We start from the raw sequence: 144179 nt of genomic DNA on the forward strand, positions 1-144179 counted from the left end.
CCATAGAAGCTATTTAACTTTTGTATTGTAGTTGATCAATTTGCAGGTGTTATAAACAAGAAGTTCTCTGTACCTCTGGTGTAAAGGAGAAAATAACACTAATTTTAAAAATGCTTTCCAGGTGCCTAGCTAAACAAAAATATTATAATATTCTATTGTGCCAATTTAATGAGAAAATGCATAGAATAGGTTCTGGTTTAATGGTTGCTTTTTGGTTTCATTTCTTTAAAGCATTCCTCTTTGGTTTACTAATTTATAAAAATTACTTGGATCTAAATCAACAAATTAATAAGGTTTGTTCAGATTTGAGATTCAAGGTTGACTTGGCTTGAATTCTTAGAAGATTTTCTCACCTGCTTTTGAGAGCTTCAGTAATTTCTAAAATGCTCTTAGAGAAAGAGCCTCATTTTCTACAACTTCCATAATCTATTTGTTTATGAAATTAGTATTTAGTGTTCTCTGGCAAGAGAAATCTGGTTCTGCCCAATAGGAATAATTATAAAGAGGTAAGGAAATAATCATTCCCATGGCTACCCTTACATTAGACTATGAAGGACACAGAGAAAGGAAGGACCAAATCAAAATTTAAGGATCCCCCAAATGCTATCAGTCTAGGGCACTTAGGCTATCACACTCGCCCAGTGAAAGAACACTTCTTAATCCACTCTAGTTATGTCCCAACTGGAAAGAAGTTGTTGAATAAACATTGTGGTTTCTGATAGAAAAGTGTACAATCTAGTGTTTGTTTTTAAGAATCACAAAGGAAATTTGCTATCTTTCCATAGAAATTTGAAAAAAGGTAAAAAGAAGTACTGAAGAGATCAAGTTTCAGAATTATAGGAGGCACCTCAGAAAGTAATCTTGTTCTTTCACTGAAAGCTTTTATCCTTTTATCCAGGCAGACTAGTATTCAAGACAACTAAATGTCAGCACTTTGTTCCAGGCACAGAGTATATAATACTTGCTGGTACAACAAACACACCCAGTGGTTTTAAAAACTAAGTGCAGTGAAATAAGCCACTCACCAAAGGACAAATACTGTATGATTCCATTCATATGAGGTACCTAGAATAGTCAAATGCATAGATACAGAAAGTAGAATGGTGGTGGCCAGAGGCTCGGGGACAGGAACATAGGGAGATATTATTTAATGGACAAAGAGTTTCAGTTTGTGATGACAGAAAATTTCTGTAGGTGAATGGTGGTGATGGTTGTACAACAATGTGAATATACTTCATATCACTGAACTGTACACTTAAAAATGGTTACGATGGTAAATGGTATGTTATATGTATTTTACCACAATTTTTTAAAATAATTTTTAAAATCACACAAAAAATGAAATGCTAATTTCTCACTCATTTCACAGACCAATACCTTGGTCAGTGGGTTTGGGAGAGTGAGTGAGGGACTCTGCTATAAGCTGCTAATAGAAACACCCAGGCTGATAGAGCCTTTCTCATCTTCAGCACTTGGCTTCCAAGGAGATCTTTTTTTTTTTTTTTTTTTTTTTTTTTTTTTTTTTTTGCGGTACGCAGGCCTCTCACTGCTGTGGCCTCTCCCATTGCGGAGCACAGGCTCCGGACGCGCAGGCTCAGCGGCCATGGCTCATGGGCCCAGCCGCTCCGCGGCATGTGGGATCTTCCCGGACCGGGGCACGAACCCGCGTCCCCTGCATCGGCAGGCGGACTCTCAACCACTGCGCCACCAGGGAAGCCCCAAGGAGATCTTAACATCAACATTCAGCCATCATATGGGGAAAGAATGAATAATCACATGCAGGAGTTTTGTATGGACTAGGCCTGGAAGATGCATGCATTTCATTGGCTGGAACTCAGGCTTGCAGCAGCACCTAATTGCAAAGGAGACTGGAAAATATAATCTGTGTACTCAGGAAGAAGAGAAAACAGGTTTGGTGGTGGCCTAGCACTCTATGCCATAGTCCCACCATTTGGTCTTAAGATATCCATTTCACCCTTTTTCCCCAAATAGATAATCCCCAAGAGAGATAATCTAAAATCTCCCTCAGTTACTTCATCAAGTTCAAAGTACAGGATCTCCAGGTAACCACATGGGCTTCTCCATCAGGTCTGGATATAATTCCACATCATCTTGTGACCTAGTGATTCTCAACCACAGGTGATTTTTGTCCCCCAGGAAACATTAGGCAAGTTCTAGAGAAATTTTTGATTGTCACAGCTGGGAAGGAGGAAGATGCTACTGGCATCTAGTGGGTAGAGGCCAGGGATGCTGCTAAATGTTGTACAATTCACAGGACAGACCCACCCCCACCCCAAAGAATTGTCTGGTCCAACACATCGATACTGTCAAGGATGAGAAACTCATTGTGACCTATGGACTAATAAGATATCTTCCCCAATCACACCCAGTATATAATGATGGAACAAATGTATTGCAGTAGATACTTCCAGGTGGGACAGGGGAGAAAGGGAGACAATGGCCCCCTGCAAAGATGAAATTCTGCATGGAGGCTTTGTGATGGCCCTGAACTGGCAGTGGCAGAAGCTCCTAGGCTAAACTATATTACTCTTTTCTGCAAGGAGCCCCCTTCCCCTTGTACATTGTCCTCTGTGGTCACTGACTCTGCCCTCTGGGAGTTTTTCCTCTAAGCCCACATGTGAAGTGGGTGTCGGGAATCATGACTTCCTTGAGGAAAGTACAGCTTTTAATACAGGCTCCTGATTTCTTTAGCAATACAGTCCCTCAAAAATTGAAAGACTTCTGATCTATCTGCTTCCAGTCAGTTCCATAATGCCAATAACACTAAAGTTCTTTCCTAGAGATAATTCTTGATCCTAATTTATTTCCTTGCTTTTTCACCCCATGCTTCTCTTCCTCTCAACTAAAAAGTCCATCAGGGCTTCCCTGGTGGTGCAGTGATTGAGAGTCCGCCTGCCGATGCAGGGGACACGGGTTTGTGCCCGGGTCCGGGAGGATCCCACATGCCGCGGAGCGGCTGGGCCCGTGAGCCATGGCCACTGGGCCTGCGCATCCGGAGCCTGTGCTCCGCAGAGGGAGAGCCCACAACAGTGAGAGGCCCGCGTACTGCAAAAAAAAAAAAAAAAAAGTCCATCATACTTAAATGTGAAGGCCACACCCTAAATCTAATCTTTGCTGCATGGCTGAGTTTTAATGGGCCCTTGTTGTCCAAAAGCTTTTTCAATCTTATTTCCTATTCTTTGAAGTACAGAGCAGTAGGTTTTTCCAGCCCCTTGAGTCTCCAAATTGCTGTACTCTCTATATTCCTCTTCATTTATGCTTGCAAACCTACTCATTATTGCATGAGCTCATCTCATTTTCTAATATCTTGCTAAATGCAGCCAGTAGACATAACTTCCAACCTCTTCTAGAACTATGTGCTTTGTAGGCAACTTATTTGCCTTCTGAATTATCACAGGCAACTCTTTCACCAAACATCTTGCCATGGGTTTCCATTTTCCAGCCCCTAATAAATTTCCTTGTTGCCCACTGCCTGTCTGACTAGTTTTAGATTTCTATAATGGCACTCTTACCTCTGTAACAATTTCTGAATTAAGGTAAACCTAGCTGTTGTGACAAACAAACCTCAAAAAGTCACGGTAAAAGTTTGTTTCTTGGTCACATAACAGTTCAATATTAGTGTTCCTGATTAGGTGTGGAGGAGCGAGAGAATAACCCTTTGCCATACAATTCACCTAGGGACCCAGGCTTATACAGGCTCTGTCATCTTCAACATGTAACTTCAAAAGTTTCCCTTGACATCAAATTCCAAGCAGTAGATGCCAGAAGAGAGGGAGGACCACATGTGGGAGGTTTTATGGGCCAGGCCTGGAATTGTTGCCATCACTTCTGATCACATTCCATTGGCCAATGGAATGTAAGTAAAGGTAGAGCGTGCATATTCCAGGAAGTGTTCTTAAAGGGAGGGAGCATACCTTTCTTCCTTCTGAGCATGCCTTGCATCTTCTTGCTGGCTGGAATTGAGAAATGCCTGGACCTAGAGCAGCCGTCTTAGACCATAGGATAAAAACCACGTTAAGGATGATGGAGCAACAGAGCTTGGGTTCCTGATGATCATGGAACTCTCCTGCCAGCTCTGGACTCTTTACCTCCTGTCTTTACTCAATTAAGAAAGAAATGAGGGCTTCCCTGGTGGCGCAATGGTTGAGAGTCCGCCTGCCGATGCAGGGGACGCGGGTTCGTGCCCCAATCCGGGAGGATCCCACATGCCGCGGAGCGGCTGGGCCCATGAGCCATGGCCGCTGAGCCTGTGCGTCCGGAGCCTGTGCTCCGCAACGGGAGAGGTCACAACAGTGAGAGGCCCACGTACCACAAAAAAAAAAAAAAAAAAAAGGAAAGAAATGAGCTTCTGTCATATTTAAGCCACTGTTGTTTTGAGTTTTCTTTTAGCTGGAGTTGAACCTAACTTTAACTTACATAACTATTCTCTAACTGTTTGGTATGGTTACTTTTTCTTCTGCCCACTCTTTATAGTTTGAGACCACTTATACTTCCTTCTCACAGTAGAGGGTACAATAAGATCTGTCAAATCTCTATTACAAGTAGTCTTAGCACATGACTAGCACCTTTATCGTTTTACCTGAGAAGTAAAGCACTTAGGATTGGTCCATAAATTCATATCATTTCAAGAAACACTTATTGAATACCCACTAACGCCAGGTATTGGGCTAGAGACAAGAGATACAAAGATGATTAGCAAACCATCCCTGCCTTTGAGGAAATTTATTATAGGTATTGGGGTAGATATTTAGATCTGCTGCCTCAATTTGCATTCCATTATTCTATTTGAAGAAGTTGGAAAGCTAAAAATTATATTCCTCAGACTCCCTTGCCACTTGAAATCTAGATGCAAATAAGGTCAGCCAAATAGATGCACTTATGAAAAAAATAGGTGCAAGTGAAATTCAGGCTATCTTCCAGCTGCTGTGGCAAGCGGTGCTCAAAAGCTTTTTCAATCTTATTTCCTTTTCTTTGAAGTACAGAGCACCTTGCAAGCAAGGTGTGATGACATGTTTGTGGCATCTAGACCCTTCATATGGGCTCCATGGTGGTGGCAACAGCAGCAGCAGTGTCCAATTGTCAGTTTCTCATCCCAGCTACATTGTAAATTAGTCAGAATAGGCTAGCCTAATGCTTTAGTAACAAGCAATCCCCCAAACCTCAGTGGCTTAACACAACAAAAGTTTCTTTCTCACTGACAAAAGTTAACTGCAAGCACAGCAAAGGAAACCATCAACAAAATGAAAAGGCAACCTACGGAATGGGAGAAAATATTTGCAAATCATATATCTGATAAGGTGTCAATATCCAAAATATATAAAGAACTCATACAACTCAATAGCAAACAACAACAACAACAAAAATCCAATTTTAAAATGAGCAGAGGGAGAATTCCCTGTCAGACCAGTGGTTAGGACTCAGTGCTTTCACTGCTGGGGACTGGGTTCAATCCCTGGTCGGGGAACTAAGATCTCTCAAGGTGTGAGGCACGGCCCAAAAAAACAGCGGGCAGAGGAATCAAATAGACATTTTTTCCAAAGAAGACATACACATGGCCAACAGGTACATGAAAAGGTGCTCATCATCACTAATCATCAGGGAAATGCAAATCAAAACCACACTGAAATATCACCTCACACTTATTAGAATGGCTATTATCAATAAGAAAAGAAATAACAAGTGCTGGCGAGGATGTAGAGAAAAGGGAACCCTTATACACACTTGGTGGGAATGTAAATTGATACAGCCACTTCAGAAAACAGTATGAAGTTTCCTCAAAAAATTAAAAATAGATCTACCGTATGATCCAGCAAGCCCACTTCTGGGTATATACTTGAAGGAAAGAAAATCACCATCCTCAAGAGATATCTGCACTCACGTGTTCACTGCGGCATTATTTATAATAGCCAACTCATAGAAAGAAACTAAGTGTCCACCAGTGGATGAATGGATAAAGAAAATGTTATATATAGATATAATTTGACCATATAAAAGAAGGGCATTTTGCTATTTGCAGCAACATGGATGAACACTGAGGGCATTATGCTAAGTGAAATAAGTCAGACAGAGAAAGACATATACTATATGATCTCACTTATGTGTGAAAACTAAAAAAAAACACACAGATACAGAGAACAGATCGGTAGATGACAGAGGCAAGGGATGGAGGGCAGGCAAAATGGGTGAAGGGAGGTCAAGAGGTACAAACTTCCACTTGTAAGAGAAATAAGTTCTGGGGATGTAATGTACAGTATGGTGACTATAGATTTACTGTATTGTGTATTGGAAAGTTGCTAAGAAAGTAGATCTTAAAAGTTCTCAACATGCAAACACAAAATTTGTAACCATGTGAGGTGATTGATGTTAACTAAACTTATTATGTTAATCATTTCACAATGTATACCTATATCAAATCATTATGTTGTACATCCTGGACTAATACAATGTTACATGTCGATTATATGTCATTAAAACTGAGGGGCAAAAGTTTATTGCTGCTGTGGGCAGTTGTTCTCCAGGGGCTGACTCAGTGATCTGGGCTGCTTCAGTCTTGTGGCTACCACATCTTAACACAAGGTTTCCTCCATGATAATTGCAGCAGGGAAGAGAAAGTCTAGAGGACTGCTCAAAAGCTTGTCACTGTCTCATCCTGGAAATGACATATTACTTCTCACATTTTATTGGCTAGAGCTAGTCACATGGCCCTACTGAACTGCAAGGGGATTGGGAAACGTAAACTCCCATATGCCCAAGAAGTAAAGAAGGACCAGATATTAGTGGCATCTGATAATGTTTGCCACAAATGATATGACTTAAATTCAATAGTCTGTTGACTTCTACTCCACCAGCCCTGGTTTCAGAAGCACTAAATTGCCTGACTGCTATCCCTTTGTTTCAGGTTTCTACAGGGAACCTTGGCTGAATCAGGTGTGCGCTGGTAGCTTTCTGTCCCCTAAACTCCATCACTCTCCACCCTTCTGTGCCTCAGGAGGCCATCCTCTACCAGCTGCATCTTCCAGGTTCCTTTGCCCTCTCGCTTTGGTTGGTTTTAGATCATGCGAGTTACCAGCAGGAGATCAGAAAGCAGGAGGTAAGAGAGGTCAGGATATTTATCTCCCCTCCTTTCAACTCCCCACCAGACTATGGGTTCCTTACTGTACAGTTCTGTAAAGAATCCTTTCATTAAAATTTCCTCATTTAAACACTTTGAGTATGATGTCTGTTTCTTGCCTGGGTCTTGACTCTTACACGCTGTTTAATAATCAAACCACGAGTCTAAAAAAAGAATACTAGACTCCCTTCCTTCAGTTTTACTGAAACTGGAGATCTTTATATACTTCAAATCTGAGTAGATCATTCCTGTTTTAAAACTTCAAAGGCTCCCTATTATATTCGCGTCGCCACACCCCACTCTAAGTTGCAGCCAGACTGAACTACTTTCAGTTCCTCCTGCAGCATGGTCTCTCTTCCTCTGAGCCTTTGCACATACAGTACCTTCTTCCTGGAGACTGCTCTCCACCCCCACTCTCGCCATTCAGACATAAGCCCAGAAAGTTTTCCACAACCCTACTTATCCTAGTTAAGTGTATTGTATTCCCCCAGCAGCCTCTATTAACCCACTGTCATGTAAAGATAGAATTCAATGTTACACTGTAACACAACTGCCTGCTTACTTACCTGTGTCCTCTGATAGACCCTAAGATTCCACACAGAGACTGCATCTTAGATCTCTAGGACTTATCAAGGTGCTTGGTACATATTAAGCACTCAGTAAATCTTGGAGAGTTTCTGAACGTCATTGAAAAAGCTTGAGCCCTCCTCCTCTAGCTACTGTCCTTTCTCTTTTCATTCACTGACAAAAATCAGAAAAAAAAATTTTGTCAACTACCCCTCATGACTACCTACCATTCACTTCCCAGATTGTTACCCCAAAACTGGGTTTGCCTCTTGGTGGGTGTTGAGCCAAAAGACACAGAGAAGGAAGGATTTATTACTTGCAACAAGTAAGGAGAATACTGGGGATCTTTCCCAAAGCAAGTATCTCCCCAACAGCGAAACTGGTGAAATTTTAAGCTAAGGGTACATGCGTATTCATGAAGGGGCTTGAACAGAGGAGAATTCAGCATAGAATTGGGGCAAAGGTGGACAGAGCCCAGGCTTTAGTTGGTCAAAGCCAGAAAAAGTCATCATTCCTTAGGTTCTGATCAGTCTGGGGTCTCAGCACGTAGTTACCGTCCTCCACCTGGGTGAGGGGTCTTAGTTCCTGCAGAACTCAAAAATAAGTATCAGATTGTAATGTATATCCTTTGAGGAGGAACTGGGACTGTTTTATTGCTGAACTATCGTTACTTGACTTCTTTCCCTTTGTCCTGCATTCCCTCACTTCCCTTAAGATCATTAATTACTGACACCTGTTCAAGGGCAATTATTGTCTCCAGGCTTAGATCCCAAAATGGCGCCCAAACAGGCGTCTCTTATGTCAAGAAAACCATGCCTGGTTCTTTTTCTCCAGGGACCCTCTACCCTATATGCTTACAAGACCATTTTATTTTATTTTTTTTTTTTATGGTACGCGGGCCTCTCACTGTTGTGGCCCCTCCCGTTGCGGAGCACAGGCTCCGGACGCACAGGCTCAGCGGCCATGGCTCACGGGCCCAGTCGCTCCACAGCACGTGGGATCTTCCCAGACCGGGGCACGAACCCGCGTCCCCTGCATCGGCAGGCGGACTCTCAGCCACTGCGCCACCAGGGAAGCCCTACAAGACCATTTTAATCTTACTTTGCCATCACATTTTATGGAGGCTTCTCTTGCCAAGATTACCAATGACCTCCTAGAACTTCAATTTAATAGCTTTTCAGTCCAAATCCTCCAGGATTGCTCCGCAGCAATACAGACTACCCTCCTCTACTCTCCATAGATCACAGACCTACCTCTCTCTGCCCCTCTCTAATTGATCTGCTTGCGTATCTGTATTATAAGCCCCTGTGTGTCTTGTTTATTTGTATCTCTAGTCACCAGCACAGTGCCTGGCACACAGTATGTATTAATAAATACGAATGTTAAATGAGTAAAACTTTTTCTTGGCTTTCAGGCCATTTATCTTCCTTGATCTCCTCTTTCTCTGTTTGTTCTCAGGTGCCTTCACAAGCTCCTCTTCCTCCATCTACCCATTAAATATTCTTCAGAGTAACTCATTTTTATCCATTCTTGGGACTTCAGCCATCAGAGAAAATGCTCCAAATCCCAAATGCATATATTCAGTCTTAACCTCTACCCTGAGCTAATGCTGCCCTTCTCCCCCAGGATGTCTCCCAGTTCAAATAAAGGTTCATTATCGCTTCCATTTCCAACATGCCCTCCTCCTGCTTCCAGCCATCCAACTAGTTTTCCAAGTTACAAACCTCAAAGTCCCGTTTAACTCTTCTCACTGCCTCTTCCCCTTGTCCTGCTGGCCAACCAGCTATATTCACTACCAACCCCCCAGCTCCAAACTCCTAAACTCTGTCCCTGGGTCTTTACCTTCATTTCCTCCACCTGGAACACCTCCCCTCCTCCCACACCCTACCTTGTCCCAAATCCTATTCATTCCTTGAAATTTAGAACACTGGTTAACTTCAATTAATTGCTGCTGCTTCTGAGTTCCAGACAAACTGCTTCTTCATTCTAAACAAACACACATGCTAGGTTTGTTTTTTAACGACAGATTTGTATATGTCTCTCTCACTAAATCGTAAAATTCTTGAGGTCAGGGTTTTTCTGGGTTTTGCAGTTTTTTTAAATAAATCATTGGGTCTAGACAGTGACTAACATTTTAGGCGATTAAAAAAAATTTATGTGAATGAATGCATGAATAAATGAGTGAACTGGGAACGAGAATCTCTTCAACGGCATCCTTTCAGAGAGATTACGGAGAGGGTTATAACTCAGACTGAAAACAAGAACATGATGTAAACAAGTAGGCAACATACATTGTAACAACATACACCTACCTGCCTATAGAGTGCAGGTAATTGCTATGCATCTATGGAGACTTTATATTTAGGCTTTTCAGTTCCCGGTATAGACAGACAAATTTTAGAATGGAAGGTACTATTTTCATCCCGTCTGTACTCTTTTATCCGGGATGACAGGAATTAAAGAAGAAACAAGAGAAAACGCCTGTAGCAGTACAGTGCCTGAGTCCTCAACACATTTTAATTCTTTCCTTGTTCTTCCTCGTTTTATATTAGGCGGCGCATGAATTTAGAGTACCTAAAAGAAATTTTAGTTTTAAGATTTCCATTTGACGAAAACAACGTCGTGGAGATTTTGATTAACCCTATTAACCCATGACTCTCAAACCCAAGGGAAAAAAATATCAGTGGAGGGGAAGGGGTAGAAAGGGGGCGGAGCAAAAACTGAAAGAAAGGCAGAGAGGAAGCTGTAGAAGGAAGTTCGTTTTTGGTAGAATTTGTCTTTTTTTAACCCCAGGGAGGCGTGACGCCCTAACGCCCAGAACCTCCACTCCCGCCCTCCCGCTTCCGCCCGGCAGTGCGCTGCTGGCCGCTGCCGCTGGGGGCGCCTCCGACCCCGAGGTGCTGAGGAGGCGGCGGCAGCGGCGGTTCTCGGAGCTTCGCCTCCCCTCCTTCCAGACGGGCGTCGGCGTCGGCTGCAAGCTGCACACCGAAAGGGCGCCCACCGCTCAGGCGAGCTGCAGCACGGCCGCTCCCCGTGGGTGGGCGGGGTCCGCTCAGCGGCCGCCGCCGCGCTCCGGCCAGGGCTGCCGCGAGAGGAGGCGGCGGCGGCGGCGGCCCCGAGCCCGGCCGCGCCTCCACGCGCAGCTCGCAGCCCCGGCCATGGGGCTGGGCGGGCCCGCGGCTCGGCCGAGTTGAACCGGCGGCGCCGGCCCGCGCGCCCCTTGGGGCTGCCCCCGCACCCCGCTCGTCGGCGTCTGGCTCTCGTGATGATGAAGAAGAAGAAGTTTAAGTTTAAGGTGGACTTCGAGCTCGAGGAGCTCTCCTCGGTGCCCTTCGTCAACGGGGTCCTCTTCTGCAAGATGCGGCTGCTGGACGGCGGCAGCTTCACCGCCGAGTCCCCCAGGTAACGCGCCGGCCGCCCCGGCCGCTGCTCCCGAGCGGCTGCGCCCTCGCCTGCCCCGCAGGGCCTTGTTGGATGGGCAGCATCTCTTTCCGCTCCAGGAGGGCGGCCAGCCTCGTGAGCTCTTCTTTCTCTAGGGACCCGTCTGAGATGGGTCAGGAGTGTATCGATCTGGGCAAAGTGCTTCGCAAATGGGTTCTCGGCTGGGGTAAGCCACCTGTGCTCGTGATTCCAGATGGTTCCTGATATCTGCTCTTCCCTCCTAAATTCTCTTGGAATGGGAGCGATGGTCAGAAGGGAGAGGATGCTTCTGGTTTCTTTAGACCTTTCCATATTTGTGAGATGGAAAGTGGAACTTGAGCTGTTAAAACAAAAATAACCCAAACTGCTCGAGTTCCAAGAGCGCCCGCTCTAAACCGAAGCCTGTGCTTTTAGTCTTTCTTCTTCTCCGTGTTGGTTACTGGAGGGCGCTGGAGTCCAGGATGAGGCCGGGGTAGGCCTGATCAGGCTTGAGTCAAGTGTTCCCTGGCACAGACAGGACAACGGTTTGTGCCTCATCTCAGAGCTGCGTGTCCAGTTACGTGCTAACACGCACTGAATTGCCCGTCTTGGGGTGACTGCTAGTGGCTCTCAGTGGGGAGGAATTAGAACCAGAAGGAGAGCCCAGGCCCTGCTCTCATTTTGAAATGAGCCCTGGGCACTCTCAGGGAGTGTCGTTGGCAGGTTACAGAATGAAGTCAGGAGTGGTAGTGTTCCTTGAGTCATTTCAGGGGTATTTGTAGGTTGACAGATCTCTCCTAGGGTAAATGTTCCTTAAGAAAAGAAAATTTGCGGAATTTTTAAAAATGAACTTTTAAGTTCCTGAGATCAAGGAATAAGGCTCATAGTTAATGCTTATTTTGCTTAGATGTGCGGTTCATGGACTTCATTTTTACCCTAAAAAATATTCTGCTTTCCTTTATCTGTCATCTCTATTAATAATGTAAAGGAAATAATGTCCATGGGTTTTTGAATTGGGACCAGAAAATTGTCAGCAGTGGCAATATTGAAGCCTATGAAAGCCAAAAAATGTAAATGTCTAGTTGGCCAAAGCAAAGGACGTATGAAGCAATACTGACTCTAAGAATTTAAAAAAAAAAAAAATCAGCTGAGGATAGTTTTTTAGATTAAACTATGATGACACATCTACACAGTCATTTTTAACACATTGGTAAGAGAACACTGTAACTCAGAATGGTTGAGCAAATATTGTACCAGCTCTTAAGGTGCTGAAGTCCAAAGCCAATTCTTGAATGTTCTGTAGGTGCAAATGAACCCTGTTCTGTGGCAAAATCCCACCTACAACTCTGGCAGTTAGACCAGCTCTCCTGGGCCAGTGGTGACACCTGGTGGTCAGGGTACTTCCCTGCTCCCTCCTTTCTCCCTCAGATTATTGGTTTGGCTTGCTTATAAATCAGTTATTCTGGTGTTGTAGACAGTCCTTTATTCAGCAAATAGGTATAGGCTAAACCCTTTAAATATCATATTTAATTCTCACAGCAATCCTATGAGTTAGGGATCCCCATTTTGTAGATGAATAAACACATTCAGCATAACTAACTTTCCCAAGGTCCCCACATCTGGTAGGTGAAATGCCAAAATTCTAATACAAGTCTCTCTAATTTCAAGCAGATTGATGCCATGTAAAAGAGAAAATTGTGTGTTGTGCTGAAGAGGGAACTTCCCAATGGTTTTAACAAGCAAGGGGTGTAATTTGATTTGGAATTTGCAAGATTGGAAAGGAAAAAGCAGAGTATCCTGTATTAAATTTACCCCTTTTTCTTCCAACTAAAATGTGACTTTAATCAAAGTCTGTTAGGTTAAGAGTAGTGCTCTGTATAACCAACCAAACAACACCCATATAGTTTGCAGGGAAGTGATTCATAAGAAGGAGCATGTTCCTTATTAGGTACAGGTAGTTGGTGTAAAGCTAAGACCAAGATTTTGGAATGAGGTGGATCTGAACCTAAATCCTAGCTCCGCCATGGCAAACCTGGGTTGGTTACTTAGCCTCTTCAAGTTTCCATCTGTAAAATAGAAACCATCACTGGCTTATGGGGGTGTTGTGAGGATTTAGTAAGACATTGCACCTAAAACAGCTACCACAGTGCTCTGGCACCAACTGACATTTAAAAAGAAGACAAGGAGCTTGTCTGAAAGGGTTTGTTTCCTTTACATGTTATACTTAATTTTTTTCTCCTGGCAACTATGAAAGTATTGATTTCAAAAAGATACCTCATTTTAGAAGAAAAAAGAAAGAAAACCAGAAATACCTAAGGATGTGAATTATTTTAAAATTGCATAACTTAAGGCAGAAATGTAGAGAACAAACATATGGACACCAAGGGGGGCAAGGGGAGGTGTGATGAACTGGGAGATTGGGATTGACATATATACACTAATATATATAAAATAGGTAACTAATGAGAACCTGCTGTATAACACAGGGAACTCTACTTAGTGCTCTGTGGTGACCTAAATGGGAAGGAAATCCAAAAACAAGGGGATATATGTATACATATAGCTGATTCACTTCGCTGTACAGCAGAAACTAACACAACTTTGTAAAGAAACTATTCGGGGACTTCCCCAGTGGCGCAGTGGCTAAGAATCCACCTGCCATTTCAGGGGACACGGGTTCGATCCCTGGTCCGGGAGTATCCCACATGCTGCAGAGCAACTAGGCCTGTGGGCAATAACTACTGAGCCTGCACTCTAGAGCCCATATACTGCAAAAAAAAAAAAAAAAAGAAGTCAGGAAGAATCTTTGTTTTGTTTTGCAAGGGGAATATACATATCGTTGTGGAGATACGAGGAGGTCAGTTATATGTTTAACATACTACATTTAGTGACAGCCTGATAACCAGTTGGAGACATATTTACTGTGGATTTCTTAGTTCTGGTTTATTATAAGTAATCCCGCTTACTGGATTTTTCATCTAAAATTTCCTTACACCATTTTGCCCTTTTAAAGATTATTAATGAAAATTAATCTTAGAAGGATCCAGTTTCTCCTGGGAAGGTGTATCCAGTGAAGATGTTAGAAAAAAAATAAAGACTTAAAAGGTATTTATTTGTATACTGTATGCTAGCACATATATATGGAATCTGAAGAAAAAGGTTCTTAAGAACTTAGGGGCAGGACAGGAATAAAGACCCAGACGTAGAGAATGGATTTGAGGACTCGGGGAGGGGGAAGTGTAATCTGGGACGAAGGGAGAGGGTGGCATTGACACATATACACTACCAAATGTAAAATAGATAGCTAGTGGGAAGCAACCGCACAGCACAGGGAGACCAGCTCGGTGCTTTGTGTCCACCTAGAGGGATGGGATAGGGAGGGTGGGAGGGAGATGCAAGAGGGAGGGGTTATAGGGATATATGTATACATACAGCTGATTCACTGTTATACAGCAGAAACTAACACAACGATGTAAAGCAATTATACTTCAATAAAGATGTTAAAAAAAGGTATTTATATGTAATAAATGTTATTTAAAAGGTCAGATTTTTACATACGATAGTTAATAAAACATTCAGAAAATACATTGTATGATTATAATAATCTAATAAACTGAAGCCAAATTATTGCCTAATAAAATATTTTTGAAGAACTTTCAAAAAGACAGGATGTTACATTAAAATCTTTTCAGAGCACTTTTCCTTTGTAAAAGCATTCAAATCACTTTAGAGGTTTACTATGACTATCAGAACAAGTTTAATAATTTCTGGTCTGCTTTAATAAAGAAATATAATGAGACAATTTTCCTGCATTTTTTTAGGATTTCCAAGTTTGCTTTATTTTTTTCATCTTTTTTTTGTGCTCATAGCTAAATACTTTTCTAAGTTTCACATGAGCTTGTGGCAGAAAACCACATGTGAATTCGGGGAGTATCTGGGAAGCTTATGAGCGTATTTGTGTTGGATCTTTTACTTTGTAAACAAGTTGAAGGCATTTTTTTCTCTTTGGCCAGAGTATCTTCATGTTTTCAAGATTTTAGTTTACTGCACATTGTGTACTTCTTTTTAGTAACCTTTTTCCTTATTGCAAACATAACACATATTCATGTGGAAAACTTACAAAATAGAAAAGCAAAAAGAACAGAAATTGCAAATAAATGAACCAGCTAGAGATAATCACTATTATTATTATTTTGGAGTCTTTTTTTTTTTTTGCGGTATGCGGGCCTCTCACTGTTGTGGCTTCTCCCGTTGCGGAGCACAGGCTCCGTATGCACAGGCTCAGCGGCCATGGCTCACGGGCCCAGCCGCTCCGCGGCATGTGGGATCTTCCCGGACCAGGGCACGAACCCGTGTCCCCTGCATCGGCAGGCGGACTCTCAACCACTGCGCCACCAGGGAAGCCCCTAACCTTGGAGTCTTTATTGATCCGTACACACACACATATATACACACACACACCCTCCACACACACTTTAGCATACTTTTTTTTAAAAAACCAAAGTGGGATCATACTATACTTATATTTTTTTTCATTTAATGTATCTTCCCATATCATTAAGTATTCAATTACAGAGTTATTTTTAATAGATGCATACCATTCCATTGTATGGATTTCCATGGTTTGCTGAACAAAGCCCCTTTTGAAATAGTCTTTCTTCTTTGCTTTCTTTTTTATTAACATTTTTATAAACACACTAAATTGGGTATCCTTAAAGATGTGCACATCATTGTTACTTTTTTAGGATTCACACTTAGATATGGAATTATTGAGTCAATGGGAAGTTTTAAGGCTTTTGATATATGTATATTATTAACTTGCCCTTTGATACATTAAATTGACTTTTTTAAGATGAAAAAATTACTAATAAGTAGCAAATACAAAAAATAATGCTGTTTGACCATATGGCACAAAATTATTTAGACCCTGACCAGAAATGAGGTCATCTATTCACATTATTATTATAGCTATAAAAATGGTAGCTAACACTTAATTGAGCTAGTACTTTTTTTTTTTTTTTTTTTTTGTGGTACGCGGGCTTCTCACTGTTGTGGCCTCTCCTGTTGCGGAGCACAGGCTCCAGATGCGCAGGCTCAGTAGCCATGGCTCAACCACTGCGCCACCAGGGAAGCCCTGAGCTAGCACTTTTAAAAAGTAGCTAGCACTTTGCTCATGTGTCAGGAACTTTTCTAAGCCTTTATAGCCTCAAAATAATCCTAGGAGGAAGGTACTATTATTATATTATCACTATTATTACTACTGCTATTACTCTCATTTTATACCTGAGGAAACAGAAGCCCAAAGAGGTGCTGAAAGTTAACACAGCTAGTAAGTGGCAGGGCAGGGAGGCAGTCTGGCTCCAGGGTATGCTCTTAATCACAAAACTCTGTTGCCTCTCAAATTTTATGTTACATGTTTTCTCATTCTTATGTTTTGACAAAACAGTAGATAAATATATATGGTATGACTTTTTCTGAATGCTAGTCTCAGAAAACTGGTTCCAATGTGTGACACCACTAAACAAGTCATTAGACCTGGCCCCTTTAGATTTGCCCAAAGTTATTGTATATGAAAGATGAGAAACAGTACTCATGCACGTACTGTTTTTTTCAAGATGTGACTTTCCAGTTGTAAGTACTCAAAATTATTTCATTACTGGATTGTTGTACATTGTAAAACTGTTATTAATGCCATTTTACACTAGTAAGTTAATAGTCACTATTTTATGTCTAAGCATTGCACACTAGGCAGTTTATAAATATTTATTGAAGGAATGCAGATATTTGGAGAAAGGATCTGTTGTAGCTTTGCTAAGAATGACAGATACACAGAGTTTCCCAAATTAAATACATGGGAAAGTCATATGGGGAAGTATATGCTGTTCTATGTACACAGCTTATAAAGAATTAATGTTCATTTTGGGGTGTCAGCCTTTGAGGGATATTATCAAGTAGAGATCCAGGGAACTGTATTAAGATTCTGAGGAAGCCCGAATTGTGTTCATAACAGGAGACTGGGGTGAGTCTCAAGGGAAGATGGTGGTGTTCAAATACTAAAAATTGAGTATGTATCCATGTATATTTTACATTCCTAATTTTATGTATTACAAAATCCTTTTTATAGATGTGTTACCCCTCCTGTTGGGTTAGGATATAGATCAAGTTCTGTAACACATATATTTGAAAAATAACAAGTGGCTTAAACTAGGTAGAAATTTATTTCTCTCACATATAAAGCCCAAGCTAATGTGGTAGCTCTGACCCGTCAGGTTATCAGGGGCCCTGACTCTTTATCTGGTTGCTCTGTTATGCCCAACCAGATGTTGTTCTCATCCCCAGGGACTAAGCTGGCTCACCCCGCGTCCGAATTCCAGCCACTGAGAAGGGGGAAGGGGAGGTCCTTTCTGCTCACAGCCTGTTGACCAGAACTTGAGCACGAGGACACATCCAGCCCCAAGGAAGGATGAGAAATGTCATCTTTGCTGGGTGTCCACGTTCCCAGCAAAAGTGTCAGTTACGATAAAGAGAAGAGGAAGACGGTTATCAGAGGACGGTTAGCCTCTGCCTCTCCTCTCTTTTAGAGAAGAGAAAGTTGATCTGCAGAAAAGCAACACAATTTGTTCAAGATCACACGTCAATTAAATGAAAGATATTTGAAATACTGTCCCATAAAGAGGGAATAGACTTATGCTGGGTACATCAGAGGAGAGAACAGGACCAGTGGGGAAATGTTAAAGATGGCATGTTTCTATTCAATATAATAGAAAAGATAATCTGTAACATTTAAAAGAAGTCGGTAGTTAGTGAATAGGCTACCTTTGTCCATTTGTCAGGAATGTTATCCTTCATTAGAAGGATGGGTGACCTAGGTGATTCTTAAGGCCCTTGCTAACTCTAGGTTTTCTATGATTAAGCTTTCAAATTTATTTCCTAATACTGCTCTTTCTAAACCTACCATTTTAGCCAAGAGTGGTCAGTTTATATTAGCCAAATATGTGTGCATTTCTGTCTCCTTGGTACTCTCTCCTATTTCTACCTCTTTACCATTCTTTTAGTTGATTGAAATTCCAAGCATTCTTCAAGATCTAGAGCAAATGTCTCATCAGCTTTATGCCCACATCTGTCCCAGCCTACAATCTACCCATTGCTTTCCTCCAACACTTACTTCATATACTATGTCCTTAATAAATATTCGTTGTTTGTTGAATGAATGAAATCTTTTTTCAGCGTCCCTACTATGATTTCACCTCTTACTCAATTCCTGTACTTCTTGTTTCTACCATTCATTTCACCCAAATTTGTTCTTTTAATTACCTATAAAAATTTTCCATGCAGTGTAAAATTTACAGTAGTAGAAATAAATACAAGAAAAGGTAGGAAGAAGTGTTTAACTGTTTTTTTTTTTTTGGAGGGGGTGGGTCAGGGGAAGTGTCATGAAAGATAATTTTTTAGCAAGGTTTTGAAAAAAGTCTAGCTCGAGAAGGAGATGGAACAGTAGAAGGAACAGTACACACAGCGGCAAGGAACAGCAGCATGGTGTGTGCTGGAAGTACTGTGAGTATAGTGGTGTATTACTGCTGCCACATAAAGAGCAGGAGAGAGTGGTCATTTCACGGAGTCTGGGCTTGCTTGGATACTCAAGCATCTAGGGAACCAAGAGCAAAGGAGTGACTTATGCAAAGTTAGTAGGTTAGCTTAGGTAGGGCTGGAATTTAAGAGAATTCTCATCTGATGACCTTAGCTTTCTCAGTAGGAGCCAAAAAAGATGAAGTGAGGGATATTAGGATAATGATAAAAAAAATCAGAAAAGCTTCTATAAGGAGTGAGAGAAGCAGCTGACCAAAGACAAGGACTAACTGAAATTTAGAACATGAATTTTAGTGATGGCAACATGCATGTTCCTGCATCTTTCTCTAGAGAAAGTCTAGAGAGTAGGCAAGATCCAGGGTATAGGTGTTACTGAAATGGTATAAGGATAGGCATAGGGCAAAGAACTCTGGGTCTAGGGTATTAGGTTATTTGCACAGTGTTAAAATAGCCAGTATGATTGCAGTTGGAGTGAAGAGAGAGAGAGAGGGAAAGGTACTTCTGTGTGACATTAACTAGGAGAAGAAGAGTGTGACATAGCCATATGTCATGTGCCTCAAGCTGAACGTAAAAGAGATAACAGCCTGTAAGTGGCACTGAGGAGTTAGGAAAATGCTATCACTGCCTCCTGTGGAAGATGAGGGTGGAGAACACTACCCCCTATAGAGCTTCAACACAAGTAGTGTGCTCACGAGCTAGCCAGGTTTCACTTAGGCAGTGAGTAGACTGTTAGGTGAAGAGGTTGAGAATGTAGAGTTTGTTCAACCCTGGAACCAGGGTTTCAGGTGGTGTGGTAGAATGAGTTGGGAAAGAGAGCAGCAACAGAAGAATGAATCAGGGTGAGGAAGAAAAAGGACTGTAGGAAAGAGCAGTCTGGAGATTAAGGGAGAATAGTCTTTTCCTGTGGATTACAGAGATGAAAAGTATACATAGAAATGAATGGCCTTAAGATTTCCAATATGGATATAAAATAATTTAGTGTCATATCTGAGGCCCAGGTAATACAAAACAGGTTCTCCAGCTGCTACTTCTCGGAGAGCAAGAATGAGATCATGTTAAGTCGTGCCTTTCACTTCCTAGGAGTCCGTGCCTCCTTTTATTGGCTGTGTCTCTCTCTGTCTCACACCCTCCACCTACAGATTTAATCTTCATCCTCACTAATCTTTTCACACTCATTCTGGGAAACAAAATATTCTTTCTGTTCAGTGCCAACCCATTTCCCCATCTTTGATCCCATATCCATCTAACTTCCCTTTCTCTCTCTCTGTACAGTTCTGATCCAAACTTTATGAAAGAATGGTCTACATTTGCTGTCTCTTAAACATTCCTCCTCTCCCCTCAAACTCATACCCTGACTTCCACCCCACCACTCAGCGGAAACTCTCCTTGCTCATATCATCAGCCATTCTAATATCTAGTCATTATTTTCTCATTTGTGCCTTTGTGCTCTATTCAGAATTATGTGATCATTACCTGTTCCTTGAAACTTGCCTATCTTGGCTTCCAATAACTTTTTTCTCCACTTTACCCTCCCACTTCTCTGATTCCTTCACTGAATTCTCTGAGGGCACTTCTACCCACCCTCTCTCCCCTTTTTTTTTTTTTTAATAAATTTACTTTTGGAGCAGTATTGGGTTAGCAGCAAAATTGAATGAAAGCACAGAGTTCCCATGTACCCCTGCCTGTGTGAGTGTACACAAACGCACACAGAGCCTCCCCTGCTGTTAACATCCCACACCAGAGTGGTACATTTGCTACAATTGATGAACCTACATTGACACATCATCATCACCCAAAGTCTGTGGTTTGCATTAGGGTTCACTCTTGGTGTTATATATCCTGTAGGCTGTGACAAATGTATAATGACGTGTACCTACCATTATAGTGTCATACAGAATAGTTTCGGTGCCATAAAAATCTTCTGGGTGCAACTTATTCACCCCTCCCTCCCCCTAACCCCAGGCAACTACTGTTCTTTTTACTGTCTCCATAGTTTTGCCTTTTCTACAATGTCATATAGTTGGAATCATACAGTAGGTAGCCATATTCAGTAGATAGTCTTCTTTCACTTAGTAATATACATATAGATTTCTCCCATGTCTTCATGGCTTGATAGCTCATTTCTTTTTTTTTTTTTTTTTTTTTTTTTGCGGTATGCGGGCCTCTCACTGTTGTGGCCTCTCCCGTTGCGGAGCACAGGCTCCGGACGCGCAGGCCTAGCAGCCATGGCTCACGGGCTTAGTTGCTCCGCGGCATGTGGGATCTTCCCGGACCAGGGCACGAACCCGTGTCTCCTGCATCGGCAGGTGGATTCTCAACCACTGCGCCACCAGGGAAGCCCCTCATTTCTTTTTCACACTGAATAATATTCTGTTATCTGGATGTCCCATACTTTATCCATTCACCTACCATTCACTGTGTGATTCCACTTATATGTGCTACCTACAGTGGTCAGATTCACAGAGATAGAAAGTAAAATGATGGTTGCCAGGGGCTGAGGGGAAGGGATCATTGGGGAGTTGTTGTTCAGTGGGTACAGAGTTTCAGTTTTACAATATGAAAGGGGTTCTTGGAGATTTGGTGCACAACAATATGATGCACTTGAAGCTGTTGAACTGTGCACTTGAAAATGGCTAAGATAGTACATTTTGTTATATTTTTCCACAATTATTAAAAATGAATAAATATGTTACACTCTTCCCCCAATTTTTATTAGGCCAAGCCAATTATTTACATGTTAATATATTCAAGTAAAGTGAATTACTATTAAAAAGAAAGTTCTCTCTCTTTTTTTAAAAAATTAATTTATTTTATTTATTTTATCTTTGGCTGCATTGGGTCTTTGTTGCTGTGCGCAGGCTTTCCCTAGTTGCGGTGAGCGGGGGCTACTCTTCATTGCAGTGCGAGGGCTTCTCACTACCGTGGCTTTTCTTGTTGTGGAGCACGGGCTCTAGGCGCACAGGCTTCAGTAGTTGTGGCATGGGGGCTCAGTAGTTGTGGCTTGCGGGCTCTAGAGCACAGGCTCAGTAGTTGTGGCGCATGGGCTTAGTTGCTCCGCAGCATGTGGGATCTTCCCGGACCAGGGCTTGAGCCCGTGTTCCCTGCATTGGCAGGCGGATTCTTAACCACCATGCCACCAGGGAAGTCCTGAAAGTTTTCTTTTTTTTAACTTTGTAATTTAGAGACATTTTGCCCTAGATTTTCTGCAAATTCAGGGCAAAATGAGCATTAATGAGTCCGTTCGGTCATTCTACCAACTAATATGATTTAACAAAATATAGACATATTGGCTTATTTGGTAATTAATTTTTATTTAATAGTTTTAAGAAAGTCCCTCTTTTTTCCCCTTACTTTTGTTTCTCCTTATTTAAGTCATTATTTTTGCTCATTATATGTCTTGAGATATATCTTATTTGTTGCTCATCAACAAATGTCAGCATTTATTGATAAAATTATCTCTAGTTTATCGTTTATTAAGTATAGTACCTTGAAGATAAGTTTGTTCTGTGAAAATAGTATGTATGATGCTTACTTACATCTTTTGCATGAGTTCTTTTCCTCATCTCAAATGATATATTCTTCACAATAATCATTACTGTAAACATTGGTATGAAATATAATTTTTATCATCCAGGAGCCTGCACTTTATTGGGAGATACTGACATATATTGTTAAATGCAATATAGGGGAGAGTGACAAAGGCTATATATAGTAAGTGTACAAATAAAATTGTTATGGCAGTTGAAAGGAGGAATGGAGCTATTAATTCTGAGAAAGTAGGGAAGACTCCTTAGAAGAGGCGGCATGCGAGCTGAGCTTTGAAAAATTAGTAGGATTTAACCAGTAGGGGGGAAATGAGATGAAAATGTCAGACATTTTGACTCTGACAATGTTTTGACTTGTGTTTATTTATCAAAAACTATTTTTAAGAGTGTACATCTGTACTGTATCTTCATCAGAAAGCATTTTCTAGTGCAATGCTTTAGAAAACAGACTGGCAATTCCTCAGATGTTAAACAGTTACCATATGATCTGGCAATTCCACTAATATACCCCAAAAGAAATGAAAACATATCAACACAAAAACTTGTTCAATTAACACTTGAACAACACAGGGGTAGGGAGTAGGAGCACTTGCCTGAGGCACAGTGAGGCCAAACAAACTGAAAAGTCAGACTTCGGAGCATCTGGAGCAGAGCGAGGAGGAGTGTGGTTAGTTGTTGCAAACTCCTTGGTGAAGGAATCCTTTGTTCTTGCAGCTGTCCAGGTAGGTCAGGTCATGATCTTCCTGTAAACTTGCAACAAAACAAATATTATTTTCTGTTCTACAACTTTTTATCTCTGTGTGAATGGACTCTTAAAGGTCAGAGCCCTGAGAACAGGCTATCCTGTATATTTCAGACTATAGGCAACATTCTTTTACAAAAGGTTCAGAGCCAGCATGACTAAGCACAGGCAACAGAGCACAAAGGTTAAAGCAAAAGGAATAAATCTAATGAGTCAGATTTGTTCTTCCCTATTACATGCTGACTCTCCATGCAGTCAAGTCAACTTATCTTAGTCGGCCCTCCTTATCAGAAATTCTGTATCTGTGGTTCCACATTCGAGGATTCAACCAGCCATGGATTGTGTAGTACTGTAGTATTTACTATTGAAAAAAAATCCGTGTATTAGTGGACCCGTGTGGTTCAAAACCATGTTGTTCAAACTGTACATGAATTTTCATAGCATTATTTATAATAACCAAAAATCCAAGACAACCCTGTTGTCTGTCATCTGAGGAATGGGTAAATAAAATGTGGAATATCCATACAGTGGAATATTTTGGCAATACAGAGAAAGAAAGTACTGATACATGCTACAACATGGATGAAACTTTAAAACTTCATGCTAAGTGAAAGAAGCCAGTCACAAAAGACCACATATTTTATGATTCCATTTATATGAAATGTCCAGAATAGGCAAAGTCTACAGAGACAGAAAATAGATTAGTGGTGGCCTAAGATTGGGAGGTTGGAGGGAAATGGGGAGTGACTACTCATGGTATGAGCTTTTTTTTGGAGGTGATGAAGATGTTCTAAAATTGATTGTGGTGGTGGTTTCGCACTCCGTGAATATATTAAAGACCATTGAGTTGTACATTTTAAATGGGTGAAGTGTATAGTATGTGAATTATATTTCAGTAAGGCTATCTAAAAAAGCATTTTCTGACAAAACTCCATTAAGCCAATCTAATTAACTCCTTGGATAATTTTCTTTTTTTTTTTTTTTTTTTTTTTTGTGTGTGTGTGTGTGTTAGGCGGGCCTCCCACTGTTGTGGTCTCTCCCTTTGCGGAGCACAGGCTCCGGACGCACAGGCTCAGCGGCCATGGCTCACGGGCCCAGCCGCTCCGCGGCATGTGGGATCTTCCCGGACCGGGGCACGAACCCGTGTCCCCTGCATCGGCAGGCGGATTCTCAACCACTGCGCCACCAGGGAAGCCCTTGGATAATTTTCTGTACCAGTTTATTCTTTTATTTAACAAATATCTGTTGAGTATCTACTATGTGCCAGGCACTGTTCCAGGCATTTGAACTATTTCTATTATTTTTCACTTCAGTCTTCTTTTTTTAAACAAATTTATTTATTTATTTATTTATTTAGGCTGTGTTGGGTCTTCGTTGCTGTGCACAGTCTTTCTCTAGTTGCTGCAAGAGGGGGCTGCTCTTCGTTGTGGTGCGCGGGCTTCTCATGGCAGTGGCTTCTCTTGTTGCGGAGCACAGGCTCTAGGCATGTGGGCTTCAGTAGTTGTGGCTCGCGGGCTTCAGTAGTTGTGGCTCACGGGCTCTAGAGCGCAGGCTCCATAGTTGTGGCACATAGACTTAGTTGCTCCGTGGCATGTGGGATCTTCCCGAACTAGGGCTTGAACCCGTGTCCCCTGCATTGGCAGGCAGATTCTCAACCACTGTGCCACCAGGGAAGTCTCCACTTCAGTCTTTATTTTATGAAATTATTTTCCTTGGTGTTTATTCTCTTCTCTGTATATTTTAGAATGAACATGAGTTATAAAACAAGTGTAACATAATCTGTATAGTGGCTAGTATTTTTAGAAAGTGCACATTTTCAGGATCAGATTTTACATTATCTAAATTCTGTTAAGAATTCTTAATTTTTGTGACAATTTATAGTCAATAGCAGTCTTTATCGTGTGATATTTTAGCCAGTGAGTTGTTTTAGCTAATTTTATGTTTATTATTGCTACCATTAATATTCATTATGAGTTGGATAAAAGACTTGTAGAATTTTTCTTTCTTAGCTAACCCAACAGAAAATTTTGAGCATTGCCTCCCTCTCTGTATTATGGTTTAGGGATTAAAGATGTTCAGGGTCAATATGTTCTGCTTTGGGGTAGGAGAAAAACAGACCTGATAAACAGGAATACAGAATCATAAAAGTGGACCAGGAAAAAAAAAAAAAAAAAGTGGACCAGGTTGAGAACTTGGTGGCTAGGTGGTGGAGTGGAACAGAGAATGTTCAGGGCCTATATTTAAGGACAAGACTGCACTGGGGGCCAGATTTTGGCAGGCCTTGGATGCCATTCGTGAAGACCAGGTTTTATTTTGTAGGCAATATGACCTTGAATCCCTCTTATTTTCTGATTCTAAAATTAATTCAAGATCACTGTAGAACATTTGGAAAATACATAAAATTACAAAGAAGAAAATGTTACCTATCAGAGACAATTACTGTTAACATTTTGAAATATTCCCTTCCAGTTTCTTCCAATCCATTTTTATCCTGCTTTTTTCTTTTACTGAACGTTATAATATATGCATTTTCCATGTTATTAAACACTTCAGCATATTATTCTGATAATGCCATACATAATATTCTTTCATGAATGTACTATAAGTTAAGTAATAATTCCTCTGTTTTAGATATTCCTGTTTTTTCAATTTATTCCTTCTCTTGCCAATACTGAGCTCTTTCCTGTGAAGATTTGAATGTGAGGTGCAAGCAAGGTCTGTGATGATGTGTGGTAGGCAGCTCAGAGTTTATATCTTAAACTGAGCATGGTGGTCAGGATTTCTTTCATACCTAGATCTTAAGATAATCCACATGGACAAGATTATTAAAGCCCAGGATAGCATATAGAACAAAATGCAAGGGTCAGAGGATAGAACCTTGGTAGAAGAAGTCATAATTAAGAAAAATGAGACCAAAACATTGGAGAGAATTTGGCATCACAGAAGCTAAACAAGAAAAAAACTTGACGGGGTGTAGGGTGTTCAGCCCGGCCATAGAGTGGAGAGATGGAATGGTGTGAGAACTGCTCTCTTTATTTGACAATCGGCAAGTCTTTGGTGAACTTTTTTTTTTTTTAATTATTGAGACATAATTGACATACAACATTATATTAGTTTTAGATGTACAACATAATAATTCAATATCTGTATATGCTGCGAGATGATCACCACAATCAGTCTAGTTAACATCCATCACCATACATAGTTACAAAAAAATTTGTTTTCTTGGGATGAGAACTTTTAAGATCTACTCTCTTAGTAGCTTTCAAATATGCAATACAGTATTATTAACTGTAGTCACCATGACCTCATGACATTTATTTTATAAGTGGAAGTTTGTACCTTTGACCCCCTTTACCAATTTCACCCACCCACATATCAGTGAGATCATGCACTATTTGTCCATATGTCTCTGACTTGTTTCACTTAGCATAATGCCCTTAAGGTCCATCCATGTTGTCGAAAATGGCAATATTCTTATTCATGACTGAATAGTATTCCATTGTGTGTGGGTGTGTATGTGTGTAGGTATCTCACATTTTCTTTGTCCATTCATCCATCGATGTACACATAGGTTGCTTCCATATCTTGGCTATTGTAAATAATGCTGCAGTGAGCATGGGGTGTGGGGGATGCAGATATCTTCTATAGTTAGTGTTTCCTTTTCTTCCCCCTCCCCAGATAAACACCCAGAAATGGAATTGCTGAATCATATGGTAGTTCTGTTTTTGATTTTTTGAAGAACATCCTCACTATTTTCCATAGTGGCTCCACCAATTTACATTCTCACCAATAGTGCACAAGCGTTCTCCTTTTTCAGCATCCTCACCAACACTTATTTCTTGTTTTATTGATGATAGCCGTTCTAACAGGTGTGAGGTGATATCTCATTGTGGTTATGATTTGCATTTTCCTGATGAATAGTGATGTTGAGCACCTTTTTGTGTACCTGTTGGCCATCTGTATGTCTTTGAAAGAATGTCCATTGAGATACTCTGCCCATTTTTTAATTGGATTGTTTGTTTTCTGCTATTGAGTTGTATGAATTCTTAATATATTTTAGATATCAACCTCTTATCAGATATATGATTTGTAAATATTTTCTCCCATTCAGTAGGTTGCTCTTTCATTTTGTTGATGGTTCCCTTTGATGTGCAGAAGCTTTTTAGTTTGATGTAGTCCTACTTGCTTATTTTTGCTTTTGTTGCCTTTGCTTTTGGTGTTAAATACAAAAAATCAGGGGCAAGACCAATGACAGGGGCTTACCACCTATGTTTTCCTCAGTAAGTTTTATGGATTCAGATCTTACATTTCAGTTTAATTCAATTTGAGTTAATATTTGTGTATGGTTTAAGATAGTGGTCCAGTTTCATTCTTTTGCATGTGACTGTCCAGTGATGAACTTGAGAGAGAAGTTTCATTGGAGTCATAGGAGTAGAAACCAGGTTCCAAGGGGTTAGGGAGTGAGCAGGTGGTAAAGCAGCAGAAGCATTGTGTGTAATTGTTCTTTTGCAGACTTTGTTAATGAAGAGAAGGAGAAAAGGAGAACTAGTTAAAATGGGGAAATCAGGAACAAACAATTTTATTTTATGTTTTTCTTTTTAGGATAGAGATTTGAACAAGATTAGGTTGGGGCAAAGGAATAGTGTAAGAGAAAACAGGGATACAAATATTAAAAACAAACCCATGATTGAAAGTCTCTCTTTTGTCTTAAAGAACAATATTTTGTTCTGTCCTGAAACCTGTTTACTGGTTTCAGAAGAAATTCTTAGGCTTTTCCTAATCAAATGCTATTTCCAAGCACTGTGGCTTAGAAACTAGCTTACACCCAAGACTTATTTTATCTTAATGAAATAATGAACAACCCATAGTACTGATTTTGGACTTTACATGTTTACTTCATTTCATCATAGTGAATCATCACTAACAGCATTAGAGTGAACTCATTTAGTGACATCTTCTTTCTAGTTACAGTTTTATATATTTCCTTGTTCATAGACTGCAGCCACATTTCAATAGCAATTTCTGGGAATTCTCTAGTGCTGGTGTTTAAACATAAAGTTATTAACATTTTATCTCCTATTGTTATCTTTTAAGGCCAATTCAGAGTCCCTTAAGGTTTTTTGGTTTGTTTGGGGTTTTTTTTAGTGTTTCCTCTGGGTACCATCTGCACATGAAGGTCTCCCCATTTTGGTCATTCCTTATGGTTAAGGATTGACTTCCAGAAAGTTCAAATGAGTATCTTACTTGACCTGTCCTGTGGACATTACTATTTACTCTATGTACAAGGCAGAAAAAGTTTTAGAAATAACAGCCCCAGGAAGGTAGTTAGAAAAGATTGTCCATTGTCCTTGCAGAAGAAGGTTATTGTTTCCAAAATTGCTTGTAGGCTAAATCAGTAAACAACGTTTTATAAGCAACTGTAAGTTACCTTAATAATTTCTGTTAATGCATTTCTATTAATGGAAAAAATTAACAATCATTACATTTTTAATGCAATGATAATATGCATTTGTATGCATTTGTAATTATAATTATACTATAATATAATTATAATGTAATTTGTAATGTAATATGCATTTGTAATTATATGCAGTTGAGAACTGTAAACTCTTTCATTATACTAATTAAGTAAGTCTTCCTGAAGCAATCAGGAACTCAGTAATAACTGCAGTATTAGCACTGGCTATTTCCTAATTTGTGAAACTGTAAATTAGTACCAACTGATAGTCAAGTCAAGAATCTGCTAAGGTTAACCCTTATAAAACCAGCACACAAAATAACTGAGAAGCTATGTAAAATATTTATTGCAATTTCTCTAACTCACCTACTCTGCCCTCACTGGGGTTTCCTTCCATGTGAGCAATGGTATCAGACATGTCAAGTAATGCAATGTGATGCATAAACATGAAGTTTACACTGATTGTGATCAGAGTCAGCAGGAGATACCTCAACAGGTCTGTGCTACTCAAGAAACATCCCACCATATTCTCAGTACAGTCCTTTTATATACAACCCCCTTGTAGTCTCATTTTTCTGTTGCTGCACAGATCTCTTCCAATCTATTCCCCAGACCTCCCTTCAAGTACAGTTAGCTAGACTATGTTGCTGTGCCTTTGATTTTAATTTACTTCACTTGCGTGAGTTTTTCCTCATTATTGCATTATCATTATTTTACAGATAACCAAGACAGCCAGAGTAGAGCCTTCATAGTACATTTTAAATATTATTTTTTGCTATTTTGTCACATTCCAGCAGTGTCACTGGCTCATTTCACACTGGATCTCAAGAATGTAAACATTCTGCAGTTTTCTCCTCCTTATCTATATCTCCAAATAGGTCTTCAAGGCCTATGCATGACCTTTGGAATTCACTATTTAATATTACTCTGCCAGAAAACCTCCTCTGAAACTATAGAGTAGTGGTCCCCAACCTTTTTGGCACCGGGGACCAGTTTCATGGAAGAAAGTTTTTCCATGGGGGTGGGGGGGGGTTCAGGCAGTAATGTGAGCAATGGGAGTGACGGGGAGCAGCAGATTAAATTTGCCCACCACTCACTTCCTGCTGTGTGGCCCAGTTCCTAACAAGCCACGGACTGACAGGTACTGGTCCAAAGCCTGGGGTTTGGGGACCCCTGCTATAGAGTTCCCTTTCAATAATTATACTTGTGAAAATACCAAAGGAGTATTTTTTTTTTTACCATCTTTACTGGAGTATAATTGCTTTACAGTATTGTGTTAGTTTCTGCTGTATAACAAAGTGAGTCAGCTATATGTATACGTATATCCCCATATCCCCTCCCTCTTGCTTCTCCCTCCCACCCTCCCTATCCCACCCCTCTAGGTGGTCACAAAGCACCAAGCTGATCTCCCTGTGCCATGCGGCTGCTTCCCACTAGCTATCTATTTTACATTTGGTAGTGTATGTATGTTAATGCTACTCTTACTTTGTCCCAGCTTACCCTTCCCCCTCCCCGTGTCCTCAAGTCCATTCTCTAGGTCTGTGTCTTTATTCCCGTGCTGCCTCTAAGTTCATCAGAACCTTTTTTTTTTTTTTTTTTTTTAGATTCCATATGTATGTGTTAACATACGGTATTTGTTTTTTTCTTTCTGACTTACTTCACTCTGTATGACAGACTCTAAGTCCATCCACCTCACTACAAATAGTTCAATTTCATTTCTCTTTATGGCTGAGTAATATTCCATTGTATATATGTGCCACATCTTCTTCATCCATTCATCTGTCTGTGGACACTTAGGTTGCTTCCATGTCCTGGCTGTTGTAAATAGCGCTGCAATGAGCATGTGGTACATGTCTCTTTTTGAATGATGGTTTTCTCAGGGTATATGCCCAGTAGTGGGATTACTGGGTCATATGTTAGTTCTGTTTTTAGTTTTTTAAGGAACCTCCATACTGTTCTCCACAGTGGCTGTATCAATTTACATTCCCACCAACAGTGCAAGAGGGTTCCCTTTTCTCCACACCCTCTCCAGCATTAATTGTTTGTAGATGTTTTGATGATGGCCATTCTGAGTTATCTGACCGGTATGATGTGATACCTCATTGTAGTTTTGATTTACATTTCTCTAATGATTAGTGATGTTGAGCATCCTTTCATGTGTTTGTTGGCAATCTGTATATCTTCTTTGGAGAAATGTCTATTTAGGTCTTCTGCCCATATTTGGATTGGATTGTTTGTTTTTTTTGATATTGAGCTGCATGAGCTGCTTGTATATTTTGGAGATTAATTCTTCGTCAGTTGCTTCATTGGCAAATATTTTCTTCCATTCTGAGGGTTGTTTTTCATCTTGCTTATGGTTTCCTTTGGTGTGCAAAAGCTTTTAAGTTTCATTAGGTCCCATTTGTTTATTTTTGTCTTTGTTTGCATTTCTCTAAGAGGTGGGTCAAAAAGGATCTTGCTGTGATTTATATCATAGAGTGTTCTGCATATGTTTTCCTCTAAGAGTTTTATAGTGTCTGGTCTTAAAATTAGGTTTTTAATCCATTTTGAGTTTATTTTTGTGTGTGGTGTTAGGGAGTGTTCTAATTTCATTCTTTTACAGGTAGCTGTCCAGTTTTCCCAGCACCACTTATTGAAGAGGCTGTCTTTTCTCCATTGTATATTCTTGCCTCCTTTATTAAAAATAAGGTGACCATATGTGCGTGGGTTTATCTCTGGGCTTTCTATCCTGTTCCATTGATATATATTTCTGTTTTTGTGCCAGTACCCTACTGTCTTGATTACTGTAGCCTTGTAGTATAGTCTGAAGTCCAGGAGCCTGATTCCTCCAGCTTCATTTTTCTTTCTCAATATTGCTTTGGCTATTCAGGGTCTTTTGTGTTTCCATACAAATTGTGAAATTTTTTGTTCTAGTTCTGTGAAAAACGCCATTGGTAGTTTGGTAGGGATTGCATTGAATCTGTAGATTGCTTTGGGTAGTAGAGTCATTTTCACAATGTTGATTCTTCCAATCCAAGAACATGGTATATCTCTCCATCTGTTGGTATCATCTTTAATTTCTTTCACCAGTGTCTTATACTTCTCTGCATACAGGTCTTTTGTCTCCTTAGGTAGGTTTATTCCTAGGTATTTTATTATTTTTGTTGTAACGGTAAATGGGAGTGTTTCCTTAATTTCTTTTTCCGGTTTTTCATCATTAGTGTATAGGAATGCAAGAGATTTCTGTGCATTAATTTTGTATCCTGCTACTCTACCAAATGCGTTGATTAGCTCTAGTAGTTTCCTGGTAGCATCTTTAGGATTCTGTATGTATAGTATCATGTCATCTGCAAACAGTGACAGCTTTACTTCTTCTTTTCTGATTTGGATTCCGTTTACTTCTTTTTCTTCTCTGATTGCTGTGGCTAGAACTTCCAAAACTATGTTAATAGTGGTGAGAGTGGGCAGCCTTGTCATGTTCCTGATCTTAGTGGAAATGGTTTCAGTTTTTCACCATTGAGAACAATGTTGGCTGTGGGTTTGTCATATATGGCCTTTATTATGTTGAGGTAGCTTCCCTCTATGCCTACTTTCTGGAGAGTTTTTATCATAAATGAGTGTTGAATTTTGTCAGAAGCTTTTTCTGCATCTATTGAGATGTTTATATGGTTTTTATCTTTCAATTTGTTAATATAGTGTATCACATTGATTTGCATATATTGAAGAATCCTTGCATTCTTGAGATAAACCCCACTTGTTCGTGGTGTATGATCCTTTTAATGTGCTGTTGGATTCTGTTTGCTAGTATTTTGTTGAGGATTTTTGCATCTATGTTCATCAGTGATATTGGCCTGTAGTTTTTGGTTTTTGTGACATCTTTGTCTGGTTTTGGTGTCAGGGTGATGGTGGCCTCGTAGAATGAGTTTGGGAGTGTTCCTCCCTCTGCTGTATTTTGGAAGAATTTGAGGATAGGTGTTAGCTCTTCTGTAAATGTTTGATAGAATTCGCCTGTGAAGCCATCTGGTCCTGGGCTTTTGTTTCTTGGAAGATTTTTAATTAGAGTTTCAATTTCAGTGCTTGTGATTGGTCTGTGAATATTTTCTGTTTCTTCCTGGTTCAGTCTCGAAAGCTTGTGCTTTTCTAAGAATTTGTCCATTTCTTCCAGGTTGTCCATTTTATTGGCAGATAGTTGCTTGTAGTAATCTTTCATGATCCTTTGTATTTCTGCAGTGTCAGTTGTTACTTGTTCTTTTTCATTTCTAAATCTGTTGATTTGAGTCTTCTCCCTTCTTTTCTTGATGAGTCTGGCTAATGATTTATGAATTTTATCTTCTCAAAGAACCCGCTTTTAGTTTTATTGATCTTTCCTATTGTTTCCTTCATTTCTTTTTCATTTATTTCTGATCTGATCTTTATGATTTCTTTCATTCTGCTAACTTTGGGGGGGTTTTGTTCTTCTTTCCCTAATTGTGTAAGGTTAGGTTGTTTATTTGAGATGTTTCTTGTAGTAGGATTGTATTGCTATAAACTTTCTTTTAGAACTGCTTTTTGGTGCATCCCATAGGTTTGGGTCCTCGTGTTTTCATTGTCATTTGCTTCTAGGTACTTTTTGATTTCCTCTTCGATTTCTTCAATGGTCTCTTGGTTATTTAGTAGCGTATTGTTTAGCCTCCATGTGTTTGTATTTTTTAGTTGTTTTCCTGTAATTGATATCTAGTCTCCTAGTGTTGTGTCAGAAAAGATACTTGATATGATTTCAGTTTTCTTAAATTTACCAAGGCTTGATTTGTGACCCAAGATACAGTCTATCCTGGAGAATGTTCCATGAGCACTTGAGAAGAAAGTGTATTCTGTTGTTTTTCGATGGAATGTCCTATAAATAGCAATTAAGTCCATATTGTTTAATGTGTCATTTAAAGCTTGTGTTTCCTTATTTATTTTCCTTTTGGATGATCTGTCCATTGGTGAAAGTGGGGTGTTAAAGTCCTTTACTATTATTGGGTTACTGTCGATTTCCCCTTTTGTGGCTGTTAGCATTTGCCTTATGTACTGAGGTGCTCCTGTGTTGGGTGCATAAATATTTACAATTGTTTTCTCTTCTCCTTGGATTGATCCCTTGATCATTATGTAGTGTCCTTCTTTGTCTCTTGTAATAGTCTTTATTTTAAAGTCTATTTTGTCTGATATGAGAATTGCTACTCCAGCTTTCTTTAGATTTCCATTTGCATGGAATATCTTTTTCCATCCCCTCACTTTCAGTCTGTATGTGTCCCTAGGTCTGAAGTGGGTCTGTTGTAGACAGCATATGTACGGGCCTTGTTTTTGTATTCATTCAGCCAGTTTGTGTCTTTTGGTTGGGGCATTTAATCCATTTACATTTAAGGTAATTATCGATATGTATGTTCCTATTACCATTTTCCTAATTGTTTTGGGTTTGTTATTGTAGGTCTTTTCCTTCTCTTGTGTTTCCTGCCTAGAGAAGTTCCTTTAGCATTTGTTGGAAAGCTGGTTTGGTGGTGCTGAATTCTCTTTAACTTTTGCTTATCTGTGAAGGTTTGCATTTCTCAGTCGAATCTGAATGAGATCCTTGCGGGGTAGAGTAACCCAGATCCTTGCTGGGTAGTTTTTTCCCTTTCATCACTTTAAATATGTCCTGCCACTCCCTTCTGGCTTGCAGAATTTCTGCTGAAAGATCAGCTGTTAACTTTATGGGGATTCCCTTGTGTGATATTTGTTGCTTTTCCCATGCTGCTTTCAATACTTTTTATTTGTATTTAATTTTTGAAAGTTTGATTAATATGTATCTCAGCGTGTTTCTCTTTGGTTTTATTCTGTATGGTACTCTCTGTGCTTCCTGGACGTGATCGACTATTTCCTTTCCCATGTTAGTGAAGTTTTCAACTATAATCTCTTCAAATATTTTCTCAGACCCTTTTTTTCCCTTCTTCTTCTGGGACCCCTATAATTTGAATGTTGCTACGTTTAATGTTGGCCCAGAGGTCTCTGAGACTGTCCTCAATTCTTTTCATTCTTTTTTCTTTATTCTTCTCACTGGCAGTTATTTCCTCCATTTTATCTTCCAGCACACTTCTCCGTTCTTCTGCCCCAGTTACTCTGTTATTGATTCCTTCTAGAAGTATTTTTAACTTCAGTAATTGTGTTGTTCATGACTGTTTGTTTCCTCTTTAGTTCTTCTAAATCCTTTTTAAATGTTTCTTGTATTTTCTCCATTCTGTGTACGAGATTTTGGATCATCTTTACTATCATTACTCTGAATTCTTTTTCAGGTAGGTTGCCTATTTCGTCTTCTTTTATTTGGTCTTGTAGGTTTTTACCTTGCTCCTTCGTTTGTATCAAACTTTTTTTGTCATTTCATTTTTTTTTTGATGGGTGGTGCTGTATTCCTGTCTTATTGGTTTTTGGCCTGAGACGTCCAGCACTGGAGTTTGCAGGCAGTTGGATAGAGCTGGGTCTTGGTGCCGAGATGAGGACCTCCGGGAGGCCTCACTCCTATTGATATTCCCTGAGGTCTGAGGTTTTCTGTTAGTCCAGTGGTTTGGACTTGAAACTACCATCATAGGAGCTCAGGCCGGACCTCCGGCCTGGGAACTGAGATCCTGCAAGCTTTGTGGCATGGTAAAAAAAGAAAAAGAAGAAAGAAAGAAAAAGGGAGCCGTACAGTATCAAAGAATAAAAAACAAAATAAAACTAGTAAGATAAAAATTATATTAGGAAAATAAAACTATAATTGAAACAACTGCAGCAAAGTAAAATAAAACCTCAACAGAAAAAAGAAAAAAATAAAAAGGGGTGGGGGGGTGGAACAAGCCAAAAGGAGAGATCACTAACAAAGTATAAAGAATAAAATAAAGTTAATTAAATAAAATATTTATTAGGAAAAATAAAAATATAAAAGAATCAACAAGGTAAAACAGAACCCCCATCTAAAAGAGGAAAAAAGAAAATTTTAAAAAAGCTTTGGCTGTAGGGGCAGAGTTGAGGCAGGGGGTGGAACTTAGGCAGAGGCGGGGTTTTGGATGCAGCGATGTTCAAGTGAGGGGCGGGGCCTCTGCTTAGGACCTGTGCAGGAGGGGAAAGGCAGCATGTGGAAAAGAGAGCCTCTGGTGTGTGGAGTTCGAGTTTGGAGGTAGGGCACTGAGTGAGGGTGTGTGGGTGAGGTTTAGGCCAAGCTCCTTGGAGGGGGTCTCAGAGGGGGGGGGTCTCCGAGTATAGAGATAGGGCCCTGGATGGGGGCGTAGGGACAGGGCTTGGGCTCTGTGTGGCAGGAGGGAGGCTCCGAGAGCAGAGGATTAGGTCTGGGAGCCCAACAGGCTTCTTGGTGCCTCAGTTCACAGGGAAAGCACTGGCCCGGTTCTGTTCCTTCATGCCCCTCAGGGCCCCACTGTCTCCCCCAGGGTCTCCCCCCTCACCACTGGACCCCTAACCGTGGGTGGGTCCCACTGGGTGTAGGAACTCCTCCCCTCCCCCAGCCACCCCTCAGGGGTGCCGGTCCTGGAAGTCCGGCCTTTACTTTTGCTCCCCCTTCCCTCCCTCCCACTCCCTCAGGACCCACGCCACTGGAGGGGGTCTAGTGGGCAGAGGATCATACCTGGGATCTCAACAGGTCCGTGGGAGCCCAGGTGGGCAGGGGAACCTGGCCACGCTGCCTTTTGATACTCTGCCCTCCCAGTGGTTCCCCAATTTCCTGCTTTGGGTGTGGGATCCCTTCGTCTCCCCCAGCCGCCCCTCAGGGGTGCCAGTCCCATCTGGCCTCCACTTATTCCTCTCCCTTCACTCCCGCCACGCCCCACATCCTACCCAGTCGCTGGGGGTTCCTCCCATGCCCTTAGGTGTCCATGGTCCCCCACCAGTTCCTGGTAGGTGCCCTAGTTGTACAAAGGAGTACTTTTTTAACACACAGCAAAACTTTGTAAATTCCTATTTCTCTTGCTCTCAGTATCTTTCATTTGCAAGGCAGCTCCAGATGTGCATGTAAAACGTCCCAGGAGTTTATAGGTTTGCCCAGGGGCTCAGGAAACGCATCATAGATAAAGCTTTTTAGTGAAGTCTTGATTCGTAACTCTTTGTAGTTTACAGTTATATAGATATATATAGATATTTACACAGTGATATATGTATGTTTGTACATATATATATTTTTAATTTCAAATTACCCTCTTTTTGAGTGACTTAAACAATGGAAATTTATTTTCTCACAGTTCTGGAGGCTGGATGTTCAAGATCGAGGTGTGGTTGAGTTTGGTTCTGGTTTGCAGATCCCTGCCGTCTTGCTGTGTCTTTTCTCTGTGTGCCTGCATCCTTTGTATCTCTAAATTACCCTTTGCAGTAAGTTTTTATAGATTTTATAGATTCAGGAAGCATGTTTGCCAATTTATATGGTATATAAGTATCTATACATATAATTTATATTAATACATTTAGCTGAATTCAAAGCATTTCATAAAAGAGGAAACTTATGTAAAGGAAAGTAATTTGTGCAACATCATTCAGTGTTGAAATTAAACTTGAGCACAGGTACTCTGAGTCTTAAGATTTGTTTCCTTTCCTATATCGTGTGGATGAGGTTGCATCATAGGAAAAGACTAGAAAGCATCCTAAAGGAAAAGATCAGCATGCAGGCAGGTGTGCATAGTCTGGGTAGGGAGTAATGGATAATTCAGTTTGGTGAAGTCACCGAAGGTAATCAGAGGGGGTCAGATTTGAGAGGCTGAGGGCAGACCTTGGAGGGGTAAATGCGTAGTTGAAGAATTTGGTCTTTAGTCTTCAGACAAAAAAGGGGCCATTCATTTCTTGATCTGGAAACTGGCTGATTGAATAAGTGATTGAAGAAACCATTTACAGCTGTTATTTTCACACATGCCTTTAGACAATTCAGAAAGGAAAGGAAAAAAAAGTCCTCTTGTTCAAAAGTAAAATATTTTTTAGAGAACAGGTACGCTACTGAATTGGTTTCTTGCCTTTTTTTGATTCTTAAGCTTTAACTTGTAATTCATTTTTCTTGTTCTTGCACAATTCTTTAAGTGTTTTATTCAGAAAGGGTACTTGTGATAGTTTTTTGCTTTGTTTTGTTTAGTTTAGTCCTTGCATACCTCACAAAATATTTCTTTTTTCTTCATACACAGTACATTTTTTGGCTAGATATGGAATCCATAGTTCACATCTGCTTCTGAGTTCACATCTTCTGAGTCCCCTTGTCCCTTTGTTTTTAAGGGTTGTGGAGGACATATTTTCATTCCTATGTATATAACCTGATTTAATTTTCGATATATTGAAGGACTTTTTACCTGATGAAAGTTGGGAAGCTTTGTGTAGTTTTCTTTTCATTAAAATTTCCTAGACTATAATAGTATTCTTAAATTTGTAGTGTGGGTCTTTTCTTTTCTTTTTTTTTTTTTTTTTTTTTTTTTTTTTTTGTGGTACTCGGGCCTCCCACTGTTGTGGCCTCTCCCGTTGTGGAGCACAGGCTCCGGGCGCGCAGGCTCAGCGGCCATGGCTCACGGGCCCAGCTGCTCCGCGGCATGTGGGATCTTCCCGGACCAGGGCACGAACCCGTGTCCTCTGCATCGGCAGGGAGACTCTCAACCACTGCGCCACCAGGGAAGCCCTGGGTCTTTTCTTAGGTTAGGATTTTTTTTCCTGTTATTTCATTTTTTATTGTGACGTTTTCATCTAGAAACTAAAGAAGTGATGCTATGTAGAATGTGTATAGTTACAGAAAAATAAATTAATGTTCATGTATGATAAAATATTTGTCAAAAATATTCATTTTGATTCTACATAGCTCCTAATTCAACACTTGTTACTCGATGAGGAAATTGAGGTCCCAACAGGTTAAATGACTTGTCCAAAGTCACTCATATAGTTTATCCTAGAAAACATCTTGATTCTCTGTCCTTTTCTCTTTCCATTATGCCATCCTGCTTTCCTTTTGACTGGCTGATAAGCTGAAAAGTTATGAATAGGAAACTATATGTTAGAGAACAAACTTGTGGCTGCCGGGGCAGTGGGGGTGCAGAGGATTAGGAGATTGGGACTAGCAGATGCAAACTATTGTATATAGGATGGATAAATAACAATGTCCTATTGTATAGCACAGGGAACTATATTCAATATCCTATAATAAACCATAATGGAAAAGAATATGCAAAAGTGTATATATAATTGAATCACTCTGACACAAATATAGTAAATCAACTATACTTCTATCAAAAAAAAGAAAGAAACTAAACTATATGTTAACTGACCTGGGTGCTAGTCTTCCTTTTTTATATTATTCTAATTGTATTAAATGTTTAGAAGTGTGATCCAAAAGTATATAGAAAGAATGATCTGTGAGTATATATGAGGGAACTTAAAAAATACATGTCTCTTTAGGTAAACACAAATTCATATTTGAGTTTAAACATTTTTACTCATAAAAACAACTATTAACTAGTCAATTATCATACTATGAAAATGGGCATAACTTTACATACTTTTTAAAAAATGAAATTTCTCATTAGGACATCTGCCAAGTCACTGAACAGCAGTCTTTCTTACATGAGCCTTCAAACATTATTTTGTTATGTACAGCAGATTATTAACAAGCAGGTATTCAGCAAACATTTATTTGAGGACCTACTATATACCAAGCAGTACTGTTTTTTATATGAAATTTCTCATTAGAACAGTTCTGGACAATGAACAGTGATCTGTTGACAAACTCACCTGCTTTGGAGCTTGGTTCTTTCTCTTCCCCTCCTCATGATGCAAACGGAGCCCCTTCTGTCCAGGGCCAGTCCCCCCAGCTATTGTCTGAATCCCATCCCGTCTGACATTCGCAGCAGTGAGTCCCCTCTGGCACCATCGTTCATACCCTCTCAGATCCTTGACTTTTTCTCTTTCCTGGTTCTCTCCTATAACACTAAAGCATGTTAAAATGAAATCCTCACTCTACCGCATATCCCCATCTGGCTGCCACCCTAATATTTTGCACTTTATTACTAAAATATTTGAAATTAATTGTCTGTGTTCCCTGTCTCTACTTCCCATAGTAATCTGCCTTCACCCCAACCTTTTCACCGAAACTACATTTGTCAGTGTTATCAGTGACTTCACTGTTGCTTCTTTTTAATCTTTATCTTACTTGATCTCTCTGCCACATTTGATTTTGTTGAGCAATTCCTTCTTAAAAATCTTTTGGTGATAACATGATCTCCTTTGTTTCTCTCTGTTACACTTGAGTCTCCTTTGCCTGCCGCCTTCTTCTCCTATATCTTATGTGTCAGTGTTCCATAGAGTTCCAGACTCTAGCATGGTGGCACATGGAAACATTCTGGTTCCCTGATGTGGAAGCTGCCAGGAAAAGGACCAAAACGCTATCCTTCTGGGTTTTTATGAAGCCTTCATTATATAGTCTGGATTGTCTAAATCATTGGTCAATGGCTATTGATTCAACCTTAAAGCCTCTGTCCCCTCCACAGAAATCAGGGGGTGGGACCAAAAGTTCCAATGCTCTAATCACATGGTTGGTTCTCCTGGCTACCAGCCCCCAACCTCCTTCGATATCCGAAAGTCACATCATTCATATAACAAAAGACACCTTTATCAATATCAACATATGACATTCCAAGGGTTTAGGGAGCTGTGAGCCAGGAATAGTGGATGAAGACCAAATATATATGAGAAGTATATTTTGGTCATCTGAGTGAATATATATTTCTGATAAGTTACAATATCACAGGGACTCTCAGGTTCCTCAACCTCAAGATGTCCAAAACTGGATTATCATTTCTCTCACTAACACTACCAGCAAAATGAATGAATGTACAACTGAGTGAATGAATGAATGAAAAAAATCTTGTGTTCAGTTTTTTCCACTAAACGGTGGTACTGTCCACTGAGTTCCTCAAGTCAAAAATAACCTCTGGGGTATGAGAGATTCATTAATCCTTAGTGTTGTTGTTTTTTGTTTGTTGTTTTAGTTGTCGTTTTTTTGTTTTTGCGCTATGAGGGCCTCTCACTGGTGTGGCCTCTCCCGTTGAGGAGCACAGGCTCCGGACTCGCAGGCTTAGCGGCCATGGCTCACGGGCCCAGCCTCTCCGCAGCATGTGGGATCTTCCCGGACTGGGGCACGAACCCGTGTCCCCTGCATCAGCAGGCAGACTCTCAACCACTGCGCCACCAGGGAAGCCCCTTAGTGTTGTATTTTAAAGTCACAACTTTATAGATCTAATTTGTCCTTGGAGTCCTAAAATATTGTTTTTGCCTCAGTTTCCAAAGGTTCATTTTTTCAGGAATCTATATATCTTTCATAAAATAGAAATCTCCATTAATGTTGAAGAAAATTCTCTACTCATAAATTTAACTATTATTTCTCTGTGGAGGGCAAATGTAAGTGGACTTAGAACTACTTATATCCTTGATAGTAATAATTTCTAGCATTTATTATTGAGGTCCATTATAAACCAGGCATTGTTTCAAATACCGAGTGTAATAATTCAGTTGGTTTCGCAAAATTCCCATGAGGTATAAGTACTATTACCATCCCTGTTTCACAGAGAAGGAAACAGAAATGCAGAGAGTTAGGACTGTGTCCAGAGTGACAACCGGCAAGTAGCAGAAGCAGGATTTGAACACAGGCAGACTGGCTCTGGATACAAGCTCTTAACATGCGTGCAATAATGCTGTCTGGCAAAACAGCTTGCATTCCTCATAGCAGTTTTTTATCACTGTTTTTAACAAGTTAAAAATGCTTTAACTAGCACAACATTGTAAAGCAACTATACTCCAATAAAAATTAATTTTAAAAAATGTTAAATAGAAAGAAAAAAGTCCAGAAAAAAAACTGCTTTGTGTTACCAAGATATGGCATAATTTTAGTATGTTCCTAGAGTATACATGTGTGAGTTATTCTTAGAATATTAAGTAATGCAGTTCACTGGTACAGTAACTAAGCAGTCATAAAAAATGGATCCATAATTTTCATTTCATTTTATATTATTTTTTAAGACTTTTTAGATTTTCTTTGACTCTTTGAAGCATAAACAATGGCAATACCAACATTTATCTTCTGTTAAGTCCCCTGCTTACATATTTCACAGTCAGCAACTTTATCGTTTTATCTTACAAATACTTGGCTTTCCACAGTATCAACACGAATCATATTCTGTTCCTTTGTTGCTTGAAAATGGTTAAGCAACCGTATAAGACTCATAGGAAATCAATGAGTCACATAATGGAAAGCATTTACTAATGTGACTTTTTTCTCGGTTGCCAAGTAGTCTGAGTTTGTTTCCATGGTAACCCATCAGTATAACAAACTGTCACAAACTAACTTGACCACTTTGTTTGTGTTGTCTGGACAGCGTTCTGCCAGCTGTGTGTGTGTGTGTGTGTGTGTGTGTGTGTGTGTGTGTGTGTGTGTATGCATTAAATATTACCACAAAATAAATTCTGAGTAATTGCCTTAAGCACACAAAAATTATTTTATTTGGATAAATTGTTTCAAACTCCAGGGCTATTATTTTGATAGTACAAAATCTAAATATTATTTAAATTAACATATTTATTTCTACTTGAGTTCCTGTTAAGAAAGAGCATAGTCAGGAATATCTTAGGCTTATAAATTTTTAAATTTACAATATTGGTTCATTTGAAATATATAATCATAGGAGAATCTGCCAGAAACAAGGCAAGTATAAAGGAAATTAGGACCACATCCTGGGAGATGAGGACTGAATGTAATGATGGAGGAGGCCAACTCAGCCAGTTCCTATCATCCCCTCCCCTGGGTGGCAGTGCTGTAGGACAGGGAATGGTGTACGCTGAGGTATTCAGGGGACCAAGGCAGGCCAGGTCATACAGGACACCAGGCTTTCACCTGGAGGCTGAGTCAGGGAAAGATTCCTAGAGGGGGTAATAACTAATCTAAATGAGTAAAATTAAACTGGTGAATGTAATAGTTGAAAGGGAGAGTAGATAGAGTACGAGAGAAAGAAAACATCATGAACAAAGACATATAGATGAGAAATAGTGTGAAATAAATGGAAAATGACAATTTGTATGAGACAGAAAGCATCAAGCGATGAGACTAAATATAGTCAGGGGCCTAATCATGCAGATGCCATGTGAAGGAGGTTGGACCTAATCTGAGATGGGGAAGCAGTGAGGGATTTTAAACAGAAGAATGACATTACCAAATTTGTATCTTAGAAGAAGCTCTCTGGTAACATGAGGAAGGTAGGTTTGCATGGGGGCCATTTAGGAAACTGTTGCCGTATTTCAGGGAAGAACTATTGAGGGACGGAATTAGGGTAGTGGGGCTAGACACATGAAAGAGGTTGATTTAGGAATAGTTGTGAAGTAATACAGGCAGGAATTGGTAGCTGAGACTGTTCGTTTGTAGCCCATGAATGACATTTCTGTGTTCAGTTCACAAATATTTATTGTTTACTATGGTTGGCAGTGTATTGTCCAGAATATTATGCTGGGTTAGTATCCTCTGCCTTCATCATTTTTGGGTTTCTCCTCCAGTAAGGATTCTTTACTGTGCCACATTGTGAGTTAATTAATAGATGAGTATACTTTTCATAGCCCAGTTCATCCAAGCCTGATCTCTTGGCTCATTAGACTTTCTTACTCTCACATAAGAACCTGTTCCAAAGTCCTAGCTCACATGTCAGTCTGCTGCTTGGGAGGCGATATTCATGTGTTTAGATAGTGTCTTAATCCCTAGCAAGTGGGCCTGAGTTTATCTGTGACTTCATGAGATGAGGCTATACAAGTCATGAAAAATATGGATAGGTTCCAAAGCATTTCATTCAAACAGTAATTTTTTTTAGCTTTATTGAAGTAAAATTGACAAATTTAAATTGTTTATATTTAAGGTGTACAACTTGATGTTTTGATATACATATACATTGTGAAATGACTGCCATAATCAAGCTAATTAACATATCCATCACCTCACCGTTGCAATCTACTCTCTTAGCAGACTTCAAGTATACAATGCAGTAGTGTTAACTATCGTCACCGTGCTGTACATTAGATCTCCAGAGCTTACTTATCTTGCCTAACTGAATTCTATATGCTTTGACCAACATTTCCCCATTTCCCCCACTTCCCCCACTTCCCAACCCTGGCAACCACCATTCTCTGTGTCTCTGTGAGTTTGACTATTTTAGATTCCACATGTAAATGAGATCATGCAGTGTTTGACCTTCTATGTCTAGCTTATTTCACTTTGTATATTGCCCTCCAGGTCCATACATGTTACTGCATTTCCTTTTTTGTGATGGAATAATATTCATATATATGTATATGTATGTATGTTTCACATTTTCTTTATCCATTCATCCACTGACAAACACTTAGGTTGTTTCTGTATCTTGGCTGTTGTGAATAATGCTGCAGTAAACATGGAAATACATCTATCTCTTCAAGATACTGATTTCATTTCCTTTGCATGTATACCTAGAAGTGGGATTGCTGGATCATATGATAACTCTATTTTTTTAATTAATTTTTTTATTGGAGTATAGTTGCTTTACAATGTTGTGTTAGTTTCTACTGTATGGCACAATTAATTAGCTATACATATACATATATCCCCTGATAATTCTATTTTTAATTTTTAAGGACCCTTCACAGTATTTTCTATACTGGCTTTACCAATTTATATTTCCACCAGCAGTGTACAAAGGTTTCCTTTCCTCCACAGTCTTGCTGACATTTATCTTTTGTCTTTTTGATAATAGCCATTCTAAGAGGTGTGAGGTGATACCTCATTGTGGTGATGTGCATTTCCCTGATGATTAGCAGTGTTGAGCATCTTTTCATATATCTGTTGGCCTTTGGTATATATTCACTTGAGAAATGTCTATTCAAGTCCTTTGCCCATTTCTTAGTTAGATTATTTGTGTTTTTTGCTATTGAGTTGTTTGAGTTCCTGATATATTTTGGATATGAACCCTTTATCACATAATATGGTTTGCAAGTGTTTTCTTCCATTCCATAGGTTGCTTTTCACTCTGCTCATTGTTTCCTTTGCAGTGCAGAAGCTTCTTAGTTTGATGCAATCACACTTGTCTATTTTTGCTTTTGTTGCCTGTGCTTTTGATATCATATCAAAAAAATCAGCGCCCAGACCAATGTCAAGAAGCTTTTTTTCTGTTTTCTTCTAATAGTTTTACTGTTTCAGGTCCTATATTTAAGTCTTTAATCCATTTTGAATTTTTTTTTTTTTTATGGTGTGAGGTAATTACAGATCCAATGTCATTCTTCTGCATTGGATAACCAGTTTTGACAGCACCACTCTCCTTTCTCCATTGTGTGTTCTTGGCCCCCTTGTCAAAAATCAGTTGAGTGTACATAGGTGAATTTATTTCTGAGCTCTCTATTCTGTTCCATTGGTCTATATTTGTTTGTATGCCAATACCATACCATTTTGATTACTGTGGCTTTGTAATACATTTTGAAATCAAGAAATGTGATGCCTCCAGCTTTGTTCTTCTTCCTCAAAATAACTTTGGCTATTCAGGGTCTTTTGTGGTTACATGTGAATTTTAAGATTGTTTTTTCTATTTCTGTAAAGAATGCCATTGGGATTTTTGTAGGGATTGCATTGAATCTGTAGATCACTTTTGGAAGTACAGACATTTTAAGAATATTACTTCTTCCAATCTATTAACACAGGATATCTTTACATTGTGTCTTCATTAATTTTCATCAATGTTTTATAATTTTCAGTTTACAAGTTTTTTACCTCTTTGGTTAAGTTTATTCCTAAGTAGTTTATTCTTTTTGTTGTTATTGTGAATAAGATTGTTTCCTTAATTTCCTTTTTGGGCAGTTCATTGTTTGTGTCTAGAAAATACCCTGATTTTTTTTAATATTGATTTTTGTATCCTACAGCTTCACTGAATCCATTTATTAGTTCTAATCTTTTTTGTTGCAAGTCTTTAGGGTTTTCAACATATATGATAATGTCACATGCAAATAAAGATAATTTTACTTCTTTTTTCTAATTTGGATGCCTTTTATTTCTTTTTCTTATCTAACTGCTCTGGCTAGGATTTCCAGTACAATGTTGAAGAGAAGTGGTGAGACTGAGCTTTCTGACCTTGTACTAGAACTTAGAGGAAAAGCTTTCAGTTTTTCCCCATTGATTATGGTATTAGCTCTGGGCTTTTCATATATGGTCCTTACTGTGTTCAGGTAAGCTCCTGCTACACCTCTTTTGTTGAGAATCTTTATCATAAATGGATGTTGAATTTTGTCAAATGCTTTTTTCTGCACCTATTGAGATGGTCATGTGTTTTTTATCTTTCATTCTGTTACTGTGGTATATATATCACATTGATTTTGCATATGTTTATCCTTTTAATATTTTGTTAAATTCGGTTTGCTAGTATTTTACTGAGGATTTTTGCATCTATCTTTATCAGGGATATTGGCCTGTAGTTTTATTTCCTTGTGGTGTTTTCGTCTGGCTTTGGTATCAGGATGATGCTGCTTATAAAATGAGTTTCAAAGTGTTCCCTATTTTCTGTTTTTTGGAAAAGTTTAAGAAGGATTGGTATTCTTCTTTGAGTATTTGGTAGAATTTACCCGTGAAGCTAGCTGGTCCTGGACTTTTTTTTGTAGAGAGGTTTTTGATTACTGGCTCAATCTCCTTATTTTTATTGGTCTGTTCAGGTTTTCTTTTTCTTGTTGATTGTTTTGATAAGTTGTGTATTTCTAGGAATTTATTGATTTCTTCTGGGTCATCCAATATGTTGGCATGTAATTGTTCATAATAGCCCCTTTGGCCCTTTTTATTTCTGAAGCATCTGTTGTAATATCTACACTTTCATTTCTGATTTTATTTGAGTCTTCTCTCTTTTTTCAAATTTATCTAGCCAAGGGTTTGTTGATTTTGTTTACTTTTTATATAGGCAACTTATTTTTGTTGATCTTTTTCTGTTGCTTTTCTATTTGATTTATGTCCTCTGTATCTTTATTATTTCCTTCAGTCTTCTAAGTTTATGCTTAGTTTTTTCTTTTTCAGGTTTTGAGGTATAAAGTTAGGTTTATTTGAGATCTTTCTTTTTCAATGGAAGTGTTTATTGCTGTAAACTTAGTATGCTTTTGCTACAATCCATAAGTTTTGGTATGTTGTGGTTTTGTTTTTATTTGTCTTGAGATATTTTTTTAATTCCCTTTTGATTTATTCTTTGAACCAATGGTTGTTCAGGGGCATGTTGTTTAGTTTCAACATATTTATGAATTTCCCCATCTTCTTACTGTTATTGGTATCTAGTTTCATTCCATTGTGGCTGGAAAAGATACTTGGAGTGATTTCAATCTAGTTAAATCTGTTGACTTCTTTTGACCTAACTTGTGATTGATCCTGAAGAATGTTCTATGTGCACTTGAGGAAAACATGTATTCTTCTGCTGATAGATAGAAAGTTCTGTATATATCTGTTAAGTCCATTGGTTCCATAGTGTTGTCCAGTTCTGTTTCCTTACTGATTTTCTGTCTGGATGATCTATCCATTATAGTGAGTGAGATATTGAAGTCTTCTGACAGGAGAAGGTCTTTACCTGCCAAAACCAGTCTGTAAAGACTGGAAGAGGTGTCTTCTCTTTCAAACGCACAGACACCATCCAGGACTACACAGATCACGAAGAGTCAGATAAACATGATATCACCAAAGGAAATTAATAAATCTAGTACCAACTGAGGTGCAGGCCTGCCTTCTCAAAGCAGCCCTCTTTAGTTTTTGGGCTCCATCAGAGTGTCACAGCCTCCTACCTGGAACCCAAGGTTCCCACAAAGCCACTTTTGTTTGTGGATATCTGTCAAATAGTTGTTTCTGTAAGAGGATGAGGGTTAGGAACCTCTTACTCTGTCTTGCTTCATACAGTAATTTTAAATGAGGAGAACAGGACTCTGGGATTCCTGGAGAACCTACCCTGATGAGAATAACATTTGAATTTTACAGATTCCTTTATTTGGGAATGATCAGTCTTAGGCTATATCAGTTAGGATTTGGTTAAGCTGCATATAACAAGACCCCAAATAAGCATTTTAAATAATAAGGTGTAAGTTTGGAGGGAGACAGGGCTGCATGATTATTGGGACCCATCTTTCTTCTGTCTCTGTGCACTATCTTCACATTGCTTTTCCTCAAGGTAACCTTATGGTCCAAGATGGCTATTGACACTCTAACTGTTGTCATTACAGTTTTCTAGGTAGAGGAAGGAAGAAAAGAGGAAAGGTAAAAGGACATATCTTAACTATATTTCTTTTCTTGTGCCTTTCTAGAAGTTATACCCAGTAACTTCCATTTACATCATTGGCTTGTTCTCAATCCCATGGCTACCCCAAGCTGCAAGGAAGAATGGGAAAATGCAGTCTTTTAACTGGACACATTGCCATTCTGAATAAAATCAAGTTTCTGTTTGTTTTGGTTTTTGTTTTTGTTAGATTTTTTTTTATGTGGACGATTTTTTTTTTGAGTCTTTACTGAATTTGCTACAGTATTGCCTCTGTCTTATGCTTTGGGTTTTTTGGCCATGAGGCATGTGGGATCCTAGCTCCCTGACCAGGGAGTGAACCCATACCCCCTACACTGGAAAGCAAAGTCTTAACCACTGGACTGCCAGGGAAGTCCTAGGTTTCTGTTTTTAAAGAAGAGACGAGACTGAATATTGGATAAGCAACTGGCAATCTCTATCACATATGTACCTGGGCAATCCATTGACTAGTTTAGCTAACTAGTTAAGCTGGTGGGTAGCCAGCCTACTGGTGAGTACCATTATGGACAGAGGTCAGAGGCCTAAAGCCTTTCCTAGAGACTAAGAGTTCTAGGTAGAGATTGCTAGTAAATTGGTGGATATATTAATCCAATGACTGAAGTAGAAGACTTTAAATTTATATATTCTCAGTGTATACATAGTAGTTAAGGCCATAAAAGAAAAGAAAGATAGAGACATCAACATTTTAAGTGGTGGACATCAGCATTTTGAGGTGACAGAAGAAGCTGAGAAGAACTAGTCACGGAAGTAGAAGGGGACTAGAGTATTTCAAGAACATATAAGAAGAGTCAACTACAATAATAAAAAAGAACTCATTGGATTTGGCAGTCAGTTGTTCACTGGTGAGCAGTTTCAGGGGAGTGGTGGAGGATAGAAGCCTGATTGAGGGCATGGAAAAGTAACTGAGAGGTGAGGAAATGGAAGGAAAATGTCTACACTGTAAACAGGTCTTCAAATTCCAGTTCCAAACAAGTCACTGACTTTGTCCTTTTCTTTTATCTGTAAAATGGAGCTAATAGTACCTTCCTCATAAGGTTGTATTGAGGTCTCAATGAGTTAATACATGTAAAGTATTTACAACAATGACTGTTGTATAATAAGCACTCAATAAATGCTGTCATTGTTGTCGTCATCATCTTCAAAGAGCTTGGATCTGAAGGGAAAGAGAGTGGTAGTAAGTAGATGGGAACATAGGGTTATAGAAGCATACTCTTTTCCCTTAAGATTTAACATTATATCCTTTATGAAAACTTATTCTTCACCTCTATTCTATACTATGATATCAGTTATCTACCTGTATTTGTAATGGTAAAGTTTTTTAATCTCTTGTTTCTTCCCAAGTCTACCAGACTTAATGTTGCCTTCCTCCACTCTCTAGCCAAACTAGACCAATGTTTCTGTAGATACTCCTTTCCTACTTATGTGTTTTTTAAAGAAAAGCACCCACATATGAAGTTTGCTTGATTTCTCTTATTTTTATTACTCAGGCCAAAGCTGCCCTCCATTTGTGATAGCATATACCATTTGGTATGTAAAGGCTGCTACATTATAAGGGCGTTTTAAACTAGGTAGAAATCTAAAGATGTATTTCTGTAATTAGTATTGCTGAGGAATTGTTTCACAAATTAATGAACAGTAGCAGAATATAAAGCAAAGTTTTAGGGTTTTGCACTGAGTATTAATGGATTTTTTTATACTTATGACATAATTTCTAGAATAATTGGCTGAAAAACATTTTAAGATACCTTTTAATTTTCATGTATTAGCCAATAATGTAGGTTCTGGGGTTGTTTTTTTTTTTAAACAGAAAAAAATGGCTTGCAATGTTATATACTTTTGTTCCCATTTGCAGATTATTTTAATACTAGACAACTTTTTAAATTTGGTTTTTATTTTAACCAAGTTATAAATACATATAGTTTATTTTTTTGTTTGACTTTTTTTTGGCCACGCCATGCGGCATTCAGGACCTTAGTTCCCCAACTAGGGATCAAACCCTTGCCCACTGCATTGGGAACATGGAGTCTTAACCACTGGACCTCCAGGAAAGTCCCTAAATGTATATAGTTTAGAGTCTGAGTTCTACAAGGTATATTGTGGAAAATTGCAGTCCCCAACCACTTCCCTGTTTTTCACGTGGCCTGACAGGGAAGGAGTAGGAGAAAAATACACCAACTTCTCTCTCCTCCTGTGCTCCATCTTTGTGTTGTTTGTCCCTTTAGCACATGCAGAGGCGGAGAGCAGGGGAGCCTGGTTGATATAGTCTGTAAAAGCCAGCCTCCTGGGCCACAGCAAAGGGTAGAGTGATTCTGGAATGACAAACAGAATATCAAGCCCAGTAGTTTTGATTTCCATGAGTACTTTTTAGTTTCCTGTATGTTCCTTTTTAAAAATTTAACAGCATCCTATTCCTGTATGATAGATGTACTTTCTTTCTCTCTGAGAATCTTTTCTTCTTCCAGCATAGACTTTGTTTTCTTCAAGTTGCTTTTTGCTCTTTTTTTATCTCTTTCATATTAAGATAAGTGTCTGCTCATTTACTATGAAGCACTAAAAGTTAATTAGCTTTGTGCATATGGTCGGTGCTAATTGATTCAGATTTTCACTGTAGATTGTTTTGTTGGGAACCCTCAACATCCATCTCATTTTCTTCGGGGCTGATTGGCTTCCCCAGGGAATATTCTTTCCACATCTTGAAGAATATGCCCTAGCTCCAGCATTCTGAGGAGGCAGGTCAAGGGAGAAGATTGGAGGCTTCAGCATTCAGTGAGTCATCTTTAATCCACCTCCCCCCAATATGGTCATGCTATCATGCCATTTTCAATACCTTGCCCTCAAGTCAGGTGTTTCAGAGATCCCTTTGTTTTACCTTGTCAGGAGAATGATCTCCGTCTTCTGCAGGAGTCACAGGATCTGAGGTTCTGTTTCTAAAACAGTTTTCAATCAATCCTTCTGCCTTTTGTGCTTCCTTCATTCTACTTCAAGATCAATTTTAGATTCCTTCTCATGGCTTTCATTATTACCAGCTTAAGGTTCAGCTTTCTTCAGTTTGCTTAATCAGTTATCACTTGTCTGTCCTTGTCCACTTTTTTTTGTCTCCTGTCTGGTTCTCTTTGTCCTTCGTGATGGTGACTTCAAAAAACTTTTTTTTTAATTTAGAAGATTTTGGGGAGGGAGCAGAGGCTAATACAGGTACCCAAACTGCCATCCTTAACCAGAAGTTTTAATGTAATTTTATCAGGAAAGTAAAATAACAGGTTTTTTTTTTATGTTTTCTCTGATTCTTGACCATTATATCGGTGGTCTCAGTAACAGGAACAACAAAGTGCCTTGAAGCTCAGCACACTCTGTTTTTTTTTTTTTCCCTCTGGTACACAGGCCTCTCACTGTTGTGGCCTCTCCCGTTGCGGAGCACCGGCTCCGGACGCGCAGGCTCAGCGGCCATAGCTCGCGGGCCCAGCCGCTCCGCGGCATGTGGGATCCTCCCGGACCGGGGCACGAACCCGTGTCCCCTGCATCGGCAGGCGGACTCTCAACCCCTGCGCCACCAGGGAAGCCCAGTAGTTCATTTTAGAATAAGTATTGTTTATATTTCTGTCTCTTACACTAAACTATAAGCGCTATAAGGTTAGAAACACTGTCATTCTGATCTTCGTATTTTAATCACCTAGCACACACTCATCACATCTAATACAAACAAATGTGTAGTGTGTGTTGAATGAATGAATAGTGAAGCATCAGTTTATATTGATTAAACTGATAAGTAAATTCACTTTTTTTTCAGTTTCCTCTGGATAATAAAACTTTCTAAAGATTTTCAGATCACATTGTTAGGAATTTGTTTTCTTCAAGTTTCATTGTTTCCAAATACTGGTTTTTAATATATCATGTTTGCATTATAGACTTGAGTGAAAGAGTGTGTGTGCTTTTTATTTTTTAACATGTCATCAATACTAGTTAATTAACTGGTTCTTTTTTTTTTTTCCTCAGGGAGGTGGTGCAAGCAAACTGTGTTCACTGGAGAAAGAAGTTCTCATTTATGTGCAAAATGAGTGCAAGTGCCACCACAGGCATCCTAGACCCTTGTATCTACAGAGTATCTGTGAGGAAGGTATAAAAACAGCCTAGTACTTCTCCCCTTTCAGAAACCATGATAAGTTCCATAGTCACTGACTCACTTTATTTAGCTGTACTTTATTGTTAGAACTGTTATATGTAATTTCACTTCACACTTGCAGCATAATTTAAATTACTATGACAAATATGAGGAATCTGAAGTTATAAATTAAAATATTATTCAAGAACCTGCATCTCATCATCACTATACATATAATTATTTGTATTAGTTTGGGGGTTGTAAATGTCTCTATCCTGCCATTCATTAAGTTTCTCTTCTTTATTAGGCACTGGTTTTAGGGACTTTACATATTTTGTGTCTAATAACAACCCTGAAGATAACGTGTTACTTTTTCCATTTTCAGGAAAACCAAGGCTCAGAGAGGTTGTTACTTGCCCAAATTCACTTAGCTAATAACTGACAAAGTAGGAACTCAAGCACAAATCTTTCTGATTCTAAGTCCATGTTTTCTTTTTTATATAGTTCCTTTTCCACTTATTAAGTGGAAGCACATTACCAATAATCTAAAAAAATTGCAATCTCAGATTGTTTCAACTTAATATATATCATATATATATCCTACCTCTTTTGGGTGAAAAAGAGAAATCCATTAGGAAGCCACTACTGGTGAATTAAACTACTTGCTTTAAAATGTAAACTTCATGTTTTACATTTTATATACATTTTTTAAATAACCAAAGTAATAACATATACATGTTCAGAAATTAAATAGAGAACTATTTAGAATGAAAAGCAAGAGTCTCTTGCCTCATTCTTTTCCACTCCAGTTTTGCATCCTTCTGTATCGGATAAAAAGTTGTATTTTTATCTTTTTTATTCTGTTTTTTGAGTGAACTGGTAGCACTATGATGTATATGATTATATTTTAATTTCTTTTAGACTGCTAATTTACTCAGTTAAAATATATCACAAGCACATACATACGTTTTATAGGTTTTAAGCCTATAAATAGAAAATAGACCTCTAAAATAGTCATTTGGAGCAGCAATAGTTGAATGGAGCCTTCTTTAAGGGAAGGATGGTGCTGTGAAAGTGTGTATGGCATCATATTGACCTGGGTTTGAATCCCAGATATATCATCTATTAACTGTGAAACCTTAGGCAGTTCTCCTGACTTTTAAAAATCAGTTTTCCTCATCCAAAAAGGGTATAATAACTTCCTCATTGAGTTATTAGGATTAACCAAGATATAAGTAAATCATTCTACCTTCTTCCCTTGCTACCTTAATTCCTGCTGTGACTCTTACATTGAAACTTTTTCTTTTTTTTTATTGTAGTAAAATTGCTTTACAATGTTGTGTTAGTTTCTGCTGTACAATGAAGTGCATCAGCTATATGTATACATATATCCCTTCCCTCTTGGACCTCCCTCCCCCACCATCCCACCCATCTAGGTCATCACAGAGCACCAAGCTGAGCTTCCTGTGCTGTACAGAAGGTTCCCACTAGCTGTCTGTTTTACACATGATAGTGTATTTATGTCAAACCTAATCTCCCATTTCGTCCCACCCTCCCCTTTCCCCCATGTCCACATGTCCGTTCTCTATGTCTGCATCTCTATTCCTGCCCTACAAATAGGTTCATCTGTACCGTTTTTCTAGATTCCACATACATGTGTTAATATACAATATTTGTTTTTCTCTTTCTGTCTTACTTCACTCTGTATGACAGACTCTAGGTCCATCCACATCTGTACAAATGACCCAGTTTCATTGCTTTTTATGGCTGAGTAATATTCCATTGTATATATGTACCACATCTTCTTTATCTGTTCATCTATTGTTGGACATTTAGGTTGTTTCCATGTCCTGCCTGTTGTAAATAGTGCTGCAATGAACATTGAGGTACATGTATCCTTTTGAATTATGGTTTTCTCAGGGTATATGCCCAGTAGTGGGATTGCTGGGTCATATGGTAGTTCTATCTTTAGTTTTTTAGAAACTTTTTCTAAATGGAGTTTAAATCATGATTTTTGAAAGATGATCTGTCTTTGAATTTTAAGAAAAGCAAAATATGTAACCAATTTATAGTAGAGGATAACTCAGAATTCCTTTTTTTTTTAACTTTTCTTTTTTGTTTTTGCTACTTAAGGTAGGGCTTATTCAACTGAAATAAACCAGTTCTTCAGACTATAATGGTTTGGTGTATTAGTTAAGGCATATATGATAAGCTGCTAAAACAGAGACCCAAATATGCAATAACTTAAACAAAATAGAAGTTTATGTCTCTCTAGGGTAATAACCAAGGGATCCAGGGCTGGTAGAGTAGCTCTGCCATCTTCACTCTATGGTGCCCATTTTTAGATCCAAGGAAGTTGCTCTAGTCTTGTTATCTCTCCACCAGTGAGAAAGAAGAAAAAGCCACATGAGAACAAATGTATTCCTTTTTAGTGCGTGACTCAAAAGTGGTGCTAATGGCTTTTGCTCATGTCCTACTGGTTAGAACTTAGTTATGTGATCATGCCAAACTGGAAGAAAAGCTGTGAATGTAGTTTCTAACTGAGTGGCTGTCAGATTCCAACACTAAAGAAGGAGAGAAGAGATATTGGTGAACCACTAGCATTCTCTTACCATGCTTGGTTAATGGAAATATTTACTGAACTTACTCTACCTATCCTATCTAATTATTTTGTAAAAGTGAGAACCCATAAAGAAAATTTAGTAAAGTCAACTGTATAAATATTTTCTGCATTGCAAAAAATACCTTAAGATATAATATTTAACCAAATATCTGGGCACCCCATGACCCAGTTAAGTTGACACATAAAATTAACTATCACAGACCTGAAAGTTAAAAAGCCCTTTGTTAGATCGCTAGGGCTGCTGTAACAAAGCACCACAACCTGGGTGGCTTAACACAGTTTATTGTCTTACAGTTCTGGAGGCCAGAAGTCCAAAATCAAGGTGTCTGCGGGCTCATGCTCCCTCTGAAGACAAGGCTTTCCTTGACTTGTAGCTGTGTAACTCCAGTGCATGTCTATGTTCAGATTTCCCTTTTTTTATTAAGACACCAGTCATATTGGATTAGGACTTCATTTTAACTTGATTACCTATGTAAAGACTCCTCTGTTTCCAAATAGGGTCATATTCTGAGGTACTGTGGGTTAAGATGTCAACATTTTTGCGGGAAGCACAATTCACTCCATAACAGGCACTAAGATTATAATAAACCTGGGGATTTATGCTTCTGAAATTAATGGACTGGCTTGTTACAGGCCACCCTTCCCTCTGAGAACAACTAGAAAAGCTAGACAAAATATTAAAAATAGCTGCTTGAAGGCATCAGAAGCTGCATCAGTAAGGATTTAAGAGGCTTAGAATCATAGACCAGGGAAGCTTAAAGAGATGAGCCTGACATTTGGCATTGCTTTTACCCTCAAAGAATTTGCTCATTTGTAAGCAGTAGCTAAGGAGCTGAGCCAAAAGCAGCGATGGAGAGACTAAGAAGCTGAGCTGAGATTCTGGCAATTTTAAAGGACTAAGGGGACAAAAATGGAGTCCAGAGCCCACCAGCAGAAGGAGCCTTGGTAAATACCCCAGGCTTTTAGTTGGGACTCTCTAAGGTTTAAGTTGGGACTCTCTTAGCTTTTAGTCTAAGACTCTAAGAGTTTCAGCCTAGAAGAAGGAGTATAGTGGCTACAGGTCGACCCTTACAAAAACTGAAATTCAACTTCCAATCAACTCAGTCACTGCTTGGATGAAGGTTAGCTCAATCCCTGACCTTACTGCTTGCCAGAAGCAAATGTATCAATATATCTTCTCTGGAGGAGAATAACATTACTCTGAGCCTAAAATTATTTCTTCAAGTTGTCACACACACAAATTACCAAGCATACTAAAAGACATTACTACATGACCAAAATCAAAAGGAAAAATAGATAGTTAAAACAGACCCATGGAAGATACAGATTTGGAGAAGATCTAAGACAGACTTTTTACAATAATTGTAATTAGTCAGCAATACAGGAAATCAGAGAACTTGAAACTATTTAAAAAATCAAATTGAATTCTAGAACTGAAAAATACAATAACTGATATTTAAAGCTAAGTAGATGAAACTAAATCTCAACAGATGTATTTAACAGCATGTTTGTCACAACTGAAGAAAACCCTGGAAAATAAGACAAAAGAAAATATCCAGACTAAATCATGGAGAGAAAAAGGGTGGGATACACTGAGCCACAGATTCAAAAGTACTGTGAACCTCATGGAGGATAAACAACAAATCTGACATGTTTAAAGATAGAAGACCAGCCTAGCTGGAACATGGAAAACATGGAAAGGGAAGTCCTTGATGATGAGGTTGGAGGCACTGGATCAGGTAGAGCCTTATAGGAGTTTAGATTTTATTCCAATTAGATTTGGAATCAATTTGAGGATTTTAATAAGGAGAGACGTGATCTTTTAAGATCACTTTTGCTGCAATACGAAGGATGAATTACAGAGACCACTTAACTGATTGGAATAGTTCAGGTGAGGAATGCTTATGTTTTGGCATGGAGTTATAACAGTGGAGGTGGTATGATTCAGGATGTATTTTGGAGGTAGACCGCCACTAATGGATTGGATATAGTGAATGAGGGAAACTGAATTGAGAATAACTCTTAGACCTTTTGCCTGAGCATATGGGTAGATGATTGTGCTATTTATTGAAATGGCAAAAACTCAAAGTGGAGCAATTTTGGGGGCAGATAAATAGAGATCAGTAGGCCTATTTTGGCCATGTTAAATTTGAGGTGTCTATGAGACATCAAGTGGACATGTCATGTAGGCATTTAAAATACTACTCTCGGGAGAAGTTCAGACTAGAGATAAAGGTTTGCGAGTCATCAGCATACAATTTTTATTTAAAGCCATAGACCTGAATGGGATAAACCAGGGAGAAAGTGTAGATAGAGAAGACAAGAGGCCTAGACCAAACACTTAGAGGTAGTATAAAAATACTTGGCAAGTACAGGAAAGGAGGAAGAATTCATATATATCACTTCTTGTATACTTTTGGCCAGATCTTAGTTATGCTGCCATAGTACAAAAAGCAAGTGGAAAATGTAGTCAGTTACTTTATTTTGGGTAGCCAATGCCCAACTAAAAATAGAGGATTCTATTATTATGGAGAGGAGGAGAATGGATAGTTGGGATACAACTAGCATTCTTTCTACAGAGGTTGAATAAAGGAATAGGTCTTGCCAAGGAGAGTGAGGAGCAGCCAGAGAGGTAGGAGTAAAACTAGGCAATGGTGGCACCTTGGAAATTTAAAGAGCAAAATGGTATAAGGAAGGAGGCAGAGTGGCCAAGCCTGTCAAATACTGTTGTGAAATTAAGTAAGATAAGACAAAGCCTTTGGCTTTAATAAAAATGGAGATCATTGGCAATCCTTAGAGCCACTGCAGAGGGAAAAATGAGGGAAAAAGCCCAATTAGAGAAGATTGAATAGAGAGTGGGGTATACAGCATATTTGGGTAAATCTTTTGAAGAGTTTGGCTGTAAAGGGGAGCAAAGAAAAGAATTAGCCAGTAGAGACACAGATCACCTGAAGAAAGTTTTGTTTTGCTTTGTTTGATGAAAGGTGCTATTAATGATATGACAGTTTCCTAATAAAGAAGGAAAATTTGGTAATTCAAAATGGAGTAAATCTGGTGGCATGGCCACAGCCTCACTAAACAGGCAGGGAAGGGGAGGGATAGCCAATATTCATGAACAATAGAATTTACCATAGATTACTCTTCAGCTTATTTCTGTTTGCCTCTTTAAAGATGGAAATGGTAGATAATGCGTTGTGTATCTGGTTTATGAAAGAAAGATAAGAGACAGCTCCATTCAGCAAACACCTTTTTAAAAGTGAGTGAGGAGAACTGTGGCAGCGGTTTCCATCCTGTTGATTAGTGTTTCTTCCCTGCCAGAGTGACTACATAGACCATGGCATCATGGTCGAGGAGGTACAGAAACATTCTGTGCACACACTTGTGTTCCGGTTATTGAAGAGAACCCATGTCATGTTTGTGGCTGATGATGGAAAACCTGTGCCTTTGGATGAACAGTCACAAACGAGAAATGGCAATCAAGCTGCGTAATGAGTATGGTCCTGTGTTGCATATGCCTACCTCAAAAGAAAAATCTTAAAGAGAAAGGCCCTCAGATTGCATCAGATTCATATGGACACAAACAGTATCCTGCCAATCAAGGACAAGAAGTTCAATGTTTGGTGACAGGTACACATCCATATCCACCAGGACCTGGGGTTGCTTTTATAGCGGACACTAAGATCCGAAGAATGCTGAGTGAATCAGGTGCACAGTCCTTAGCTGTGGCATTACCTGCTTCTCAAGCCAGGGTCGATGCAAACCGTAGTGAACCTGCTGGAGGTGAATACCGACACCCTGGGGCTCCTGACCAGTCACAGCCTGCAGGGGCAGTTGTTATAGACGGTGGCAATGCCAAGAACTCCACACTGATAGCTAAAAAAGCCCCTGCAATGCCAAAACCTCAGTGGCACCCACTGTGGAAACCCTACAGAGTGATCAGTGGGCGTCTTGCCTGGGTTTGATGTATTGCTGTGGAACCTGGAAATCAGTGGTTTGTTACTGGATCTGCTGATAGAACTATAAAGATCTGGGACTTGGCTAGTGGCAAATTAAAACGCACATTAGTATGGTGCGTGGTGTAATGGTGAGCGCCAGGAGCGTGTACCTGTTCTTCTGTGGAGAAGACAAACAAGTCACCTGCTGGCATCTTGAGTATAATAGGGTTATAAGGCACTATCATGGACATCTGAGTACAGTGTATGGTTTGGATCTGCACCCAACAATCAACGTGCTGGTGACCTGTAGCTGAGACTCAACTGCACGGATTTGGGATGTGAGAACTAAAGCCAGCGTACACACGGTACCTGGACATACTAATGTGTTGGCTGCAGTGAGGTGTCAAGCTGCAGAACCACAAATTATTACTGGAAGCCATGACACTACAACATGATTATGGGATTTGGTGGCTGGAAAAACAAGGGTCACATTAACAAGTCACAAAAAATCAGTCAGGGCTGTGGTTTTACATCCAAGACATTACACATTTGCATCTGGTTCTCCAGATAACATAAAACAGTGGAAATTCCCTGATGGAAGTTTCATTCAAAATCTTTCTGGTCACAATGCTATTATTAATACACTGACAGTAAATTCTGATGGAGCGTTTGTATCTGGAGCTGACAATGGCAGTATGCATCTTTGGGACTGGAGAACTGGCTACAGTTTCCAGAGAGTTCATGCAGCAGTGCAGCCTGGGTCTTTGGACAGTGAGTCAGGAACATTTGCTTGTGCTTTTGATCAGTCTGAAAGTCAGTTACTAACAGCTGAAGCTGATAAAACCATTTAAGTGTACGGAGAGGATGATACAGAAACAGAAGAAACTCATCCAGTCAGCTGGAAGCCAGAAATTATCAAGAGAAAGAGATTTTAATGTGACATTGTCTTCATGGTGGTTCCAGTTTTGTTTTTTGTTTCTTTTTAAGCTTGGTGTTGATGAGAATATCCAGTCATTTGTGCTCTGACTAGGAATATAAAGCAAAAACTCACATGCCTGAATCATTACTTTTTCATATTTTACAATGAACTGTCCTCTCCCCATGTTTTTATTTCTAACATAAACAGTTTGAGATCCTGGAAGGTAAGATGCAGATATCAAGCATATGTGGGTTTGTTGAACATAACTCTCCTAAAGATAGAATGATTTATCACTTTTATTAAAACACACCTTTTTTTTTTAACTTAACAAAACTGCTTACTGTAGTAGGACATGTTTTGAGGGGAGCAGTCTTTCTTTTTAATCCTTTAAAAACTGATATCTGGGCTTCCCTGGTGGCGCAGTGGTTGGGAGTCCGCCTGCCGATGCAGGGGACGCGGGTTCGTGCCCCGGTCTGGGGGGATCCCACGTGCCGCGGAGCGGCTGGGCCCGTGGGCCGTGGCCGCTGAGCCTGCGCGTCTGGAACCTGCGCTCCGCAGGGGGAGAGGCCACAGCAGTGAGAGGCCCGCATACAGAAAAAAAAAAAAAAAAAAAAAACTGATATCTGTGACTGATAATTTGGGATTGGAGGATTTGAAGTCTTCTGTATGTTTATTCCACAGTTTTTGAGTGCATGTTCTATAAAGTTCTGCACAAGATACTGTTCAGGAAGCAGACAGGTGAGGTGTGTCTGTCTTTTAAGACAGGGGTCCCCAACCCCGGCAATGGTCCGTGGCCTGTTAGGAACTGGGCCGCACAGCAGGAGGTGAGCGGCGGGTGAGCTAGCGAAGCTTCATCTGTATTTATTTACAGCCACTCCCCATCACTCGCATTACTTCCTGAGCTCCGCCTTCTGTCAGATCAGCGTCTGCATTGGATTCTCACAGGAGCGCGAACTCTACCGTGAACTGCGCATGCGGGGGATCTAGGTTGCGCGCTCCTTATGAGAACCTAATCCCTGATGATCAGAGGTGGAGCTGAGGTGGTGATGCTAGCGGTGGGGAGCGGCTGCAAATACAGATTATCATTAGCAGAGAGATCTGACAGCACAGAGACCATAATAAATCAATTGCTTGCAGACTCATGTCAGAACCCTATCAGTGGGTGGCAAGTGAAAACAAGCTCAGGGCTCCCACTGATTCTGCATTATGGTGAGTTGTATAATTATTTAATTATCTATTACAGCGTAACAATAATAGAAATAAAGTGCACAATAAACGTAATGCACTTGAATCATCCCCAAACCATCCCCCCCAACCCCAGCCCCAGTCCATGGAAAAATTGTCTTCCATGAAGCTGGTCCCTGGTGCCAAAAAGGTTGGGGACTGCTCCTTTAAGACTTCCACTTTAGTACCTTATTACAGAAATACTGTCGTAGAGGTACCAGCAAAAAGCCAGGATAACACAGAGGAAAAGCCCATTTATTTTCCCTGAGGAGGATTATGGAAGACTTCATGAGAGTCACTGGTATTTGAGCTGAGTCTTGAGAGAGGTCAGAGAAGGAAAAGGGTACTCTAAAATGAGGTGTGAAGTGACAAACCAGACATGTGAGAGGTGTGTGTCCCAGGAGTAGAGAGTTGTCTGCTGCAGTTGAATGAGAACAGCTGGTGGTGGCAGGGAAAGCTTATGTTTTGAGTTTCAATTGTATTCCACAAGCAGTAGGTTATCAATATAGGTATCAAACCCTGGAGAAATAACTGGAGATACCAATGGACGTATTTGAAGCTATAGCAAGGGCTGCAGTCTTTTGTGAAGACTTCATAGAAAAGTGTTACTTAAGTTTCTGATGTCTGTGCCTCTTTCTGGCATATACTGAGGTTTTTTTTTTTTTTTTTTTTTTTTTGTGGTATGCGGGCCTCTTACTGTTGTGGCCTCTCCCATTGCGGAGCACAGGCTCCGGACGCGCAGGCTCAGTGGCCATGACTCATGGGCCCAGCCGCTCCGCGGCACGTGGGATCTTCCCAGACCGGGGCACGAACCCGTGTCCCCTGCATCGGCAGGCGGATTCTCAACCACTGCGCCACCAGGGAAGCCCAATATACTGAGTTTTATAAACCCTGTCCTTAGCATCCTGATTCCCTATCAGGCAAGAAAATTTGTCACACTTCACTTTCTATAGGTAGAAAACAAAATTACAAGAACAATCAGTTTAAAATTTGTTTCAAATTAAGAAATTATACCATAAGTTTGAATAAGCATTTCTAAATATACATATCCCATCTTGCATGCTGTAGGTGGGAGTGTAGTTGTTACAACCTTTAGGAGGGTAGTTTTCCAGAATATACTGAAGATGCTTGGAATCTTTGGCTAACTCTTCATTAGAAATGAAATTACTAGGAAACTGCCTAATGGGAATAATCTGACAACTGTACACAGCAAATTTATTTCACCTTTGTCTTTAATTAAAACTAGCCCAGATGTCCTAACAATAAAGGACTGGTATAATAGATTATGGTATCTTCATGTAGTTTCTCTCCATTAAGAGTGAGAAATATCTCTGAAATAACATTTCCAAATTTTACTCTTATATAAAAAAGGAAGCTGTGCAAGCATTTTTTTTTTTTGGTAGAGTAACTTGTTAATGCTCTAAAAAATAATGGAGAAGTGACACCACATTGTTATCAGTGGCTTTGTGAGAGTGGGATTATGGGAGAACTTTCATGATTGGCTTTATATATTTCTATAATGTTTTAATTTTCTATAAGCATGTATTTTGTAAACTTAAATAAAGGAAAAAATACCCACTAGAAAAAACAAAAAAGTGAATGAGGAGAGGAGAATTTGGCCCTAATTTTAATGGCAAACACATAATACAGAGTACGTATACTGTATGCTAAGCAGTGTTCTAAGTGTTTTACACTTAATTCTTGCATCTGTGTGATGTCCTAAATTGAGGGATTTGGCAAATTATTGTAGTTATATATTTTAAAATAAAATGTTAAGATATATATATATATATATATATTTTTTTACTTTTCACTTTTGCCAGTCTCCTTCACTTAGATAAGAATTAGATAAGGGAGTTTCTACTGTATTACCATAGAACAATGCCATATATATTAAGTGGAAAAAAGTAAGGTATAGAACAGTATATGTAGTGTGCTATCATTTGAGTAACGCAGAAATGTATATACACATCTTTTGGACAATTCCTAAAAATTGATAACAGTGGTTGTCTCTGGGGCAGGGGTTTCAACTCTTGTTGAAATCTTTGTACAATATATTATTAATATGCTTAACTCAGTAATTAATTTAACTTTTCTTAGGTGATTCATGTTCTTGCAATGTGTCCAGGACATTTTTGGGTGTTTCTTCTTCAGCAAATAGATTAAATATTAGCTTGTCTTCTCACCATTTGTCTCCTTCAGATTTAAGTTAAATTCTAAATAAAAATTCTGGTTATTTTCAGGGGGGCAGGGGACATCCAAACAGTTGGATTTAAGATCATCAGAATTTTACTCTGTATTTGCTAGCCTGTAAATATCTACCTCAAAATTATTTGACATATATTTAATATTAAATCTTTAGTCATATGATATCCTTATAGTGTTTTTTTATCTTTGACAGGAATTAAAAGGTGGAAAAGCTTATGCAAAGGTAAGTTGGTGTTCTTTAACACCTTTGGAATTTGTAATATCGTTCATTGCTATTTATAAGCTTAAAAATTAAATGGTTTGCTTTTCTAATTGCTGTTTAAGCTTGGCTGTTTTTAAATAAAGCAACTCAGAGATTGAATAGTTGGATCCAACAATAAATTATAGGCATATTCTTTCTAAATGTTGATTATGGGATGTTATTCTTAAGTTTCAGTTTCCTTACTAGGAGACAATCTCTGGTTTGCATTAAACAGTAGCAACTGTTAATTCAGTTTCCCTTGGGAAGTATTCTCAGTCCCACCCAACCCCCAGTGGAATAGGACTCCCCCTCTGTGCTCTCTTAGCACTCTGTATACATGATCACTACTGTCCTTTATACTTTTACTAGCTGTATGGAATTACTAATGAATGTGCTCACTTTTTCCTGGATAGAAGGAATTAGTAATTAATAATACTACCAGAAACCCAACTCTTTTATTTCTAAACCTCTTTAATCTCTAAACCATTTTTTTTTTTGGCCATGCTGTGTCACTTGCAGGATCTCAGTTCCCTGACCAGGGATTGAACCCAGGCCACGGTAGTGAAAGCCCGGAATCCTAACCACTAGGCCACCAGGGAATTCCCCACATACTCCTTTTGTATTTCTCTGTGATGGTAGCTCCATCAGTCTAGTAATCTAAGCATCTAAGCCAAGAACCAGGGCACTAGTTTCAACTATCAAATCTACCTACCCCTCTAAAACTAGTTGGCTGCAATATCAGTTCGGATGCTCTCTGGTACAAGTAACAGAAAACCCTCCTCACCTAGAGATTTTTTTAATCTCACAAAACAGGTAGATATGAGATAGAGCTGTAGATGTGAGATAGAGCTGCTCCAGGATTGGTTAATCCACTGACTAAAGAACATCATCAAGAATCCATGTTACTTTCCTTTTTTTTCTTATATTCTCTATGTGATGGCTTTGTCCTTGACTAGCTCCCTTCATGGTCAGGAGGTGGCTAGCTGCTCAAGTTTTAGTCAACACATTCACATATGACAAAGCCCAGCTTCTTCCCCATTTATGACTTTTTCAAGTGAGAAAACTTTCCTACATGGCCCCCAGAGGATTTCCCTGTACCTTTTTTTTTTTTTCTTTTTTTTTTTTTTTTTTGGTACATGGGCCTCTCACTGCTGTGGTCTCTCCCGTTGCGGAGCACAGGCTCCAGACGCACAGGCTCAGCGGCCATGGCTCACGGGCCCAGCCGCTCCACGGCATATGGGATCCTCCCAGACCGGGGCACGAACCCGTGTCCCCTGCATCGGCAGGCGGACTCTCAACCACACTGCGCCACCAGGGAAGCCCTCCCTGTACCTTTGATTGGACACAACTGGATCATATGCCCACTCCTAAACTAGTCATGGTCAGTAGGAATGGATTGCCATGGTTAGCTTAGACTAATCACAATTTTAACAGTCAGCTAGAGGTTGGGTTACTTTCCTTGTGTACATGGATGAACTAAGAGTGGACACTTGAATAAAATCAGGACTTGCCAGCAAGGAATATCAGGGCATTGAATGGTGCGTAGGCAAAAAACAGTCTGCTTTGACTGACAGATCTTGATTTCTCCCTTCTAAAAAGCTTTTGAAACCATCTCTTCTCTCCAGTCCCAAGACCACTGCCCTAGGTTATTCCCTCATTATTTCTTATTTAAAACCTGCATTGGCCTCCTATCTTTTCTCTGCCTCTGTCGTCTCCCACCAGTTCATCCTCTATATTATTGCCAGAGGGATTGTTCTGAAATTCAAAGATGATCATATCCTTCCCCCACTTTTAGTCCTTCAGCAGCTCTCTATTGCCTGTAAAGGAAAATGAAATGAAAAGTCTGTAACTTAGCATATTGGACCCATCTTGGTTTGCAAATCATCACTCTGCACACTCACCCACTCACTCACTCATCCTTATGCTTCAGACATACTGCCCAGAGAATGTTCCTGGAGTGTGCTGTGCTGTTTTAGCCTTGTTGCCTTGTGACTTGATGTTTTCCCTGCCATGAATGTGCTTCCGTCGACTCATGTATCATTTAAAACTCAACTTAGTCATCCCTCCCCACTGAGAAATTTTTTCCTCTCTTTCTTGTAATTGTGCCTTCCTTTATCACAGCACTTATACTTTTTTATAGGAATTTATTTCCTTTTCTATCTTCCCTTATTAAACTATGAGTTCCTTGAGAATAGGAATAATATACATTCCTAATACCTAACATTATCTGGAATGAAGATGCTCAAAATTATCTGCCAATTGAAGGAAGCTCTACCACAGTTATACCTACAATTTATATATATACATATATGTGTATATATATATATATGCCATTTTATTGAGACAGCTTATCTCAGTGAAACCAAAGAGAAAATCATAAGGAAATATGGACTGTCTTGTACCTCATTACAATGTAAGCTCTTGCAAGACGGTTCTTATCTGTCCTGTTCATCACTGTTTTCCAGTATTTAAAGCAGGGCCTGGCATGTGAATGGTGCTCAGTAAATGTTGACCTTAGCATGCTTTCTTAATGAGGACTGACCAGATTCTTTTTTTAAAAAACTTGCTTTATGCTTAGTGACTGTAATACCAGCATTCCAACAGTGGATGGTAAGCCAAAGGGCTGTTTTTTATTCAAAAAATACGTGTTAACTGCCTACCATGTGCCAAGCATTGTTCCTGCCACTATTTTAAGTATTAGAGATACAGCAGTAAACAAAACAGACAAAAATCCCTGACTCTGGAGAGCTTACATTCTAATGGGGGATTGAGGGAGGGGGACAGACAATAAAATAAATATGAAATGTGTATATACATGATGTGATTATAACTACTAAGAAAAATAAAGCAGATAAGGGGTAGACAGTGACGGCTACAGGGGAGGGGAGGGGGGAGTCAGGCACGTTCTAGAATGGTCAGGGGAGCCCCCTTTAGAGAGATGACATTTGAACATAGACCCTAATGCAGTGAGGAAGAAAGCTGTGAGAAGATCTAAGAGAGAATGTATCAGGCAAAAGAACAGTAAGTGCCAAAGGCCTTGAGGTGATCTTGGCATTTTCAAGGAAAAGGACCTTGTGGCTGGAAGAGTGGATGAGGAGGAGAGGGGGAAATGAAGTTGATGAGGTGGCTATGGACAGAGGAATCCGAGACAGTCAATATAGACAAGTCTTTCGAAGAGTCTTGCTCCAAAGGGGAGCAGAAAAATATTACAGTAGACTGGAGAGAGGTGTGGCATGAGGTTTTGTGTTTCTTTGTTCATTAAGATGGGAGAAAATCCAGCATGTTTGTGTTCTGGGAATGATCCATAGAGAGAGAAGAATCCCTGAAGCGATGAGCTTGAATAGGCCAGAGGAGAGTGGTTGGCCTTGGATGGGAGCACAGCCAGCTCACTTACAGTAAGTGGGAAGGTAAATATGTGGGCACAGATTCAGGTAGGCGAGCAGATGTGGCTGGTGATAAGAGCTTGTGGAAGTTGAATGCTCTTTTGATTGCTTTTATTTCTGAGTGAAATAGGAAACAAGGCATCAGCAAAGAGTGTGGATGGAAAAGGTATTGGAGGTTCAAAGAGAAAGGATAATGTATGAAATAAGGCATGTGGATGATGTGTGATCACACAGCCACAGGAGTCGTCCCATGTTCATTTGGATGTGGCTTTGCCCTGGACATATCCAGGCTTTTTGCTGATCTCTTGGACCCCTAAAAGAGGCAGTAAGACCAGAGTAATCATGTGACGATTAGGTAGATATTACCTGTGGCTTGATATGTTCCTGACTTACTGCTTTTGGAGCTTGTGGTCCTTCAACCGGTCTCTTAAGTTCTTATTCTTCATTCTTCTTATACCAATTAAAAACCACTAAAATAATGCTCCATCCTACAATAAAAATCTTCATCTTAAATGCCATTCATATGTTCTTCACTGCATGTTTTAAAGCATTAAAGCAGGCAACTTAAAATCACAGCACTCAACTTAAAATCAAGCAGGGTTTGATGTGTATAATACTTTTTATTATATATTCAGGGAGATGTACTTGCAAGCTCAAAATATTTTTTGTTAATAAAAGACTATATACACTTAGTCATATAAAATAGACTGTTCAAAAAATAATGATATAAAGGAGTGATTTTTTTGTGCCACTTGGAAATGAGAAATAGGATTGAGCAACATCAGAGGAAAGACCATAGGGTAATCTTTGGTAGTTGCAGAAAATGGGGACCAAACCCAAGTAGTAATAAGAGGGAGGAATGCGTTTGAGCTGAGCTTCTGGGTAACAGCAGACAAGGTTGGTGTGGGGAAGGAAGGAAGAAGACTTCATAAAGAGAGATTCAGCTCGAGGGGGACCAGCAAGGCAAATGTTGTGGAAGGTGGTAAAGGAGGAGGAGCTTGTACCAAAGAAAGTATGTGATACACTTAAATCATTTTGCTCTTGGGTGGGCAATGAGAACTTAATAACCTGCAACTGTCTGCAGTCACCAGTGGTTAACTGGGAATAGAGCCAGACCAGAACAGGGAGAGGAGAGTCTGATTGGTTTTCTCTATGTGTGTGCAAATGACCATGATTGGTCTGCTAGTATTTCCCATAGAGCAGTGTGAGCACCACTGCTAGCTTGCAGTGATTTCAGTTGTGTAATATGCATTATTTTTACGTTAAGTTATATATTTTTTTTCTGTTTTGTTCTTTGGGGTTTTTTTTTGTGGTACGCAGGCCTCTCACTGTTGTGGCCTCTTCCATTGCGGAGCACAGGCTCCAGAAGCACAGACTCAGCGGCCATGGCTCAGGGGCCATGTGGGATCTTCCCGGACCAGGGCACGAACCCATGTCCCCTGCATCGGCAGGCGGACTCTCAACCACTGCGCCACCAGGGAAGCCCAAGTTATATATTTTAATGTGTGCAGAAAAATACATTTAGCAATCAAATATGTGATTTCAGAGATCATATTGCCTAAGACAAGAGGAAAATTGGCTCCCATTTTTGCAAAAAGGGAGCCAATTTTTTAAGACACATTGGGGTGGCCAAAAAGTTCGTTCGGTTTCAAGTAAAAAAGACACATTTTTCATTTTCACCGAGAACTTGATTGAACAACGTATTCATTAATTGAAGAAACTTTTTGGCCAACCCAATATTAAGCGAAGAATAGAACAGGTGTTGTTAAGTTGGCAAAAACTGCAAATAACTGAAGTTTGAGACCACTTGGCTAGAGCATGGGTTGAATGTTTATTTTAAAGATAATATGATAGAAGCCTAGTAGATATTCTGTTAATATAATTATCTTTCTTTTCATAGCTGGGCTTTGCAGATCTAAACCTGGCAGAGTTTGCTGGATCAGGAAATACTACTCGCCGCTGTTTACTGGAAGGCTATGATACCAAAAATACAAGACAGGATAATTCCATTCTTAAAGTAAGCACGTTTCTAGATTTACATGTCAACAAGTGAGATTCTCTGCCTTTAAATAATCATAGGTATATACTGTCAAGGGCAAGATGAGAATCAGTATTGAGATCATAAGCTGAACATACCACTGAAATACTCACCGTGTAGAAGAAAAAACTATCCAAATCACAGAAGCACTGAAAAGTAACAAATGTTCACCTTCATGATCACATGGTGCTGTAAACATTCAGGGAAGAATACGCACAACCACTACAGCATAAGGGCTCAATGAGTGGAAGGAGCATCATAAATGAATACCTTACAATGCTTATAGCTCCCAAGGGGTGACTTCCAAAGCAGCTGTGGTGGGCACATAGGAGTCACTGGGTTCTCTCGCAACAAGTGAAATGACAGGTGAAACTCACTTTGGGCATATGCCCTACTGTTTCCAAGTCCCTTCAGGAGCCATGTATTCTGGTGAACCCAGAGGGAATACATACTTCAGAGAGCTGGAGTATTAAATGAAACCAGTAGAGAAAATGTTTGTACGGTACCTTGCATCTAGTAAAACTCACTGGATAAACCTGTTGCTGTGTTTTAGTTAGGTTTACCCCATTATGGTAAGTTATCTAATGATAAGAAAAGAAAATAATCCTGAATAAAAACTGAATGGTCAGAAGTTAGTGGACAAAAGAATTACCCTATATCTAACAGTTTTCAAACCCACTTAGCTTATGCTTGGCACTTAATAGATTCTTAATTCATGACTACTGTTAAGGTTTTTGTTACTATTACCATTATCATTATTATTCCCAGAACACAATAAGATCCTATGGCTGATTCTTAAAAGGCAGTCAGCACCTAGAGAATAGCAGCATTTCAGAAAGCATTAGCAAAGCTTTAAATTCTGGTCCAACAAAAATATACCATTTCTGAATAATGGTACTCTAGGTATTCATTCATTCATTCAACCAGAATTGTTTGAGTAGCCAGAGGTTTAGGGAGCTTAAGGAGCATAATCCCAGCCACGTAGCAGGAGCGTGGATTATGGCGTCAGGGCTCTGTGTTTGTTCTTAGATCTCTGGAGCCCTGTGTAAGCACTTCACCTCTGCCCCACTGTTTACTCCTCTGTAAAAGGGGAATCTCAGTACTTGCCCCAGGGACCTGTTCTTGAGGCCTAAATGAGTTACTGTATGTGATTTTGCCAACATTAGTTGTATGGAATAGAAATCCCTCAGGTTAGCTCATGTAAAAGAGAACTTTAGTTCAAACACAAGGACGTTTCATAGAGCCCTAGGATGGGACGTTACAACCAGACCTGAACTCCCAGGAACTAAAGGAGCTTTCTAGGCCTCTCAGGGACTGTTCTTGGCTTTCTGCATTACCATTCTGTCTGTAGACCAACTTCCTGTGCTTACTCACGGCTTCCCTGCCCTCCCTAGAACTTCAGCTGCCAAGTGGCATTGGCTTGCGATGACGTCAGCAGAATCTGGGAGGTGGGGGAGGCTGTTTCCAGAGACCTTCTCTAAAAGGTCTTGGCCTGGTAGATCTCCCAGAATGTGTTTGCAGTAGTATCCTCACAAAGCCTAGTATACTCTGGGGCAGGGTGGATGTTCTACAGATGCTAACTCCTTCTTTCTAGAAAGTGGCAAGAACATTAGTTAAAGTCACATAGTTAAGTACCTTGAGAGAGAAGCTGATCCATTTGGTAGGTAGAGAAGGACATTGAGTACTTCTAAATTTTTATGGCTTTATTGAACTATGATTCACTTACCATACATTTCACTCAGTTAAAGTACACAATTGAATGGTTTTTAGTATATTCATAGGTGTGTCAAACTATTGCCATAATCAATTTTAGAACATCTTCATCACCCCAAAAAAGAAACCTTGTATGTGCCCAATAGCAGTCACTTCCCACTTTCCCCCAACTCTTCTCCCTTCCCCCCAGCCTAAACAACCACTAATCTACTGTCTGGCTATGGATTTACCTATTCCAAACATTTCATGTAAATGGGATTATAGAATATGTAATGTTTTGTTTCTGGCTTCTCTAAACTTAGCATAATGTTTTCAAGGTTCATCCATGGTGTAGCATGTGTCAGTACTACACTCATTTTTGTGGCTAAGTAATATTCCATTGTATGGCTATACCACATTTTATTTATTCATCAGTTAATGGTCATTTGGCTTGTTGTTTTCACTTTTTAGCTATTATGAACAATGCTACTATGGACATTCATATACAAGTTTTATTGTGGGAGTATATTTTCTTTTCTCTTGGGCATGTATCCAAGAGTAAGTACTCTTGGAGCAGAATTCTTGGGTCACATGGTAACTCTGCTTTTAACCTTTTGCAGAGCTACCTGACTGGTTTTCAAGTGGCTGAAACATTTTACATTCCCATTAGCAGAGTGTATGAGAGTTCACATTTCTCCATATATTGAGTCCTTTTATTCTTTAGCTTCTTAGAATGGGGAACTGCATAGATAACCCTGTGCATTTCATATTTCAGATGCTGCTAATAGGTATGTGGAGACTTGAATTAAGCATTTAGTCTTCAGGATAAACACATATAGAGATCCTCCAGAGGAAATGCCTCTTACTGTGGGTGAAGGGTCTTGAATAGCTCGGGCTGTCAGGAAGATCAGATATTTCTAAGCCTGATCTTTACAAAATATTATAATTCCTTCATGAATGAATAAAATCATGAATGATTAAAAAATTCATTCATTCACTCTTGTCCAAAGCTAGAACAAAGGCCAGAAGCATTCTACTTTTACAGGCCACCAGCAGGCACCCCTGAAAGCATCATTATGGCAAACATGTTGGAGGAAAACATTCCAGACACCTAAACACCACAGAAGTCTGGGAGGAAAGACAGATAACGTAGACCAGAACAGCACACACCAAGAAGATTGTTACTGGTGAAGCCCTTGCTTTTTGTTTCCATCTTTTCCACTCTAATTTTTGCTGTGACAAAGTTATTAATGTTAAAAATGATTTTTTAACCTATGTCTGTATAAAGCAGCAATTCAATAATGGATATAACCCCATTCAGTAATCATTTTATTTATAAATAGGAAATACTGGACTAGGTGATGTGGAAGGTGCATAGATTAGCAGAATGTGGCTTCTCCTCTCAAGATTTTTATAATTACAATATTTCTTTTTCTTATGTTTAGGTTTTAATCAGTATGCAACTGATGTCTGGTGACCCATGTTTTAAAACGTAAGTTGATGCTCAGTAAATGAGTTATTTTTCTGAAAGTTTAATAGTGATTTATTTGTTTAAATTTTCACATTCATATTATGTAGTGTTTGTAGGCTAATACCAGTGAAGGAATAGTTCCTCTTTTAGGAGACTGACCTGACCTTCACAAAAGTTACTATTACTTATTACCAAACAAACTCTCCATGCTCTAAATTATTTAAGCCATGGGTCTTTTTTCATCTTCAGGTTTTGGGTGAAATTATACAAATTTAACTTTTTAATTTGATATCTGTGGATTTGTCATTTCTTCAATAAACACCTATTAAGTGCCATGTGCTAGGCCCTAATCTATAGACACTAGAGCAGGGGCCCCCAACCCCCAGGCCGCGGACCGGTACTGGTCAGCAGCCTGTTAGGACTGGGCTGCACAGCAGGAGGTGAGTGACGGACAAGCCAGCGAAACTTCATCTGCCGCTCCCCATCGCTCGCATTACCGCCTGAACCCCCCACCCTCCCACCCCTGTCCATGGAAAAATTGTCTTCCAGGAAACAGGTCCCTGGTGCCAAAAAGGTAGGGGACTGCTGCACTAGAGAAACAGCAGTGAAAAAAATAGATCAAGTCCCTGACATCTTGGAGTTTGTACTCTAAGAGGAAAACAGACAACAAGCTAACAAGTAAATATATACTATAAAGATAGTTATGAATGCTTTGGAGAAAAATAAAGCAGGGTAGGAGAGGCACGGTGCGAGAAGTGTTGCTATTTTATATAGTCAAGGAAGTCCTTCCTGGTAAAGGTGATATTTGAGCAGAGACCTGAGGGAGGTAGGAAGCAAGTCATGCAGATATTTGGGGAAAGAGCATTTGAGACAGCGGTAACAAGGACAAAGGCCTTGAGAGAGGTGGGTGTTTGGCATGTTCAACTAACTGCCAGGAGACCAATGTGTCTAGAGCAGAGTGGGTGAGGAAGAGGGTGGTAAGAGATGAGACCAGATGATAAAGGATCTTGTAGGCCATTATAGTAATAGCCTCATAGGCCGCTTATAATCTGAGTGAGATTAAAAGCTACTGGAGTGTTGGGAATTCCCTGACAGTCCAGTGGTTAGGACTCCGTGCTTCCACTGCCGGGGCCCAGCTTGGATCCCACGTGCTGCACGGCGCAGCCAAAAAAAACAAACATGCTACTGCTGGAGGGTTTAAAACAGAGGACTAAAATGTAAAATTATCAAATTTCTGGCTGCTACATAGAGAATAGACAATTTGTGGGAGCAGTGAAGGGGCCAAGGGCAGAAATAGGTAGATGAATTAGTAGGCTGTTTTGTAATCCAAGGTTTGGGGCCTGAGTAAAGAATGGTGTAAATTTATTGAAATGAGAGAGCCTAGAAGAAGAACAGGTTGGGAGCTTGGGTATCAGACATGTTAAGTTTGAGATGTCTATTTAACATCCAGCCAGGCATTTTGAGTAGGCAGCTGGATATATCACTGTAGGGTTCAGTGGGGAGGCCCAGACTGGAGACATAAATTTGGAAAGCATGACATCATCAGCACAACTGGTTAAAGCCATGAGCTTTGATTAAATGACCTACAGGGAATGAGTATAAATAAAGAAAAGGACCACAGACTGAGGTGTGGGACACTCCCGCATGTTAGAGGTCAGTGAGATAGGGAAGAACCAGCAAAGGAGCAACCAGTGAGATAGGAGGAAGGAACCAAAGGAGACTTCTGTCCTAAAACCAGGTAAAGAGTGTGTTTCAAAAAGGGTGGAGTAATCAGCTGTGTCACACACTACGGAATTAGGTCACGGAAGACATGGGCTGAGAATTGACCTATGGATTTTGCGGTATATAGACCATTGGTAACTCTGACAAGCACTGGTGGAATGCTTTTAGACTACGGCCACATTGGAGTGGGTTAAAGAAAGTTTTGGAGGAGAAAAATTGGAGACAGTGAGTATAAACAATTCTTATGAGGAATTTTGCTACAAAAAAGGAACAGAAAAATGGGGTCATAAATAAAAAGAGGATGTGGGGTTAAGGGCAGCTTTTTATCTTTTTTTTTTTTTTAAGATGGGAGATAGCACAGCATACTTGTATCCTGATAGGAATGGTCCAGTAGACAAGGAGAAATGTGGTACAGAAGACAAAACGGCCAATTGCTAGAACAGTGTCCTTGGATTGTCAAGAGGGATGAAGGCAGAGTGTGTGGATACAGATGCATATATATGAGAAGTGGAAACGTATAGAAGTTATTTTCAAATTGCTCCTTTTCTTAGTGATACAGGAAACGAGGTAATCATTGAAGAGCAAGGATGAGAAAGATGGAGGTGGGGGTTTGAGCAAAGAGGGAAAAATGTGTAAAAGTCTTCTCAGACAGCAAGAGAGTGAGCTGAATGGGAAAAGGCAGTAGGATGCCTGTCAGCAATCTTGAAGACACTTAATAGTTAAAAATGAAAGTTAGGGACTTCCCTGTTGGCACAGTGGTTAAGAATCCGCCTGCCAGTGCAAGAGACACGGGTTAGATCCCTGGTCCGGGAAGAACCCACATGCCACGGAGCAACTAAGCCCATGTGCCACAACTACTGAGCCTGTGCTCTAGAGCCCGTATGCCACAACTACTGAAGTCCGCGCACCTAGAGCCCATGCTCCGCAACAAGAGAAGCCACAGCAATGAGAAGCCCACGCACTGCAAAGAAGAGTAGCCCCCGCTCACCACAACTAGAGAAAGCCCACGCGCATCAACGAAGACCCAACGCAGCCAAAAATAAATAAATAAATAAATTTATACCAAAAAGTAGTTAATCAGATATCATTTAAATATCTGAGAAAAAAATACATCTGGAAAAGAAAACAATTAATTCCCTATGCATCAACTTCCATGTAGTTCTCTATTTACATACTGCTTTATAAAGATGAAAATATATATATTTAACACAAATCAATTCTTGATTAAAATTATGCATTTTTGTAAAACTTAGCCTTCCTCTGCTGTTTTCTCTCAAACCATAATTTCCTGGCTTCTTTCTTTATTTCCTGCTCTTTTGAATGTAAACAATTTTTGGTTTCTTAGGTAACAATATGTTTTCCTAATGGAATATGTTTAGGGTGAAATGAGAAAATGAGCATTAAAATTTAGTAGAAGAAAATGTATTCATCATTCCTTCTTAGGAGCTTTTTATGAATGTTCCCTTTCTGGCCCTTTCTCTGCCATTTTATCTCTCTGTGAAACTCAAATACTGAAGAGCTCAAAAAGTAGATTATCTTATGTCCTGTATTATCTCCACAAATGTTATTCTGATAATCTAGAGATTATAGTAATAAAGACTTTTTTTTGTAAACTTTGCTTTTTTATTTTATTTTATTTTTATTTTTTATTTTTATTACTTTTAACAAACAGGATATCACATGTTAGCCTTCTCCTTTCCTAGACATGCACATATTAAGCACATCTTCATATAACATATTACCCATCCCTTCCTTTCCTTTTGGACTGTGCCATTTTTGGTTTTTTTTTTTTTAACATCTTTATTGGAGTATAATTGCTTTACAATGGTGTGTTAGTTTCTGCTTTATAACAAAGTGAATCAGCTATACATGTACATATATCCCCATATCTCCTCCCTCTTGCATCTCCCTCTCACCCTCCCTATCCCACCCCTCTAGGCAGTCACAAAGCACCGAGCTGATCTCCCTGTACTACTATGTGGGTGCTTCCGACTAGCTATCTGTTTAACATTTGGTAGTATATATATGTCCATGCCACTCTCTCACTTTGTCCCAGCTTACCCTTTGCCCTCCTCGTGCCCTCGAGTCCATTCTGTACGTCTGCGTCTTTATTCCTGTCCTGCCCCTAGGTTCTTCAGAACCATTTTCTTTTTTTAGATTCCATATATATATGTGTTAGCATACAATATTAGTTTTTCTCTTTGTGACTTACTTCACTCTGTATGACACTCTAGGTCCATCCACCTCACTACAAATAACTCAATTTTGATTCTTTTTATGGCTGAGTAATATTCCATTCTATATATGTGCTACATCTTTATCCATTCATCTGTAGATGGACACAGGTTGCTTCCAAATCCTGACTATTGTAAATAGAGCTGCAATGAAGATTATGGAACATGACTCTTTTTGGATTATGGATTTCTCAGGGTACATGCCCAGTAGTGGGATTACTGGGTCATATGGCAGTTCTATTTTTAGTTTTTTAAGGAAGCTCCATACTGTTCTCCATAGGGGCTGTATCAATTTACATTCCCACCAGCAGTGCAGTAGGGTTCCCTCTTCTCCACACCCTCTCCAACATTTATTGTTTGTAGATTTTTTGATGATGGCCATTCTGACTGGTGTGAGGTGATACCTCATTGTAGTTTTGATTTGCATTTCTCTAACGATTAGTGATGTTGAGCATCCTTTCATGTGTTTGTTGGTAATCTGTATATATTCTTCGGAGAAATGTCTATTTACATCTTCTGCCCATTTTTGGATTGGGTTGTTTGTTTTTTTGATATTGAGCTGCATGCGCTGCTTGTATATTTTGGAGATAAATCCTTTGTCATTTGCTTCATTTGCAAATATTTTCTCCCATTCTGAAGGTTGTCTTTTCATCTTGTTTATGGTTTCGTTTGCTGTGTAAAAGCATTTAAGTTTCATTAGATCCCATTTGTTTAGTTTTGTTTTTATTTCCATTTCTCTAAGAGGTAGGTCAAAAAGGATCTCGCAGGTTTCCCTGGTGGCGCAGTGGTTGAGAGTCCACCTGCCGATGCAGGGGACACAGGTTTGTGCCCTGGTCTGGGAGGATCACACATGCTGTGGAGCGGCTAGGCCCATGAGCCATGGTGCTGAGTCTGCGAGTCTGGAGCCTGTGCTCCTCAACGGGAGAGGACACAACAGTGAGAGGCCCATATACCGAAAAAAAAAAAAAGATCTTGCTGTGATTTATGTCATAGAGTGTTCTGCCTATGTTTTCCTCTAAGAGTTTTATAGTGTCTGGCCTTATATTTAGGTCTTTCATCCATTTTGAGTTTATTTTTGTGTATGGTGTTAGGGAGTGTTCTAATTTCATTCTTTACATGTAGCTCTCCAGTTTTCCCAGCACAACTTATTGAAGAGGCTGTCTTTTCTCCATTGTATATTCTTGCCTCCTTTATCAAGTATAAGTTGACCATATGTGCGTGGGTTTAACTCTGGGCTTTCTATCCTGTTCCACTGATCTGTATTTCTGTTTTTGTGCCAGTACCATACTGTCTTGATGACTGTAGCTTTGTAGTATAGTCTGAAGTCTAGGAGCCTGATTCCTCCAACTCCGTTTTTCTTTCACAAGATTGCTTTTGCTATTTGGGGTCTTTTCTGTTTCCATACAAATTGTGAAATTTTTTGTTCTAGTTGTGTGAAAAATACCTTTGGTAGTTTGGTAGGGATTGCATTGAATCTGTAGATTGGTTTGCATAGTAGAGTCATTTTCACAATGTTGATTCTTCCAATCCAAGAACGTGGTATATCTCTCCATCTGTTTGAATCGTCTTTAATTTCTTTCATCCATGTCTTATAGTTTTCTGCATAGCGGTCTTTCATCTCCTTAGGTAGGTTTATTCCTAGGTATTTTATTCTTTTTGTTGCAATGGTAAATGGGAGTGTTTCCTTAATTTCTCTTTCAGATTTTTCATCCTTAGTGTATAGGAATGCAAGAGATTTCTGCATTAATTAGTAGTATCCTGCTACTTTACCAAATTCATTGATTAGCTCTAGTAATTTTCTGGTAGCATATTTAGGATTCTCTATGTATAGTATCATGTCATCTGCAAACAGTGACAGTTTTACTTCTTTTCTGATTTGGATTCCGTTTATTTCTTTTTTTTCTCTGATTTCTGTGGCTAGAACTTCCAAAACTATGTTGATTAATAGTGGTGAGAGTGGGCAACCTTGTCTTGTTCCTGATCTTAGTGGAAATGGTTTCAGTTTTTCACCATTGAGAACGATGTTGGCTGTGGGTTTGTCGAATATGGCCTTTATTATGTTGAGGTAGGTTCCCTCTGTGCCTACTTTCTGGAGGTTTTTTTAATCATAAATAGATGTTGAATGTTGTCAAAAGCTTTTTCTGCATCTATTGAGATGATCATATGGTTTTCTCCTTCAGTTTATTAATATGGTTTATCACATTGATTGATTTGCATATATTGAACAATCCTTGCATTCCTGGGATAAACACCACTTGTTCATGGTGTATGATCCTTTTAATGTGCTGCTGGATTCTGTTTGCTAGTATTCTGTTGAGGATTTTTGCATCTATGTTCATCAGTGATATTGGCCTGTAGTTTTCTTTTTTTGTAACATCTTTGTCTCATTTTGGTATCAGGGTGATCGTGGTTTCATAGAATGAGTTTGGGAGTGTTCCTCCCTCTGCTGTATATTGGAAGAATTTGAGAAGGATAGGTATTAGCTCTTCCCTAAATGTTTGATACAATTTACCTGTGAAGCCATCTGGTCCTGGGCTTTTGTTTCTTGGAAGATTTTTAATCACAGTCTCAATTTCAGTGCTTGTGATTGGTCTGTTCATATTTTCTATTTCTTCCTGGTTCAGTCTCGGCAGCTTGTGCATTTCTAAGAATTTGTCCATTTCTTCTAGGTTGTCCATTTTATTGGCATACAATTGTTTGTAGTAATCTCTAATAATCTTTTATATTTCTGCAGTGTCAGTTGTTACATCTCCTTTTTCATTTTTAATTCTATTGAGTTGAGTCTTCTCCCTTTTTTTCTTGATGAGTCTGGCTAATGGTTTATCAATTTTATTTATCTTCTCAAAGAACCAGCTTTTACTTTTATTGATCTTTGCTATTGTTTCCTTCATTTCTTTTTCATTTATTTCTGATCTTATCTTTATGATTTATTTCCTTCTGCTAAATTTGGGGTTTTTTTTGTTCTTCTTTCTCTAATTGCTTTAGGTGCAAAGTTAGGTTGTTTACTTGAGGTGTTTCTTGTTTCTTGAGGTATGATTGTAGTGCTATCAACTTCCCTCTTAGAACTGCTTTTGCTGTATCCCATAGGTTTTGGGTCGTCGTGTCTCCATTGTCATTTGTTTCTAAGTATTTTTTAATTTCTTCTTTGATTTCTTCAGTGATCACTTCGTTATTAAGTAGTGTATTGTTTAGCCTCCATGTGTTTGTATTTTTTACAGATCTTTTCCTGTAATTGATATCTAGTCTCATAGCGTTGTGGTCAGAAAAGATACTTGATACGATTTCAATTTTCTTAAATTTGCCAAGGCTAGATTTGTGACCCAATATATGATCGATCCTGGAGAATGTTCCATGAGCACTTGAGAAAAATGTGTATTCTGTTGTTTTTGGATGGAATGTCCTATAAATATCAATGAAGTCCATCTTGTTTAATGTGTCATTTAAAGCTTGTGTTTCCTTATTTATTTTCATTTTGGATGATCTGTCCATTGGTGAAAGTGGGGTGTTAAAGTCCCCTACTATGATTGTGTTACTGTCGATTTCCCCTTTTATGGCTGTTAATATTTGCCTTATGTATTGAGGTGCTCCTATGTTGGGTGCATAAATATTTACAATTGTTATATCTTCTTCATGGATCGATCCCTTGATCATTATGTAGTGTCCTTCTTTGTCTCTTGTAATGGTTTTTATTTTAAAGTCCATTTTGTCTGATATGAGAATTGCTACTCCAGCTTTCTTTTGATTTCCATTTGCATGGAATATCTTTTTCCATCCCCTCAGTTTCAGTCTGTATGTGTCCCTAGGTCTGAAGTGGGTCTCTTGTAGACAGCATATATATGGGTCCTGTTTTTGTATCTATTCAGCCAGTCTGTGTCTTTTGGTGGGAGCATTTAATCCATTTACATTTAAGGTGATTATCGATATGTATGTTCCTATTACCATTTACTTAATTGTTTCCGGTTGTTCTTGTAGGTCTTTTCCTTCTCTTGTGTTTCTTGCCTAGAGAAGTTCCTTTAGCATTTGTTGTAGAGCTGGTTTGGTGGTGCTGAACTCTCTCAGCTTTTGCTTGTCTGTAAAGGTTTTAATTTCTCCATCAAATCTGAATGAGATCCTTGCTGGGTACAATAATCTTGGTTGTAGGTTTTTTTCCTTCATCACTTTAAATATGTCCTGCCACTCCCTTCTGACTTGTAGGGTTTCTGCTGAAAGATCAGATGTTAACCTTATAGGGACTCCCTTATGTGTTTTTTTTTGCTTTTCCCTTGCTGCTTTTAATAGTTTTTCTTTGTCTTTAATTTTTGATAGTTTGATTAATACTTGTCTTAGCATGATTCTCCTTGGATTTATCCTGTATGGGACTCTGCGCTTCCTGGACTTGATTGACTATTTCCTTTCCCATATTAGGGAAGTTTTGAACTATAATCTCTTCAAATACTTTCTCAGTCCCTTTCTTCTTCTTCTGGGACCCCTTTAATTCAATTTTGGTGTGTTTAATTTGTCCCAGAGGTCTCTGAGACTGTCCTCAATTCTTTTCATTCTCTTTTCTTTATTCTGCTCTGTGGTAGTTATTTCCACTATTTTATCTTCCATGTCACTTATCTGTTCATCTGCCTCAGTTATTCTGCTATTGATTCCTTCTAGAAAATTTTTAATTTCATTTATTGTGTTGTTCATCATAGTTTATTTGCTGTTTAGTTCTTCCAGTTCCTTGTTAAACGTTTCTTGTATTTTCTCCATTCTGTTTCCAAGATTTTGGATCATCTTTACTATCATTACTCTGAATTCTTTTTCAGGTAGACTGCCTATTTCCTCTTCATTTGTTTGGTGTGGTGGGTTTTTACCTTGCTCCTTCATCTGCTCTTTGTTTCTCTATCTCTCATTTTGCTTAACTTACTGTGTTTGGGGTCTCCTTTTTGCAGGCTGCAGGTTCGTATTTCCCATTGTTTTTGGTGTCTGCCCCCAGTGGCTAGGATCAGTGGGTTGTATAGGCTTCCTAGGTGAGAGGACTAGTGCCTGTTTTCTGGTGGATAAGGCTGGATCTTGTCTTTCTGGTGGGCAGGACCACATCCGGTGGTGTGTTTTTGGGTGTCTGTTACCTTATTATGCTTTTAGGCATCCTCTCTGCTGATGGGTGGGGTTGTGTTCCTGTCTTGCTAGTTGTTTGGCATAGGGTGTCCAGCACTGTAGCTTGCTGGCTGTTTAGTGGATCTGGGTCTTAGCGTTGAGGTGGAGATCTCTGGGAGAGCTTTTGCTATTTGATATTATGTGGAGCTGAGAGGTCTCTGGTGGACCAATGTCCTGAACTTGGCTCTCCCACCTCAGAGGCACAGGCCAGACACCCAGCCGGAGCACCAAGACCCTGTCAGCCACATGGCTCAGAAGACAAGGGAGAAAAAAAGAAAGAAAGAAAGAAAAAATAAAGTTATTAAAATAAAAACAATTAAAATTTATTTTAAAATAATTTAAAAGTAATAAAAAAAAAAAGTGAAAGAAAGAAGAGAGCAACCAAAACAAAAAACAAATCCATCAATGATAACAAGCACTAAAAACTATACTTAAAAAAAAAAACAGACAGAACCATAGGACAAATGGTAAAAGCAAAGCTATACAGACAAAGTCACACAAAGAAGCATACACATACACACTCCCAAAAAGAAAAAGGAAAAAAAAAAATATATATATATATATATAAATATATATATATATATGTATATATCATTGCTCCCAAAGTCCACCGCCTCTATTTTGGGATTCTTCGTTGTCTATTCAGGTATTCCACAGATGCAGGGTACATCAAGTTGATTGTGGAGATTTAATCCTCTGCTCCTGAGGCTGCTGGGAGAGATTTCCCTTTCTCTTCTTCCCCCCACCCCCCCCACAGCTCCTGGGGTTCAGCTTTGAATTTGGCCCCGCCTCTGCATGTAGGTCACCTGAGGGCGTCTATTCTTCACTCAGACAGGATGGGGTTAAAGGAGCAGCTGATTAGGGAGCTCTGGCTCCCTCAGGCCGGAGGGGAGGGCGGGGTACAGAATGCGGGGTGAGCCTGCCGCGGCAGAGACCAGTGTGATGTTGCACCAGCCTGAGGTGCACCATGTGTTCTCCTGGGAAAGTTGTCCCTGGATCACGGGACCCTGGCAGTGGCAGGCGGCACAGGCTCCTGGGAGTGGACGTATTGATAGTGATCTGTGCTTGCACACAGGCTTCTTGGCAGCCTTAGCGTCTCATGCCTGTCTCTGGTGTCCGTGCTGATAGCTGTCGCTCGCACCCATCTCTAGAGCTCATTTAGGCAGTGATCTGAATCTCCTCTCCTTGCGCACCCGGAAACAATGGTCTCTTGCCTCTTCTGCAGGTCCAAACTTTTTCCTGGACTCCCTCCCGGCTAGCTGTGGCGCACTAGCCCCCTTCAGGCTGAGTTCACACAGCCAACCCGAGTCCTTTCCCTGAGATCCGACCTCTGAAGCCCAAGCCTCAGTTCCCAGCCTCCACCTGCCCCAGAGGGTGAGCAGAGAAGCCTCTGGGACTGGTGAGTGCTGGTTGGCACTGATCCTCTGTGCGGGAATCTCTCCGCTTTGCCCTCCGCACCCCTGTTGCTGTGCTCTCCTCCCCGGCTCTAAAGCTTCCCCCCTCCGCCACCCGCAGTCTCCCCCCCGTGAAGGGACTTTTTAGTGTGTAGAAACCTTTCCTCCTTCACAGCTCCCTCCCAGAGGTGCAGGTTCCATCCCTATTCTTTTGTCTCTGTTTTTTCTTTTTCCTTTTTGCCCTACCCAGTTACGTGGGGGAGTTTCTTGGCTTTTGGGAAGTCTGAGGTTTTCTGCCAGCGTTCAGTAGGTGTTCTGTAGGAGTTGTTCCACAGGTAGATGTATTTCTGATGTATTTGTGGGAGGAAGGTGATCTCTACGTCTTACTCCTCCGCCATCTTGAAGGTCTCTCCTGTGCTGTTTTATAATCTATCCCATATGCAGCTCATCTCAGCGCTGCATGCTGATTATCTGCTCTCCATGTCACCTCTCCTCAGGAGGCTCAAAGGAATCAGCAAATCCCCTGCATCAGAGCTAAGAATCCCCAGAGCAACCCATTCACACACAGCGGGGTGGCTAGAGAAAGACTTTTATAACTCATTAAAATAAACAAACTTTACCTAATCCCCAGATACATGAAAGTATTTCTCAGGAGAATCAAACTCCCAATATTTGTTTTCTCTTTTCCTTGAGTATCTGAAATTGTGCAACTGTCAGTAGAAAAGGGACAGCTTTAACACATCCATGTACTTGCTGAGTATGGATTGAATAGAAAAATGTTTGAACTGCTGATGTGAAAAGTAAATTCTTTTTACCAGGTTGTATTTCAGTGTATATCAAACATGTAAAATCACAGTACTTGGGAATTCCCTGGCGGTCCAGTGGTTAGAACTCCAAGCCTTCACTGCCAAGGGCCAGGGTTTGATCACTGGTTGGAGAGCTAAGATCCTGCAAGCCGAGTGGCATGGCCCCCCCAAAAAATCACGGTACTTAAGAGCTGAAAAGAGTGTTGCAAGTTGTCTAGTCTGTTGACTTTTTTTCCCCAGAATATTTAGCCACAGAATCCCTTTGCACAAATACATTATGAATCCTGTATATAGTATTTGTCTATTGAGGGAGAAAAAAGGTGTAGTACCCTACTACCCTTGAAGTCCCTAAGGGAGCTTCATGAAGCCAGTTTTTAAGGTATGGGTATAATGCAAGTTCACTTTTTACTGTTGAGGACCCTAAGGCACAGAGCAATTGAGGGACTTGACTGAGTATTTGTCTGTAAGACAAAGATGTAAATAACTGCTGGAGAGGGTCATTGTACTATTCTCTCTGCTTTTGTCTGTCTTTTAATTTTTCATAATATAAGTTTTCAAAAACCTGCTAGAGAAACAGACAAGAGTGTAGCAGATTCTTAGCACTCTGAGTTAAATTCTAGTTTTGATATTTTATGAACAGAAGATCTGTTGCTTAGATCAAACAATTTTTCAGAAACACAAATTTTATACTAAAGCCAGTACTTATGAAGAAGACAGCTGGTAAGTCAGCCTCTAACCACTTGTCCTAAACTCTGCTTTATAGTTCTCTACAATTTGTCAAATATCCACCAGCTCTCATAAAAGAATGAAGCTGACTCTGAAGAGAAAGCCAACCACTAATGCTTATGAAAAGGATATTTTGAAGGAGAAATTATATGTACTGGCATTTAATGATTTGGTGGTAAAGCAGATCTAGGGATGATATACTCTTGAATAGCTAGGGCTCTGGAGTGTTCATATTCTAGAAAGGAGGAAATTATCACTTGTCAAAATGATTTAATGAATATTACTGTGTCCCAATTTAATTCTTGAAACAACTCTGTGGTGTGAGAACATTGAGGCTCAGAGTTTACAAAACTAGTTTGTCCAACTCCCCAGTATTCTCTCATTCAGTACATGTGCATAGATTACCTACCATGTGCTAACATTTACCAAACTCAGTAAGACCAACCCCCTGCTCTGAAGGATTCACTATTTATATGGGAGACAGAGGCACAACATATGATGTTATTGAGACATAGAGGAGAGTCCTTAACTACTCTTCCTTGAAAGCCAGGAAAGTCTTCACTGAGGGGATGACACTGAGCTTAAGTTTTAAAGGATGAATAGGAAATCACTAAGCAGGGGAGGTGGGTAGAGACATTCCAGGAAGAGAAAACAGCTTGCACAAGTTTATAGCATTGTTACAGGGCATGGAGAGAATATTTATGAAATACCAAGTAGGTAGTAGTGTCATTTTAGGAGGTCATTTTTCACATACTCGTAACATTACATGAAATTAAAATAATCCCATCCCTTTTATTCTGAAATTGAACTACATTAAACAATTTCTGATAAGACATATAAAAACATTTTCAGAACAAAAGGGGTAATAGAATAAAAGAGTGGCACGTGATAGGCACTCAGTGATTATTTATTCAACAATTTGAAATTCTTCTAGTAACTGTTAGGAGATTTCTCCTAATAGCTGTTAGGAGATATTTCCTAATAGCTGTTAGGAGATTTCAAATTTTAAATTTGCTAAAATTTTAGATTCTAAATTTGCCTTAATATCAGTCCCTGTGGTTAATGAATTTTCTCCATAATGCTTAGTTGCCCTAGTGTTAGATCAGTTTGTGCAGATGGCTGAAATTATCAAGGGTTAGGGTTCTTCAGATTTTTTGAAACTGCAGAATGAATAGCGCCAAACTGAAGGTATTGCTCAAAGTGTTATGGCTGTGAAGTCAGGCTGGACAGGGAAGAGCGGAGCCAGAGGGAGACTAATGGAGAGGGAGAAAGGGAAGAGGCCACATGGGGCAGTTCTGAAGGGTTGGAAAACAGGTCTAAGAGGTAGACAGTTGGAGACACTGTAATCAGGCCAGCTATGAAAGGAAAAACAAAAGGTAGTGGCATTAAAAAGATAAGAATTTAGGGAGGTTCCCTGGCCATCCAGTGGTTGGAACTGGGCACTTTCACTACTGTGGCCCCGGGTTCAATCCCTGGTCACGGAACTAAGATCCCACAAGCCATGCGGCATGGCCAAAAAAGTAAAAATAAGAATTTAGACAGGCAGGAATGTGTCACCATCAGTGATTAGTGACTGTGACTACAGACTCCATTGTTTGTAAGTGTACTTCCTTTACATGTTAGTATTTCTTATAGAATATTGAGTGCAGGTTTTTTCACCAAGCTGTTTGACATTGTTTAAAAATATGCATTTTGGTAACTGAAGAGGTAGGTCTAAGCCAGACTGCAAAGGGCCTTGTATTGCCATTCTGAGGAGTTTGAGCTTTATCCCATAGGAAAATATTGAAGCACTTTTTTGTTTGTTTGTTTGTTTGTTTTTTAACATCTTTATTAGAGTATAATTGCTTTACAATGGTGTATTAGTTTCTGCTGTATAACAAAGTAAATCAGTTATATGTATACATATATCCCCTACCTGTTGTGTTTCCCTCCCACCCTCCCTATCACACCCCTCTAGGTAGTCACAGAGCACCGAGCTGATCTCCCTGTGCTATGCGCTGCTTCCCACTAGCTATCTATTTTACATTTGGTAGTGTATATATGTCAGTGCTACTCTCTCACTTCATCCCACCTTACCCTTCCCCCTCCCTGTGTCCTCAGGTCCATTCTCTAAGTCTGCGTGTTTATTCCTGTCCTGCCCCTAGGCTCATCAGAACCTTTTTTTTTTTACATTCCATATATATGTGTTAGCATACAGTATTTGTTTTTCTCTTTCTGACTTACTTCACTCTGTATGACAGACTCTAGGTCCATCCACCTCACTACAAATAGTTCAATTTCATTCCTTTTTATGGCTGAGTAATATTCCATTGTATATATGTGCCACATCTTCTTTATCCATTCGTCTGTTGATGGACACTTAGGTTGCTCCCATGTTCTGGCTATTGTAAATAGTGCTGCAGTGAACATTGTGGGACATGTCTCTTTTTGAATTATGGTTTTCTCAGGGTATATGCCCACTAGTGGGATTGCTGGGTCATATGGTAGTTGTATTTTTAGTTTTTTAAGGAACCTCCCTACTCTTCTCCATAGTGGCTATATCAATTTACATTGTCACCAACAGTGCAAGAGGGTTCCCTTTCCTCCACATTCTCTACAGCATTGTTTATAGATTTTTTGATGATGGCCATTCTGACTGGTGTGAGGTGATACCTCACTGTGGTTTTCATTAGCATTTCTCTAACGATTAGTGATGTTGAGCATCCTTTCATGTGTTTGTTGGCAGTCTGTATATCTTCTTTGGAGAAATGTCTGTTTAGGTCTTCTGCCCATTTTTGGATTGGGTTATTTGTTTTTTTGATATTGAGCTGCATAAGCTGCTTGTATATTATGGAGATTAATCCTTTATCAGTTGCTTCATTTACAATTATTTTCTCCCATTCTGAGGGTTGTCTTTTTGTCTTGTTTATGTTTTCCTTTGCTGTGAAAAAGCTTTTAAGTTTCATTAGGTCCCAGTTGTTTGTTTTTGTTTTTATTTCCATTACTCTAGGAGGTGGGTCAAAAAGGATCTTGCTGTGATTTATGTCATAGAGTGTTCTGCCTATGTTTTCCTCTAAGTTTTCTAGTGTCTGGCCTTACATTTAGGTCTTTAATCCATTTTGAGTTTATTTTTGTGTATGGTGTTAGGGAGTGTTCTAATTTCATTCTTTTACATGTAGCTGTCCAGTTTTCCCAGAACCACTTATTGAAGAGGCTGTCTTTTCTCCATTGTATATTCTTGCCTCCTTTATCAAAGATAAGGTGACCGTATGTGTGTGAGTTTTTCTCTGGGCTTTCTATTCTGTTCCACTGCTCTATATTTCTGTTGTTGTGCCAGCACCATACTGTCTTGATTACTCTAGCTTTGTAGTATAGTCTGAAATCAGGGAACCTGATTCCTCCAGCTCCATTTTTCTTTCTCAGGATTGCTTTGGCTATTTGGGGTCCTTAGTATTTCCATACAAATTGTGCAATTTTTTGTTCTACTTCACGAAAAATGCCATTGGTAGTTTGATAGGGCGTGCATTGAATCTTTAGATTGCTTTGGGTACTATAGTGTTTTTCACAGTGTTTATTCTTCCAGTCCAAGAGCATGGTATATCTCTCCATGTGTTTGTATTATCTTTAATTTCTTTCGTCAGTATCTTATGGTTTTCTACATGCAGGTCTTTTGTCTCCTTAGGTAGGTTTATTCCTAGGTATTTTATTCTTTTTGTTGCAGTGGTAAATGGGAGGGTTTCCTTAATTTCTCTTTCAGATTTTTCATCATTCGTGTATAGGAATGCAAGAGATTTCTGTGCATTAATTTTGTATCCTGTTACTTTACCAAATTCATTGATTAACTCTAGTAGTTTTCTGGTATCATCTTCAGCATTCTCTATGTATAGTATTATGTCATCTGCAAACAGGGACAGTTTTACTTCTTATTTTCTGACTTGGATTCCTTTTATTTCTTTTTCTTCTCTGATTGCTATGGCTAGAACTTCCAAAACTATGTTGAATAATAGTGGTGAGAGTGGGCAGCCTTGTCTTGTTCCTGATCTTAGATGAAATGGTTTCAGTTTTTCACTATTGAGAACAATATTGGCTGTAGGTTTGTCATATATGGCCTTTATAATGTTGAGGTAGGTTCCCTCTTTGCCTACTTTCTGGAGAGTTTTTATCATAAATGGGTGTTGAATTTTGTCAAAAGCTTTACCTGAATCAATTGAGATTATCATATGTTTTTTATCCTTCTGTTTGTTAATATGGTGTATTGATTGCTTTGCATATATTGAAGAATCCTTGCATTCCTAGGATAAACTCCACTTGATCATGGGGTATGATCCTTTTAATGTGCTGTTGGATTCTGTTTGCTAGTATTTTGTTGATTTTTGCATCTGTGTTCATCAGTGATATTGGCCTGTAGTTTTCTTTTTTTGTTACATCTTTGTCTGGTTTTGGTATCAGGGTGATCGTGGTCTCATACAATGAGTTTGGGAGTGTTCCTCCCTCTGCTGTATTTTGGAAGAGTTTGAGAAGGATAGGTATTAGCTCTTCTCTAAGTGTTTGATAGAATTCGCCTGTGAAGCCATCTGGTCCTGGGCTTTTGTTTCTTGGAAGATTTTTAATCACAGTCTCAATTTCAGTGCTTGTCATTGGTCTGTTAATATTTTCTATTTCTTCCTGGTTCAGTCTCGCAAGGTTGTACTTTTCTAAGGATTCGTCCATTTCTTCCAGGTTGTCCATTTTATTGACATATAGTTGCTTGTAGTAATCTCTCATGATCCTTTGTATTTCTGCAGTGTCAGTTGTTACTTCTTTTACATTTCTAGTTCTATTGATTTGAGTCTTCTCCCTTTTTTTCTTGATGAGTCTGGCTAATGGTTTATTGTTTTTGTCTGTCTTCTCAAAGAACAAGCTTTCAGTTTTATTTATCTTTGTTATTGTTTCCTTCATTTCTTTTTCACTTATTTCTCATCTGATCTTTATGATTTCTTTCCTTCTGCAAACATTGGAGTTTTCTTGTTCTTCTTTGTCTAATTGCTTTAGGTGTAAGGTTAGGTTGTTTAATTGAGGTTTTTGTTGTTTCTTGAAGTAGGATTGTTTTGCTCTAAATTTCCCTGTTAGGACTGCTATTGCTGCATCCCATAGGTTTTGGGTTGTCGTATTTTCATTGTCATTTGTTTGTAGGTATTTTTTGGTTTCCTCTTTGATTTCTTCAGTAATCTGTTCGTTATTTAGTAGCATATTATTTACCCTCCATGTATTTGTAATTTTTTACAGTTTCTTTTTCTTGTAATTGACATCTAGTCTCTAGTCTCATAGTGTTGTGGTTGGAAAAGATACTTGATATGATTTCAGTTTTCTTAAATTTACCGAGGGTTGATTTGTGACCCAGGATTTGATCTATCCTAGAGAATGTTCATGAGCACTTGAGAAGAAAGTGTATTCTGTTGTTTTTGGATGGAAGGTCGTATAAACATCAATGAAGTCCATCTTGTTTATTGTGTCATTTAAAGCTTGTGTTTCCTTATTTATTTTCATTTTGATGTTCTGTCCATTGATGATAGTGGGGTGTTAAAGTTCCCACTATTATTATACTGCTGTCGATTTCCCCTTTTATGGCTGTTAGTATTTGCCTTATGTATTGAGATGCTCCTATGTTGGGTGCATAAATATTTACAATTGTTATATCTTTTTCTTGGATCGATCCCTTGATCATTATGTAGTGTCCTTCTTTGTCTCTTGTAGTAGTCTTTATTTTAAAGTCTATTTTGTCTGATATGAGAATTGCTACTCCAGCTTTCTTTTGATTTCCATTTGCATGGAATATCTTTTTCCATCCCCTCACTTTCAGTCTGTATGTTTCCCTAGGTCTGAAGTGGATCTCTTGTAGACAGCATATATATGAGTCTTGTTTTTGTATCCATTCAGCCAGTCTCTGTCTTTTGGCTGGAGCATTTAATCCATTTACATTTAACGTACTTATCAATATGTATGTTCCTATTACCATTTTCCTAATTGTTTTGGGTTTGTTATTGTAGGTCTTTTCCTTCTCTTGTGTTTCCTGCCTAGAGAAGTTCCTTTAGCATTTGTTGTAAAGCTGGTTTGGTGGTGCTGAATTCTCTTAACTTTTGCTTGTCTGTAAAGTTTTTAATTGCTCTGTTGAATCTGAATGAGATCCTTGCTGGGTAGAGTAATCCTGGTTTCATCACTTTATTTTATTTTTTAACATATTTATTGGAGTATAGTTGCTTTACAATGGTGTGTTTGTTTCTGCTATATAACAAAGTGAATCAGCTATACATATATCCCCATATCCCCTCCCTCTTATGTCTCCCTCCCACCCTCCCTATTCCACCTCTCTAGGTGGTCACAAAGCACTGAGCTGATCTCCCTGTGCTATGTGGCTGCTTCCCACTAGCTATCTTTTTCACATTTGGTAGTGTATATATGTACATGCCACTCTCTCACTTCGTCCCAGCTTACCTTTCCCCTTCCCCGTGTCCCCAGGTCTATTCTCTAAGTCTACGTCTTTATTCCTGTCCTGCCCCTAGGTTCTTCAGAAACCCTTTTGTTTTCTTTTTAGATTCCATATATATGTGTTAGCATTCGGTATTTGTTTTTCTCTTTGTGACTTACTTCACTCTGTATGACAGTCTCTAGGTCTATTCACCTCACTACAAATAACTCAATTTCGTTTCTCTTTATGGCTGAGTAATATTCCATTGAATATATGTGCCACATCTTCTTTTCCATTCATCTGTCAATGGACACTTAGGTTGCTTTCATATCCTGACTATTGTAAATAGAGCTGCAGTGAACATTGTGGTACATGACTCTTTTTGAATTATGATTTTCTCAGGGTATATGCCCACTAGTGGGATTGCTGGGTCATATGGTAGTTTTATTGTTAGTTTTTTAAGGAACCTCCATACTGTTCTCCATAGTGCCCTTTCATCACTTTAAATGTGTCCTGCCACTCCCTTCCGGCTTGCAGAGTTTCTTCTGAAAGATCAGCTGTTAACCTTATGGGGATTCCCTTGTATGTTATTTGTTGCTTTTCCCTTGCTGCTTTTAATATTTTTTCTTTATATTTAATTTTTGATAGTTTGATTATTATGTCTTGGCATGTTTCTCCTTGCAGTTATCCTGTATGGGACTCTCTTCACTTCCTGGACTTGATTGACTATTTCCTTTCTTATGTTAGGGAAATTTTCAACTATAATCTCTTCAAATAGTTTCTCAGACCCTTTCTTTTTCTCTTGTTCTTCTGCAACGCCTGTAATTCAAATGTTTGTGCATTTAATGTTGTCCCAGTGGTCTCTGAGTGTCCTCAGTTCTTTTCATTCTTTTTTCTTTATTCTGCTGTGCGGTAGTTATTTCCACTATTTTATCTTCCAGGTCACGTATCCGTTCTTCTTCCTCAGTTATTCTGCTATTGATTCCTTCTAGTGAATTTTTTATTTCATTTATTGCATTGTTCATTATTGTTTGTTTGCTCTTTAGTTCTTCTAGGTCCTTGTTAAACGTTTCTGGTGTTTTCTCCATTCTATTTCCAAGATTTTGGATCATCTTTACTATCATTACTCTGAATTTTTTTTCAGGTAGACTGCCTATTTCCTCTTCATTTGTTTGGTCTGTTGGGTTTTTACCTTGCTCCTTCATCTGCTGCATATTTCTCTGTCTTCTCATTTTGTTTACCTTACTGTGTTTGGGGTCTCCTTTTCGCAGGCTGCAGTTTCGTAGTTCCTTTTGTTTTTGGTGTCTGCCCCCAGTGGCTGAGGTTGATTCAGTGAGTTGTGTAAGTTTCCTGGTGGAGGGGACTGGTGCCTGTATTTTGGTAGGTGGGGCTGTATCTTGTCATTCTGGTAGGCAGGGCCACGTCTGGTGGTGTGTTTCTGATGTCTGTGAACTTAGCATGATTTTAGGCAGCCTCTCTGCTAATGGGTGGGGTTGTGTTCCTGTTTTGCTAGTTGATTTGCATGGGAAATCCAGCACTGGAGCTTGCTGGCCATTGGGTGGAGCTGGGCCTTAGCATTGAGACAGAGATCTCTGGGAGAGCTCTCACCGATTGATATTACATGGAGCTGGGAGGTCTCTGGTCATCCAGTGTCCTGAACTCAGCTCTCCCACCTCAGATTCTCAGGCCTGACACCAAGGCGGAACACCAAGACCCTGTCACCCACACAGCTCAGAAGAAAGGGAGAAAAAAGGAAAGAAAAGAAAATTACTAAAATAAAAATATTTTTAAAATAATAATAATGAAAAAAAAGAAAGAGCAACCAAACCAATAAACAAATCCACCAGTGATAACAAGCACTAAAAACTATAGTAAGATAAACATAAAAATCAGTCACAGAAAGCAGACCCCAAGTCTACATTTGCTCCCAAAGTGCACTGCCTCAATTTTGGGATGATTCGTTGTCTATTCAGGTTTGATGCAGGGTGCATCAAGTTGATTGTGCGGATTTAATCCACTGCTCCTGAGGCTGCTGGGGAGATTTCCCTTTCTCTTCTTTGTTCGCACAGCTCCTGAGGTTCACCTTTGGTTTTGGCCCCACCTCTGTGTGTAGGCCGCCCTTGGGCATCTGTTCCAGCCCAGGCAGTATGGGGTTAAAGGAGCAGCTGATTAGGGGGCTCTGGTTCATTCGTGCTGGGGGGAGGGAGTCGTATGGTAGTTATAATTGGAATGCGGGGCAAGCTTGTGGAGGCAGAGGCCAGTGTGATGTTTCAACAGCCTGAGGTGTGCCTTGTGTTCTCCCAGGGAACTTGTCCCTGGATCACAGGTTCCTGGCAGTGGCATGTTGCACTGGCTCCCGGGGAGGGGGGGGTGTGAATAGTGAACTGTGTTTGCACACAGGCTTCTTGATGGCTGCAGCAGCAGCATTAGCATTTCATGCTTGTCTCTGGTGTCCGAGCTGATAGCCGTGGCTCACGCCCATCTTTGGAGCTCATTTAGGCGGTGCTCTGCCTTCTGTGGGTAGACAGGGAAGGAATCCCCTCTCCTCGTGCACCCTGAAACAGTGGTCTCTTGCCTCTTCTGCAGGTCCAGACTTTTTCACAGACTCCCTCCCGGCTAGCTGTGGTGTACTAGCCCCCTTCAGGCTGTGTTCATGCAGCCAACCCCAGTCCTCTCCCTGGAATCTGACCTCCAAAGCCCGAGCCTCAGCTCGCAGCCCCTACCCATCCCGGAGGGTGAGCAGACAAGCCTCTCGGGCTGGTGAGTGCTGGTCGGCACCAGTCTTCTGTGCAGGAATCTCCCCGCTTTGCCCTCTGCACCCCTGTTGCTGTGCTCTCCTCCGTGGCTTCGAAGCTTCCCCTGCACCAACCCCATGTCCCATCAGGGAAGGGGCTTCCTAGTGTGTGGAAACTTTTCCTCCTTCACAGCTCCTTCCCAGAGGTGCAGGTCCTGTCCCTATTCTTTTGCCTCTGTTTTTTTTTTTTTCTTTTGCCCTACCCAAGTATGTGGGGAATTTCTTGCCTTTGGGGAAGTCTGAGGTCTTCTGCCAGCGTTCAGTAGGTGTTCTGTAGGAGTTTTTCCACATGTAGATGTATTTCTGATGTATTTGTGGGGAGGAAGGTGATCTCCATGTCTTACTCCTCCACCATCTTGAAGGTCCCCTACTATTGAAGTGTTTTAAATCAGACGGTAACATGTTCATATGCACATTCAGAAAGACCACAGTAAGAGCAGCATGGAATAAAGGTAGGCAGACTAGCTAGGAGACTCTTGCACTCATCTAGTTACAAAGGCCAAACTCAATTAATTGGTGGAGGCAGAGAAGAGATCATGAATAGGAAAAATATTAAGAGAGAATCTGTGGGGTGTGGAAATTGATTGGATATGAAGAAAAGTGAATAGAAAGGAGACAGAGGCAATATCTAGAATTCTAGTTTTGGTAACTTTTTTTTTTTGTGTGTGGTCCATGCCATGCAGTTTGCAGGGCCATGGCAGTGAAAGTGTGAAATCCTAACCACTAGGCCACCAGGGAACTCTTTTTTTTAATCAAAGTATAATTGACTTACAATATTGTGTTAGTTTCAGGTATGCAGAGTGCTTCAGTTGTGTATATTTTTTCATATTATTTTCCATTATAGGTTATTATTAGATATTGTATATAATTCCCTGTGCTATACAATAAATTCTTGATGTTTATCTATTTAATGTATAGTAGTTTGTGTCTGTTAATCCCATACTCCTAATTTATCCCTCCCTTTCCCCTTTGGTAACCATAAATTTGTTTTCTATGTCTGTGAGTCTCTTTCTCTTTTGTATATAGATACATTTTATTATTTTTCTGACTCTACATTTAAATGATATAATGTTTGTCTTTGTCTGACTTACTTCACTAAGTGTAATATTCTCCAAGTTCATCCATGTTGCTGCATACGGCAATATTTCATTTTTTATGGCTTAATAATATTCCATTATATATATATATATATATATATATATATATATATATATATATATATACATACACACCACATCTTCTTAAGCCAGTCATCTGTTGATGGGCACTTGGGTTGTTCCCATGTCTTGGCTATTGTGAATAGTGCTGCTGTGAACTTTGGGGTGCTTATTAAATCAGAGAATGTTTTGCCTATGTTCTCTTCTAGTAGTTTTATGGCATCATGTCTTATATTTAGGTCTTTAAACCATTTTGAGTTTATTTTTGTATATGGTGTGAGGCAGTATTCTAATTTCATTGATTACATGTAGCTGTCCAGCTTTTCCCACACCACTTGTTGAAGGGACTGCCTTTTTTCTATCATATGTTGTTGTCTCCTTTGTCATAGGTTAATTGACTATAAGTGTGTGTATTCATTTCTGGGCTCTCCATTCTGTTCCATTAAATCTATATATCTGTTTTTGTGGCAGCACCACACTGTTTTGATTACTGTAGCTTTGTAGTATAGTCTGAAGTCTGGAAGGGTTATGCCTCCACCTCTGTTCTTTTTTCACAGGATCACTTTGGCAATTCTGGGTCTTTGTGGTTCCATATAAATTTTAGGAGTATTTGTTCTAGTTCTGTGGAAAATGTCATAGGTGGGACTTCCCTGGTGGTGCAGTGGTTAAGAATCTGCTTGCCAATGCAGGGGACACGGGTTCTAACCCTGGTCCAGGAATATCCCACATGCTGCAGAGCAACTAAGCCCATGCAGCACAACCACTGAGCCTGTGCTCTAGAGCCTGCGAGCCACAACTACTGAGCCCATGTGCCACAACTACTGAAGTCTGCATGCCTAGAGCCCATGCTCTGCAACGAGAAGCCACCGCAATGAGAAGGCTGCACACCGCAACAAAGAGTAGCCCCTGCTCACCACAACTAGAGAAAGCCTGTGCACAGCAACGAAGACCCAGTGCAGAAAAGGGAACCCTCTTACACTGTTGGTGGGAATGTAAATTGATACAGCCACTATGGAGAACGGTATGGAGGTTCCTTAAAAAACTAAAAATAGAACTGCCATATGACCCAGCAATCCCACTACTGGGCATATACCCAGAGAAAATCATAATTCAAAAAGACACATGCACCCAAATGTTCATTGCAACACTATTTGCAATAGCCCGGTCATGGAAGCAAACTAAATGCCCATCGACAGACGAATGGATAAAGAAGATGTGGTACATATATACAGTGGAATATTACTCAGCCATAAAAAGGAATGAAATTGGGTCATTTGTAGAGACATGGATGGACCTAGAGACTGTCATACAGAGTGAAGTAAGTCAGAAAGAGAAAAACAAATATATATTAATGCATATATGTGGAATCTAGAAGAATGTCACAGATGAACTGGTTTGCAAGGCAGAAATAGAGACACAGATGTAGAGAACAAACATATGGACACCAAGCAGGGAAAGCAGGGTGTTGGTGGTGGGATGAATTGGGAGATTGGGATTGACATATATATGCTAATATGTGTAAAATAGATAACTAAGAACGTACTGTATAAAATAAATAAAATTCAAAAAAATTGATTAACTTTTTAAAAAATCCATTAAAAAAAAAGAAAGAAAATGTCATGGGTATTTTGACAGGGATTGCTTTAAATCTATAGATCGCTTTGGGTAGTATGGCCATCTTAACAATATTCTTCCAATCCAAGGGCATGGGATGTCTTTCCATTTCTTTGAATCATCTTCAGTTTCCTTTATCAATGTTTATAGTTTTCAGCGTATAAGTCGTTGACCTCGTTGGTTAAATTTATTCCTAGGGTTGTTTTTATTGTTTTTCTTTTTACCCAGTTTTAAACGGGATTGTTTTTTTCACTTTCTCTTTCCTATATTTCATTGTTAGTGTAAAGAAATGCAACTGATTTCTGTATATAAATCTTGTATCCTGCTACCTTTGAGTTCATTTATTTGTTCTAATAGTTTTTGTGTGGAGACAGAGGCAATATCTAGGATTCTAGTTTTGGTGACTTTTGGATTATAATGGCATTCACAGAGAAGGGGAATATAGGAAGAAAACAGATTTGGGGAAAGAGTATGAGTTTAGTTGGACAAAAACTTGCAGGATAAATATCCTGCATATCCGAATAGGATATGTAGTTTTGAAATTTAGGAGACCCTGGGATAGGAATAATCTATCAATTAAATAGGTTTAATGGCAGTCTTAAATTTCTATATTCCCAAGGACCTGAATAGCCTGAATTGAACTAATACAGTAAGATTTTAAGAATTGCCACATACTGGATCAACTTCATGATCCCCCTTCAACCGCCTTCCTATTTTATTTCAGGTGACCAAGGGATAGTCTCTAGGAAGATGTGATTTTCCTCTCAGTAACCAACTCAAAAGATTAAGGATGTTCTCTTAAAAAAAAAAAAAGAAGTTCTTAGAACTCAATCTTGCCCCCTCCCTGCTTCACACCTTCTACATGGAGATGGGAGCCTTGAATGAGGCAGTGAAAATCTATCCATCATCTACTCCCAGAGAATCCAGCCCAAAATATCAAATCTAAACAACTGGGGCTCTTTATAGACTCTCCCTGGGGCAGGTGGACTGTTTACAGGGAAGAAGGAAGAAGATAAAATCATGGATGATTTAACTTAATGGAGCCAACAAGAGATCTTAGGCACTGGAGCCGGAGACATGAGGTATCCCCTCCAGCTTCAACTGCCAAGGGGCTTGTGCCACCACCTCCGTCTCACAGAAACATCCCTGCCTGGCCTGAGAGTAGAGCTGACAAAGCGCCCTCCACCTACACTGCTGAGAACATACCTCCTCTCTTTTCCCAAAGCAGTGCCCTCTCTGGTCTCACTTTTTTTGTTGTGTAAAAACCCCCTTTTCCCCAGTGAATTTTATTCAGGTTTTGAGGATATTCATACATTATTTGTTGATTTGTGTCACTTTCATCCTCAAGGAGGCAACATCACCTGGCACCTTACTAAGGCTGTGTAGTAACTACACAACCAATCTCTTAACAATATTTTGAACTTTCAGATTCACCAGAAATCAAGTTCTGATCCTTAGAAATGTTTATTTACAGGCCTCCTTCTACATCAATGTCTATACCAATTGCTGGTGAATCTGAATCTCTGGAAGAAGATAGAAAAGGTGGAGAGACTCTCAAAATTCATCTTGGGATAGCAGGTATGGATGTGTCGCTTACTGGTTTTTCAGTTTGTGAGAAACAGTACTACCCTAAAAGTCCCTCCCAGGTTTAAAATTCTGTGGGTATATATGACTTGAAATGGGCCAATAATTATCAGCAGTTTCAATTATGCAATTTTTGTTTAAGCCAATGCTTCATTTTGTCTAAAGGGTGTGTTATCCTCTGACAGCTTCAAAGCTAAATGTTGCAGTGACACTCCCACCCCCACCATTGTACGCCTCTGCTCCCCGCAGAAACGACAGGACACGACAGGATTGTTCCCGTTCCACATGACCAGCAGCTTCTGCCAGCCACCTCTCAGGTGGTGCTTCTCTTCCATGAATCACGTACCCTCTGTCATTGGTTCCCAAACATTAGTGCACATCAGAATCACCTGGTGGCTTGTTAAACCATAGACTGCTGACCCTGCAGCCTGAGTTTTTGATTAAGTAAATCTAGGTTGGGGCCTGAAAATTGCATGACTAAGTTCCCAGGTGATGCTGCCATTCCTGCTGCTGGGCCCCAGGCCACACCCTGGGGGCCACTTCTCCAGGCAAACACCCCGTCATAGGCTGCTCCCCAAGCTAAAAGCAGGTGGGGGAATGTCACGTTGGCTGTCGAAAAAGCATTTATGAGCTTCCTTTTTTCTCCCACGCCATGTGACCAGGGTTATTATTTGAAAGAATGAGAAGAAAGGTGTGGTGATGTGATTAACATTTTCACCACTTTTCAGATTGCAAAGATAAGACTTCTCATGTGTAATAAGGATTCTCAAATTTCCTGATTTAGCATCAGTGAATCCTTTGTGTACTTTTAACTCTTCCAGTAGCTCCTTGTCTTCAGTATTTAAATATTAAGAATTCTTTCTCATGTTGGAAACCAAACACTCATTAGCCTTACATCCTTCTCCATCTACTGCTCTCCCATACTCCAACACTCTCCTTCCCCCACCATCCCCCGCCCTCTTTCTCTCAGACTCAGGGGAGCAAGTTGTAGCCAAACTTCTAGGAAGAATATACTGCCCATTTATTCCTAAACACATGTGTGGTCTGGCTTCTACATTCTGCCCTCTCTTGATGGTGTCTCCAAGAACATGACTGTCAAATCCTGTGGGCATTTTTTCTGCTCTCATCTGAATAAATTGGCCATTTATTCTTTCTGGAAGCTTTCTCTTCCCTTGGCTCCTACCTCTTTTTCTCTAGCTTCTCAGAGGCTTCTTTATCTTCTTCCACCTTCCTGTTAAAATATCGATACTCTCCAGGATTTGGTTCCCTCCACTCACTCTCCCTGGGTGATGGCATCTGTACCTGGGATTTAACTATCACATAAATGTAAATATGATCATGTAAATATGAGTTAATATGTTTGATTTACAAATTCGTGTTGCCTCCAGGCCTCCATCCTGAGCACAGGCACATATTTCTAAATGCTTTTTGGAAAGGTCCACTTTATATCACATTAGACTGGAACTCATCTGTTTATCTTTTTTTCTCAGCAAGCTTCTAAGTACTTTGTGATCAGGTCTTAATTTTTCTTTGTGTCAACAGCCTAATGGCCAGGGACACAGTAGAAATTCCATGAATAGTGAATGGGTGTCCTCAGGTGTCTCAAATCCCACATACCCAGCATGTCGTCTTCCTAACTCTTCCCCCTGTATTTTCTGTGGCAGTTATCCTGACACACACTTCTAGTTAGTAATTAAGTACTGTCATTTGTGCCTGCTCAGCATCTCTCAGCTAAATTATTATGAAAATCTTCACTCCTTCACCCCCTGTTCATCCTGCTGCCAAAGTGATCTTCCCAAAATGTCAGTCTGGTCAAGTCACACCCTTTCTTAAAGCCATTGAATTATTTCCTTCCTTAAACCCTTAGGAGAAGGTCCTTCATTAGCAGGCATCTGCTCATCTCTCTCTTTCCTTCAGTCATCTACACCACTACCCTATATGCCAACTTTACCAAACTGTTTGCTTTCCTGCAGACAAGGCATGCTTTTCCCTAACTAGTCTAGCTGAGAAATTCCTATGCATTGTTAAAGACCTGGAGTTAACCTCCTCTATGACGTTGTTCCTTCATTACCAAGTAGTTTTCGATGCATTTGTCCTTTGGAGCTCTTGATAGCTTCTTTTTGGTGCTTGTATTTTGGTACTTGCCAAGTTGTATTATAACTGCTTCTACTCTAAACTGTGAAGCATATATTTTATCTTATTTATTTTGTACCCCTATATCTTGTACAGTATTGGGCACTGACCTGGTAAGAGCTTAATAAATATTTATTGAATGAATATATTTTGAAAACCAATAAATAAATGGATGAATTAAGATCTGAGCCAATGCTAGGAGTAATGTATATAACTCTTGATATGAACCAACTCATTTAGTTCAGAATTCGCTGTAGCCAAACATTTGGGCTTAGGACCACTGTCAAGCAGGACTAGGGATGCTGGTTTGGATTTGTACCTTACAGTCTGTCCAGAAATGAGAAACCCTTTGCAGAAGGGCCAGGTTGCTCCAGTAGCTTACTTATTTGGCAGCATTCGTTGGCCCATCTGTGTTCAATATCATTTATAGAACTGCTGCTATAATTGCTGTGTTACTCAATTGGTTTCCTTTTGCCTCTAAGTGAAAAACAGTTCTAGTTTCCAAATATTTCACCCTAATGAAAATGGTCAACATTCTGCATTCTGTGGAAGAAGCGTAGTTCTGGAAATACATAATTGGCATCTGGAATATGAACATTATTAGAAAAATAATAGAAATAGCTTTGACACTGCTTTTTTTGTACATTTACTTTGAAACTGAATACTATAATCAATTTCTGAAGAACCTTATTCTCAGTGCTACATCACCCGCTGTGTTTATTTAAACCACAGACATTTGTCCAAATTATAGCCTAGCACCAGCATCACTAATGCAAAAGTAACAAAGTGTCTACTGTCGTGATGGAATTGGGGAGCAAGATTTCCTCAAAAACCACCAGAAACCTGGCAATTTTGTGAGAATTTATAAGAATCCATCTGACTCCTTTTTATAAAAGAAATACTAAATATAAAAACTGAGGGCTTCCCTGGTGGCGCAGTGGTTGAGCGTCCGCCTGCCGATACAGGGGACGCAGGTTCATGTCCCGGTCCGGGAAGATCCCACATGCCGCAGAGCGGCTGGGCCCGTGAGCCATGGCCGCTGAGCCTATGCTCTGTAATGTGAGATGCCTGCGTACCGCAAAAAAAAAAAAAAACTGAAATAGTTTTATTTAAGATAAAGTGCTATTAAATCTTATGAAAAGTACTATAGCACTTCAGTAAACTGAGGTATTTAAGTTCTTTGCACAGTATTTCTTGCAGCACAGTTGTTTACATTGTACTGATTTAAAGGGATTTCTTTCACTCTGTAACTTGATAATGAACTTAGTTTCTAAAATACGTAGATTAGAATACAAATCGACCATTGACTTGTTGACAGTAACAGTAACATTATGTTATGACGTATTGCAGATCTCTCAGCAAAGAGTGCCTCTGTTCCAGATGAACTTGGTGCCTGTGGACATTCTAGAACATCAAGCTATGCAAGCCAGCAGTCAAAAGTATCAGGTAGAGGCTAAGAGTGAAGTTGAATTGCTCTGAAGGGACTTGGAATTGCTATGGTGCGGGAGGAGAATGTTTGGTTGCAGTGTGTTTGATACTAGTTTTACATCCAGAGTGATTTTCTCTGACAGGGTATAGTTCTTGCCACTCCCGGTCATCTAGTTTCTCTGAGCTCTGCCACAGGAGAAATACCTCAGTGGGAAGTACATCAACAGGAATTGAAAGTATTCTAGAGCCATGTGATGAAATTGAGCAAAAGATAGCTGGACCAAATCTTGATACAGCTGATAAAGAAGATACAGCTTCGGAAACACTCAACAGGTATCATTTTGGTCTCAGTTTAAATGGAAAAAAGAAAAAAAAAATTTTCTATAACATAATAAAAAAGGAGGAAATTTTTAAAAATTTATTTTCAAAGATGCCCAGTGAAACAAGATTCTGTAGAATCTCAGCTGAAGCGAGTTGATGACACCAGAGTGGATGCAGATGATATTGTGGAGAAAATATTACAAAGTCAAGACTTCAGCCTAGATTCCAGTGCAGAAGGTGTGTAGATAACCATTAAGTATATATGGATGTACGTGACCAGGGTTTGTATAATCAATGTGGTCAGCAGTAAAGAGTCAGTACATTATGTTACTGAGTGTTGGGTATGTGTAAAATAAATTTCACACCCATAAAAATCTGAAGATAACTTTTTAGTTCATTTGTTAATGGATATTAAATTTGGAAAAGAATTAACTTTAGTTTAAAAATATCAATTTTAAAGAAAGCTTTTATTGTATTTTTTAACTATGCATCAATGTCTGCCATGATTATATACCTTACGACAGATATCTACATCTGCTTTGTCATAACTGGGCATAAGTACCTCAAGTCACTATTGCAATTTGGAAGGTTAGGTGGTGATCTTAAAATGGTAGTGGGTAACAGAATGCCTCATTCCCGCCTTAGCATTTTCACTGAAACTGAAATTTTACGTGCCACCAATTTGAAAGTTATAATTATTCACGCTGGTGTGAATAGAGAGCAGTTAACAATGGACTTAGTTTCATTACGTAACTGGTTGTAAAGAGAAATGATTAAACCCTACTTGAGGAAAGGTGTAGGAACAGCTGTCTTCTTTACTCGGCTTTAAGAAAAATAGCTTTAAGAAAGTTAACAAGAAGTACCTATTAGGATATCTTTTAAACTGCCTGTTTTAAAACATGTATGTAGTTCTTTTTTTAAGTTTTTATTTCTTTAACAAAACAATGTAAAATGTGAATTTATTATAATATGAATATTATTTGACAATAATAATTGTACCTATAACAAATACTGTAAATGTATATTGCAGAAGAAGGACTGAGGTTATTTGTGGGTCCTGGGGGAAGTACAACCTTTGGCAGTCATCATCTTCCAAACAGGTATGTAGTCCAAAGAGTATCTTCCTAAAATAAAGAATAGACTGACTTTTTCTTTTAAATGCTCATGAGTGGAAGATGAAGGTTACAAGGTTCGTATTAGATTGAGGCTAGAAAGCACAATATTAGTAGTTCCATGAGAAGGATTACAGCTCTTAGTGTAGCTCTCAGTTTTCCTTATCCTGAATATGTTTGAAATAGTATTTTATAAGTTTATTTGTGGATTTCCTTAGATGTATTTTTAGAATGTATTAGTAGAGAACTGGTAGCACTGGGCAAGCTGCAGTATAAAAAGGACGTTTAGAAAAGAGTTCTTAGTCTGATATCTTACAGCAAAGCAAAATTATATTTTCAATCAGTGATCTTGTCTATTATGAGCAGTTACACAACCACTCAGTAGCAGACGCTGATATTAATCTTTTTTGTACTCTCTTTTCTGCACCCCACTAGAGCCTAACTTACATATTAAGAAAAATAAGTTCAGAAAACTAATCTTCATGTTGGTAGTTATTTAGATTCAGATGAAGAAAAGGCACCTGCCAAACTTAGCATTCTGGTTCCCAGCACTGCAGCAGATGATAGTGAGCACAGATGCTGAGGACACCTTAGAAATTCTGATCACTCCACTGCTTCCCCACAGCCTGATCCCTGTGCACCCAGTACCCAGTATTTCTGCAGAGTATTTATGTAGAATTCCAGCACAACGACAGTCTAAGTCAGAGTTGCAGGGGGAGGGAGCCCCCTTGGTCCAAGACAGTTATTTTATTCTCTAATGCTCAAAACCAGAAAGAATGTTTAATTCATTTCTTCTACCAATACTCATTTTATTGAGTACCTCCTATGCGTCCAGCACATTGCAGGGCCCAAAGGATACAAAGGAGCAAACACCTACATCAGCAACTAACTACCTTCAGATGTGATAGGTGGGAATAAAAAGATGCTGTGGAGGAGGAGGTAATTTGAAAAGAGGTTTATAGAGGAGTAACACAATTTAGACCTTTTGTAACTTTCATTTACTTATCCACTTATTAAATTCAGTAACAATTTACTGGGCCAACTTGTGGGTAAGGGTGCAAAGAAGAAAGACCCAGCTCTTACCCTCAGCTAGATTATAGTCTAGCATGTGAGTTAGGAAAACTACAGCCCGTGGGCCCTGTTGGCTCACTGCCTATCTTTGTAAACAAAGTTTTATTGGAATACAACCCACCGGTTTATGTATTGTCTAAACATATTGTCTGAATTGGCTGCTTTGTGCTACAGTAGGAGCCATGAGCAGTATAACAGAGACTGTGTGGCCCTCCTAAGATATTTGTTATCTGACCCTTTCTAGCAGGTGAGATAGACAAATAAACTAAATTTTATAGTAGTATGATAAATTCTATAATATATAGAAGTAGAGGAAACTCCAAGATGGCACCTCACTCAGAGAAAACTTCCTGGAAAAGTTGACACTTGAAGAAGGTCTTCGGGAAAATAAAAGATAAGTGAGCGGTTACGAAGGGGTATGTGGAAGACAGATATTCCTGGTAGTAGGAACAAATAGAAGGAACTTAACAAGCATAATAATTATAATATATAATTATATAATAGTGAATATATAATAATTATAGGCAATACTTATTGAACTTTTATTAGTTATGTGCTGAGCACCATGTGTACGTTTCATTCAATTCTCATCTCTTTCAATACTATTATTAGTTTTTTAAAAGAGGAAACAAAGATAAAAAGAGGTTAAGGAAGTTTACCCAAGGAAGGCCTTAAAGCTAGTAAGTGTTAAAACCAAGGTCATACCCATGTCTCTTGAGTCTAAAGCCCATTCATTGTACTTAATCATTTTATCTTACTGGCTTATGAATAATATCACCTACTTAGAGAATGCCCATTAACAGGTTTTTCTAAGGAGGTGGGGCATGTGAAATGGAGCTGTGGGACATGAGGCTGGGAAGTATCTTGAAGACAGGTTGTAAAGAGCCTCCGTCACCATAACAAAATGTTTACCCTTCTTGTGTACACTGGGGAGCCATTAGTCATTCTTCAGCAGGGAACTGACCTATGAGATTGGCATTTTAGAAAAGTAACTGGCCATAATTTTGAGGGTAGATAGGAGCAGGGAAAGACTAGTAGCAGGGAACAGGTAGAAGAATGACATTTATAAGGACAATGATATGTATGGTAGAGAAAATGTGGGGGTTTGTTTTGTTTTGTTTTTGTGTGTGTGTGTGTGGTACGTGGGCCTCTCACAGTTGTGGCCTCTCCCGTTGCGGAGCACAGGCTCCGGACGCGCAGGCTCAGCGGCCATGGCTCACGGGCCCAGCCGCTCCGCAACACGTGGGATCCTCCCAGACCGGGGCACGAACCCGTGTCCCCTGCATCAGCAGGCGGACTCTCAACCGCTGCGCCACCAGGGAAGCCCGAACATGTGTTTTTGAGTTAAAGAGACAGGTTCACATCTTAACCAGACCACTTTGGGAGTAAATCATTTAACTTCAGTTGAACTTAACTCTATTGAAAAATGTGATCATATGCCTACTTCCTGGAGTTGTTTTAAAGTATAAATGACACGATATACTCAGTAAGCCCTAGCTATTATTATTTTAGGTGGAGAAACAGCAAAAGCTACAGTTCCAACCAAAAGGAGCCAAAATGATAAACGCATGGGCTCTCTCATTAGACTGCTCAGGGTCCAGTCATAGCTCTTCCACTGTTGACTTCACAGTGTCAGTAAACTCTCTGTAAGCCTCATTTTCCTCACCTGTAACATGGAAATGATAAATAAGTTACGTAACTCATAGGATTTTTGTGAGGGTTAGGTTAGATCATTTATGTAAAGTTATTTAGCACAGTACCTGGCACATAAAAAGTTCTCAATGTATGCTAGCTATTTGTGTTGTTACTCAGAGAAAAGAAAGATAATTTCTAGTTGAGAGAGAATCTAGAACCTAGGATATAAAGGCATTTATGTAGTTAAGAATTCTGGCTCCCATCCTCCTTCCAAATGAATGTTAAAAAAAATCACCCAATACATGAAAGCCTAAAAGGACAATTAGGGGTTGAAGTAGATTCATATTACATGCTGAAGAATGTCAGAAACAATGTGTCATGGTGAAAGGAGGATGGGCCATGGAGTCAGATATGGGTTCTGTTCCTGGCTTAGCCATAATTACCCAGCTTAGCCATGATCTTGACATATTGCATCTCTCACTTGCTACCAAAAAGACAGCTGCATCCCTGGGAGAACAACACACGCTCTGGAGTGGGCTGCCTGAGTTCAGTCCAAAGCTCCACCATTTATTAGCTGTGTGTCTTTGGTAAGTTACTTCATTCACTTCTCTCTGCCTCAGTGTCCTCACCTGTAAAATAGTGATGATAATAGAACCCACCTTATAAGAGTTAATACTGTTTAAAATTAAACGAGGGTAGACATGGTAATGCTTAGGATAAAATCTGGTATGCAGTAAACACTCAAGCACTTTATATATACTAATTAAAGGTCTGTCTTTCAGAGTTCTTATGGCAGTTAATTTGAACTGTCCAGCAAGTACTTGTACACACAGGCTCTCCATAAATAGTGGGTATTCATCACAGAAGCTAATGTGTTAGTGTTAGATCCATTATGTAAGATAAACTAGTAGCACAGGATGAAACCAGAATCATTTACCTAGGGCACAGAAGAGGCACAAGAACCACAGTTCCAAAAGGGAACCTGTGAGATTGAAGAGAACAGGGCAACAAGTGATAGAAACTGGGGAAGGACTGTTTGCAGTAATCCATTTTAAGTCTAATGGATACAGCCTGGCCAGCTCAGGGCTGCTTACAGAACCCTGCATGCACCTCCTTGCTTGCCTTTGGGACATGTAACTTCTGACAAGTGGTCTGCTTTCATTTCTACTTTTATTCCTCTGTGATTTATCTTTCATCTCTGACTGCTTTTACGCTTTTCTCTTTATCTCTGGTTTTTAGCAGTTTGGTTATGATGTGCCTTGGCGTGTTTTTCTTTGTGTTTATTCTGCTTAGGGTTCATTGAACTTCTTGAATCTGTGGGTTTACAGTTTTCATCAGAATTGGAAATTCTGCAGCCATTATTTTTCTCCACTCCTTCTGGTACCCTGGACTTACAGATTGTAGCTCCTGCATCCCTGAGCTCTGACCTGAGTCCTCTACCGACAGAGACCACCTAGCTGTATCTGGGTCCTCCCTCCCTGCACTGTAGGCTGGGAGGGTCCAGAAGGAAATGGCTTTAGGCAGCAAGCTGAGGCAGTTTATTTGGCTTTCTTTCTTTCTTTCCATTATCTCAGGGCCAGTCCCATGCTGCCTGTTATCCAATGTGTAAAAACTGTTGTTTCATATAGTCTATCCAGTTTTCTAGTTATTTGAAGCAGGAGCAAAAGTCTGGTTCCTGTCACTCCATCACTGCCCAAAGCAGAACCATTTTAGGGCATCTAAAAGCCTATGTGCAGTGGTGCTCACCAAGGTTCCTTCAAATTCTGATTATCTGCAGCTGTGAAAGAGTGTTCACTGGTATTCTGTTGAGGATGTTCCTGTTTCTTCTTTAGAGTGAATCTGTAAGAACAGAAGTCTCTGAGCAATCAACTGAGAATTCCAATTCAGTCCTGGTGGACTAGTAACCACTACCTTACTTCCATTTTTTTAGAATTTCCCCTTAAAATTCCATTAAGGGCAGAGACCAGTCATGGTGGTTGCTTCTGGTCTTACTGATCTCTGGCATACTCAGAGTGAAATGTCAGGTAGTAGTCCCTGACATCTTGACAAACGAGGAGATAGGTCCCTGGTGATAACTTTAAGCAGTAATACCCTCCCACCATGCAATACCACTTTAGCTTTCCTCCTAATCACTCAGGAGGGGTCAATGAAAGGGTAGAATCATCCTCATCCAAAAATAAATCCAGCTCCCTCAAAAAGACACTGTGTTTACAGGTTTATAGAAAACCTTTATCAGGGGAGTTCAGGGGTTTTTTTGGTTTGGTTTGGTTTGGTTTGGTGTTTTTTGTTTGTTTGGTTGGTTGGTTGGTTTTTTTTGCCATGCTGCAAGGCTTGCAGGATCTTAGTTCCACAACCAGGGATTGAAATTGAACCCGTGCCCTTGGCAGTGAAAGCGTGGAGTCCTAACCACTGGAGTGCCAGGAAATTCCCAGTTTGGATGTTTTGAGCGCTACCTGCCCTGGACTCCTTACATGGTGCCCTGCAATAAATGCTGTACTTTCCTTCAGCACCAAAAAAACAAAAACAAAAACCTTATCCTCCCAGACCAAGAAACAATAGACGGAACATGTGTTCATTCCATTATAACTTAAGGCCAAGGTACCAGGTGAGTCGACAATAGAAAAAAAAAAAAAAAAACCTGTTGATGAGGTCTTTACTTAATTTAAGTATTTCTAAGTACTTTATTCACAAAGCTTGCAAATATTAAGTCTTTTAGTATTCTCCACATTTCATTAATAGAGGCCAGTTAGTACCTGGCATATTAGGGCAAAGGCTAAGCTGCTATAATAAAGAGACCCAAAAATAAAATGGCCAGCCTGGAGGGACAGCTTTGCCCCAGAAATGATTCACTGATGCAGGTACCTCCATTTTGTCCTTTACCATCCTCCTTATCTGTGTTATCAAAATTGCTACCAGTCCAAGGCAAGCAATGTCCCTTTAAAGCAGGTGAGGCAGAAGTTGGCATATCTCCATTCACGTTCCCTGGGGGTGAAACTTAGTCACAAGGCCACACCTGTAGACAAAGGAGTTCAGGAAATGTGGTCTCTAACCAAGCAGGCTGTCCCTAGCTAAAACCATGGAAAAGGGGAGAGTAGATGTGGGAGGACAGCCAGCAGTCTGACAAACCAAGCTCGTGAAGAAGTAAAGCCCTCTTCAAGATCATTTTCCCTTTTAATCTGCGTTAGCATAGATATAATTTACAATACTGACCACTTATAAAGACATTTGCATTTGACTAAAATAATTTTTGCGCTTCCTAGTTAAGTACGTTAAGACGCCACACTACTAATGCAACTGAAAACTATCATCCATTAAGTCAGCGCAAGACCTGAACTGCTAGAGTCAATATATGCTCCTGGATAAGACCGATTTTAGGATTTATATATAAACATGTTTGCTACAGTGTGTTGATAGGTAAGAATTTGGAAACATTACTAGATTACTGTGGGAATAAGTATGAGGTGATCAGGGACTAGACTAATCCCAGTGTATCAATTATAAACATTCAATACTTCAAGTACTTTCTCTCTGTGATATGTAATATAAACCTTGTGGATATCAAATCAAGTAGAAAATGCCTAATGCACTATCTCTTTGGGGACAAAATTAACTGGAAAAATCTCAGACACTACAGCTCACAAGTTTGAAGTTTTGTTTTGTTTTTTCCCTGCTTTTAGGGTGGGGTCTGGAGCTTATGAACAAGTTGTGATCAAACGCTAGAAATCAAGCTGGTGAACTGAAGCTTCCCTGGGGGTTTAAGATGTGGGCAGTTGAGCTGTCAAGGCACTTTATTCAAGCACTTACGAGAAAGTGAACCTATTAAAAAAAAAATGAAGCATGTTCATCTATCAAGAAGAAAGCCAACACTGATTTCTTCTCTGAAGGTGCGCACCACTCTCCTTTCTCACCCACCAACAGGGAACATCGGAATGGTAGTATCAGGGCAGTGTGCCACGTGTGCTTATAGGTACACAGCTTCTGTGGTCACTACACATAATAATGAAAACCCTGCTTTTTTTTTCAAAACATCCAGTGGGGAAAACAACACTATACATCTGAGTATAATCTTAGCGTTGAAGTGTAAAACCTGTGATGGAAGTGCTTGACTGATTTGGGCTCTAATTTTTTAATTTTATGTTTGAGAGACAATAAGTGAAAATAATTTAAACTATAAATTTTGCCAAGAATAGATATAATTCCTGTGAAGGAAATCTTCCATATTATACTATCACGGTATTGTACTAAGTTCATTCACTCTTTTTGATGCAATATTTGATATAAAATGTGGGTGTTCGTGATTTGGGAAAGTGTTATACTACATTTTAAACATGTAAAATGCTTAATTCTAAATGTATTAGTCATAAATTGAATAACAAATGTGAGTTATTTAAGTCTGAGATACGTGAATGGGTATAATGCTATTATTATGCAGTATGTATCATTACTTGTTAATATTAGATGAGCTACAGAACTCCCACTAGCACTATACAAGAGACCGAAGTTTAAGACTCCATATGTTAGGCTACCATAATACACCCTAATGTAAGAGGGTGTATTATTCTGTATTCTGTATTATTCTGTTAACTAACAGAATAATACCTGATGGTTTCAGGAGTCAAAATTTAGAACAACAGAAGGAAAACTGTGATATGGTCAGAAACAGAGCTGCCTTTTCTCTGTAAGTTCAGGCATACATGAAACTGAAAATTATTCCAAGGAGGTAGTGGATAAAGGACAGAGGACAGCTGCTTGACATCACTGACATGGACCCATGGTTTTCTGTTTTCTTCTTTACTGTATCAGAAATTAGTTATTTTGAGGCAAGAATAGACTATAACATACATCAAATAGAGCTTTTAAAATAAGAATATCTGATCTGGACCAGTTAAATAGCCCAGCAGATAAACCTTAAGAGTTTTTCTGGTCTTACATGACAGTGTCTGTATGGAAAGATCTTAATTTTCTTGGAATCACTCAGTCACTGAAGAAAAATGTTGATTCTGTAGAACCAGTAATTCCCAGCCCTTACTTTCAAAACCATGTCCAAGAAATGTGGTGTGTTAGAATTACTTTGGTCTAATATTTCCATGTTGGCAAAGTAAGAGGGAAAAATATATTTTTTTTAATTTATTTTTAATATCTAGATTTAGAGGTTGGAAAATTTTTGAATAGTTCTTGTTAGGTTGTATTTTTTTAATATATTTTAAGGATTGGGTATTCCAAATTAATTCAATACTACTTTTATAAATAGATTGATATTTTTTAAAGAGATTAACACCCCATTTTAGAATATCTTGAATGTTGAAAGATAGGATTTTCTGACTCATTAGTCATGCTTTCTTATTTTTTTAAGATTTGTTTTGAAGAAAAAAATTGACCTGAACATTTTAGTCTAACCAAGGAAAATATTACCTTAATGGTAAAGACTTGCCGTCTGTGAATAAACAGGTGAATTGATCCATTTGTTATATATCATGGGAAGAAAAAAACTATCAAAGAAAGTTTTTAATAGAGATGTGAAGATATTGTTTAGAGAGATATTTATTATTATGTCTTAAAAACATATTTTTCTATTTTCAAAGTATTATTTCTAGGCTATATTTTTTATTGGCACTTCTGCAGATGGTTTTTCAGTTTTGAAAGTGATAATAAAAACTAGATTGTAAGTTAGGTTCAGTGAGGACATTCTTTAGATATGTAAAAGATGCTGTGATTAGGGCACTGCCCCCATCTTACTCATCCTTGGCTGCCCTTGGCCCAATACCTTTATACAAGACTGGCTCTTGGTATTTAAGATGATATAGCATTATTTTTTAAGAACAAAATGTGGAGAGGTTTTGAAAATCGTGCCTTTATAATTTGAGCAGCCACCAGATACATCTTGCTTAAGGTACTAGTAAGTATAACATATGTTTTGATAAGTAGAAACATTAGGAAGAAAAAAGATGACAGTGTCCGCAGTGAAAGTCTGGATTTATTTTATTCTATTTTGTGTTCTGTCAGCATACTTTGCAATCAGATTTCATTACAGTCCTTGAAAATATTTGTTAAAGGACCTAAGTGTCTTACTTTCTAGTTTTTCTTAGAGTATGTACTAGTAATAGCTTAACCATATAGCTATTGAAAAAAATCTGCTTATTAAATACCAAGTCTACTTTTGGTTCCATTTTGAGTTTCAAAAATAAATCTGAAAAACTAAATCTTAATAATTTTCAACTTTTAAATATTAAATATTTTAGTTTTTTAATATTAAAGTCAAATTTTAAATCACCTAGTCCTGGAGAATTTGCAGATATATAACATTTTCTTTTTCTAATCTTACCCTAGAGAAAAAGATTCATGGTATTTTTAAAGCTAAGTATTTCTGATCAGATAATGAAGTGTCTTAAATACCTTGTTTGGGGGAAACACAGAGACCAGTCAGGAGCCCATTTCCTGTGACTTGTGCTGGTGACCAAGACTAGAGAGGATGTGAAGGGTAGCAAAGGGCAGAGAAGGCCCTGGGCCATTAGTTTACACTCTGATGGTTGACTCCCCCTTTGCGATGGTGGTGGTGAAGGTTTCTGTATACAGACAAATAATTTGGACTGGTACTTATAATCTGAGAAAGTCTTGACCAAGAATCCTAAAGTCCACCAACCCATTTCAGCAAAATACTATCAGAGTAATGATGTCCTAACTAGATTCTTCTGTATATGTGCTTTTTGGTTTTTTAAATGGAAACCATGAGCCAGAGAGGTCCACCACTTAGCCCATTTGTTGCTAGAAGGGAAAAAAAAAAAATCTCCTACTAGCCTCCAGTCACCCATACATTCAGGTATCAGTGAGTTTTAATGTATTAAAACATCCAGAAGTATTTTTAGAATTTAAGATTTCCATGCTAACTAGACTACCTTACAAGTTCAAGCTGATAGTATTATTAAATACTTCGTTGAAGTTCTCTGAAGTGTTAGTCTTCCATTATATATGATAATGCTCTAAAAGAGACTGGGCTCATATGACAGGGTTGCATTTTATTTTAACAGATCTTTAACTGGGGCAGTTCAGAAATTATGCTTGGTCAGTTTTCTTGGATGGTATGTCATGTTAATGTAACCTAGTACTATAGTTGAAATTGTGTTGTGCCGTTACCCATGTGTTGGCTTAGGTACTGTACATAGTCTTAATAGCTGAGATGTTAAGGAAGATGAAGTCTAAAAATACAAAGGATGAAACATGCCTATATTAACCTGTTTTAAGACTGCTTTAGATATAAAGGCCTTATTCCCTTATATATGTGACTTTTCAGAAGATAATATATACACAGTATATTTTAAATGGTCATGTGGGTGGTCTCTAGCTACTCTCCATATGACAAAACTGGCAAAATTTTTAATTTACGTGGACAACAAACTCCACATTTACAAATGTTTATGTTCATCTTATGCATATAACAATGAATTCTCTTGCTGATATTCACTGACCACATCCCACATACAGAATATCATTTAGGGTATATTCATATTCAGTTTGTTTTTTTGGAAATACATCTTACTTGAGGGATCACCTTCCTCTTAGACATTTATTTGGTCCTCTGGAAATTGATACAGTTGTGGGTAATCATGTAAATGTTTATGAAAAATTTTGTATTGAAGTGATTCCATTAGTAATCTCTAATACATGGAGAATGACCTTCATATTTATATATTTCTTTATTTTAACCACCCAACTATTAATCCAGGAAATGTTTTCCTTTCCTTTGCCAAAATTTTTTATTGTAAAATATTTGAGTAATGTAAAGGTGAATCTTATACATGTTCAATAAAAATCATATCTTAAACTTTAGAATGTTGTTTACACTTTAAAATTTCAGTTAAGATTCTGTCAGAAATCTGTCAGTTGCTTGTCAAGGAAAGAAAACCGAAGGGAAAAGACCAGTATGTAACTTCTCCCTGAGGGCTTCCCTTTATTTATGACCAGGTAGTATAGCCAGTTTACAGGCTTGAACGCCTCCAGTGAAAGACTTTACTCTGAGACCTGAGGTGAAAGACTTTTCTCTGAGACCTGAGGCAGCCCCTGCCATCCTGTGGGCATGGACTTTGGAGTAAGACAGACCTGAGTCTGAATTCAAACTCACCTCTGAACCTGTTTTCTAATCTAAGATGGTGATAATACCACCAACTCTTTTGGGTTGTGATGAAGAACACAAAAGCTAATGTAAGGAATATGCCATAGGCACTCAGTGTTTGATCAAGCCAAAATTTGTCTTTGTGTAGCACCTACATACATACCTTAATTCTAGTGTTAGACATATGGAAGATGGTCAATAAATGTGGCACTATTAGAGGTTAAAATCATGACTTAAATGATATTCACAGTCACCACACCCTTGTACAGACTGCTTTTCCTTTTGACTAGAATGTCCTCACAGAGAGGAAAAACAATGCCAACAAATTCTCTCTGCTGATATTCAAATTACAGCAGCAACTTCATGTTAATAAAGAACTATGGTTCAATATGAGTTTGAACCTGATCTTTCTATGTAGATTGTCATGATTTCCCTGGACAGTGCAGATTAAGAAAGGTTACATAAGTTAAGGAGAAAGTACTCCACTTGCTGGCAGAAGCAGGGTGGGGTTATGGCCACTCTAGGGGAAACCATCAAACCTCCTCCCCAGTACACAGGATTGTACGGGATCATCTGGGACAACTTTGTGCCATCACAGCAGAACCTAGCAGGAGCCTCTGATCTGTCCCCTCAGACTTTTCTTTTCAATATAGTTGATGTACAATATTATGTAAGTTACAGGTGTACAACATAGTGATTCACAGTTTTTCAAGCTTATACTCCATTTATAGATATTATAAAATATTGGCTATATTCCCTATGTTGTACAATATATCCTTGTAGTTTATTTTATACTTAATAGTTTGTACATTTTAATCCCCTACCCATCTTGCCCCTCCCCCCTTTCCTCTCCGCTCTGGTAACCACTACTCTGTTTTCTGTAAGTTTGTTTCTTTGTTATATTCACTAGTTTATTTTTTAGATTCCACATATAAGTCATATCATACAGTATTTGTCTTTCTCCGTCTGACTTACTTCTCTTAGCATGATACCCTTCAAGTCCATCCATGTTGTTGCAAATGGCAAGATTTCATTTTTTATGGCTGAGTAGTAGTCCGTGTGTGTGTGTGTGTGTGTGTGTGTGTATGTGTGTATATGTGTGTGTGTGTATATATATATATATATATATATATATATATATATATATATATATATATACCATGTCTTCTTTATCCATTCATCTGTTGATGGGCACTTGGGCTGCTTCCATATCTTGGCAACTGTAAATAATGCTGCTTTGAACATTGGGGTGCATTTATCTTTTCAAATTAGTGTTTTCATTTTTTTCATATATATACCCAAGAGTGGAATTGCTGGGGCATATGGTAGTTCTATTTTTAGTTTTTTGAGAAACTGCCATACTGTTTCCCACTGCAGCTGCACTAATTTACATTCCCACCAATAATGTACAAGGGTTCCCTTTTATACATTCTCTCCAGTATTTGTTTTTTGTGTTCTTGATGATAGCCATTCTGGTAAGTGTGAGGTGGTATCTCATTGTGGTTTTGATTTGCATTTCTCTGATGATTAGCAACATTGAGCACCTTTTCATGTGCCTCTTGGCCATCTGTGTATCTTCTTTGGAAAAACATCTATTCAGGTCTTCTGTCCACTTTTTAATCAGGTTGTTTGGGGTTTTTTTGATGTTGAGTTTTATGAGCTCTTTATATATGTTGGATATTAACCCCTTATCAGTCATATCATTTGCAACTATTTTCTCCCATTCGTAGGTTGTCTTTTCATTGATGGTTTTCTCTGCTGTGCATAAGTTTTTACATTTGATTAGGTCCCATTTGTTTATTTTTGCTTTTATTTCTATTGCCTTGGTAGACTGACCTAAGAAAACATTGCTATGATTTATGTCAGAGAATGTTTCACCTATGTTCTCTTCTAGGAGTTTTATGGCATTGTGTCTTACATTTAGATCTTTAAACAATTTTGAGTTTATCTTTGTACATGATGTGAGGGAGTGCTAATTTCATTGATTGATAGGTAAGCTGTCCAGCTTGCACACCACCACTTGTTGAAGAGACTGTATTTTCTCCATCATATATTCTTACCTCCTTTGTCATAGGTTAACTGAGCATAGGTGTGTGGGTTTCTTTCTGGGCTCTGTATTCTGTTCCCTTAATCTGTTTGTCTGTTTTCATGCCAATACCACACTATTTTGATTACTGTAGCTTTGTAGTATAGTCTGAAGCCTGCAAAGGTTATGCCTCCAGCTTTGCTCTTTTTCCTCAGGATTGTTTTGGCAATTCTGGGCCTTTTGTGTTTCCATACAAATTTTTACATTTTTGTTCTAGTTCTGTGACTAATGTCCTTGGTTGTTTGATTGGGGGGGGATTGTTTTGTTTTGTTTTGGCAGTGCCACATGGCATGCAGGATCTTAGTTCCCTGACCAGGGATCAAACCCATGCCCTCTGTAGTGGAAGCACAGAGTCTTAACCACTGGACCACAGGGAAGTGCCTGTCCTTGGTATTTTGATGGGATTGCATTGGGTCTGAAGATTGCCTTGTGTAGTATGGTAATTTTAACAATATTAATTATTCCAATCCATCTGTTTATGTCCTGTCCCCTCAGACCTTCTTGCCCACGTCTCAGGCATGGGGTTCCCAGGCCCAGCCTTCTTATGACTTACCCCATCTTTCTTCAACACCTAGTGTTTTTTCTCCCTTCCTCCCTACATCCTCTCCCTTCCTTTACCTTATTTTACCTTTTCCTTCCTGATACATAGCACATACGTGGTTGCTGCACATTTAAGGAAATGAAACCTTTCTTTCCATTTGCATGATATGAAATCTTTGATGGAGCTAATCTGTCACACATTACACAAAATGTAACACAAATTTAGGAAACATACAGAAAAGGCTTAAATTTAGACATTTCCTGAGTCAGTGATCTCAAACCTAATAAGGAAACGTCTGAGACCATCCTTATGAATTAGTTTAGACCCCATTCCTATGCAATTACAGCTCAGCTAGGTTGAGATATCTCCTTAGTCATTTATCTTAAGAGATTGACTTCACCGCTAGATCTTTAAACCATTTCAGCGGTGAGTTTCCTGAGTATGCATGGCAAAGAGCTTCAAACCTCTAAAGAAAATGGGCATAACTAGGATTTTTTTTTTGCATCTTATTTATATCAAAGCAAATGAATGCATTTAAGTGGGGAAAGTGTGCCACCTTCTGGTACTGAACTTCAATGATTCAGTTCAAATCTACCTCTCCCACATGATCCTGTGTCTGGCTCTTCTTTTGCCTATATTCTTTGGAATTAAGACCAAAGGAAAAACATATTTTATATTTTTTCAGTACTAAATTTTAAAAATTTTAAATACTTACAAAGATTTTAAAGCATTGCATACTTTGCTTAAATAAGGCAAAATTGTTTTTAGTATGGGATTAATGAAAGATGCTGTAAGTTCAGTGACACGATGATTCCTCCTAGAAAATACTGGGTGATCAGCATGATAAAGGGATTCCAGACAGAGAGGCAAGGCTGGACAAAGAGATAGCAATGGGAAAACACAGCCTATTCAATGAAAGCAAAGTATCTGAGTCAAGGATGAGGTGTGAAAGTAGGGAGCAATACAGTGTTTCCAGGTAAGAATAGAATGACCAGAGTTTTTGTTTGTTTGTTTGTTTGTTTTTTAAAACATCTTTATTGGAGTATAACTGTTTTACAATAGTGTGTTAGTTTTTCCTTTACAACAAAGTGAATCAGTTATACATATACATATGTTCCCATATCTCTTCCCTCTTGCATCACCCTCTCTCCCACCCTCCCTATCCCACCCCTCTAGGTGGTCACAAAGCACAGAGGTGATCTCCCTGTGCTATGCGGCAGCTTCCCACTAGCTATCTAATTTACATTTGATAGTGTATATATGTCCCTGCCACTCTCTCACTTCGAGAATAACCAGAGTTTTATTTGACTAGTTCCAGGTAGGGTCACAGCATACAGGATGAAATGGAGTAGGTAGCAATAACTGCAGCAATGCTGGCACAGAGTACATACAGTTTGACAGGAACTTAGAAACCAACAGATAAATGGGCATAGGCCCTTGACAGTTAACTTTCAAAAGACAGGTGTAGGGCTTCCCTGGTGGCGCAGTGGTTGAGAGTCCGCCTGCCGATGCAGGGGATGCAGGTTCGTGCCCCGGTCAGGGAAGATCCCACATGCCGCGCCTGCACGTCTGGAGCCTGTGCTCTGCAACGGGAGAGGCCACAACAGTGAGAGGCCCGCGTACCGCAAAAAAAAAAAAAAAAAAAAAAAAAACCTGTGGCCCATTCAGGTGGTTTTCAAAAAAAATGGAATAACCTGCCCCCCCAAAAGGCCATTAGTTCTTGCAAAATTGGAATTTACTTGTACTTAACTGGGAACGAGAAACCTTTAATAGCTTTCTAGGAAGTGAAATGCAAGGGCTGGGGGCAAACTGTTGAGGGAGATTTAATTTCTTCTTTACATCCTTATGAGCAGTCTGGGTTTTTAGCATAAACTTGCATTACTATTACCGTTTTATTAAAAAGGAGATGTAGGGCTGACCATAGTGGATGTTTTGAGCTGCCTCCTGTGGAAGCTTGAGCCGGCTGTGTAACTTTCTCTCTTTGTCTCATAACCGTGTCCACCAATGAGAATGCTAATTCACCAGCCACCCGCCTTAACAGATTCAAGAACAAGGGGAAAGACAGTACAGAAATGAGGCAGCGCCAAATAGAAGTTAATGTGGAGCTCAGGAAGGCTAAGAAGGATGACCAGATGCTGAAAAGGAGAAATGTCAGCTCTTTTCCAGATGATGCTGCTTCTCCACTGCAGGAAAACCACAACCACCAAGGCACTGTAAATTGCTCTGTTGATGACACTGTCAAAGGCATAAGTAGCAACAATTTGGAAAGCCAACTCCAAGCTACTCAAGCTGCTAGGAAACTGCTTTCTAGGGAAAAACAGCCCCCCACAGACAACATAATCTGGGCGGGTTTGATTCCAAAATTTGTGTCCTGCTTGGGCAGAACTGATTGTAGTCCCATTCAGTTTGAATCTGCTTGGGCCCTCACTCACATTGCTTCTGGGACATCAGAACAGACCAAGGCTGTGGTAGATGGAGGTGCTATCCCAGCATTCATTTCTCTGTTGGCATCTCCCCACGCTCACATCAGTGAACAAGCTCTATGGGCTCTAGGAAACATTGCAGGTGATGGCTTGGTTTTCCGAGACTTGGTTATCAAGTTATGGTGCAGTTGACCTGCTGTTGGCACTTCTGGAGGTTCCTGATTTGTCATCTTTAGCATGTGGTTACTTACGTAATCTCACCTGGACACTTTCAAATCTTCGTCCCAACAAGAATCCTGCACCACCCCCCTTAGACACTGTTGAGCAAGTTCTTCCTACTTTAGTTCGTCTCCTGCATCACGATGATCCAGAAGTTTTAGCTGATACCTGCTGGTCTATTTCCTACCTTACCGATGGTCCAAATGAACAGATTGAAATGGTTGTGAAAACTGGGGTTGTACCCCAACTTGTGAAGCTTTTAGGAGCTACTGAATTGCCAATCGTGACTCCCGCTCAAAGAGCCATAGGGAATATTGTCACTGGGACAGATGAACAGACTCAGGTTGTAACAGATGCAGGAGCACTTGCCATCTTTCCCAGCCTGCGAACAAACTCCAAAACAAACACTCAGAAGGAAGCTACGTGGACAATGTCAAACATCACGGCTGGCCGCCAGGACCAAATACAACAAGTTGCACTTTATGGATTAGTCCCACTCCTTGTTGGCGTTCTCTCTAAGGCAGACTTTAAGACACAAAAGGAAGCTATATGGGCTGTGACCAACTATACACGTGGCGGAACAGTTGAGCAGATCGTATACCTTGTTCATTGTGGCATAATAGAACCGTTGATGAACCTCCTAACTGCGAAAGACACCAAAATTATTCTGGCTATTCTGGATGCCATTGCAAATATCTTTCAGGCTGCTGAGAAACTAGGTGAAACTGAGAAACTTAGTATAGCAGTTGAAGAATGTGGAGGTTTGGACAAAATTGAAGCTCTACAAAACCATGAAAATGAGTCTGTGTACAAAGCTTCATTAAAATTGATTGAGACGTATTTCTCTGTGGAGGAAGAGGTAGATCAAAATTTTGTGCCAGAAACTACCTCTGAAGGGTTTACATTCCAAGTTCAGGATGGCACTGCTGGGACCTTCAACTTTTAGACTGTACACCTGAGGCATTAAGTTGTTTGTTGTGTACTATGTTTGGTAGAAGTTTGTCTTACTGTTTCTCTACTAAGAACTCTTTTTATACATGGTTTGTTACTGTAGCACTTTTTACAAAGAAACTATACTTGAACAGTTCTAAACTGTACATACTGTATGAAGCTTCTCCTCTCAATGGGTTTCTTATTTCTATGTGGAATTTCATATCTTGCAGTGCCCTGTAAATAAAGATTAAATTCCACCCTTCAAAAAAAAAAAGCAGATGTAATCATTAAAAAGGATGGAGTACAAATAGATGGAAGTGAATTTATAAAATATATTATTAACGATAAAGCTGCATCAAAATGTATAATACCATTTATGTGAAATAACTGATATCAGAATAGATATTTTATCCACTGTAATTCTATGAGGAATGGTGGACTCTCTAAGAAAAGCAGTGAATTTGAGAGGCAGGAAGTTCTCAATGGTGTTCCCAATGGCAGGCATTAAGGAAAACGTTCAAAGTCTACAACGTTTAGGGAATTCCCTGGTGGTCCCGTGGTTAGGACTCCCTGCTCTCACTGCCAAGGGCCCAGGTTCAGTCCCTGGTCAGGGAACTAAGATCCCATAAGCTGTGCGGTGCAAAGTTTGCTTTAAATTTCATCAATGAAAGGATTTTTAAATTATATAAAACATTTCTCTCAGGACTTCCCTGGTGGTGCAGTGGTTAAGAATCCGCCTGCCAATGCAGGGGACATGGGTTCGAGCCCTGGTCCGGGAAGATCCCACATGCCGCAGAGCAACAACTACTCAGTAGTTGTGCACCACAACTACTGAGCCTGCGCTCTACAGCCTGCGAGCCACAACTACTGAGCCCACGTGCCACAACTGCTGAGCCCGTGCACCAAAGCTAATGAGCCCGTGCACCTAGAGCCCGTGCTCCACAACAAGAGAAGCCACCGCAATGAGAAGCCCGTGCACCGCAATGAAGAGTAGCCCCCGCTTGCCGCAACTAGAGAAAGCCCACGCGCAGCAACGAAGACCCAATGCACCCAAAAATAAAAAACGTTTCCCCAGATACAAAGGGCCTACTAATATGCAGCCCGCCAAACTGGGAAGGGAGGGACCCACTCCCAGCAAGGCATGATTGTGAAATTTCAGATACGATTATGTCCCTTCTCAGGAATCTCCTGGCAAATTATTCTCAGAAACCCAGTAGTGATGAAAAGCCACAGGCCATCCAGCACTGCACCCTGGGGAGCCGGTTTCCAATGAGCTAGGGGTGGTGGTAAAGGGAGCAGGAGGCAAGTAGAACGGAGGCAGCGGCTGGAGGGGACTATACCGCATTTCAGCAGGTCCTGACACTCCACGAGTATCTGAGACACTTGCAATCTGGCTAGGTACATACTATACAACCTGTTCTGTATACAGATACGGGTAGGGTTGCCAGCGTTGTTTCCTTTAAATCAGATATTTGATCATTTGGTCTCAGAAAGACTCTTATATGTAGAATGATTGTGTTCACTTTTCCATTCAGCTCATGTAGTTGCAACATTGAAAGTTACTCTGTCCCCACAGGAGCATTTGCTGACCCACAGCTTAGAATCATTCAACGTGCAAACAAAGACCTGTATCAAGATAGGGAGGTAAAGACAGATTAAGAAGAATGTGGGTGCAGGAGTTGCAGAGACGTGGGCGAGCCATGGGGAGCATGGCCCCATCACCCATGGCAATCATGAGCATGTCAACACTTCTGGGAGGTGCTTAAGCCTGAACAAAGTTAACTTTTGGAGACTCGGCTAGAAGATCTTGGCTCTAACAGAAGAGCAATGGGAAGAAAACCCTAGAAAGTTGCACAGACCTAGACAGGTGAGGACAGAGGGCCCTTTGGGCAGGGTGGGGATGCAAAACTCTAGATTGCACGCATTCAGGAGTAAAATCAGTGCAAGTACACAGAGGGGATCTGACGGAGCAGTCTGAGTAATACCATTCTCTTCCAGAACCCCTTTTTTCTACTAACCCCCCTGGCCAAATCCACTTTCCATTGACTTCATTATTAACCCTTCAAAACTCAGCTTGAGAATCACAGCCTCAAGGACGCCCTTCCCAGGTACCCACCCTGCCCAGCCACAGCCTGTTTCAGGATGTTCCAGTTGTGGCAGGTGGGCACCATGTCCTCTCTCCCCCTTGTTCCTTGACAGAAGCCCACCAAATGGGCACGTGGCATCCCAGAAAAAAAGAATGCACTGCCCAGCATCCCTTGCTGTAAGGTATGGCCATGAGGTTTCCATCTGGCCAAAAAGCAGTAGCAGGGCAACAGACCTTAACCAGGCAGCTGGCACATGCCCTTCATCATTTCCCTTTTCTGCTGCTTTGGAATACGCAAGAGGTAGCTAAAGCTCAAACATCCATCTCTGTCCCCAAGGTGCACATGAAGTACAGTGGAAAGGCAAGATGGGCCTATGGGTCCATAGGGGTCCCTGTGATTGACAGTACAGCTGCCAAACCTGGTTGGCTAACCTCTGCACTCCTACACCTTAGAAAGAAACGTCTCGGGACTTTCCCGGTGGCACAGTGGTTAAGAATCTGCCTGCCAGTGCAGGGAACACGGGTTCAAGCCCTGGTCTGGGAAGATCCCACATGCCGCGGAGCAACTAAGCCCGTGTGCCACAACTACTGAGCCTCTGCTCTAGAGCCCGTGAGCCACAACCACTGAGCCTGTGCACCTAGAGCCCGTGCTCTGCAACAAGAGAAGCCACCGCAATGAGAAGCCCGCGCGCCACAACGAAGAGTAGCCACTGTTTGCTGCCACTAGAGAAAGTCCGCGCACAGCAATGAAGACCCAACACAGCCAAAGATATAAATAAATAAATAAGAAATGTCTCATTTGGACCACTTTTTTTCGCCATTACAAGAAGCTGTATTTCCCTCTCTCCTACTGCTACCACCATCCCAATTCCAGCCAGTAAGCTCCCAGAGAGCAAAACTCAAAAACCACAGGCAATATTTTAATTATGAAGTTTTGTTCCTTTCAAATACCTGCGTTCCTGTTTTGTATGTGTTTTAGGCTAATTAATACAGGTTAGAATTTAGCCCAGAGTAAGAGGTTTTAAAGCTACTCTACCCCCGGGGAAAAGATTTTAAACACTACTAGATAATTCAGTTTTCTTTTAAAACTCTTTAATGTCACATTCAACACACAAGAAAACAAAAGTTAGGCGATTTTTAAATTAAAAGTTACCTGAATTATGGCTGCACAGAGTTTAAATTCTAAATGAGCCCAATTATTGCTAAGACCCTGAATGTCAGGAAATAAAGAAGGCTCAGTAGTCATCACAATCATGCAAGTCAACCTTCACTGCAGAACCACTGCAGTCCAGTTCTACTACATCAGCAAGGAACTCTCTCAGCTTCTCTACATTACCACATATGTGCCCCAGCCTGGGATAAGCAATGATTCTCTCCAGGGGCACATAAAACTTATCTCCAATACAATAGGGTTGGGGAGTCATCTCCATGGCTTTGTCTGCCTCTGTGAGTACTGTAACTGGAAGGTCTAAGATGAATTTTCTCATTGGGTTGCCAGGGTCTGCGAACTCAGGTTCCAATTCGTGCTGTCTCAGACTCGCTTGACATATCAATTTCATTCTGTTCACCTCTCGGTACACTAGATGAGTCACTACACGTTTACGGTAATTCATTTGCTGTAAACTTGGGTATGAGGTTGTATAAATCTGAAGATAAAAAATGCAAAAGACTGGGAATAGAAGAAAATTTTCAAAACCACTAGTAACCTGTTACCACATTAGAATTAACTGTACGTACAGATTAAGCATATGTACATGTCAAACCCTACCTGTTGTGAATGCTACAATTATAATGGGAGTCCAGAACTATTGACATAGACACTCTTCACCATATTCTTCATCATACATACCTCCCAAGACCAAAAGGTTCTGACAAGCTTGGAGGCTCAATTTCATGTCATTTCCAGAACCAAGCTACAGAGAAACTGCTAATCCTAACATTACAAAAGCGGGAGGGTGGTTTGCTGGAGCAGACAGCCTGGAAGTATTTCTAAGACAATAGCAGATCATTCTCTGTAACATGCTTTGAGACACTGTGGGGCACGGGATTCTCCTCAAAAAAGGTCATTTAACACTTCTCTATAGTAAGGACTCATTTCACCATCCCAATAAATGAACTTGCTCTCAGAGCCACAAAGAATACTCACAACTTCATAAACATGTTCGCCATGGTGCTCCAAAACAGCAGATTCAGTTGCCTTTGCTTTTTTCCGGAAGACCCCTATCTGGGTACAACATCCAACATCCTCAGCTCCTGCTGGTGGCTCTCCCACACCAGTAAACTCCACAGAGTAACCGTAGTGATTGGCAACGTCTGAAGCCCTAAAGTCAAAACAGAGAAAAATCATTTTCCTAAACTATCGTTAAACAACCATTTCCAGTAGAATAGAACGTGAAAATTACAAGACAAAACAAGCTGCAATTCCTACAACACCACCTAATGCCATATCACGGGGTTTGCTTATTTCTGTTAAGAGCGTTAAGGCAATGACAGTGTCAATTTCCCAGTAACCACAAGAATATGGAGCAGTATGCAGGGATGGACAAGGAAACCAGAAGGGCTATAATCCCAACTCCTATGTGGGTTTGCAATTATGCCAGAACATGACCATCTGTCACGCTCCTGGGAGATAACTCCTGAATACCTTCACGGGAAAGGTACCTGCTGCCCACACACCCTTTCCACACGTACCTGCCTGTGGGACCTGACAGAAAAAATAACGCCCAAATGTGGTGATTTCTTAATCATTTCTTAATGATTATATGCTAAGTTGCACTTTGGGAATCAATTTTATTGGAATAAAATAATAAATAACTTAATTGTAGATAATCAGATTTACTTCATAGGGTTTAAAACTCCAGCACAGTCACAAAAAAAAAACAAAAACACTTAAGAACTCACCAGGTCTGAAACTGCATTCTGCTCCACTCAAATTTGTGATCTGAATCTCTGAAGACTGCAGATGGAAACAGGGGATTGAAATCAGAGTTCGGCGTGCTGATGACAATCATAGCTGGAGACATGTACCCAAATACGACTTCAGGAAACTTCGCCAGATCTTCTGAATTAAAATGTTCTATTCTAAAGTGGTAAGTGAGAAAGATAAAAGTAAACCTAGCTTCACTTGCAAGTAATTTCCTAATTGATGTAGCAAAACAACTTCTAACCATGGACCTCTCAGAGCAGATAAGAGAAACATGGTTCAGCATTATTCACAATAGCCAAAAGGTGGCTGTAAACAGATGAATGGATAAGCAAACTGTGACACATACAATGGAATATTCAGCCTTAAAAAGCAAATTCAGACCCAGGCTGCACATGGATGACACTTAGCATTGCTCCTTGGCTCTTCAACCAATGCTCTAATGTTCATAAGTAATTTCAAACATTAGGTGCCTACTACATGCCAGGCAACAGGAAATACAAAAGAAAAACACTCTGCTCTAGAGAACACATTACTAAAAACTGGAAATCTGAACACAATACCAGGTAAACTGACCCCAGAATAAGACCCTTAACTACTATTAAAAGGTCATTAAGGAAAAGAAAAAAAAAAAGGCCATTAAGAGACGTCTTGGTTTCTGAATACCATTTCCCATTAAAAGGAACCAGAAATGGCAGACTGGGAAGGAAAAGTAGACAACCAGCCTGGTACATCTTGCTACGCCAGAAATAAAGTGCTCAAAAAAGGACAGACATATTACAAGGACACAGGAGCCAGCTTGAAGGGACCCCCACTGACCAATCTTGGGAAGATCTGAGCAACAAAATACAGTAAGTTACAAACCATTAAAAAAAAATAGAAATTCATGAGTTCATACTGATGATAAATAAGTGAGGTGGGAGGGCTATTGACTAGTAAATATAGAGAAGTGCTGATATTGCAAAAACCATTTGCCACAATATAGGGAAATTTGGGGGGGAAATATGGATGAGTGACAAAATATGTGTATGGTCTGCAGCCTCCAGACTGCTTATCAGTTGTCAGGGTGACGGGGGTGAGGGGGAGTAGTAATTGTACAGCTAAGCAACCACACCTTGACTGGGAAGATCAAAATTAACCTCCCCAGGGACAAACGGATATTGGTGCCTCCAGATGGAATAACCCGAGGATCCAAATAACATCTTCTGTGCTCTACTGTGTTCCAGGAATGCACAGCCTGAGTCTAATCATTAAAAGCCAAAAATGAAAAATATTCTTATTAAAAATAAAGGGAAGGGCTTCCCTGGTGGCACAGGGGTTAAGAATCCACCTGCCAATGCAGGGGACACGGGTTCGATCCCTGGTCCGGGAAGATCCCACATGCCACAGAGCAACGAAGCTCGTGTGCCACAACTACTGAGCCTGTGCTCTAGAGCCCGTGAGCCACAACTAGTGAGCCCGCATGCCGCAACTACTGAAGCCTGCGCCCCTAGAGCCCGTACTCCACGAGAGAAGCCACTGCAATGAGAAGCCTGTGCACCGCAACAAAGAGTAGCCCCCGCTTGCCACAACTAGAGAAAGCCCGCGTGCAGCAACGAAGACCCAACACAGCCAAAAATAAATAAATAAATAAATAAAAATTTTTTTTGAAAAAGACAGGAATTGGTTACTTAATACTGAATTTATTAGGGGCAAAGGGTAAAACCTACCCTTTGGTAAAACCTACCCATTTTCTGAACCTTAAATGGTTCAGAAAAAAAAAAATGTGTGGAGGGAGAGGGAGACAGCAGGAGAGCACATATACACAAGATAAAATAGAGAAAATGTTAATCTGTGAATCAGGATAAAGGATATGGGTGTTCCTAGTACTTTATACATTTTGCATCTTACCTATAAACTTGAAATCATTTCCAAACAAAAAGTTGAAAAAGGCCAGTAAAAAGCCAATCCCAGCTGACAAGCAATTTTATTTACAAATAACTCAGATTATGACAAATATTTAGGACACTAAATTTACTAAGACTAATTCATTCCGATTTTTCAAGTGAATGTATACAGTAAGAATCAGTTTAATACTTACAATTCAATACATGCTACCAAATCAAATCCAAGCAAACGACAGTCCTTCTCCAAAACAGAGCCGTGATACAAGGTAATAACTAAATCCAGCTCTCGAGGATCCAGATGATCCCCCACGCATGGGGACAGCTTAGACCTGCAGAAGGAACAATTTGAACATATATAATCTACTTGGAATATCTTACCAGCTACAGAAACTCTGATCCTCTGATAAATTATCTTCTGCTTACATTGGTAAGTCTGACATGGCCTATTTCCATGACTTGCTGTATTAAGCACAAGGTCATAGGGTAACTTCCTCTCTCATAGGGCATTTTTTAAATACATCTTTATTGGAGTATAATTGCTTCACAATGTTGTGTTAGTTTCTGTTGTACAACAAAGTGAATCAGCTATATGTATACATATATCCCCATATCCCCTCCCTCCCTATCGCACCCCTCCTGAGCTGATCTCCCTGTACTATGCGGCTGCTTCCCACTAGCTATCTATTTTACATTTGGTAGTGTGTATATGTCAATGCTACTCTCACTTTGCCCCAGCTTCCCCTTCCCCCCCCCAGCCCCCTGTGTCCTCAAGTCCATTCTCTATGTCTGTGTCTTTATTCCTGCCCTGCCACTAGGTTCAACAGTACCATTTTTTTTTTTTTTTAGATTCCACATGTATGTGTTAGCATACAGTATTTGTTTTTCTCTTCTGACTTACTTCACTCTGTATGACAGACTCTAGGTCCATCCACTTCACTACAAAATAACTCGATTTCGTTTCTTTTTGTGGCTTGAGTAATAATCCATTGCATATATGTGCCACATCTTTTTTATCCATTCATCTGTCGATGGACATTTAGGTTGCTTCCATGTCCTGGCCATTGTAAATAGTGCTGCAATGAACATTGTGGTACATGACTCTTTTTGAATTATCTCATAGGGCATTAAATGGCCAATGAGAACAAGATTTTTAATATTTGCTATTCCTCTCATTATTAATACTTTTGGTTCTCTCACCTCACTTTGGATCAGTGATTTTCAATTTTTCGTTCTTTAGAAGAAAAACATTCTTTAAAACAATCTGTGGAAGTCATATATGAGTGATACTCATTCAAACTGAAGGAGGCCTCGGGCTTCTACCCCGGTGCTGTGGCAATTTAAATCCTCTGCTATAAGTTATCTTGGTGTTCAGCATTAGACTTTGCCATTTGAAGTTGAATTTGCAATGCTTTGATTGCTATAATTACTGAATTGAAGCTATACTTTCTACATAGGTAGAAGCAAAACTTCTAGGTATTATTCACAACATACAGGCAAATCATTGTCATTGTAAAGGTATTATTTGGTGAGCCTGGGGCTCTCATAGTGCCTCCTTTTAAACAAGTTATAAAGAACTTGTATACAAAACACTTCATCTGGGTGTACAGAAGAAACGTTATGGACACCAAGTGGGGGAAAGTGGCAGGGGGGTGGTGCTGGTGTGATGAATTGGGAGATGGGGATTGACATATATACACTAATATGTATAAAATAGATAGTAAGAACCTGCTGTATAAAAAAATAAATAAAATTCCCAAAAAAACCCACTTTATCTGGGAATTCCCTGGCAATCCAGTGGTTAGGACTCCGCGCTTTCACTGCCGAGGGCCCAGGTTCAATCCCTGGTCACAGAACTAAGATCCCACAAGCGGGGTGGCCATAAAAAAAATTTTTTTTAATTAAAAAAAATACACTTCATCTAACTACAATTAATAGTGCCACTAGTTTTACAACATCGTAAAGCAACTATACTCCAATAAGAATTAATTTTTTTTAAAGTGCCACTAGTTTTAGACTAATTTATAACTATTTTAGAAACTTAGTATTACCCATTCCATTTAAGTCTCCTTTCATTGATATCCACTCCAACAAGCTCTTCAATGCACTTTTGGTATTTTAATATCACTAGGAGGCAAACATCACCACACCCCAAGTCTGCAACCTGTAGATGAGAAAGAATGTTATTTCAAAGACATTAGAGCCAGAAGTCACATATGCTCAAGCATGTTTTTTTTTTCCAGAAGAAGTGGGTATCAAAAGAATTATACAGTATATTTTTGGTAGAAAAAAAAAAAAAGAAATTAACCTGAAACATTGTAAACCCGGGGGAAAAAAATAAGGCCTGTTAACCTCCCATGACCTACTAGTGTGTTTGGACAATAAACTAACTCAGGTATCAAAGTATATCCTAGGGGCCTGGCACAGGGAGAGCACACATGACAGGCAAGTGTGCTAAGAGGAATCTGTGCCTCTGAGAAGCTTCAACAAGATTTAGAAAAGGATGCTGACCAAACATACCAGGATATAGCTTGATCTTGTTAATCTAATCCCCTTAATATATATTCACACATTCTTAAAGATTTTTATTAAATCTGTTTTCTTCATCACACAACAGCCTTCGTTAACCACAGGTAAGTTACGTATATATTTCTGAACCCCACTTTAGGTGAAAAGGGCAAATGAAGATAACTCATGACAGACACTTAAAAGTACCCACACCCAAAAAGATGTGCAATCTAAGTTGCACCCATGGTTATTCAGTAATTTTCCTTTTGAGGCAGGCACATTTATGGGATGGTGGAAGAAGGGGAACACAGAATTGAAAAACGAAAATCTAGTTTCAGAAGGCAAATCACAGGAAGCAATGAACTGTACTAATTTTTAAACAGTATACCCAATTTTCTTCCAAGCAGGAATTGAGCTGAAACTATACCAAGGATACATGAGCTCCATCACTACCTACAAACTACATAGCAAAAAGAAGTTTGTAGAGTTTAACTTTACAAAACTCATGAAAGAAAGCACCATTTTCCTTAAGAAGTCTATCATCCTTTAGCCTGTAACTGACCCTATAGACTTCAGATATTCACTGGGCCTAGCCAGCTCCCTTGGTCCTATGAAATCCAAACACTGACACAGAAGGGAGGTGTTACCCAGACAAAATCCAGTGCCAGCACTGATCATGAACCTTTGCTACAAAGGGAAAGCGAATAAATGCCAAGGGCTCCTTGCCTATCCCCCACCATTATTACCTAATTAAAACGAACCACAGGGCTTCCCTGGTGGCGCAGTGGTTGAGAGTCCACCTGCCGATACAGGGGACACGGGTTCGTGCCCCGGTCCGGGAAGATCCCACATGCCGCGGAGCGGCTGGGCCCGTGAGCCATGGCCGCTGAGCCTGCGTGTCCCGGAGCCTGTGCTCCACAACGGGAGAGGCCACAGCAGTGAGAGGCCCGCGTACCGCAAAAAAAAAAAAAAAAAAGAACCACAGTACCCATGTCCACAAGACTATTCTGCCTGATGTTTGGACTAAATGCTCTAGAAATGTGGAACACATAAAGATCACATCCAATGGTAAAACGTCAAGATTTTATTCACATCTGAAACTGTCAATGTTGAATTTTACCGGAGCTCTGTGTGCCTGGTAAACAGGTTAAAGGTAACCACCTATGTTTTGTATTTCCAGAAAGGGCTTTCAGAAGGTACCATATTCCCCCACACTGACAGATGCTGCCTAGTGTTCCCATTCTTTGCCTTGAATGATTACCTTGACTACTTGTCCCAAAATTCTCCTCCCTCCAGGCCCCTGAACATTGGACTGTATTTAGCTAAGGATCCCTCCCAGAAAATAGGCTGGTTTCAGGGTTCACACATTCCACTATCCAATCATACCACCCTTTTATCCCACTTCAGCTCATTCTCCTCTCTATAAAAGAAAAATCTTTTTTGCCCATTAAGCCAGATGCTCTCCCTATGCAACCCTTTCCCTTCCTGCAAAAGTCTTTTTGTATAGTCTCTGCTTACTTGCTAAGTCCTTACTAAGATCTTTTTATTTGACAAAGCATTATATAAGGCATTATTAACAAATGTTTGGAAAGAGAAATACCTACCTTCTTGGGTTGATGTTGCTCCACTAAATTTTTAACGAATTGGTAACGCTGTTTGTATAATGGAGGATTAAACTTAATTATCTTCTTGTTGGGGACTTCTTCAACATTACCATCAACCACACTACTGCACTGAAAGTTTACAAACAAAATAAAAGGGGGGGGAAGTGTTCTAATCATGAATGACTTCGGGAATTAAATAAGAACGTTTTATGTCCCCCAACCACTTCATAGAACACATAGGCCCTTGAATCATCTCAAGTCCTAAGATCAGGTGGCACTGTGCTTCCTCCACGCTTCATTTCATTTAAGCCTCCTCTCATGTCTTTTAAGTGATTATCTGGCTTTAATTCTCCCTATAGCCTAGAGTCGGCTGAAGAGAAAATTACTTATGAACGCACTTAATAAAACAATTGTAAGTCTCCTAGCCACATGGGACTTTTAGTGGAGTGAACTGCCAAAGCCTGGGGTCCAGGTCGGCAGGAGGCTAGAAGCTGTTTATAACTGACAAAGACTCTCCTTAACCAAACTAAAGTCAGACTGAGCCCTTTTTTTAAAATTAATTTTTATTGGAGTATAGTTGCTTTACAATGTTGTGTTAGTGTCTGCTGTACAGCAAGTGAATCATGGGCCCTCTTTTGACTACACCTACCTGGACCCTGTCCTATCTTTGGCTGGGCTGGCCCAGTTTTAGCAGGAATCCTGCTAAGTCACCCACACTTGATATCTGCTCAATCTGTATCTGATCGAACACCTCGTCCCCTGCCCTTGATGTATGATCAAGCTGGCCCACCTTCAGAAGCCTATCAAGTAGGTTTAGCAAGAACCCCATACCCTTGATGGGTTTCTCCTCTCTTTTCCACCCACTGATTCCCTCACTCTGCTCATACGCTATAAATCCTCCCCCCCACCCCCATCTATTGCATGGATTTGGGCCCCACCCCTCTCCCCTACTGCAATGCTCTTATTGCAACAGTCCTAAGCAGTTTTCCTTTTTAATAGTCTTATTCGGAGCCTTTTACAAATGTCAAAATTTCCTTGACATGACCCCAGTAGAAAATAATGTCATGATTAACCCATAACTGCTGTTACTGCTATTCCTAAATACTAGTCTTATGAAGGAATACAGTCCAAAAGGCACTAGGGCATTGCTGTCCAATAGAAATATGCAAATATGCAACCTTCTCATAGCCTATTTTTAATATTTTTAAGAAGGTGTAATTATATTAACCAATATAGCTGAAATATTTCAAGATAAAATCAGAAATGCTTGATCTGTATTTGAATTTCCAAAAAAAAGGTACATTTAAAAAGATTCACATACCCAAGTTATTCCAAACTTACTAAATGTTTTCCAATAATGAAATTTTTTAAAACTAATTTTAAACTCAAGTGAAGTTCTGTTCCTCAGCTGTTGACACCACATCTCAAGTATTCAATAATCATGTGTAATATAACCATTTTATATTGTAATAAGGACTTGAACATCCACGAGTTTGGGTGTGCACGAGGCATCCTAGAACCAATACCCCAGGGATACGAAGGGAGGACCGTACCTCACAGTACATCGCAGGGATGACTCTTCCGAGTCATACAGCAGGTCACGAAGGGAAGCCTTACCTCTATGTTGTTTTCTGCCATTGTTTTCAAGTTTCGTTGAGACAAAAATACATATGTCTCCTTCAATCCCTAGGAATCAGCAACGACTAGGCTGTAAATACAATATATCAGTTTTTGCAGAAGAGAAGCCTGGACTGAATAGCTGCCTAGATCATTGAGAAGGAAGACAGCGAGCTTTCTTCTTTCTCTTTACATTTAATCCACAGAATTTATCCAGGAAGTTCTGTTTCAGACAATATCAGAGAGGCTCAGGAAGCCTAAGTAACTTTCCGCCACGCCAAACACATGCAATAACACCCATTCTTTCCTTTTACTATTAGTTTGATACAAACTGAGCAATTCTATCAGTTGTGACTATTTCATTAAAGCCCTCAACCTCACTCAAATTGCTTTCAACTAATCTTCCACACATGGTCGAAATGAAATTTAAAGAGAAACGTGTCCTAAGCAAGTGATAAACTGAAGATGCTCCAGCATATATCCAATTCACTACTGGCCTTGAATTTAAGTTTTAGTTCTCTGTTACACACCTCTATCAACTACAACTCAGTCTAAAAAGTTGACATGTCAATCTAACTTTTGAGTTATTCTCTAAATCTAACTCCGAAACCCTCCTCAAGCGAGCCAGCGTTAAGGCATTTATAGAGCATGGGTCGATGCCACTATTACCTTTGAGTAAGAAGTACCTCCAAATGCACAAGCAAAGCGCGGCGGCGACCAGCAGATACTGCAGAGAAGAGCGGGTCCCGAAGAGCGGCGGCCGCATTTAGCTCCGGGCCCCGCCCTTGACACCTGCGCACGCGCTGCCTCGCCACGTGACGTTACCCGCCCGCCGCCACACCTGCGCTCTCCGCGCCTGCGCCGCCGGCTCGGCCCGGGTGCATCCTACTCCTCCGCCCGAGGCGTCCAGTGCCCAGTCCGGGGACCTGCCCTATTCCTCTAGGCTCCCGGCTCCAAGACGTCGGTTTTGTGTTTCTTAACGACCGCTGTGGCTTATCTCATGCCCCAAAGCCATTTCTACGTCTTCATCCTCACCTTGGCGGTGGGACCACGGTCCCTGCCACTGCCACGTCCCTACTCGCGAGCGGCTGTGACCCGCCCCAGCCGCCCAGGAGCCGCGACTGTTGGATCGAGGCGGCGCCTCGCTCGGCGTGTGCGCGGTCGCGAGCAGGACCTCCAGCTCTGGCGGCTGTTGGATTCGTGGCTCTCCCCGTGTGCGGCAAAGAGCTGAAAATGGTCCCGGTCAATGGAAGGTGGCAAGAGGAGCGGCCAGGCTGAGCGCGAGCCGCATAGCGGCTCGTGTCCGAATCAGCCAACGCTCCCATCCCCAGAACAATACACAAGGGCCTTAAGCGGACCCTGGTCTGCCTGAAGTTGGGCCAATAACGTCTGAACTCAGAAAAACCTTCGAACCTTTCAACCCGCACGACCGCATGCTGGGCACGCAAGTAACTGATCTCTTAGAAGAGTTACTGTATCAGGTCCCCGGTCCCTTGCAGAGATTCAGATTAACACTTCATAAATAAGTTCTTTCTTTGTTGTATGTGAGGGAAGAGTTTTAATGAGGAGAGGAGAAGCGAAGCTGTCTTTTTTTGTGGGGGGGTTGGGGGAGAGGGTTTAGTCCTATTTTAAAAGAATCAATCTGGTTTTACTAATGAATTAATAAGCCGTTAACATACCATAAATAATACATTCAGAAATAATATATTTTCAAACACTTAATCCCTACTACATGCAAAGCACAATGCTGACCCCTTTGGGGTATCACAAAGATATATTGCAAAGTTTTTATTTTTGGTATGTTGAGGTATCTAGTCTCATAGGAAAAAGTTTGTAATTTACGGGAAGCTTCAATGTTTGAGAGGTTCCTGTTGGCCCTAGGAAACAAAAGTTTTAACCAATAGCCTTCCATGAAGGAGCATATTCCTTATTACAGAATATATAAACAGGACCTTCAAACGTTAGTAAGTTAATTCCACTTTGTATTTTTAAATTAGTTAAATAAGGAGGCCATTAGACGAGGTGGTTCTTATGCCCTGAAAAGCCTGTATAAGCAAACCAAAACCAAAGTGTGCAAATGCCTCAGTGTTAAGAAATGGAAACCTAAGGGCAACCAATCATAAGCAAGCAGACTTTCCCAAATAAGGCACCAGCTTAAGCTTGTGAAAGAAAAAACAAAATGGTGTGGGTAGGGCTTCCCTGGTGGCGCAGTGGTTGAAAATGTGCCTGCCAATGCAGGGGACACGGGTTCGAGCCCTGGTCTGGGAAGATTGCACATGCCGCAAAGCAACTGGGCCCCTGAGCCACAACTACTGAGCTTGCGCGTCTGGAGCCTGTGCTCCGCAACAAGGGAGGCCACGATAGTGAGAGGCCCGCACACCATGATGAAGAGTGGCCCCCATCACCGCAACTAGAGAAAGCCCTCAGACAGAAATGAAGACCCAACACAGCCAAAAATAAATAAATAGATTTTTTTTTTAATGGTGTGGATTTTGCTGAGAGAGCTGTCTGAAATGGAGCCTGGAGGCCATTGAAGAAGTACGACTAATGCACATCTCAGCCTGGGTGGAATATGAACTTAGACCATTTATTGTCTTAACACAGACCACCAGAACATCTGCCCAATGTTCCAGAAACTCAAGATATTTATTGGACCCTTACCCTAAAATAACTCCTGAAAGAGTATCCCTTAAGGACAAATATTCCCTTTCTTGTGTCCAGTCAATCATAATTCTTGCCAGACGACTTTAACAACTTCGTGGTTGTCTCTCTCTTCCCGCAAAACACTGTGTTTTACCCAAATCTGTGTTTTTCTTTCTTTTTTTTTTTTTTTTTTTTTTTTTTGGCCACGCTGCTTAGGGGATTTCAGTTCGCCGACAAGGGATTGAACCCAGGCTGCGGCAGTGAAAGCCAGGAATCGGAACCACTAGGCCACCAGGGAACTCCCAAATCTGTGTCTCCTGCGTTGCAATTCCTAAGACCCCAAATAAACTCTTTTCGTATTTGCAACCTTCTGCATTTCTTTGTCAACAAGCTATAGCCAATCAAGTAATTTCCTTGCTTTGCTTTGGTGTCTTCCCTATAAAAGCCTTCCCTGAAAAATAATTTTCAGTAGGGCACTTTTGTGGATACTGGATTCCAGTCCTGTTCATTGGCTTTGAAGTTTTGTCATCTACCTACAAATTGGACTGGATCCTGAATTCTTCTAGTTTTCTCTAATATTTGAGTCACCAAGCTAACATTTCCACATTTCTCCCACACTTCTGACTTGGAATCACTAAGAACAAAAACTGCCCTTTTCTCAAAGCTCTGAAAGCTGAAGCTGGATGACTTGATAAAAATTTCAGAGAAATCACCTCAACAGCTCATGTCCAGACAAACTTTGTGCTTTTTGCTCTGTGAGCCACTCAGAAAGTTCACTGGAACACCTTATGACATCAACCAGAGATAACAGGAAAATCTATCAGATTGCCACTGCCTCTCCTCACTCTGACTGAAGATGCTTCAAGCCTAACATCTAGAAATCTTCTCGACTAACTACTCCCTGGACTCAAAACCTTTGTTTATAGTGTGTTCTAACCATTAACCTTGTTTTTCTTTTGTTTCCACTGTAATGCCTCTTATTAAATACATGATTGCTTGCACCATATAGGCCTACCTTTGGGAGTCCACCTGCATCACTGCCTCCTGAAATGAGATACAGCTCTTTAATTCAACTGACTTATTCTCAGGATTAAGAGACTAGTTCAATGAGGTATAAAACAATCTACCAGCTCAGCTTCTGGGGAAGTTTCAAAGGCAGGAATAAACTCTTGGGGAAGTTTCAGAGGCAGGAATGAAGGATAGAAGAATATGGCACCCCAAAATATGCCTCTTTGGCATAAGGACTGTTTTAAGCTGATTGTTTAAAGAAACAGCAGACATAGGAGAATCTCTGAAAACATAGTAGAAGTTACCTTTTTGAAATGGAAATTTATGTTTATAAAGGAAAGCTCCATTTGTAAGGATGTCTCTCTCTCTGTACCTGGCAGAGAAAGATGACTAAATCACATGAAATCTTATCATTGGAGAAAGAAGATATTGATTTGATGGACTTTCCTGGCCGTCCAGTGGTTAAGACTCCATGCTTCCACTGCAAGGGGAGCAGGTTCGATCCCTGGTTGGGGGACTAAGATCCCACATGCCACGGTGGTGGGGGAGAAGACACTGATTTAAATCTGCACAACAAATATTACCCTTTTCACCATGCTTTTTCCTGGTAACTTCCCATAACTGGCCTCTCCCCACCCCCCACTCCAACATCTTTCCTTTGTCTTTACAGAAGACAGTGAGTAAGATGGTAGCTTGGGCTTTCTCAGAGAGTAACTCATTTTTCCTGGGTATAGCCCAGTGTACAGGAGGTATACAGGTTAATAAACTTCTGTTTTTCTCTTGTTAATCCATCTTTTATTACAGGGAATCTCAGCCAAGAACTCAGAAGTGTAAAGGAAAAATTATTTTTCCTCCTCTTTGGTATGATTCCATTTTTACAGGATACCTAGAATAGTCAAATTCATAGAGACAGAAAGTAGAATTGTCACCAGTGGAAGAGTGATTTCCTCGGTTCTTGTCCTCTCAAGGGGAAGAATTCAGACAAGAGACATAAAGCAGTTTTAAGCAGCAAGAGTTTTATTAAGCAAAGTGAAAGTACACTCCAGGAAAGGATGAGAGAAGACTGTCTGGAAACCAAAAGCAGCCCCACAATGGGGGTAGGGTTTGTTTTTAAGAGTGGTGGAAAGTCCCTTTCTGTGTCCTGTGTCATTTGGACTGACAAGTTGATTGACAGCTTAAGGTTATACAACTTTTCTCCTTGTGTGCAGGTGCTTACCCTTAAGCACCCAAGTGAAACTCATGGCGGGGGACGTTGGGGGGCAAAAATCGCAATGCTAATTTATTACAAATAAGACATAATGAACCCGGGTTACTTTGAGTCACGTTTTAGTTCTTGGTGCTCCTGCGCCAACCTATGCTGGCAGATTTTATCTAGCTTGGTCCTGATAAGGCTGGAAACCTAGCAGTCCTTGACCACAAAAGGGAGGATCTCCGGGCATGTTCTGATCACCAGTGTCCAGGTCGGGGAGGGAAAGATGACCCCGTCCAGGACGGGGTGGGGACCTGCTCACGTCTGACTAGCTACCTAAAAGAATGGTAGTTGCCAGGGGCTGGAGGAGGGAATTGGGAGTTGCTGTTTAATGGGAACAGAGTTTCAGTTTGGGATGATGGAAAAGTTCTATAGATGGATGATGGGGATGGTTGCACAACAATGTGGGTTTTTTTGTTTTTGTTTTTTTAATTTATTTATTTATTTATTTTTGGTTGTGCTGGGTCTTCGTTGCTGCACGTGGCCTTTCTCTAGTTGCGGTGAGCAGGGGCTATTCTTCGTTGTGGTGTGCAGGCTTCTCATTGCGGTGGCTTCTCTTGTTGCGGAGCACGGGCTCTAGGCGCATGGGCTTCAGTAGTTGTGGCACGTAGGCTCAGTAGTTGTGGCTCACGGGCTTAGTTGCTCCGCGGCATGTGGGATCTTCCCCGGACCAGGGCTCAAACCCGTGTCTCCTGCATTGGCAGGGGGATTCTTAACCAATGAGTCACAAGGGAAGTCCCACAACAATGTTAACGTACTTAATGCCACTGAACTATATACACTTAAAAAGGATAAGTTTCAGGCTTCCCTGGTGGCGCAGTGGTTAAGAGTCCACCTGCCGATGCAGGGAACACGGGTTCGTGTCCCGGTCCGGGAGGATCCCACATGCCGCGGAGCGGCTGGGCCCGTGAGCCATGGCCGCTGAGCCTGTGCGTCCGGAGCCCTGTGCTCCGCAACGGGAGAGGCCACAACAGTGAGAGGCCCGCGTACCACACACACACACACAAAAGATAAGCTTCATGTGTATTTTACCTTAATTTTAAAATATTTTAAGAAAAATAATTTTAAGTTAATAAATGATCTGTATAGGATTCCTGGATTTAGAGGTTTTGCTTTGCCTGCTGGTTGGCTCATTTATACAATTGAATTCTCATGTCCAGCTCCAGGTCCCTCTCCAAATTTGCCTATTTCATCATTCTCTTGGTCTCCTACTCTCTCAGAGCCTGAACATCATCCTTGGCTCTAGCCATTTCCACCCTTCCCATATTTGGACAATCACCAAACCTTGACCTCCTCAAGCTGTCAGTTGCATCTGTTCCTTCCCACAGCCAATATTGTAGCTTACCCTTTGTCATCTCATTTTCTCATCATACCTAATCTTACCTTCCACTAGATTCTAAGTGCCACTGAGATACAGGCCATGTTATACCTTTTCAGAATGAGTTTTAAGTCAAATAAACCTTAAATCCTAATTTGACTATTACCTTCTAAACTTTGGAAATTTACTTACCCTCTCTGTCAATTTTTTCAATTGAAAAATGAGAAATAAATAAGATTACCTATTCAATAAGTATATAGTGTGTGCCTATTGTGCACCAAGTACTGGCTTGAGTGAAAAAGACAGTTAAAGGTCCTCTCTATGGCTCTTCTTTTTTTAACTTTTTATTTATTTATTTATTTATTTGGCTGCCTTGGGTCTTCGTTGCTGCACGTGGGCTACTCTATGTTCGGTGAGCAGGGGCTACTTTTCCTTGAGATACACAGGCTTCTCATTGCAGTGGCTCCTCTTGTTGCAGAGCACGCTACAGGCTCTAGGTGCGGGGGCTTCAGTAGTTGTGGCACGTGGGCCATAAAGTGCAGGCTCAGTAGTCGTGGTGCACGGGCTTAGCTGCTCCACGGCATGTGGAATCTTCCTGGACCAGGGATCAAACCCATGTCCCTTGCATTGGCAGGCAGATTCTTAACCACTGCACTGCCAGGGAAGTCCCTTTTATGGCTCTTGTATTCCAGCAGGTATAGATGTCTGACATGAAATAAATGACCAAAAGTTATCCTGGGTGCCAGTTTGAGCCTGATGCTCAAAACAGGCTGAAATATTTGAAGGTTTTGAAAGAAGGTGATTGTATTTCACATATAAAAAGAATGTAAACAGTTTGTGGCCGGGAGGAAGATTGTGACAGATTAAGGTGTACAAAATTCTCTGACATGCCTATTGAAAAGTGAGGTCTATTCTCTTTTTGAATCTGGCTGGGTTTTGTGATTTCGACAATGAATGGAATACTGAAGTGTCAGTTTCAGGCCCAGGTGTTAAGAAACTGGCAACTTCTACTTCCTGTCTCTTGGAATCCAGGTGCCATGCTGTGAGGGGAACATTCCTACTCCCTTGCAGGGGGCCGTGCAATAAACTCCGTACTTTCTTTCCTTCACCACAGCCTGGTGTTAGTAGGTTGGCTTTGCTGCACTGAGGGCGAACATTTTTAGAATAAGGACGAGCCATGAGTACCACCATACGCTGAGTCCTGTGAGTGCTCCTAGTGAGATACCCAACCTGAGGGGGACCTTGGGGACACCTAACATACTGCCTAAAACAACTTCTTTCCTTTGTGTCTCCTTGGAATGAACTCTTGCCCTGGGAGTCTGCTGACAGTTTCCAGGACATGAGTAGATAAAATGCCAGTGTTTCTTTAAAAGGAAAAAGACAAATAGGTCACGAGTGCAGAGTACTCACCAATCCCAGAACCATTCTGGGTATCATTCGGACAGCCAGAATTCTATTTATGTGGGAATCCCTAAACACCACCTGCACCCCTCATAGGTCTATGGGAACATTTGGTGGTGACAGGACTGATGAAGTATCTTACAGTGGGGTGCCCATCCCAGGTCAACAGGAATATATTAAGCTAAATGAGGGAAAGTAAAACATTCCAACATAGGTGAAAGGTATGTCAGTCTTTTGATATCATTGAGGTGGCCACCCAATTCTTTGAGGAATTAAAAGCAACTCTCCTTGTTTTACAAATCTAGTCTTTATAGGACCAGAGGTGTGGTTCCAGAAATAATCCAAAACCCACCAATCTTTCTACCACTCCCCAGACCTCCCATATTAAGAGGCTTGTTACTTATATTTGTGTTCTGCAGGAACTAAGGTCCCCATGCAGGTGGAGGACGGTAACTGCAGGCTGAGACCCCAGACTGATCAGAACCTAAGGAATGATATCATTTCCCAGGCTGTTACCCAAAAACTGTGTTTGCCTCTTGGTGGTTGTCGAGCCAAAAGACGCAGTGAAGCCAAAGATCGGGAAAAGGAGGGACTTATTATTACTTGGAGAACACCAGGGACCTTTCCCAAAGCCGTGTCTCCCCAAACAGCAAAGTTGGGGAAGTTTTAAGCTAAGGGCGCATGTATATTCATGAAGGGGCTTGAGCAGAGGAGAATTCAACATAGAATTGGAGCAAAGGTCAACAGAGTCCAGGCTCTGCCCGGGGTGCCCGGGCAGAGAGTAGGAGGGTAAGGGAATCCAGGAGAACTGTTCTGCCACGTGGCTCACAGTCTCGGGTTTTATGGTAATGGAGTTATTTTCTGGGTTGTCTCTGGCCAATCATTCTGACTCAGGGTCCTTCCTGGTGGCATGCGCATTGCTCAGCCAAGATGGATTCCAGCAAGAAGGATTCTGGGAGGTTGGTAGGTCATATGGACTGGCGTATCCTCTCTCCTTTTGACCTTTCCCAAATTCTACCAATTGGTGGTAGCTTGTTAGTTCTGCATTCCTTACCAGGACCTCCTGTTGTAGGATAACTCATGCAAGTGGTTGCTATCATGCCTGGCCAGGGCAGGTGGTTTTGGTCAGTGGTTCCCCTAACAACCTTGTCCTTGGAATGTGTATCTCCCAGGACCTCTCACCTTCCGAGATGGCCCAAACTCTGACTATTGGAGTGTGTATCTCCCTAAATAAATCTGCTTTCCCACTTAGCTCTGGGGCAGAGTCTCTTGCCTGCTCACTTGTATCTGTCACAAGCATGCTATATTAATATATTCACTTCTTACCTATCACTTTGCCTCTCACTGAATTCCTTCTGCACTGAGACATAAAGAACTTGAACTTCAGTAAGTCCTGACGCCCCGTGAGTGATTTTAATTAAAAGACAGTGGTTCGAGGGAATTCCCTGATGGTCAATGGTTATGAGGCAGGAGATAGATGGGCCCCAGACTGAGCAGCTGAAGTTTGTCCCCTGTGGACAGACACTCCAATGTGAAGACAATAGCAGAAGAGAGAAGCTGAGCCCTGCCCAGATAAGAGATAAAGAGACCACATATTTCTCATTCTCAAGGTCAAGGAGACCTTCCCAACTACACATGCACAAAAAGGCTCCTTGAAGGTCAAAAAGTGAGGGGGCACCATCCATCTTGGCTAAGAGATGTGTCCGCACACGTGGGAGAACCCTGAGATATACCAAATACAGACTCAGAGCCAGGCAAAACAAGATGATTGGCCAGAGGAAACCTGGAAGAAATGCCCCATATAAGTGATTCAAACTACCACGAGGGCGCAACTCTATCTCTGAGCCCACCCGTGTGAGTCTATTCACACGTACCCTTTTTCCTCCTAATAAACACTTTATTTGTTTCACTACTTTCTGTCTCTTTTTGGGAATTCATTTCTACAAAGCCAACGGGCCAGGGCCTTGACGCTGGACACTGGCCATGGTGGTCTAATGGCTAGAATTCAGCACTCTCACTGCCACAGCCTGACTCTGGCCAGGGAACAGAAATCCTGCTTCAAGATGCTGCCGGCCAAGGCCACCAGAGATCAGTTAGGACTCTCCCTGGTAGGAGAACTAAGATCCCACAAGCCACACAGCGCGACCAAAAAAACAAAAACAGTGGGTTCGAGTTCCAATCTGCATTTTGGCTGGGTTCAAATCCCATCTGAGTTGTGTAGTGTCAATAATATTTGGTCTCTTGTCCTCAGTTCCTGAAAACCCTTTAGAGCCACAGGGGGTGAATTGGATGTCTTGGTTTTCGTAACAAGCCCCTTTCCACAGAAGCTGGTTTTATGTTAATTAGGTAGTTTTTGTAAAGTACCTAAGGATAGGTGCTGGTTGCCATGGGGGCCAACTGTGTAATTAGAGGGTTTGAACTTTCAGTTCCTCCCTCCCACCTCAGGGAGAGGAAGGAGGGGCTGAAAAGTGTACTGATCTCCAGTGGCCAAGGATTTAATCAAAATACCCATATAATGAAGCTTCCATAAAAACCCAAACACAGGGAGACTTCACGACCTATGAGAGGGCATGGAAGCTCCATGCCCTCTATCCATAACTTGCCCTATGCATCTCTTCCATCTGGCTGTTCCTGAGTTCTATTCTTCCGTAATGAACTGGTAATCTAGTAAGTAAAATATTCCTCTGAGTTCTATAAGCCACCATAGCACATTAATAGAACCAGAGGAGGGGGTCAATGGAGCCTACAATCTATATAGCTGGTTGGTCAGAAGCACAGGGGACAGCTCAGACTTTTGACCAGTGTCTTACTTAGGGGAGTGGTGGCAGTCTTGTAGGATGGAGCCCTTAACCTGTGGGATCTGATATTATCTCCAGGTAGATAGTGTCACAATTAACTTGAATTGTAGGACACGAAGTTGGTGTCTGGAGCATTGCTTGATGGTGTGGAGGAATACCCACCCCACACACACTGTAATGGGTGATCAGAATCCTTAAGTATGTTTAGTTTTGTAAGAAATTGCCAAACTGTCTTCCAAAGTGGCTGTAGCATTTTGCGTTCCCATCAGCAACAAAGGAATGTCCCTGCTTCTCATCCTCATCAGCATTTGGTGTTGTCAGTGTTCTAGATTTAGGTCACTGTAATAAGGTGTGTAGTGGTATTTCATTGTTTTAATTCATAATTCTCTAAAGACATGATGTTAAATATCTTTTCAAGTTTATTTGCCATCTGTATATCTTCTTTGGTGAGGTGTCCAGGTCTTTTGCTCATTTTTTAATCAGGTTGTTCATTTTCTTGCTGAGCTTTTCATTCTTTGTGTATTTTGGATAACAGTCCTTTGTCAGATGTGTCTGGTATTTTCTCCCAGTTTGTGGCTTGTCTTCTTGTTCTCTTGATCTCACACATTTTTAAATTGATGTCAAATTTTTCATCAAATGCTTAAGTGGTTGTAACAGATGTAATTTGCTATGTATTATAAATATTTACATTTGAAAATAATATTTATACCACTTTTTAAAAATATTCAATGAAATTTAATACTACAGCTGATACAACTAGTCATTTTTAAAAGACATGAAAAACCTCCATTTGAAGTGAGAAATTTTATATTATTCTTTCCTCCTTTATCCAGTATTTTCATTCCACTTATATGAAAAGGCCCAAGTCTTTTTTTTTTTCCTTCAGGCCCCACCTCAAGGCATTCGGGATCTTATTTCCCTGACCAAGGATTGAACCCACACCTCCTGCAGTGGAAGTGCGGGGTCTTAACCACTGGACTGCCAGGGAAGTCCCTCATTCCACTTACAAAATTTTTTCTGAATGACATAGTTTTATGTTCATACATCTAGTGATCACATTACTGTACTTCTCTCTAAACAGAACAATATAAGGAAAAAAAATGTTTAATTACCTAGGATTATAAGGCTCTAAGTATTAACTTTTTTCTTCTATATGACTGTTTTAACAGTTACTATTAATGCACAACTGATCAAAATAGCATATATTATAAATATTGTTAAATGATTATTAAACACAAAAGTAACATTTTATTGGAAATACATCTTTTAATGAGATATATCTTTTTAAACAATTAGTACATATAGTTATGAATATTACTGATTTCTAAGATGAGACATAGGGGACTTCCCTGGCAGTCCAGTGGTTGACTCCATACTTCCACTGCAAGGGGTGCAGGTTCAATCCCTGGTCAGGGAACTAAGATCTCCCAAAGTGCAGCCAAAAAAAAAAAAAAAAGATGAGATACAGTATCATATCAACACTATCCCCCTTTTTTTTTTGACCTCACCACACAGTATCTTAGTTCCCCGACCTGGGCCACCACAATGAAAACACCGAGTCCTAACCCTGGACCTCCAGGGAATTCCCACTATTTTTCCATTTTTATATACATAAGTGCTGAAAAACCTCATTCATGTAAATGAGTAGATGTATCTGAAAGGAGTTTTGCTATAGCATTGTAACTTGATTCTTTGAACTTCTTCCAAGTTATATGCCAAATTGACTTGGTGATTTTTCATCAAAAATGATTTTTAGGGATTCCCTGGTGGCGCAGTGGTTGAGAGTCCGCCTGCCGATGCCGGGGACACGGGTTCGTGCCCCGGTCCGGGAAGATCCCACATGCCGCGGAGCGCCTGGGCCCGTGAGCCATGGCCGCTGAGCCTGCGCATCCGGAGCCTGTGCTCTGCACCGGGAGAGGCCACAACAGTGAGAGGCCCACATACCACAAAAAAAAAGATTTTTGATGATCTCTAAGTAGATAATTTGATTACGACCTCCTCCTACTT

General features: G+C 40.0%; 2 protein-coding genes and 2 pseudogenes across 6 annotated transcripts; 3 read left to right on the forward strand and 1 right to left on the reverse strand.

Annotated features, from left to right (window-relative positions):
- Nucleotides 1-10843: 10843 nt before the first annotated feature.
- Nucleotides 10844-112641, forward strand: EEIG2 (EEIG family member 2). Of its 2 annotated transcripts, XM_059078758.2 has the most exons (11): nucleotides 10844-11101; nucleotides 51707-51827; nucleotides 62915-62944; nucleotides 68246-68362; nucleotides 71521-71567; nucleotides 97016-97119; nucleotides 100609-100704; nucleotides 100830-101019; nucleotides 101117-101244; nucleotides 102038-102107; nucleotides 108503-112641. In XM_059078758.2, the coding sequence occupies exons 1-11, from the start codon at nucleotides 10965-10967 to the stop codon at nucleotides 108543-108545; spliced, it is 1083 nt and encodes a 360-aa protein (XP_058934741.1). In that variant the 5' UTR covers nucleotides 10844-10964; the 3' UTR covers nucleotides 108546-112641. The 2 variants fall into 2 exon arrangements, with proteins under 2 accessions (XP_058934741.1, XP_066897202.1); XM_067041101.1 differs by lacking the exon at nucleotides 68246-68362 and having other exon boundaries at nucleotides 10866-11101; nucleotides 108503-108636.
- Nucleotides 57778-59326, forward strand: LOC131765240 (pleiotropic regulator 1 pseudogene; annotated as a pseudogene).
- Nucleotides 112642-116497: 3856 nt separating the features above from the next.
- Nucleotides 116498-119236, forward strand: LOC131762221 (importin subunit alpha-1 pseudogene; annotated as a pseudogene).
- Nucleotides 119237-122304: 3068 nt separating this feature from the next.
- Nucleotides 122305-132615, reverse strand: HENMT1 (HEN methyltransferase 1). Of its 4 annotated transcripts, none has more exons than XM_067041116.1 (8): nucleotides 132425-132512; nucleotides 131756-131846; nucleotides 130139-130267; nucleotides 128078-128190; nucleotides 126224-126358; nucleotides 124122-124301; nucleotides 123367-123541; nucleotides 122305-122866 (listed from the first exon to the last, which is right to left on the reverse strand). In XM_067041116.1, exons 2-8 carry the CDS (start codon nucleotides 131774-131776, stop codon nucleotides 122456-122458), a joined length of 1164 nt encoding a protein of 387 aa, XP_066897217.1. In that variant the 5' UTR covers nucleotides 131777-131846; nucleotides 132425-132512; the 3' UTR covers nucleotides 122305-122455. The 4 variants fall into 4 exon arrangements, with proteins under 4 accessions (XP_066897217.1, XP_066897223.1, XP_066897236.1 ...); XM_067041135.1 differs by having other exon boundaries at nucleotides 122456-122866; nucleotides 131756-131824; nucleotides 132425-132615; XM_067041122.1 differs by lacking the exon at nucleotides 132425-132512 and having other exon boundaries at nucleotides 131692-131846.
- Nucleotides 132616-144179: the final 11564 nt, after the last annotated feature.

Source organism: Kogia breviceps, chromosome 1 (assembly GCF_026419965.1).
Source record: "Kogia breviceps isolate mKogBre1 chromosome 1, mKogBre1 haplotype 1, whole genome shotgun sequence".
Classification (NCBI taxonomy): Eukaryota; Metazoa; Chordata; class Mammalia; order Artiodactyla; family Physeteridae; genus Kogia; species Kogia breviceps.

What these genes read in the sequence shown, in the direction of transcription:
- HENMT1 (XM_067041116.1), bottom strand. Translation starts at nt 131,776, where the DNA reads ATGGCAGAAAACAACATAGAG. An exon ending in TGGCAGAAAACAACATAGAG is followed by an intron (nt 130,268 to 131,755) that starts GTAAGGCTTCCC and finishes GTAAACTTTCAG; the next exon opens with TGCAGTAGTGTGGTTGATGG. An exon ending in AGGAGACTTAAATGGAATGG is followed by an intron (nt 126,359 to 128,077) that starts GTAATACTAAGT and finishes TTCCTTCTGCAG; the next exon opens with GTCTAAGCTGTCCCCATGCG.
- EEIG2 (XM_059078758.2), top strand. Translation starts at nt 10,965, where the DNA reads ATGATGAAGAAGAAGAAGTTTAAGTTTAAGGTGGACTTCGAGCTCGAG. An exon ending in AGGATAATTCCATTCTTAAA is followed by an intron (nt 68,363 to 71,520) that starts GTAAGCACGTTT and finishes TCTTATGTTTAG; the next exon opens with GTTTTAATCAGTATGCAACT. An exon ending in AGTCATCATCTTCCAAACAG is followed by an intron (nt 102,108 to 108,502) that starts GTATGTAGTCCA and finishes CCCTGCTTTTAG; the next exon opens with GGTGGGGTCTGGAGCTTATG.